Raw genomic sequence first — 142,621 nt, forward strand, 5'->3', positions numbered from 1 at the left:
CTGGGAGATTGTGGGTTTGAGTCCCCTCCTAAGCCAGAGATTGTGGGTTCAAGTCTCATATGAGGTGTGCAGTTTCACAATCACTTGCCCAAGAGAAGTTGGTGGTTCTGGGACTCTAACCAGGAACTGTTGGCTTCCAAAGCTGTTTCTGAAACCAAGCCGGACCACATGAGGTCCTCCTGGGCACAAAAGCCTTTCCGGGTCCACCTCCTAGACCTTCCCTGGGTTCCAAAGTGCAGATTCAAACAGCTACTAATCAGGGAAACAGGGAATGCAGAAACAAAGGAGGAACAATCAAGAAACTATAGCACAGGATCCTGGTTCCTCGTCAAGGGATGTACATAACAGTATCTTTTCCGGGAGCTAAGGCCCCCACCCAGGTGGAGGATGGCAACTTCAGGCTGAGCACAAGATTCCTGGAGCATCACCCTGTTACTCCACCAACAACCAATCAGAAGAAAGTCACACACCCTACAGCCCTCACTCTAAATTTTGCCTATAAAAACTTCTCCCTGAGGGACTTCCCTGGTGGCCCAGTGGTTGGGACTATGCGCTTCCAATGCAGCAGGCGCTGGTACGATCCCTGGTTGGGGAACTAAGATCCCACATGCCACGTGGCACAGACAAAAACAAAAAACAAACAAAAAGCTTCTGCCTTGAAACCACTGGAAAGTTCAGGGTTTTTGAGCACAAGTCACCCGTTCTCCTTGCTTGGTCCTGCAATAAACATTTCTCTGCTCCAAACTCCGATGTTTTGGTTTGCTTGGCCTCACTGTGTGTCAGGCACACAAACTTGTATTCAGTAACATTTACTTCACACAATAAAAAATAGGCAACTCGGGAGGGAGGGAGACGCAAGAGGGAAGAGATATGGGACATATGTATATGTATAACTGATTCACTTTGTTATAAAGCAGAAACTAACACACCATTGTAAAGCAATTATACTCCAGTGAAGATGTTAAAAAAAATAGGCAACTCTAGCTTGATGTCTAATATATATATATATATATATATATATATATATATATATATATACACACACATATACATATATATTTTAAGTAGACTAGTTCTGGAAATCCACAAATGTGGTTACTGCTGATTTAAATGCAATCCCCCTTCTATCTCCTGAGCCTGTTTCCTTGGCTCTCGCTGCAGCAAGTGAAGATGGCTTGTAACACTTCCCTGTACCACAGTGATTTAGGACACTTGTTGCAGAGCGGTGTGTGTGTGTGTGTGTGTAGGGATGGGGGAACTGCTCAGCATCTCCACTTGACTGCTGCCTTCCCCTCCTCTGACCCCCACCTCTGAGCCTGGCCAGGGCAGGAGCCAGGAGAGGAGTATGGTCACAATTCCAACTGTTTTAATTTGCAGCTTAAATCTCATTGTAATACAAAGGAGAAATAGAGACACAGACATGGGTACCAAGGGGGAAGTGGGGGTGGGATGAATTGGGAGATTGGGATTGACATATATACACAATTAATATATTATGTATAAAATAGATAACTAATGAGAATCTACTGTATAGCACAGGGAACCCTACTCAATGCTTTGTGGTGACCTAAACGGGAAGGAAATCCAAAAAAGAGGAGATATATATATACATATAGCTGATTCACCTTGCTGTACAGTAGGAACTAACACAACATTGTAAAGCAACTATACTCCAATAAAAATTTTTTTTTAAATCCTATTGTAATACATGTATATAACGTGTTTCCAAAGCCCACTCTTCTCTGGATGGGAGCCAGGAAGCGGTGCTGGAATAGGAAAGTGTTTGGAGAGGGCTGAGGTAACACAAATAACTCTCCCAACCCCTGCACAGGGTGCTGCAGCCTCACTGGCTTTGCTCCACTTCCCTTCCAGTTAAGAGGAAGCTTTTGGAAGGTCCAGCCAGGACCGGGCAGGCCCAGCCAGCCCTCGATGTCCCTGCCTAATTTTCTGGTCTTGGAGATCTGAGGACAGAGGGGTGGGGTGGAGGTGGGAAGCTGAGGCTGTGGTCATTGTATCAGCCTCTCCTGCTGGACCATGAGCTCCACAAGGACAGGGAAGGTCTGTTTTGTTCATGTCTGTGGTCCAGATCCAGCCTGGCCTACTGTAAGTGGTTAATAAATACCAGTTACATGAATGAATGCTTATATCTGAGTGAGGTAACTAGAGGAAGAATCTGGTCAGGGGAGTTCATCTGTCTGGGAAGATGGGGTCTTTGAGAGGAAGAAATAGGAGGATCTGCTCTGGCCTGTTATCCTAAGACTGGTCCTTAAGGAGCTGATATTGAGGAGAGAATTACTCATTCAGGGTCCTGGGGCTTGATGAGTGAGATCTTCTAGGTGTTTTTATATTTGTTTGTTTCTCAAAAACCATCCTCCTGCTCAACCCCCAGACTCTTCTCTTTTATTGTTTCTACTTCCTCATACTAACTTCCCAACACTGAGGAAGGAGCCACCCAAATGCACAACCCAGAGAGCTCAGGGTCTGGGGGGAGGTGGGGAGGGGGGAGACTGAGGTTGTTGGTGAGACAGCTGAACTTGGATGACCCCAATACAAGGACTAACTAAAACACCTGGACTTCACAGAGTTTGGAAGTCTAGAATCTTGGGTGTTGGAGGTCATCTAATCCCATACACCCCACCAAAATTATGAATCCCTCCTGAGGCATCCCTGTTATTGAACTCCATTAGGAGACCCTTGATTTGGCAGTATTACAGTTAGAGAAATCCACTTGTGTCTAAGGTCTAATGATGCCCCTGTCAGTAAACAAAGGAAAGGAAAGAGGAGTAAGAACCCATGTGTGTCGGCCCCAAGCCCAGAAGCCAAACAAAGAGCCCAGAATGTCCTTAGGGACACTGACCCACAAATTATCTCAAGACAGCATTAAAATTTAGCCCTTGGGGCTTGCCTGGTGGCGCAGTGGTTGAGAATCTGCCTGCCAATGCAGGGGACACGGGTTCGAGCCCTGGTCTGGGAAGATCCCACGTGCCATGGAGCAACTAGGCCTGTGCGCCACAACTCCTGAGCCTGCGCGTCTGGAGCCTGTGCTCCGCAACAAGAGAGGCCGTGACAGTGAGAGGCCCGCGCACCGCGATGAAGAGTGGCCCCCGCTCACCGCAACTAGAGAAAGCCCTCGCACAGAAACGAAGACCCAACACAGCCAAAAATAAATAAATTAATTTTAAAGAATTAGCCCTAATGGAGGGTCTGGAGAGTTTTGTTAAAATCTTTGTCCTTTTCCTAAAGGCTCCAGGAGCAGACCCTGCATCCCAGGCTACATCAGCTCCCCTAGGGCTCACCTGCCTGGCCCAGGAGGGGTCCAGCAGGACAGAGGCATTCTGGAACCAATGTCTTCAGAAGATGGATTACGCTGGGATTTGGTCCCCTAAGTGGACTACTGTAAGCAGAGAGAGCAGGAGAGACCTGCAGGAATGCCCTGGGCAGGGCTCGGGAGAACGGACCCTCAAAGCAGACCATAAGCTGTTGGAGCACACAGTCAGGAGTGCAGATGTGGCATTGTCCTGTGCCCTCAAAGCTTCTGACCTACTACAATAAGAAAGCAGAACCACCATCTGTCACCTGTTCTGGAAGGAGGCAAATACCATAGATCATTTGTGTAAGCATATGCTTCTCTGGGTGTGTCTGTCACTTCCTCTGTGAGTGGACGGGAGGTGTCAGAAATATCCTTGACATATCTGTTTACCTGTTTCCCAGTTCTCCTTCTTTACCCTTAAATGTCATGACCCCCAGGGCTTGGTCTGGTCCCTCTTCTCTACTCCCTCAAGACCTCCCTGGATAACTGCATCCATATAGCCTTCAGAATGGCTACGGCTTCCAAATCTATACCCTCTCTTCACCTTGGTCCTGAGCTCCAGATGTGTATCCAGCTCCTCCCAAACGCCTCCACTTGGCACACACATTCAGCTCACTTCTAATGACTCACCAACTCACTCCCCCTGCATTGCTATCAGAACATCTAAACTTGTCACACCCTCCTTAGTATTTATTCACCATTGTCTGATTTTCCTCCCCAGATCTCCAAGTGGGGCAGGGATGGGATGGGGTGGTGTGGCCCTGAGGGCTGGTTAGAAGTGTTCTGGGGATCTGGAACAGACATGTAGAAATTAGCTGAGATTCAGCAGCAGGTCAGGAATCAGGTAAACAACGGATTACGATGCCAAGTGGGGCAAACCAAGTGAGCAGAATATATCCCAGGGCAAAATCACAGCGGTCAGAGGAAGCAGGCTACTGGTGAGAAAAAGCCCCACAAGAGGAAGCAAGGCAAGCCCAGAATGATGGTTGGTCACCATTTCTGTGTATCCTCCATGTGTCTGGTGTGTAAGAACTGAAAACAATCAGAGAAACTGCTTTTTTTTTTTTTAAGGAACAGAAGGCAACTGGCTTCCAGTCATCTACTATGTTAAGTCCAAACTCCCTAGCAGAACATTCAGATCCTTTCTGACCTGGCACATTCTTACGTCTCCAGGTTCACCTTTTTCACCCCCCAGCTCACTCCAGTACTACAGGCATTTCCCTGTATTCAGTGTGTCTCTTGTGCTTCTATGTACATACGCAATTCCCTCCGGCCTATGCTGACTGAAAAAAAATGCACAATGTGAGAGTTGTGAGCTGAGTTATATGTGGGGAAAATGAGGAATATAGCCTGGGAGACAGCGTCTCAGATAGCTCTGAGGAACTGCTCCGAAGATATTGGGGGGGGTCAGTATTATATATGATTTTAGTGAAGGGACATACGTGGATTCAAGCACACGTTTGGGCAGAGGGTGTCTGCGAGTCACGAGAAAGTTGTTGCTAGTCACAAGGAGCAGATGTCTCTGTTAATGATTCTAGTGCTTTTCTAGATATGAGGGATGCAAGAAATTGGGCTCATAAAATCTTCTGAAAATATCTAACTATCTGAAGGCCTGTTCTGCCAGTTTTTCCCAGAGCACAGAGGGCCTCATTCCTGATCTCCACCCTGACCTCCTTTCACGGTGTGTTGAAGGTCAGTGACTGCAGTGGCTAGTGACTTTGTAGAGGCAGAAGGCAAGTGACAATTTTTAGTTGGCGCCTAGAACATCATTTTCATTAGTGTCTACTCAGTGAAGAGGAACTCATCTTTGTAGATTTAGCCCCAGCTTTCTCAGCTCCTCCAGGCATGCTGAATGATTCTGACATCTTTTTGATGTCACAGGAGACATATCTTCATGCCTCAATTATTTCAATTGCCACACTCCATAATTACTGTTTACTTGCCTGCCTGAACTGAACTCTGTGAGGACAGAACCTACGTATATTTTTTTCTTTTGGCTGTACCACGCGGCCTGTGGGATCTTAGTTCCCTGAGCTAAGCCTGAACTTGGCCACTGTCTGAGAAGTATCTCTTAGGTGACATTAAAGGGTTTGGCTAGAAAACGGACACATTTGCACATATCTTCTTGCCCAATTCCTCCATTTTACTGATGAAAAAACTGAGGCTCCGAAAATGGAGTGATGTGCGCAGTTATATATAGCTAGTAAGTCACAGAGGAGGAAGGACTAGTACTAGGTACAGTATTTTAACTTTTAATCCAGTGTTCTTTCCAGGCAGCACACTTTGTAGGAGTGTGTGTGTGTGTGTGTGTGTGTGTGTGTGTGACAAAGCACTTGGGGCAGCAATTCTAGTCTCCCATTCTGGTAAGGTGAATCTCCCCACAGTAGAACACGCATAGTTCAACCTTGGCCACTGGGACTCTGTGTAGGAAGAGCCTGGAGGGGATGAGGGAAGGCTGGGGGTGAGCCTCAGTCCCAAGCCTTGGCTCTCACCCTTATTGCTCCTGGCTCTGAATCTCTGTTTTTCAATTCTGTCACTAGAAGAGGGCTGCTCCCTCTTCTGAGAGGGTGTCAGGTGGACAACACAGGCTTTAGGGAAAGTAGGCAGGGTCCAAAAGAAAAAAGAAGAGGCCCATTGTGGGAGGGCCTCACAGGGGATCTCAGTCTGCGGGCTTCTCCCCAGCCAGCACAAGGAGGGGTCCAGCACTAGGGTCTCAGTGCCATCATGGTGCTAAAATTCCTTTATGGCTGCTGATTAGAACTAAGTAGGGCTGGTTACTCCACCCCAATTCCCAAAGCCTGACACACAGCTACTTCCCTCCTATGGCAGATCAAAGGCCACCGGGCCATCCTTTAAGATGTATCTGAAATCTCCATCTCCAGGAAGACCCCTCTAGACTTAAATTCCCTGAAAGCAGCAGCCCTTGCCCTTTCCAATCCTACACATGTTGGGCTTGGGAGGAACCTTGGAAAACATCCACTCATCTTATATATGAAGAAATCAAGGCCAGAGAGGGGAAGCATGGAAGTGGCAAACCTGGGACGAAGTCCCAGTCTATTGGACTGCCTACCATTTCTCTCATGTAATTCCCATGATTCTGAACATGCTTGGTTCCAAATGTGCCTGTGTACTCTTAGTCTGTGTGACATCAACATTAATCTGCTGAAGTTGCATTTTTGGTGGAGTTAGTTCACACTCCTTTGGGTCCTGGAGTATGCTCGGGTCTGCCTGTCTATCATTCCTGGTGTGTTCTTGTGTGTGTTACAGCTGTCTCTGAGTTGTGAGAAGTGTGTGCCTAAAGGCAATTGAGTGGGTTTATCGTGGGTCTATAGGATGCTGCATGCCTATATATGTGTCTCTTTTTCCCTTGAAGGATGTGTGTCCATCTGTGGTTGTTCGTTTTGTGTCCATGTGCTTGTTTGATGCCTAAGAGTAATTGTGATCCTGTGTGTGTTTGTGCATATGTATGGGTCTATGGGCTGCTACATGTCTCTTTTCATGTTGAAAGTTGTACGTCTGCTGACCATCGTGGGTCCATTTGAATGTGGGTTTGTACACAGTGAAGGCTGTGGGTCTAATTGTAACTGTCCGTGCGGAGTGCATGTTTAAAGGCTGAAGGGAACCTGTCTTTGCCTTTTATCCCCGGGTTATGAGAAAAATGTGTGTAGCCGTGTGACCAGAGCAAGAATGTGTTTGTCTCTCGGCCAATCTCCGTCGTCACCCAGGGCCTGCGGTCACGGTTACTTTCCAGGATGCCTTGGCACTGATTCCCAGACGGGCGGGACCTGCAGGGCCCCGCCTCCAGCCACCAGGGATAGGCAAGCCTCTCTACTCTGGGCAGTAGCGGCCGGGTGTGTGGCTGTGAGGGTGTGGGAGTGTGGGTGGGTGGTGGGCGGGGTCTAGCCCGCAGCACCAGCCACCCTCACTCCTCCCGCCCCCCACCCCCGCAGCCGACTCCAGCCTGCTCATTGGCCGTGTCTGCAGTGACGTCGTGGGGATCGCAGACAGAACCCTCAGCGCCCGGCGCGCGGGAGGTGTTGTCCATCACTGGGGCTTTGTTACGTCGTCGCCTCTTCACCTGGCTGCGGGCGCGTCCTGGCAGCTGCAGCCTGGAGCCGGGTGCCAGCTGCTGCGGCCGCCGCCTCCGCCATGGTGTCCCCGGTCACTGTGGTGAGTGTGTGAGCGAGCGAGCCAGTGTCCGGCGCGGCCACAGCCCACCGGCCTGGGGACTGGGCTGCGGGAGGCCAAGCAGCCGGGGGCTGAGGAAGGGCAGGGATCCCGCGGCGGCCCGCGTCCCCAGGCGGGAGTCGGCGCTGTCACGGTCCGCCGCATCCCAAACCTCTGCACCCTTCCTCCGCGCGCCCCCCGCCGGTCGGAGGGAGGGAGGAAAACAGTGGGCACGTGACTCGGAAGCGTGACTTTGTTGATCGCTGTGTGTCTGGCGCGGGTCGGCTGGGTCGCTGCCTGGGAGAGGAAGGGGACGGTAGCGGACCGCAGGCTTCTGCGTGGGCAGACCAGAGCGAGGCGTGGGAGAGGGCGGGGGAGAGCAGGAAGGTGACTGGGACCTCCTGGGAATCCTGTTCCAAATTTGTTTCCTCCCTTTCCTCATCTTATAGAGAAGTCTGGGGCGGTGCAGGGCACGCCTCTGAGTTTGATAACGCGCTGGAGGAAAAGAGGTCGTTCTCTATTGACACCCCTTGTTCAGACTTTCTCACCTGAACCTTTGTCTCTCCCCCGCCCCCCTCCTCCTTCTAGTGCTGGGTTCTCTGTGACTATCAACACCTCCCCAGCTGCTACTGCTGTTTCCTCCTTCTAGGAAACATGGGGCTGGGGGAGGGGTGTGGAGTAGATGCTTCCAAGGGCTGGCAGGTGGAGGCTGGGGAGATCTGGGGACTGTGAAGATAAGCCGTCCCCTCCTCTGCCCATGTCCCTGCCCTGACCAGCCTGCATGGGGGAATCTCCATAGGAAGGAACTTAGTCATCTCTTCTCACTGCTCTCACCCCTGGCAGAGCCAGGGCAGCCTTAGACCCTGGACCCACCATCTGCCTCTTCCCAACCTCCTTCATCACAGCCTGTTCAGTCCCAGGTAACCAGGGACTGAAGGTCTGAGAGTCTGAGTGTGTACCCAGAGCTCTGGGCTAGGCGGTTCACCCAGCCAGAGGCCTGTCACTTTGGGCAGAGCATGAGTATACCGGAAACCTCAGCTGCTCTGAATCACTCTCAGAGCCCCAGTACCAGAGGCCCAAGAAAAGGAGCTTCAGGGGATCACAGATTCAGAATATCTGCAGCAGCCCCCTGGTGCCTGCATGGCCTTGGACACAACCTTTCTTTAGCTGCCCTCCCCCCTAATCCGGCTGAGACCAAGTCAGCTGCTCTAACTTCCCCCTCTCAGTTCCTCATCTCCTCCCAGCCTGACTGCTGGCTTCTGATCAAAAGCTGGGAAGAGAACCTCTCCTTCCCCTTCCTAACCCTCTTTCTGATGGGCCTTGAGTTGCTGTTATTCTCTGGGAAATGAGGCTGACTGACACCCTCTCCAACCCCCCAATTCCTGAGATTGCTGGTATTTCAGGGACAGTTTTCTTGCTCCTAACTCATGGGTGCATTTATCTAGGCAGCATCCCTGTCTCCTCTCCTTGCCCTTGATGGTACCTTGAGGCTGGGGCAGCTGGAGTGGAGGCTGAGTTTGCAGACTGGCCAGGGAGAGAGCCTGTGGGGGCTGAGATGGTTGACGGTGCCCACCCTCACACATTCCTGGCACTCACCTGGTGTCGCTGGGCCTGTGTCCTGGCCCTACTGCTGAGGATCACGAGTTGGCCAGTTGTGGCGTCTCTGTGATTTCCTGCTGACTCCACTTTATTCCAGACAGCTGGGGGCTGATGCTGGCAGACAGAGGCCAAAGGGGCTTTGGGGAAGGAGAGGGAGGGGGCGGGAAGGGAGAAGCATTGGACTGCAGGACGGGACACTATTGCCAAGTCTGTTTTCTGCGCAGTGAGTGACTATTCTGGTCCTGCCCGGGGGGCCAAGAATGGATGCAACTAGCAGAGACAGGGGAGCCCTTTCTCTTCCTAATCAATTAAGCCTCAGGGTAATGATGGGCTTGTTCACATTCTGCTGGCTGCTTGGGGCAGAGGCCAAACTGGGATTCTGTGTGTCAATCCTCTCTGCTTGGGCTGTGGGCCTGTCTTTGGGGTGGATGCCTGGGCTGAGGGTGCTGGCTCTGAGCCCCGCTTTGGGCTTCTGAGCTCCCACGCTCTGAGTGCTGCCCTTGTCCTATGTCCTCCAGGTGAAGAGTGAGGGACCCAAGCTAGTGCCCTTCTTCAAAGCCACTTGTGTGTATTTTGTGCTCTGGCTGCCCTCGTCCAGCCCGTCGTGGGTCAGCGCCCTCGTCAAGTGCCTGCCCATCTTCTGCCTCTGGCTCTTCCTTCTGGCCCACGGCCTGGGATTCCTGCTGGCCCACCCCAGTGCCACCCGCATCTTTGTGGGGCTCATCTTCTCTGCTCTAGGTGATGCCTTCCTCATCTGGCAGGACCAGGGCTACTTTGTGCACGGTCAGTCATCACAGTAGCTACCTGGGTGGAATCCTGGGGTTGGGGGCTAGAGGACCCTGGGGGGCCAAGGATTTGGGAAAGGGAGGTTTTTTTTAAAACAAGAATATGGGGAATTTGAGGGGTTCTGTGGCCAAAGACTGTTGGGTTCCCTGTCGGAGGATGACCCTGCCGGTGATATGGTGATCGGTTCTGGAGTGCCACAGGAGAGTCGGGGAGGGTATCTTTGCCTTCATGGATTTCTTCCCACCCCTGTTACTCTCAGAAGAAAGCTCCTGGGTTATCCCAAGCACTCTACTCCTACCCCCGCCTCCCGTCACTCATTATTCACCTGAGCTTGCCTTCAACATCCCATCATCCCCTCTCACTTTTAGGTCTGCTGATGTTTGCTGTGACCCACATGTTCTATGCCTCGGCCTTTGGCATGCGGCCACTGGCTCTTCGGACAGGTCTGGTGATGGCAGTACTGTCGGGCCTGTGCTATGCCCTCCTCTACCCATGCCTCACAGGTGCCTTCACCTACCTGGTGGGGGTCTATATGGCCCTTATCAGCTTCATGGGCTGGCGAGCTGTGGCAGGGCTACAGCTGGTTGGGACTGCCTGGCGCTGGACTGAGCTGGCGGCGGGCAGCGGTGCACTGCTCTTTATCGTCTCAGACCTGACCATCGCCCTCAACAAGTTCTGCTTTCCTGTGCCCTACTCGCGGGCCCTCATCATGTCCACCTACTACGCCGCCCAGATGCTCATTGCCCTGTCAGCTGTCGAGAGCCGGGAGCCAGTGGAAGACTACAGACTGAGCAAGGCCAAATGAGGGGCCAGGTTCTCGTCACCCTTCCTCTCTTCTCCTGGCGCTGGGGTCCAGAACCTGGGAACCTGCAAGAGCTGGATCAGGATGGCTGAAGTACCAGCCTGGGGCAGCAGGTACCATCTGTGAAATGCACAAGTTTGAGGGGATAAGCAGCAAAAGGATCTTTCTAGCAAAGCTAGTGGTCCAGGACAATGCTGAGAACTAAAAAGAGCCAGCCTGATGCTCCTTGCTGGAGCCAGAAGAAGATATCTCCCCACCTGTACCCCATCCAGACTGTCAGAGCCCCTCTGGAGGGCCATGGTGCTCATCCTCTCAACCTCCCCTACTTCTACTAGGTGGAAGAGTCTAACTCACCCACTTCCAGTCTTTCTGATTTGCACAGAGTTGAGGGAGGAGGGGAGGAGTCTGTGCTGAGATGACCCACGTTCAGGGCTTGAAGCCCCTTTCACAGGCCGCTAGTTGGGAAGATGGGATGGGGTGGAGTCTCCCTTTCCCACATCTATCCTTGTTACTTGAACAATCTTAATCTCTAAGTGTTGGGTGGGAAGGTGAAGGGGTGTCTATCCAGGTAGGCAAGACTGGGGACTACTTTAGCCTGGGAGTTTGGGGTACCAAGGGTTCAAGTTGGTCCCATCTCTCAAAGGCCGTCCCAGAACTCAGGCCCCACACCACCACTCTCAGACCCTATCCCCAGGGCTAGGGTGAACCACGCCAAAGGAAGGGGCCAGCCTGTGTGTGCGTCTGTATGTGAGTGTTTTGTGTGTAGTCTGTCTCCCAGCCTATCTATATTTTACTCTGCCAGCTGTCTCTGACCTGCTGTGTGTCAAAGTCTTTTAGGGAGAGGGACTCAGGGAGCTGCTGAGGGGTTGCTGAGCCTGGCTCAGAGAGCTGGGACGCCCCCCACATACCCACTCTCAGGTCTTTCCTCCTTGCCCCTTCTGCACTGGGAGTGAGAGGAGGGGGCTCCAGTGACACTCTAGGGTCATAAGACCCGAGGCACATTCAATGCAAGGGGAACAAGGATGGGACAACTCCATCCTATTGCTTGTGTGAAAAAAAATAAAAAATACCCAAGGGCCATTGGCTGCTCTGCTTGTCTGCCTGTGTGGCACGTGCCTGTCTTGCAGAGGTGGGGGTGTGGGGCATGGCGCCAGGGGCCCTGGATGTCCTCACAGCCTGGGTCACAGTCCTGGCCGGTGCATCTTGGCGCCAGGCTGGCTCCCTGGCTCTGTTGACACTGCTGGTTGGAGCTTGTCTCACTTGCTGGTCACGTGTGTGGGTGAGGATGTAGATCAAGAGGATGGGGGTTGGGTAGTATTTGCCACTGTCCAAACTTGACCTTGATGCACTCCCCTGTGCACAGGTGCCCAGCACCTTTGGTGACTCCTAGTTACCCAGTGTCCTCTACTGCTACCCAACTCCTCCCCTCCCCACCCCAGACCTGCCAGCTGCTCCAAAATGATCCAGATTCCCTTCAAGCATCTCCTTTCTTCCTGGACTCTGGGCTCGGTTGAACAGCTGGGAGGAATGAGATTAGATCGTCTGGTTCATACTTTAGATGTGAAGCCCTGCCAGAATAATGTGTAACCCCACTCCAGGGGCATTTGCATCTTAATGGGCAGTGCCCTGACCCAGAAGTAAGAAGGGAAGCCTTGGGTGGTGGTGAATACGCCATCAGTAGAGGCGTTGTACAGTTGTGGGGACGTGATAAAGAGACTCAAGGCCCATATAGGTGTTGAATGAATCAGTGATTTTCAAACTAGGGTTTTTACAGAGATCCCTGCTAGTGGGAGCTAGCAAAAGAATAAAGTAGAGGAGGGAGGCTCAAAGACCCCCTATCCTTGTTTCAAGTCCAGTAGGTTCTTAAGAATTTTTTTTTTTAAAGGAAGGGTTTTCTGCTGCAAAACATAAGTTTGAAAGCCGGCAAGCAGGATGACCAATCCGTTCTAGCTTTCAGATGCTCTAATTCTCAAATAGTGGGAACCCCAGGCACTAAAGAGGCAAGGTCCTGATCCCTTCCAACCCCTAAACTCTGAAGACACACCTACCTGGAGTGGAGAAATGGGAAGGGCAGGATGGGGAGAAAGATGCAGACTTTGCCCTCTATGCCCGGAGGGAGGGCAGGGTGCAGTGTGGCTGTGGAGGAGGGGAAGGCAAGGCGAGGCCCAGTCAGAAGGGGGCTGGTCGTTCCCCATGTGGGTGGGTTTGGACCGAGCTCTCAGGGGTCGCGGTTCTATGTATCCCCATCCTACGCCCACGTCTATCTCCTTGGTCCCTGCTGCACACCATGGTTAGGAACAGGCACAGGCGCACTCACTCAGTTTATTGTCCCATGCCTTCACTGAATGTTTACATTGACAAGCACCACAGAGGGAACCAGGTCTCTCTCGCTGGGACCACACAGAGGATGGGCCAAGAAGCCCCACCCACATCACAGCATCCTCCTGATGCCTGGTCTGGGTTGGAGCTCACATAAGGTACTTTGATTTCTTCTGCAGACTCTCAGTGACGGAGGCTAGAATTGCCTTGTCATCTTTGTCTGAAAGAGCAAAGCAAGTATTTGTTAGTATGAATGATGCTGGGGTAAGGGAAACTCCAAATTGCCGGACTTGCAGTCGCTATGCAGGAACCAGGGGCTGGACCCTGCCCGGGATCCTCAGTCCTTGCCAGCTCCAGTCTCCCAAGGTCAGCTGGGTGTGTGGGGCCAAGAGCTGCCAGTTATTTGGCATTTCGTATTTGCCACGCATTGTGCCAGGCACTTCTGTGCACTATCTCATTTAATCCTCATGACAGCCCTAAGCAGTACATGGGGAAACAAGCTCAGAGTGGCTTGCCAAGGTCACATGGCTGGTGAGTGTTGGAGCCAGGGCCCTGTGCCCATGTGCTTACAACCAGAATTAAGTTGTCAGGGATCTCTCTAGCTGTGGAATGAGAGCTGGATGACTCCCACAGGGCCTTCCCTGGCCTAGTTCTGTTACACAGTTCAGCAGCCACTGTGGAGGCGTCATCTCAATGCCAGACACTTAGCTGAGTACTTGAGAGACAGAGCAACAGGACCAGGTCCTTTCCCCAGAGAAAGGCATCTATAACAGGATGGAAAAAAAGGCATCTGTAACCATGGAAACCATGGACACCAATAGTGTGCCATGGGGACTTCAGAGAGTGGCAGAGGATGAGGCTGGAGAGGTAGATGGTGGCGGGGGGGGGGGGGGGGGGGGGGGGGCTTGTTGATTGTGATTTTTATCTAAAGGATCATGGGAAAGCTAGGAGGGAGTTTAAACAAAGAGGAGCAAAACAGGTCATCTTTGCATTTAGACAGTTCATGCAACTGGCTGTTTAGCTGTGAAGACAGTAGAGTGTGTAGGAAGAAACAGAATATTTCCCCTATATGTGCACCCATGAGCAGAAACATAGCACACGTATGTGCAGAGGGAGGGCCTCCCTCCACTAGGTTCCCTTCAGTGCCTCCCATCTATCCTTATCTCAGACCAGTAGTCTTCAATTTTGGTTGCACATCAGAATGACTTGCAAAATTTGTAAACATAAAGATTCCTTCCAGAACCCTGCCAGGGAGATTGTGATTGGTAAGTCTGGTTTAGGCCTGATCACTGGCGTCTTTTTCAAATGCAAGTCTAGGCCCACCAAGGGTTGCAAACTACAGACTACTGAGGGATTGCAGACTCCCAAGTCTGCAGGGGCCAGGCACATAACATGACATCGAGAAGATGGGACAGTGGTACGAACTATGGCCAGTTGGAGAATGTTTACACCACCGCATGTCAGATTAAATAAAACCCTGCGCCAGCCATAGGAAAAGAGCTGATCAACGGCTCAGGAGGCCGCCATTTTGCGCCTCCGCCCCACGTGGGACACAGCCAGGCACCCTCACCGTCCCGGGCCGGCCGGCGCTGCACCCTCACCGTAGACGGCGAGCGTGCAGCTGCTGCGGTCCTTGCCCAGCTCGTTCTCCACCACTACGCTGTACTCTCCGCTGTCCTTGAGTGTGCAGGTGGGGATGACGATGGTGCACACGCCGCTGGTGGAGTTGTACCAGAACTTGGAGTTGGCCGTGATGTTGACGTCGCCCTTGTAGAGGGTCACGGTGGGCCGTGGGTTCCCAAGGAAGGCGCAGGTCATGGTGCAATCCTGGCCGCGCAGCACGGTGTGCGGCTTGAGCGGGGTCAGGAAGCGCGGCGCGTGGCGCCAGTCTTTCTGCTGGTACGGCTTCAGCTTGGCGCTCCGGTCCTCGACTGCGCGGATGGGACACGAAGGGCGGTGAGCGCACCCCAAGGCCCCCATCCATCGCGCGCCGGCTTAGTGCTCCTAAGACGCCCTGGAGACCCAGCTCACGGAACCCCGAAGACCTGGGTTAGATTCCCACGCGCTATCAACTCTGGGGCCCCGACTTTATACTGGTTCCTAAGGTTCCCCTTCCGCCACCCCCCCCACACCCCCATGGGTTCCAAGACCTAAACCAGGTCCGCGGGGTTTTACGCTTTTCCAGACCCGGGTGTCCTAGACTTCTTTCCAGCCGCCAGCCTGCGGACCCGAGCTGTTATCTGGCCTTAAACTCCCCATCCAAGCTTTCCCCAATGCCCACGCAGCCTCCACGGTCTCTGCTTTCTCCAATTTAGGCCCTCATTTCAAGATTCCCGCAGCTATCCTTACCCTTAATGCCCTCCCTCGAGGGTTTCTGGATGTCATCCCTGCTCCTTGGACTCTCCCTGAGTCCTCAGTCAGGACCTCAGTCAGCCTCTCAGCTCCACAAGCCCTCCTCACCCTCCGGCCCCCAACTGTCATCCCCGCCCCCAAGGTGACCTCCCCACCCCACCTCCGCGTTAGTCCCACCCCTCAGTGTACCCCGAAGGAATCTCCTCCCCTAGGCTTCCAGACCTCTGCTTTTCTCCCCAGGGTCCCTGATGTTAATTAACCCTTTCACCTCAGTGCTCCTCAGATTTTACCTCAAATCTTGGGTACCCCTTGCAACCCTTATTTCATCCCCACCATCAGGGATTCCAGACGTTACCTGAACCCCCAAGTCCCCAGACTCACTCTTGTCCTTGTTGACGAGCCAGGTATCCCTGGAGTCCAGCGGGTCGCTGTCACCGATTTCGTTCCGGGCCAGCACCCGGAAGTAGTACTTCCTGCCGGGGAGCAGCCCGGTCACCGTGTACTTGTTGCTGAAGACGTGCTCGGCCACAGTGAACCAGGTGGCGGTGCTGGCATCCCGCTTCATGATGACGTAGTGGGCCTCGCTGTCCTCCTGCACGTCGGGGCTGTGGTTCCAGGTCAGAGTCACCGTGTTGGGGACCTCCTCGAACAGCTGCAGGTTTGTGGGTGGCTGCGGAAAATCTGGAAGGGTCCGAAGGTCCATCAGCCACCCTGGGGGGCTGAAATATCGTGCCCCCACCCCTGATGCCTGCCAAGCCCTAAGGAGGATGGGATGGGGCACCTTACCTTCTTCTAACTCTCAGGCAGCTGGGGGTCTTGGAGTCAGAAAGAACTATTTATGAAGTGTAGCTCTGCCATTTATTAGCCCTGTGAACTTTGGCAAGTTACTTATCTTTTCTGAGACCCATTTCCTCATTTGCAAAATGAGGCTAACGATAACTATCATGGAAATGTTGTGTAAAGTGCCTGGCATGTAGGATCTGTTCAATAAAAGTTCACCCGTTCTTCTCTTGGGGGTTTAGGGCTTTATAATAAAGCTTCCAGCCGTCTCTAAGAGGCCACCCAATTTGGGGGGGCTGTTATGATTTTAATGGAGAGAGGTACAAAATGCATCAATGCAAAAGAATGTGTCACATACTCTTTGGCATGGTGATTGATGTAAATTTAATAATACACAATGTGTTAAACCTCAAAACCTACAAAGTTTCCTGCAACCTAAGATAATGAAAAGGCTCTTTCCAAAGTTTTTACTCACCACCTTTATTATTAAAGTTCTAAATATCTGGGGGGACTGAAAAATAATAGAAGGCTCATTTCAGCTGTGGTTCAAGAATTCTAATGAAGCCATATGGCAATGACGCTGTGGGACTGTGAAGCTTCCCCCAAAAGGCTTTCTCAGTGACCACATCACAAACTTTAAAAGTATTTCCAATAACATATAGGCAAATTACCCCAAGTTTTAATGGATTCCTCTCTATCTGTCCCTCCTGCCTCTTACCCATTCTCTGCTCTCTCTATGCTCACAGACCCTACTCTGCATACGCCCCGAAGCTCTCCACATATGACTGAGACTGAAACAAGGGCTGGGTCCTAGTTCAATGCCCCTGGGGCTTCAAGACACTGAGAAAAAGTGAAAACAACCCTCCGCATTAAGGCAAAGGCTGATAAAGTCTTGCTCTATGGTGCCAAAGAAGACTTGACTACCCTAAGGCGTGACTTTACAGTGGTAGGGACTCAAGCAGCACTAGGGAGTGTGTGCAGCGATGCCTCCCCAGGCCTCTACCTGTCGTCATACCTGCCACACGCACGTGGATGTCATGGTATGCCTCTCCAAACTCATTCTGGAGCAAGATACGGTACACCCCTGAGTCGGAGCGCTTGGTGCCGCTGATGAGGAACTGGGAGTGGTTTTTGCTCTTGGTGATGGCTTCCCTGCCCTTGGTGGGCACGCCATCCTTCAGCCAGATCACGTTGGGTGGTGGTGAGCCCTGGGTGGTGACAGGAGATGGCACCAGGGGTCACCTGGGTGGAATTTGGGGGCAGGCCCTATCCCACCGTCCAGGAGTCTCCTGCCAGGCTCTGAGGCCAGGGGTCTGGCGAGGGGCAGAGGCAGAGGCAGAGACTATGATAGCTGTAGCAGCCAACTTGGTTAAGTGGTGGGCGTCTGGGGGCCAGGGTAGGACTCACAGAGAAGGCGGCCTGGATGCAGAGGGCTGTCCCAGCGCGAACCACCATGCGACTTTTCAGCCGGGCACTGAGGTCAAAGTTGGGAGCAGCTGAGATGGAGGAGACAGAGATAGGAGCATGGAACACTCTTTCCAGAAGACTTAGCTTTAAGCCTCCCCTCCAAAGCTTTTCCCAACCTCTTCTCCTTCATGCTCTCACTACAGGCCATACAGACATCTAGCAACCCTGCAATGCTGTGAAACATTTATTTATTTTTTCCTCATCTGTCTCCCTCTATTATTATATAAGACTCTTTAGGGCAGGTCCTGTGTTTTATTTTTTTCTAAATCCCTAACACCTCCCTTGGCACACAGTAGATACTATTCGGCACACAATGAGTGGGGTTTTTGGTTTTTGTTATGTTTGTTTGTTTGTTTTTGGCAGGGAAGGCCCTGGGGTTATCCCTAGCTCTGTCCAGGCACAAGCCTGGACGACTCTTTCCTGATCACAGCATTGCCCAGTTTTCTCCTGTGGGATGAGGTCCCAGAGAGGAAGGTGTGGAGCTAGGATGTTGGGGCCTACACTCCAGCCCTGTCTGCATCCCTCACCTGGTGGTGGCATGGCACGGACCCCATCGTCCAGCTCCACAGGCTCCCCACACCCAGCCTCGTTCACAGCCCGAATTCGGAAGAAGTATTTCTGCCTCTCGGTGAGGCCTCCTACTGTGTAGCAGGTGCCCGAGATGGGGATCTTTGTGCACTTGGACCACTCCTTGGTGTCTTCAGCCCGCATCTCAAGGATGTAGCCAGAGGGTGGGTCTCCCTCGGCAGGCTCCAGCCAGGCCAGGGAGATGCTGGAGTTGGAGGAATCCGACACATGCAGGCCCTGCACCAGGCCCGGGGGTTCTGCGTGACACAGACAGCTAGTCAGCCCCCAGATTCTTCTCCACGCAACGCCATGCCCAATTCCTGCACTCAATACCCCTGAAATGTAACTTTCAACACCTCTACCTTCAACACTCACAGTTAAAACGCTCAATACCCAGGCTTTCACCTTCAACAACCTCTAAATCTAATTCTCTCAGTCTCAATACTTTCACCCTTGAAGTAAAAACCCTCCAAATTCAATACACACTATACACTCAACCCCTCTGTATTCAAAACTCCAGCCTTTAGCTCAGCCCTCTGCACCACACCCATTCATGCGTGATATCCCCATCTCACCCACCCAACCACTTCCCCAACACCCTTGCTCAATCCTCAGACATGCTTCTACTACCTCACCTAACCAGACATACTCAACATTTGATAAAAACTTTTTTCCACCCACCTCCTCGCTGTCCCTGACTCTCAATCTTTATTTGCTGGCTTTCTCTTGTGTGTGAATCTTGTCCCTCTATCAGGCTGGCAGCTCCCAGAGAGTGGAGACTGTGTGATCCCCTCCTGTTAGACTTTCCCGGGAAGAAATCCTCTTTCTACCTCCAGTGGCTAATTCCACTGTGTGTTGGGAACTGGCAGCACCATACTCACTGACAGGGTCCTTGGCTACCACTGAGCTGGATGGCATACTAGGCTGTCCGGGGCCTGCCTTATTCACAGCTACAACTCGGAATTCATATTCTGTGTCCTCCAGGAGACCATCCACAGTGTACTTGGTGCCTGAAATGGGAAGTTGAGGGGTAATGAGGCCAGGGGTGGTCCACGTGGTAGGAGACCATAGAGTGAGTAGATGTGGAAGAGGGGGTCATGAGATGCTATGAAAACCCACAAAGGAGTTGGAGGAGGGAGTATGTTCAGAGCAGCACGGGTACGTGGGTCCACCCAACAAAGTCTCCCTTGGTCCCTCCTGGGCCTTTGTCCCTCGACCTCACCCTGGATGGGGTCCTTGTTGACTGGCACCCACAGGTTACTGCCTTTCTTCCTCCGCTCCACAATGTAGCCGAGCACTGGGGCTCCCCCATCTTGGGCAGGGGCGTTCCATGTGACGGTCACAGCCTCTTTGGTCACGTCAGTCACTTGGGGCTGGGAGGTAAGACCAGGGGGCTCTGTGGGAGAGAGAGAGAGGGCAGAGATTAGGTGGGGGAGCATGTAGACAGTTGCCCACCCCATGCTGAGCTCTGGTTCCTTCCTTAAAAAAACTTAAGCCAATGATTAACTCTGGTTGCACATTAATGTCATGTGGGAAGTAAAAAAAAAACCCCAAAACACCACCAAAAACTAGTGTCTGGGTCCTGTGTCCTGATATTCTAATTCAGCTGGCCTAGGGTGGAGACCAGGAATCAGCATTTTTTAAGAGACCTCAAGTGATTCTAATGTGTAGCCAAGATAGAGAGCCGCCAACTTGAATTTTCCAACCTGTGGCATCCCCAGTGGCACAGTTTTTAATGTACTGTCTTGACACACAGAAACATGGAGATCAGTTGGGAGGAGTGTAGCAAGTAATTAACTAGTGATCATAATTAAAATGCCAATGTTGTCAAGGGTTTTCTTTGGAAAAAAAATTAGAGTGGCTTCAAGGCTATCCCTAAAGTAACATTACTCTCCCTTGGATATGGGATGATTTCTGGAATGGAGAAACAAGTGGAGTTATCTCCCTGGAATTGTGCACAGTTCTGGATGTACACATGCGAGCGTGCTGTGCATGTGATCTGACTGGAAAAAGTTGACAATTCCCGTCCAAAACGATCTTCTGCTCTTACTCTAGAAGCCATCTGTCTTGTGGGGCAGCTAGAGATGACCCTGCGGAATCTCCCACAAACCAGCACTCCTCACCGGCTGAAGGTCCCCACGGTGGCCCCTGAGGTCCCCACTGAGCACGGGGCTATCTCACTGACCAATAGGATTTCCTGCAAACACTTCCTCTGTCTCCAGCGGGTCGCTCACTCCTTCCGAATTGACGGCCAGGATACGAAACTGGTAGGCCTTCCCCTCTTCCACCTTGTTGGTGGAGAATTTGGTGACTTTGCTGTCCACCTCACCAATCTTAATCCAGGACTTCTTGCCGACTGCCTTCCGTTCCACTATGAACTGTGTTATAGGCCGCCCGCCGTTGTCCTTCGGGGCCTTCCACTTCATGTGCACACAATTACCCGAGAGTTCCAGGAACTCCACCCGGCCTTGGGGAGGCTTGGGACGGTCTAAGGACAGAAGAGAGAATCAGAATGTGTCTTTGGAGCAAAGGGCCAGAAGGGCTTCATCCCACTGGTTGGAGGTCCACCAGACTGAGACATAGCTAGATTCTGAGCTTTGTGGATCCCTTGTCCTTCCCTCTGTCACTGTTTTCCTAAGACTTGCCCAAATGTCTTGATCCCTGCCCCCCCCCCCCCGAGATTCCTGTCCGCCTAGGAATGAGTGAACCGGAGACCTGAGGGACCCCCGCCTCAGCTAATTCCCACTTACCTCTTCCAGACAAGGTCTCCCCTCCTCTCAGCTTCCAGAACTCCAGTACTTTCTTTTATTACAGTTTATTTTATAATTACATGTCTGCCGGTTTTTATCCCTTTTGGGTTGAGGGACTGCAGGGGATAACTCATCCCTGTGTCCTCAGTACTGAGAACACAGAGGAGGTGCTCAGTCATACTGCCGAACTGAATTGAAACCCAATCCATCCAAACCCACAGCTTGATGGAGATGGAGGTGGAGGAGGTGATGCTGGTGTGTGTGTGTGTGTGTGTTGCATGTTGAATATGAGTTCACTAAGGCCAGCTCCTCATGTCTTTCCTTAACTTTATGTTCAGACCCATCCCAAATACCATTTCCACCCCCATTCCATCTTTCTCTCCAATTTCATTCTATCCTCAACCCTATCTCACCTCCCCTCACTCCATTTCACTTCCAACTCCAATATTCTTCGCAATGAACCTCACTTTCATCCTAAATTCCACCTTACTTCCAACCACAGCCTCATCTCCAAGTCAGTTACAATACTTCAGCAACATCGGAAGGTCAAGTACGTGCTCTGCACTCTACTATAGTCTTATATTCACTTGAAATAGGCACTTTAAAAAACCACCCTGTCGCAGATGAGAAGCTGAGGCTCAGGAAAGTTAATGGACTTGCCCAAGGAAGGCCACCTAGTTAGGAAGTTAGGAAATGGGCTTCTTCTGGCTGCAAAGCCAGCACTTCATTCCCATTCTCAACCCGAACTCCAGCTCTCTCCTCAGCCTGCGTGGTGCCCCCAGCCCTGCCAAGCCAGGGTCTTGGCCTCACCCAGCACGCTGAGGTGCAGAGTGGCTGCGGCGGAGCCATGGTCATTCTTGAGCTTGAGCGTAATGATGCCACTGTCCTCCCGCGCGCAGTTTGAAATGGTGAGCAGCGCCTGGTCTTCGCCACGCTCCATCGACACGCGTTCCTCCTCCGTCACCTCCATGCCGTCCTTGTACCACATCACTTTGGGCAGCGGCTTTGCCCGGAAGGGCACCTTGATGTTCGCGGTGTGGCCCACCTTCACGGTCACCGGGTGTGCGGCCAGTGCCTCCAGTACCGATGGGTGGATGGTTGGAGGATCTGTAGGGAGGGGCGGCAGGGAAGGCTCGAAGAGCAGGGATGCGGGAGGAGCCGAGGGGTGGAGGAGGAGCCCATGGGGGATGGGGGAGGAGCTAGGAGTAGGTGGGCGGGCCAGGCGTGGTCTAGCTTTGTCCATAGTGGGCGGCGACCTTACCTGCAATAAATACCGAGGCTTCGCTCTCTGCACCCTTGGCCCTGAATGTGTACTTGCCCTCGTGCTCTGGCCCCATATTGGGGAAGATGAGCTTGTGTACCGCACCCTGTTTCACGATCTGCGCGCCGGTCAAGTCCGTGATCTGCGGGGCGAGGGGCGGTCATGAGTGCGAGTGTATGCCCGGTCGACCCCTTCGTCCTTCATTCCCTTCCCTGGCCCCTGCCTCGGACCTCCTCGGCATCCTTCAGCCACACGCCATCCACCTTTTCGTCGTTCAGCACTACGCACAGCTCAGCCGGGCTCCCGGTGGCCGCGTGCACGTCGGACATCCCGCTCTTCACGGTGGCCAGCCGCTCTCGAGAGAAAGGGGGCAGGGGTTGGGTTAGGGTATCGGGGTGGAAGGGACTTACGGGAAAAGGGCTGGTGGCGTCTATCAAAATCATTTATGATGAGCAAGGTGTTTGGAAATGGGCAAGTGGGTGATGGTCGGTGGGGGCATTAGAGCAGGTAGGTGGGGGGCAGTTGGGGAAAAGTCAGTGGCATTGGGAAATGGCAACTGGGAATTCTGGGAGATGGCTAATGGGGGGCTGATCATCGGAGGATGGTCAGTGGGGACTTAGGATGCTCAGGTTAAGAAGGGGACTAGATGGTGGGATGCAGGTGGTTAGTGGAGTTGGGATATTTAGCAGGTTATGCTGGTCTGTGGGATGCCCAGCGTTTATTGTGAGTTGAGAGTGGTCAATCAGTGGGGAGTGGTCAGCGATAGTGAGTAGGGGCTGGTCAGGGTCTAGGGGTGTGGGGTGACCAGGTTTGCTGGGGATGGTCAGAGTCTGCAAGTAAAGGATGGATGAAGTCAAGGGATTTGGGATAGAGTTCAAAAGATGAGGGATGGTCAGCATCTAGGAGGTAGAGATGGTCAGAATTTGGGAGATGGGGGTGGTCAGAGTGGGGAGGTAGAATTAGATCATGGTCTGGAGGAGGATTGAAGTCAGTCAGGGGACTGATGGGTGTCCACAGTAGGAAACTGTTAGGGCTGGGGGGTTGGTCAGTGGGGACTGACAGGGTGGGCGTATACCTTCCACAGTGACTACAGCAGTACTGCAGTATTCCGCGGGGTCCCCATCCTGCATGGCCACCACAGTGTACTCGCCACTGTCACTGAGCTGTGCATCCTCGATGACCAGCTCCGCTCGCTTGCCCTCATGGTTCATGCTGTATTTGGAGCTACGCGCCAGCAGCTGTCCATCCTTCTTCCAGCGCAGGGTCACGTTCTTGGATGTCAGCTCACACTCAAGGCATGCACAGCTCCTCTCTTTCACACGCACGTTCTTGAGGGTGCTCACAAACTTTATAGGGATGCCTATGGACAGACAAACAAACACTTGGTCCTGCTCCCAACCTCATTCTCTGCAGCTAGATGCTGCCCTGCTCCTCTTTTTGACCCTAGAAACCACAGGGCCTTGTGACATGAAGTGTGTACCCGACTCACAGAGGGACCCGGCAGGGAGGGTCCCAGCTCTGCCTCTTACTTGCCAGCTGACTGTATGCAGTGCATTCACTCCCTAAGTCTCATTTTCCTCATATGTAGAACGGGACAACAGCTTTTACCTCCTCACGGCACTGCAGGCAATATCTCTAATGTCCCCTTGGAGCTCCAGCCATAATTGCATTGTCTCTCTGGTGTCTGGGCCTTTACACATGCTATTCCCTCTCCTGAGAATGTCCTCTTCTCTTGCCCCTTTTCTGAAAACTGAATTCCTTTTTGTTTTACTTGGTAAAGCTTTGCCGTCATCTCATCATATCCTTTTTGACATTGCCAGGTGGTACCTCTTCTTTGGGTTCTCACAGCCTCCATGTCTCCCTCAATCACAGCAATGACTGTTCCATGTCACTTGTGTCAAGAGTGGTTCACATGTATGACCCACCATCATGTGCAACTCTCCAAACTAGGTATAAGAATGTAAGAAGTCAAGAGTGATATGCTGTAATATATGATATTAGAGCCATAAAGGCTAATAATTTCTTGGCCCATGATCTCCCAGCCGATAGTAAGATCCTAGAGTATCTTGACTCCTTGCTTAAGAACTTTTGTTATAATTCCATTTCCACACCTGCTTCTCCCACTAGACTAGGAATTAGCAGAGAGAACTCTCTATCTTTCTAGTAGCCATCAAAGGGCCTTGCAAGGAGGAGATGGACAGATACGTGGATGGATGGATGGATGGATGGATGGATGGATAGATGCTCACATGGAGGTTGCTGTGGCATGAAGCCCACCCCTCAAGCTCTGGCCCAAACACTCACGGTCAATAGTGAGCTGGGCCTTCTGAACCAGGTCCCCCACCTCGGCGGAGAACTCGCCACTGTCACTGAGTCTGGCATCCTTAATCTTAAGCGTGTGGGTCAAACGATCCTCAGACACAGTGATTTCATACTTTTCATCCCTCTTCAGCTCCTTTCCATTGAACTTCCACACAAAGTTGGGCACTTTCTTGGAGAGGTGGATCTCAAATACAGCTGTCTGGCGCTCCATCACCTTCACTGGCTTCATCTCTCCCAAGAACTTCAGAGGCTCATCTGCAGCGAAGAGCAGGAGGGGCATTCATTGGGCTGTATCCCTGGTCCCTCCTGAGGGGTAGGATGGTGAAGGGGGGGCATAAAGACTCAGGTGTCATTGGCGTCCTGTAGCCTACAGTTGGGGAAAGCATCCTTCTTTCCTTCTGCTTGTGAATCCTAGAGTCTCCTCCCATGATGTTCATATGGTCTCCTCCCCAGTAATGTTAACAGCAATTTTAGAAAGAATATTTCTCTCTGTGATTTTAGATATGCACCAGACACTATTCTAGCCATTTTGCACATATTAAAGCATTCAGGTAGACTCTACCATTATTTCCCATTTTACAGATGGGAAAACTGAGGCAAAGAGAAGTTAAATCACTCGCCCCAAATACACAGCTCATAAGTGACAGAAGCTGGGATTTGAACTCCAGTAGTTCAACTCCAGAAGCTGTACTCTTAACCACTATGCTACACTGCCCCACAGCACTTTATCTCATAGTCCTCTCCCTTATACCCCATGTCCCTCTCCGCCATTAACTCCCATTCCCGTGCAATCTGTGCACAGCCCCATGGTCCTTCCTCCCATGTCCCCATGGACCCCATCCTTGGATATTCCTCTGCCCTGACCCTGACTGTGTCCTCCTTGTGCTGCCTGGTGCCCACACTCTTACCCAGCACTGTAAGCTTTGCACTTATCCTCTTGTTGTCCACGGACAGGCTGTAGGTGCCTGCATCGTTCATGTTCACGTTGGTAATGACCAGCATGTACTTGGTGCCCACCTGCTTCACGTCATACTTGCCCAGGGAGTACTGGATCCTCAGTGGCTCATTATCCTGCCTCATGGAATAGGTAGAAAAGCTGATGAAGGGGTTTAGGAGGAGATTTCTGGAGGTCTCCATTCCCCAAAGCCAGCCTGAGCTGGAAGGTGCCATATCTACCTCTCTAAGATCCTCAAACACACTCAGAGGCCCCTAAGATCTCTCTAGCCTCATCATCTGGCTCGGTGGGATCCAGGGTCTCTGCCTCTCCCAAGGCCCGAACTCTTAATATGCATGAGTTCACTAGATACTTTCTCTTAGAGGCCCATCTTCAGTGACCTGCAGGACTATCTAATCCAGCCTTTTCAGATGGGTAGACTGAGGTATAGAGAAAGGGAAGTAACTGTCTCAAATCAAACTGGTGGAACATCTAAGAATAAAGCCCAGCTCTCATTCAGTTTCAACCATCCCGGATGGCATCCTTTTGATGGGATGGAGGAGAGGAAAGGGCTTATGGGTAATGAGAGGGTCTTGGAAGGAAAGGGGTGCAGAGAAAAAATGATATTCCAGGGTGGGCCCTTCCTAGGTGCTCTCCCCACCTTGATCCATGTCATTTTGACATTGGGGTCCTTCAGCTCCATTATGCAGTCAAAGACCACCGTGGTATCCACCTTGGTCTCTCTGTCTTCCAGGGGCTTCAGAATCTGGATGGTCTGAGAGATTGTGGTAACAAAAAGGCAGGTGTCAGAGGCATCTGGAATCTGGAATCTGCCCAGACTGTGTCTCCAGTGCTGGAGAAGCCCCCTGAAGGTCTGGGGAGAAATGACTAGACTGATTAGATAACTGTGCTCCCCGCCACCCCCCTCCCCCTACAACGAACAACTTGAAGATTTAGGGGGAAACGGGTACGATAAGGGAAGAGAAAGGAACCACCATTTGCGGAATAGTCACTATGTACCTGGGCCCATTACATAGGCCTTCTAATTCCAGTGTACATGCTTAACAGTTATGAGTTGTTGAGTGACTAAATGAGAACACCACCACAAAAACAAATGAAAAAGGAAAGTATAATTTTGATTTTGCAGATGAAGACCCCCAAGTTCACTCAGTTAATAAGGCAGTAGAACTGGACTTTGAACCCAGGTCTGTCTGACTCCAAAGTCCATGCAAATACATTAGGGAGCAGTGAAGAGAAAAGAGGTAGAAGGAGGGTGACCTGAGTTCCTTGCCTGTCCTTGCAGTAGAGAATGCCCTTGAGTACGCACGTGCATGGTGGGGAGAGGCCTGCAGCTCCCTGCTCCCTGATGGGCACTGACCTCTACCTCCACTTTCTTCATCCCTTTGAGCTTCTTGAGCAGCCCCCTGAAGTCTGTGAAACCATACTCCATGCAGGCCTTCTCAAAGTCCTTCTTGGGCACCTGGGACAAAATCTCCAGCATCTCTTTCTCATCCGTCACCTTCTTCTGCTGCTTCTTGGGAGGAGGGGGTCCCCTGGAAGGAAGTGCCAAGCTTGGACTTAGTGCCTTTCTCTGAAGACAGAGGGGGCCTCTCCCAACCATGAGATGCTCCTCCCTACTCCATGGATTCTTGGAGAGGGCTGTTGAAAGGCCTTCCAGAAGCTCTAGCCTGGAGGGTGGGGGGACCACACCCTAGGCAGAGGAGCCTCCCAGCCTCACCTCTTCCTCAACATCTTTTTGAAATCCAATTTTTCTTCACCTGAGGACAGAGAGAGGGACAGGGTCAGACAGAGGGAGTTTGGTCCCTAAGAGGAAAGGCCAGGAGAACGGGGCTGGCTCACCCTCGGTCACAAGCAAGGACACGGTGTAGATGGCGTCTGCATGGTCATTGCTTGCAATGCACTTGTAGTTGTCAGAGTCATCCGAGGTCAGTGGCTCCAGCTGGATCAGAGTCAGGCCATTAGCAGGGGAGGTGGGGAGGGAACCACAGGGGGACTCTCTGTGAGATGGGAAAGGAGGGTGTTTCTTTGGGGCTGGGGGAGGGGCTGAGTGCTGGATGTGTGTGTGGAGGACTGACCAGCCTCTGTGATTAGGAGGTGCCAGGTAGCGGTCAGCGTGCGTGCGTGTGTCTGTTTGGAGCCTGATTCGGCATTGGATTCTCCGCCTTGGCTCTGAGCTCCTGGATGACAGGGACTTCCTCTGATTTGCAGCTTTATCTGCAGTTTCTGACGCTGGGCTGAGTACGCCTTTATTTAACACGGATTTACTCCTCTGTACCAGGTATTGGCCTGAGCCCCTGAGGAAATGGGGGTGAACAAGGCTGCCCTGGCACCTGTAGAAAGACACTTAGGTACCAGTGGGTTCCTGGAAAGTGCTTGCCGAATGAATGACCTTGTGTAAGGAGTGGCCAGTTGGTGGGGGCGGGGGGGCTCTGGGGCAGCTTGTGTGTGCTGTAGGGGCTAAGGGTCCTAGAATGCGCCTTCGGGAGGAGAAGGAAGCAACCAGCGTCTGTGGGGAGAAGAGAGGCTCTTTGCCTTTCACAGTGGGAAATCTGGGCAGGATGAGGAACAGGAGTAATTATAGGTCTAGGTCTCCCAGGGACCCATCCCTCCCTCTCCTCAAAGGGTCTGGAGCCAGAGGCTGCATGCAGAAGACAGCTAGACCCTAGGATGATCGGCCCTTGGCATTGCTCTTCTGGAAGGTTCCCCTGAAGAGCCCAGGAACCCTCACCCTCACCTACACTCTAGGACCAGCCCCTCCCTCCGTGCCGGTCCCGCTCCAGCTCAGCCTGGCTCCGCCCACCGTGGTCTTAGCCCCTTCTAGCCACGCCCATAGCTTTGGTTTCACGTTCCTTCTGGGCTCACTCACCTTCTGGAACCTCTCTTTCTCTTGCATTTGGTCTTGCCCCCTCCTTGTTCTAGCATTGTCCTAGCTCTGCCTTACCCCGCCCCTAATTTTGGTCCCCTGCTCACTCTGGCAACCCCCCAGCTCCTGACACGGTTTCTCTTATCCTGCCCCTCCTCTAGGGCAATGACAGCCCCTTTTCCCATCTCCCAGTTCTTGGGTCTCCATTGTGGATCTCTTGTTTGCGACAGGACCTGCAGCCCATGCCAGGGGTCCCCGCCTCCGACCTTATGGGTAACTGGACCTCGCACCTTCAGCACGTGCTCCTTGTTAACGCTGTCGTAGAATATCTTGGCGGACTCCTTGATGGGGGTGCCGCTTTCTCTCTTCCAGGAGATGTTGGGTTTGGGGTTCCCCTGCACCCGGACTCGGAACATGGCTTTATCCCCTGCAGTGGGCACAGGACCTATTTTTTTCCTCTGAGCCTCCAAGCTGCACCTTCTACCTGCTCCCAGCCCTGGGCAGGGCAGGGACCCTCGGCCCGACCCAGCCAGTGATTGTGTATTGAGAGGACAATGGTGGTGGTGGTGGCGGCTGGGGCACTGGGGAGGAAAGGGAAGCACCCAGGGGCCTGGGGAGACGCGGGGAGGGACGCACCCTCGGGCGCGGTGACCGGCTGAGGCTTATCCACGAACTCCGGGATGCTCTCGCCAGCAGGGATGTTGGAACTCCGGGTCACCAAGCTGAAGAACTCTGTGGTGCTGGAGGACTTCCTCGTCACGATTTCCTCTGTGGCGGCGGGCGAGAGGTCAGAATGGGCCACAGGCGGAGCTTAGCCTGGGATTGGAGGGCTGACCTTTTCTTGAGGGGACGGTGGAGCATTTTAGGTTAGCGGGGGGGGGGCAGGACCAGCACTGGCCGAGAAACAAGGACCTTAAAGAGTCGGTGGGTCATTGTGTTATGGCAAATGTCAACCACTAGGGGAGCCAACGCCTCATCCATCCCCTGGTCAATCTTTATTGGGTCAAAGCCTTGAGTTCTACTTTTTTCTCTCTTAGACGGAAACTTGTCTTTGGGATTTTATGGGTCTCTTGGGCTTCTCTTCTGGAAGTTCTGGTCCCCCAGTAGCATTAAATAGTGACCAGAGTTCTAAAGGCTGCATCTGGTCTACACATGGTTTTTTATTTGACCTTTACAATGTTTAAACAAAAAATAGCCCTACATCTAAAAACTGAGAGATTTCACATAAAAATGCAGATTTCTGGATCCTCAGCACTGGACTCACATTCCCATATGGTAACAGAACAGTCAGTGGGAGGGAGGTGAAGAGTGACTGTCCCTTTAGATGGACTACATCCTGTCCAGTTCACCTCAGTCTTTTTTCTGCATTTATGTTCCCTGCCTGGACACTATGGGCCAGTGGTTTTCAACACTGGCTGCACGTCAGAATCCCCGGAGATCTTAAAAAAACAAAAAACAAAAACCCACCAGATTTAACCCTCTGACTCACATATCGCTGTTTTTTTTCACTCCCCTCTCCCCCCACTCCTACACTAAGGTGACCCTGGTGCGCAGTCAGGGCTGAGAATCGCTACTATAGTCAATTGAGTTTGCAACTTCTGGTCTTGAGTCCCGGCTGTTCCACTAGCTCTGCCTCACTGGCCAGGAGGAATTGGTGTAAAGTGTTTATCTGGTCTTCACCTCTGTGCACAGAGGACTCTGAAGGAGGGGGCAATGACTGGGAGGACAGGAATTCAATATCCTGGTCCCTGGCCATCTTTTAATCACTTTCCTCTAGAGACATGACTAAAACAGTCTGTTCTGCTCTGAGACTGTTTCTCAGCTTTCCCTTGGATCTGCCCTCCCCCAAGTCTGGTCCCCAAGGGCTGAGTGCCTGGAAGCTCAAGTCAGTTGTTTTTGTGTTCATCTTCTCTCCACTGGCAGCTCCAGGTCTTCTCGAGGCAGGGCCAGCATTATTATTCATAGGTAGATAAGGTTGCTACCTCCCTAACTTCCTCCATGCCTGGAATTCTACCATCAGAGATGGTATTTGCCTATGGCTCTGACCTTAAGCAACTGAGAGTTCATCAATCACTCACACACATCCATGTGACTTTTTTTCTGGAGGTTGGATCTGTGGGTGAGCAACTGGCTGGCTAAGCTTTATCAAAGCACAGATTAGAAACACAGGTTGGGAAGGGTTGCTGGTGGTATCTTGGGCTCTCGAGGGGCCCAGCAGTCGCAAATACTGGAGGAAGAAGAAAGGCTGCCCCTACCTGATTACTGACCCCCTCCTCCAGCCATCCCATTCTACTTGCCTCCCACGATCTTGGTTGTCTGGGAGAAGGTCTGCATGTGGGTGGTGGAACTGGAGAACTCCATGGACACGTGCTCCTGAAGCATCTCCTTGTGGTGAATGGTCGTCATGGTGACAGCAGGCGTGGACACTCACCTGGGAGGACCAGGGAGAGGATGAGGCCATGAAGGACAAGGAAGGGAGCAAGAGGGAGATTCAGAGATGTTCTTATGTGTGTGTGTATGGGGGGAAGGGATGGGACAGGTGGACACAGGGGGAAATGGCTGTGCACAGGAGAAGGTGAGGAGAGGTTGGGCAGCAAGGCTCTTCTCTCTGGCCTCTCTTCTCTTCCCTTAGTGTCTCCCTTTCCCTGGTTGGCTACAAGGACCAATGGGCCTGTCCCCCACTGACTAGTGCCAAACTATTCCAAGTACTTGGAGGGAGAGGAGGTAGGATTTAGACTTACCCAGCACACCCAGTAAGGCCCAGAGGGAGTTGAGGATAACTACTGATAGCTACATGGAACTAGGGGGGCACTGCTGGAGGTTTTATCAGGAGAGAATGAAGTCAGACCTGAGAAGGAACTTCCTGACTAAGCCACACTGGAGCAGGCCTTGAAAGGAAACTGCGGATCTTCTTGCTGGGCCCTGGGGAGCCCTGGCATTGGGGGAATGCTAAGACAGATGACAAAGCATTGCTACAGCTCTGCTTTCGTCTGCGACATGGTAAGGACAGAGATTGAGTTTTATTTCTTATACTTTTTTTTTTTGAATTGGTAATTCAATCATATAGTTAAAATTAAAACAATATAAACATCTATGTGAAGAGGCTCCCTCCGGCTCCCAAGCCCCTCCGTCTCCCAGCCCTCCCCAGCAGGTAACCACTTGTGGTCTCTGGGCTCCTTCTGGAGCTCCTTCATGCAAATATGCAAATATGAATATGTTTTTGTCTCTACCCTTTTTTAACACATAAGGTAGCCTATTCAGCCCTCTTTTCACTTTCTACATCTTTCAGATCTTTCCATCCCAGTTCGTAAAGTTTCCCCATCTTCGTTAACAGCTACACAGTATTCCAACGAATGGGTATACTTACCATCTTTTATTTAACCAGAGTGGTGGTTTTTAAACCTCTATTTTGTTTATGAGAAACTGATGTCAGAGAAATAACCTGTCCAAGGTCACCCGGACTAGAATCCTGGCCTCTTGACTCCCAGTCCAGTGTCCTTCCAGGGGACCCCAAAGCCTTCTTCCAAATTAGAAGGTTTGGGGCTAAAGTTAACCCCCTCATCCCATGATCTCTCTCTGCCTGGCCTGCTTCTCCCTCTGGGTTCTGAGACCACTCCCCTGTCCCAGCTCCTGCTGTCCCCCTCTGGGCTCAGAAGTTAGCAGATTCTGCCCCTTCCCTGAGGGAAGATGCAAGCCTTACCTTCGTGTCACCAATCCCTTGTAACCCTCGAATGCTGTGTCCACCCGCAGCTTTGGAGGTGCAGCTGGTGCCTGGGCTGTAGACTGACCAGTCTCCTTCTTCCTTTGCCGCAGCAATGGGGCCACCAGGAGTCACTGGTTCCTTAAGTATCTGGCCCCCTGGGGGCGATCCCTTACTCAGGCTCTGCAGCTGTCCCAGCGAGCTGGCACACTGCTTTGGGGGGTGGGGGGACTGAGGCCAGGGCTGGAGGAAATGTGGGGCATGGGGCAGGCAGGTGGCTGAGGGTGGTGGTCCCAGGGTACTTTTTCTGTTCCCTTGTGCAGAGCTTTTTGTTCTCACTGCTGCCGGGTGGGACCTTCTGAGCTGCATGGCAGTGTGTGTGTGTGTGTGTGTGTGTCTGTGTGTGTGTGTGGCCAACAGGGCTTGGGGAACAAAGCGACAGGTCTGTGTTTTCCAGGGACCAGGAGGGGGTGAGTTAGGGAGAGTCTGGCAGGTCTGTCATTTTGCACAAATCCAGGGGGCACCGTTCATGTTGTGCTCTACATGTGGTGCCTGCAGAGGCCGAGTGGCCTCACAGGGCCACCCCAGGAGAAGAGGGGGAATTGTTAGCTCTTTTCCCCGCTCCCGTTTCTACCGCCCAACCCCCCTATTCTGGGCAGAAGGGTAGGAGAGCCCACCCTCTTGTTGCAGGGTGGCTGGAGAGCAGGCCCCCCTACTCTGGGCCCTCCGTCCCAGCTGCCCAAGCACTCCCTGTTCTTTCCTCATTGTCTGTAGTATACCCTCAACCAGCCCACTCAAGGCTACCTTGTAAGGACCTGCTGGTTAGCAGCCCTGCCCTGGACTCCCTCCTGCCCTGGGTTGACCCACACCTGTCATCAAGGGCATGACAACTACTTTTGCTGCATCCCTGGGGGCTGGAATAAGAATAGAGCAGGAATGTCTAGGAGGCACAGCGTCTTTGCCTAGGGGCAGATTCCCCAGGCTCCTTGGGTGGGGCTTCCTCTCAGCCCAGGCCTTACAGGGGAAATTGCTGGCTTGCAGCTGCTCTTGGGACCTGCGGGGCTAACAAGGGATAAGTGGGCTGGCCAACAGGGAGGGGCCTGAGTGAGCTGAAGGTCTCCCTGCTCCAGCCTTGGCCCATCTGTCGAAGCTGGTGGCCTGCCAGACACTTTTCCTTCTCTGGAAACCTCCAACACCTGTCCCTGTGGCTCCCCATGGCCCCTGGCTCCTGGCTGGGTGAGACGGTGGGGGTATGTGAGGATCCTGCTCGATGGACTTTGGCTTTTCAAATCTGGATTCAAGCCACACTCCCAGCATCCACAAGGGGGTCCCATGGATCTTGAGGGCCAGGGTGTGTGTGTGTGTGTGTGTGTGTGTGTGTGTGTGTGTGTGTGTATACAAAGACGGAGATACAGGGAGTGGAGGGGAGAGGCAATCACACAGACCCAGTTTTGCTCAAAATGCTCCATTTATTGCTCTATTCAATGACCATGAGCAAATTATAAAAAGACACCAAATGTCTCTGTCTGCCGTGGAATAAGTACTTAAAGTCAGCAATAAAAACACGTGGCTCCAAGATAACACATGTTGCCAAAGAGTCATGCATGCCCTGCTGACGGGCTCTCAACACACGCATGGACATGGGACACACGCAGAGCTACATGCGGTGAGACTTCTGGGAGGGATTTCCCACAGTGACACCGAAAAATGTTTCACACATATCTGGGGCCGAGTCCCCACCCCACGCTCGGAGCTCCCCCTCTCCCATCGTGGCCCAGGTCCTCTAGGTTCACTGTCCCCATCTGTCCCCTTCCTCCCTGATGCCTTGCGGGTTGCTCACTGCCTCCTGCGGGCATCTGACACCCAGAGGCCACCCTGGCTGCGATACTCCTCCCACCACCACCACCCAGAGACCTCTCCCCCAGCTGAGATCTTTCTGCCACCCCCTCAGGAGCTCCCTGTGCCTGACCTCCAGGTCCTCAGGCCCCCCGTCCTTATCCTGGTCCCAGTAACTAGGGGCAAAGTGCAATCTGCCTGTTGGGAGAAGTGGGGCTGGGGGCCGGGGGCAGGCACCTCTGCCGGGGCCACTTGGGGGCTGGAGCTCATTACCCTTCTCCCGGGCTGAGGAGACACAGTGTCCGGTACAGACGGCAGAGATGGATGGACAGACAGAACACGCTGCAGCAGGACACATGGAGTGCGGCACGGAAATGTTTTGGATCAAGTAGCAATGGAACCATCATTAAAAACTGAGGCCCCAGGTCGCGCAGCGGGTCAGGCCCTGGGGCCCCGGGCCTGGCCTGGCACACCCCTCCCCCCCCCACTCCCCAATATGTACAGTAGGAAGAGCTACGTTGTGGGGGGAGGCAGGGGCCAGGCCCAGGCTGGGGAGCAGACTGAGGAGAAGGAAGCGGGAGGGACAGGGGGCAGGCTGGACCCGAGGCAGGGCTCTGGGTGTGGCCGGGATGAGGGCCCAGACTCAGGCTGGGTGGTACCCAGAGGACCTCGGGGAGGAGTGTGGTCACTCGGGGGACTGGCGGGACAGCTGCTTCTCGTAGAGGCTCATGACGTGGTGCACGAACTGGTACTGCTCACACGTCTGGATCATGCCGCCCCTGCCCGGCAGACGCACAGTGGGGACGGGGTCACGGAGGGACCTGCCCCCAGATCCACAGCGTGCCAGTCATCTGAGGCACATCGGGGACTCTTTGCAGCTTAGAGAAGCCAACCCTGGCCAGCCGCTCCCCCTGCCCTTTCCTGTCCCTCCCAGCTCTGGCACAGACAGCAGGGACACAGGTGACATGTCCCCCCCCACTCAGCCCCTGCCCCTCTGTCCACCAGCTCTGCTTCTCTCCCCTCTTCATCCAGCCACCAACTGCCTGGATCCGGTTCCTTCACCCATCTGTCCTCCCTACTTCCTGTCTGCTGGTCAGTCGCCACGGAGTGTGTCCCCCTAACCCTCACCCTATGCACACGTCAGCCTCTCTCTGCTGTCCCCAGGGCTCTAGCTCACCACGTGCTCAGACCCTGCCCACGGGCTGACCTGTCCTGACGGAGCTGGCACGTGGTCTTCAGGATGTCCACCACGCCCTGGTGCCGCAGCTGCCGACAGCAGATGCTAGTGGCGATGAAGCAGCCCGTCCTCCCAATCCCTGCACTGAGGGCCGAGGGCGTGGGTGGGTGAGGGGCAGGGCAGCCTAGGGCTGGGGGAAGCCGCCCTGCCCTCGTGGGTGTCTGGGAGGACCCACCTGCAGTGGACAACGATGGGGGCGCAGCGGGGCCCCTCCTGCTGGGCTGCCTCCTCCACCTCCTGCACCAGGTGCAGGAGTGGGGGGGCCCGGTCTGGGGTCTTCTGGTCAGGCCAGGATGTGAACCAGTAATGCTTCAGGCCTCGCTCTTCTGTGCCACTCTGTCCAGGACACAGAGGCCCACCCCAGATACACGTGAACTCTATGAGCCCACAGATCAGCCCAGAGATGGAGATGGAGGGAAGGAGGAAACACACAGGAGGGAGGCCACAGGGAGTGGGGCCTCGGGCCTCTGCCAGCTATACCACATCACCCAGCGGCACCAGACAGAGACCCGAAGCCAGGCGGGCAGCAGGGGCTGGTCAGCAGCGTCAGCACTGGTCTTCACGTGGGTTCTGCCCCAGCAACTCCAAGATCATCCAAGAGAGGCGAAAAGTCCCTTCTCCAATTCACTCCTGTCTCCTGGTCACCCCGTAACAGCCCAGTCACCCCGCAAGAGCCCTGGGACCCTTCCTCTTGCCTCAGTATACTTCCGTGCCCACCTCCAACCCCAGCAAGTGTTCCCCCCTCCGTGCTATCCTCTCCACCACCACCGCCTCCACTTCGGTCTTTATCATCTCTCGACTGTGTGAGACCCTCCCATCTCCTCCCTGACAGCCTCAGCTCCACCGTGGTCAAAACGGTCTGTCTACAGCACAGGCTGCTCTGCTGCTCAGAACTCTTTGATGGCTGTCATCGCTCTTAGAATCAAACCCACCGTCCCCAGTCTTCAGCCAGGCAGTTAAGACACATGGTTCAGTATCTACCCTCCAGGCCCAACTCCTGCTCCTGTGAGCCTGCGCTTGATTCTCTTGCACTCCAAATGGTTTGCAGATCAAACCTCTGCTTCCCCCACCTCCTCCACGTATACACACATAGAGCTCTTCTATCTTCCACGCCCTTACTTTTACTTTCTCTCTGCCTGGAATGCTCTCTCCACTTCTTTGCTCCCTAGCCAACTCTTACTCATCCTTCAGAACCCCATTCAGCACCACCATTTCCAGGAAGCCCTCCCTAAGCACCCTAGCTGACAAAGGGTCCTTCTTCTGTGCTCTTACCTATTTCTATGTCAGTACTTACCATTTTATAGGTGCTCCTTGAGGAGAGAGTCCAGGCTTTGGACAGCTCTGTGTTCCCAGTACCCAACCCAGAACCAGGCTCAGAGCAGGTGCTTGTAAAGGTTTATGGACAGAAGTAAATACCCCCAAGCCCCAAGTTGTCCCAATTCTTCCCTAACCAGTCCGGCAGCACTGAGAAGATGAGACAGCCCCAGCATATCTTTTGGGGGGAAAAAGGAAGCTGGTTCCTTGCACCCCTGTGTTATCAGGCTGTGGCAGCTACCATGGCCTCTGCCCTCTACCTCCTGGCCCTTTCCGCCCACAAGCAAGCCTGTACCTTGGAGATGCTTAATTGGCACCAGTCCTCCAGGGGCTGAGCTCTCCTTGACACCCCCTCTTTCACCTGCTCCAGTGGGAGGGGGCAGCTCAGAGGAACAAGTCTCAGGCCCTTGACATCCTATCCAGGCCCTGTGGCTGCCAGCATCAGTGGACCTCCTAGGCTGTTTCTGGATAGGATGTCAGCTTACCGGCATCCAGCTCACCTTCCAGACTTTGGGTTATTACAGGGGCACCACTTCCCCCAAACATGGGTCATAAGATTTCTCTAAAACAGAACGCACTGGTTCTCCTGACTCCAAAGGAACAATCTCCTCTTATGCTGAGCCTGGAAGAGGCACAACCTCAGGGCGGGAGGATGCCTCCCCCCACTCTTTTGGGCTGTTCTGTAATTGTTCATTTTTCGTATGTCTTCTTCTCTCTTTTTTTTTTTCTTCCTTTTTCTGTGCAACCACAACCTCCCTGTGCAGCCCAAATGCAGCAAGGAGTGCCTGCCCTCTGGTGGACGGTGTCATACTACAGGCTGGAAGCTCCGCTAAAGGGATGTTTCTAGGCAGGATCTCAAAGCTCAGTCACAAGGACAGTGCCGGAAGCTGCTGAAGCCCCCTTTTCCAGACAGTCCTGGCCTTGGGTACATTTCAAGCAGAGCTGGAAGACATTATGAATGACACTGTGGATGGAGAGAACCTAACGATATGAAATGCACTGAGGGTTTGGTCCTTCTTCTGGCCTCCAAGTCTATTCACCACACTCTCCCTCGTCCCTGCTTATCAGTAAATCCTGGGAGTGACACACGCCTTAATTTCAGCTATCATGGCCTCTGGGACCCTGTTGGCTGTGGAGTCCCCCATCTGCCCAGCCCAGTCCAACCCCAGGCCTCACCCTGAGAGCAATGAGTCGGAGCCGGTAATCCTCAGTGTGGATGACTTTCTGCACAGTGATCTCCACGCCGTCGTACACCACCTGCTCCTCCGGCCAATACTCGGTGCACTTCTGCAGGGGCCCAGATAAGGCTGTGATACTCCCAGCACCCCAGACATACTCTCCCCAATACCCCCCCCCGCCCCAGGCCAGCGGGAAGAGAGGTAACAGGGCAGTAGGTTTGCAGTTAGAGAGTTCAAATCTCAGCTTCATAACCTGTAAGTTACTTCCCTTTTCTGAGCCTGAGTTTCCTTATCTGGAACATGGACATAATACCCATTTTGAAGGACTTCTATGGGAGTTCAATTAAATGGGCCGTGACGAGTACAGAAGTAGCCAGCATCAGCCCTGGCAGGCTGAGCGGCAGCAGAGCATCGTGTTTAAGATCCTGAGCCCTGGAGGTGGAGAGGCCACAGCTCCAGGCTCTGCCTCTGACTCTGTGCGGCTCTGAGCAACTGACTTAACTTCGCTGAGCCTCACGTTTCCTCCCCTTGGCAGGCAGTGAGGTGAACATACCAACCTCACAAAACTGCTGTAAGGATTAATACAGAAGCAAGACGCTTAGCTCAGGGCACAAAGCAGCAGACACCTGGTAAGGTACAGGGGTGCCTACCTCGTTCATCTCCTCGATGTTGGTGATCATGACAATGATGGGCGTGTGCTCCTGCCACACCATGCGCCAGAAGTCGCCAACTGTGCTGACGATGGGTCCCTGAGTGGCGATATACACCTTCTCTTCCCCACCATAGCCCTGCGGCCAGCCAAGGCCAGGCCATCAGGGTCAGAGGCCGTGCTCCTGGGGCCCAGTCCCCACACTCAGGCTCTTCTGGGGGGCTGGCAGGAGCCACCTGGGCTTAGGGACGAGCCTAGAGGATGGATCCCATTGACTCGGGCCTCCCTTTCAGGGAGAGGCCATCGGGATGGGGCTACATACCCGGATGTAGTTGGCGTTGATGTAGGAACTCAGAGGGTCGTCAGGGTCTGGTGAGGTCAGACACACTCTGCTGTGAGGGTCTGGGGTGAGGGAGACAGGTGAGGTTGGGATTTAACATATGCAGTCCCCCTGGTGCAGAGCCCACTTTGCCCCATTTCAGGGCACCCACATTTCTTCTGGAACTTAAAGTTCCTTCTTCCCTTGCCCAGAAGCAAAACACTGACCCATCCCTGTGGCCCGCTCAGGCAGGTGAGGCCCAGGTCGAAGAGGACAGTACAGAGAGAGGCCTTAGGTCTCTCCCTCTGTAGGATCCATGCCGCCCCTTGCCATGTGTCCCTTAAGCTTCCCTGTCCTCACTGTGCCTCACGTTCTGGGGAGGAGAAAGCTAAATCAGTAAGGAATTCCCTAGAGGATGAATCCTGGACAGCAGGGCTGAGTTCGAGTATACACTGTCCCCAACGTGCCGTGTAAGCTTGTAAAGCACATGGCCTTTCTAAGCCTCAGTTTTCTGATCTGTAATATGGGGGTAAAGATGCCTACTTCCTAGGATTGTCGGGAAGATAAATAAGAAAACAGACGGGAAAGTGCAATGTTAAACTGTAAAGCACTTTATAGCTAAGATTTGGGTAGGACGCTGAGGGAGAATATTACTATGAAAGGAGTAAAGTCTTCCACGTCTGAGATGAGATGGCACAAGGGTTCCTCCCTACCCCCATCTATTCACACGTCAAATCCCACAGCAGCAGATTCTCACAACGTCCTGCTCTTCTTCCTGGGTTTGTTTTGTTCCAGCTACAGCCTCCCTGTATTGACTAGTCTGCCCTGTGAGCCTGCAGAAGCTGGGCTTGAGCTGGCAGATTGTGGGGTGGGCAGGAAGCTGGGGCCTGGGGCCCGGGGCTCTGGTCTGGCTTTGTCACCAATTGGCTGTCTTCTCCCTTCTCTGGCCCCAGGGTCTCTTCTGTGGAGGGAGGGCTGGACTAAAGGCCCTGCCAGTGTGCCCCATACGGGGCTCTCAAAGGCCGTGTGAGGAGCGGTCAGGAGCCTACACCACTGACCAGTAAGGCTGGTTCAAGTCCTGGCAGTGTCAGTGTAGGCCATTTACTTAGTCCCCCTGTGCCTTCTCTGTAAACTAGGGACATTCCTTCCATCACAACCTCACTCACCTTGTAAACGTTCAAGAGTAGATGTTAATGAGTCCTCAGACCCGTAACTTGGCCCAGCATATGGTGAACACTATAGGGCACGTATCTGCTGTTATTACTGCCATCATTACCAGTTCCACTATAAGCTAACAGGTTAAAAGAAGGATCCCACGAAGTGAGAGAGCGGCATGGACATATATACACTACCAAATGTAAAATAGCTAGCTAGTGGGAAGCAGCCGCATAGCACGGGGAGATCAGCTCAGTGCTCTGTGACCACCTAGAGGGGTGGGATAGGGAGGGTGCGAGGGAGACGCAAGAGGAAGGGGATATGGGGACATATGTATACGTATAGCTGATTCACTTTGTTATACAGCAGAAACTAACACACCATTGTAAAGCAATTATACTCCAATAAAGACATTAAAAAAAAAAAAAAGAAGGATCCCAAACCCAGTAGATGAAATGGGACATGACACCCACAAAGCCTCCCCTCTCTGGCCCTTTCATACCCTGGCCCCAGTGCTTGAGGTTTGGGCAGGTGATGGGGGCGGGGGGGAGGTGGGGACAGGGCAGCTCCTGTGGAGGGAGTGGAGGGGCGTCAGGTATGGGGAAGAGCGAGGGTAAATGGAAGGAGGCTTGGGGTGACCAGCGGGAGAGAGGAGAGGCAGCACTGTGTGGGCCACCTCCCTCCTCCTCGTGGTGCCTGCCCAGATTACGACTCAGAAGTGGGCACTAGACCCCCTGGCTAGACACCAGGGCCTTTGATATTAAAGAACCACCGTGAGAATGGTGATGGTTCTACTGACCCTACCGAGCGTGGACTCTGAGCCTGACACTGCCTGAGCACGGGGGCTCCTAGATCATCCAGGCCCGGTGTCTGTCCCCTACTGCTGGGCAGGTGGTCGAGCAGTGTATGGCCTGTGAGCACTGGGGACGAGGGAACAGTGGGGACTTGACTTGGCTCAGATGGAAGAGGGGGCACCTGGGTTGGGTTTGAAGGACCAGTAGAAAGCAGAGTAGGGAGCACTGCTCTGTCCAATTTAAGTGTACAGGGCCAGGTGGGAGTTGGGGAGAGATGAGGCTGGAGAGGAACCAGCTGACAAAGGGTCCAATAAACCATGCTCATAAGGCTGGACCTCAACCCAAGGATTACGGGGTAACAGTGACAGTGTTTAAAGAGGAGAATGACATGATTAGTTTTCTGTTTTGTGTCATTTTGGTGACAATGGTAGGAGATGGACAGAAGGAGAGAATGTGGGACTCAGGAGACTAGTTAGATTACTGTAATGATCCACATAAGAAGTGTCAGGGTCAGAGGGCTGCCCTGCCCTGCACAACTCCAGGGGGCACTATGTCAATGCAGTCCATGTAAATGGCACCCCTGGAATTGTGCAACATGCAAGTCCGACCCCCCAAAATCACTGGGCAACATGGAAGCCCTCACCCCAAAAAAAGTAATTTGGCAGTGAAGTTGGAGAGGGGGAGCTAGATTTGAGGGGTATTCATTCATTCATTCATATAGGTGCAGCTCCCCTGTATCTTGTCCTCAATGCTGCCTGCTGGGTCACTCTGTACTGGAACTGTCCATGGATCTCTCTCTCACTAGACTGCGAGCTCCCTGTGCACAGAGTCTGTGTCTCATTCATGTCTGAATTCTCAGGCCCTGGGCATGGTGTAGAATGAATGAGAAAGCAAACCTTTGGGTGTCCCGGATCTGAGAGGGGGCTTTGCCATACACCCTAGCCTGGTCTCTGAAGGCACAGGGTCAATTCTTGTTGGCCACAGAGAAGGTCTCTGTTGGGCTCGGGGACCTGGAGGCTCAGGGCATGGCTGGAGGCTGGAGTCTTCTCAGGAATCCAGTGGGGACCAAATGGAGTGATGGCCTGGCTCCCATATTCCCCCAGTGGCTATTCTGAGTGGCCAGCAAAGCCCTAGGTTGTGGGGTACCCGAACCCCTCCCTCCAGGTTGGGCTGGGTGGGTGGAGGGCGGCAAGAGGAGGGAAGAGGTGAGCAGCCCTGAATATTGCATCCTGGCCTTAAATGGTGCTTTGTTTAACCGGAACTACCTAGACACTGTGTAACCATAGCAACCACAAGTTGATATTTTAAAAGTTAAAAATAAGTCATGACATCTTACATGTTGTTGGAGTTGCTAATGGCAAAACTGCTTTTTTAAAGCCTCGTTACTCCATAAACTGAGTGGAGTAGGTTTGTGGATTTGCTTTCAATATATCACCCTCTAAGCTAGCCCTGGGGCCAGGGGCCAGAACTTGGCAGGGGTGACAGGCAGATAGGGACTTGATGAAAATTACCTGAAAATGACACTCCGGGGCTAAAGGAGGACTATCAGGTCGCCTGGTCTAACTGCCTCCAAAGGGGGAAAATCCCTATCAGACCTTCCAGGGGACTGCTCACGCAGTCTAGCTTGAATACCCTGACTGATGGGGAGCTTACTACTGGACAGGCAGCTCGTTCCCTTATGGGGTGGCTCTGCCTGTTAGAGGACTCACAATCTGGCCAAACTGAACTCAAGGTGGACAAAAGAGCCCAATTCTGGGGTCACAGGCCCGGTTTGAAACTCAGTTCTGTATGTCTTAGCTGTGTGACAGTCGATGAGCCACTTATCCTCTCTGAGCCTTAATGTCCTCTCTTTAAAATCTGCCCATTCTGAAGAGACCAAGGATGTGATAAGACTTTTCAGCCACCACGAACTGTCTAGGAGCTGCTGTTATTGTTCCTCTTTCTCTCTGGGCTTCCACAGGGCAAGGGTCTGGAAAGTGCTGTGTGAAGGAACAAGGAGCCCTCTACCCTCTAAAGGGGGTGTTTCCCTTCACTGGGTACCTGCACCCTCCGTCCCCTCTCCTCGTGACTGTGGAGGCCCACTCTGGGGTTAAGGCCTTCCTCAGGGTGAAGTGGCACCCAGGTGAGGGGGAGCCTGCCCCCACCCCCTGGGGCAGTGAGTACTCACTGGGAAGGATGGTTTTGTACCGGTTCTTCCGCACCAGCCCAGGGATGTTATACTCTTTCGGATCCACAAAGTTCATGGGAATTTCCTGCAGGAGGAGGATGTGGGGGTGTGAGGAGAGGTGGGTTGACTTAAGTGCATGCATTCATTCAACAAACACTGACTATTAAATGAGTTAGTGCACATAAAAAGTATCTAGAACAGACCTGGCACACGCTGAGTGCATAATAAATGTTATTATCACCATTGTTTATTGGGGGCCAGCCTGGCACATAGTAGACACTCAAAGAAGAACAGAAGAAAAAGTGACCTGGCAAATCACTGCCTTCTTCTGCACCCTGTCCTGCAGCCACACTGAGTGGTTTTACTGACCCGTGTTCCTACCCTGGGTGTCTCTACCTCAGGACCCTGGATAGTGCTGCTGACTCTGTAGTAACATCCACCCCATCCTCATCTTCTCATGTCCTCCTGTCCATCATAAAGCCACCTCCTCCAAGAAGCCTTCCCTGATTCTCCAGCAGGAAAGGAGCCTCCTTCTGGGCCTCCCAGAGTTGTGTTTGCACCTCCCAATCACTCTCTATGTCAAGAGTTCCAAGTTGGAACTTCTCTGCCTGGAATGTGAGGTCTTTTCCGATCTGGCCTTTCTTCACCACCAGCTGCTCTGAAGAGACCCACCCTCCAGTTGTGCCCATCTCTTCCTGTGGCTAATTTGTCAGTATCCAGCTAGCCTCCAGGTCTGAGCTCACGGCACCCAGCTTGTGGGGAGCACCGGTCCCACCCCTCTTCATCACCCCAAATCCTTCCCAGCCTTTAAGGTTCACCTCTTCCCCCCGACCTATGTTCTCTGGGATGACTCCTCAGTGTCTGTCTTCTCTTCACGCCCTTTCCCTCTGTCCACACGCTTTAGCACCTGACTTCACATGGTTTACAGTGTTCATTGTTTGTGGACACACTAAGTATGTGCTTTGTACGATGAGGATCATAATACTTACCTTCTAGGGTGGTTGTGAGACTCAAAATAAAAAGCATGTGCAGAAGCGCCCATGGAGTGGATGTGTGGGCACCCCCTCTTTCTTACTCTCTGAGCAAAACTGACAATGATCTACTGAACTGGAGATGACAAGGGGATGCAAGCCCTTTCCTCAAGGGGAGGTGTGGCTGTGGGAATGGCAGCTGAGGCTGAGTGGTCGAGGAAGGCTTCCTAGGGGACTCCAGGGTGGGGGATGATGACAGGGAAGGCACCGGGGTGGGGGCGTGGTGCGGGGCCCAGTTTGAAGTGGACAGTCCCTGCAGGGATGGGGATATAAGTCCGGAAAAGGAGTCTGGGGCTCGTTGAACTCAGGTAAGGCAGGCTGTGCCACATTCTAGAGAATCTGGAGCAACGGGTCAGAGGGTGATGAAGGGCTTCTCAGAGGGGAAAGCCATCGGGTCCAGGTAGGGAGCAGGGTGGCCTAGGGCGAGGGGAGCTGTGAGGGAGGCACACGGGTTCTCCATCCCTCTGGCTTCTCCCAAGAGGGACTCTCCCCAAATGCTCATGGCCTCTTGCCCGTTCCTACCCACAGAGGTGGGCAAGTTACCAAATGAGTGTGTTTGATTAAGGAACCGGGCTTTTGGGCCCCAGCCCCTTCCTTCCTCCTTCTTTCCCGGCCCTCCTGCCAAGAAAGAATTATAGGGCTCCCCTATGAGGTGCCAGCACCGCCCGGGGTGGGTGGAAAGTTTGTTCACTCTGGTGGTTGGTATTAGGAAGTTCCCTACTGCTACATACCTAATCCTCATGTTAAACCTAGCCTTTATCAGCAAAAATAAAGGTGGTTTTGTGATTTTCCATGTGTTGGCTCCTAACTGGTTGAGTGCTCAGGCAGGTAAAACAGGGGTGTCATTTATGGGCCCCTCAAAGTCCAACAGGAGGCAGCTGTTGGAGGACAAACAATGTTAGGTGATGTCGGGCAGGGGGAGGGTGGGAAAACGGGAGAGTCAGAAGAGAAGGCTTTCAGGAATTCCCTGGCAGTCCAGTGGTTAGGAGTCAGTGCTTTCACTGCTGGGGCCCAGGTTCAATACCTGGTGCCTCGCGGCGTGGCCAAAGAAGAAAAAAAGAAGAGAAAGCTTTCTAAGTCTTTCTCAGGCTTTCAGAGCACAGTCCTGGATGATAAAGACTTGGGAATGCCACAAACACCAATCACCCCATGGGTGCTTTGCACACGTTCTGCACCTCTTGAATCCTTGCAATACCCCTGTTATTTTTACTCCCATTTTCCGGATGAGAAACTGAGGCCCAGAGAGAAAACAAGACAGTAGGAGAGGTGAGAATGAAATGATGTTCATCTATCAGATGCTGAGTTTGGGGTACCCCGCTCCAAAGCCTTGCTGGGGGGATGAACATGTGCAGACCGGGCTGCCCCCTGCTGGGGAGCCGGCTCAAGGGGACTCACAAAGAATTCTGCCTGAAGCAGGAAGGGGTCCAGGGCCTTCTCGTGAAGCTCTTCGGCCTGGAGGACACGGGAGGCGCTGAGCAGGTACTCGCGGGCCGACTCCTCGCGTGGGGACATGAGATAGCCGAACCCCTCCTCATTGCAGCCCGGGGTGCACATGTCCAAGGTCAGGGAGACGTTGGAGCCCCTCCTGGAAGGACCGGGTAAGGAGGGGTGAGTATCAGGGTCAGGGACGGCCATCAGCTGGGGGCCTTGGAGCAGGACAATGAGGGAGGGAGAGATGGGGGTGGGAACCAGCTGGGCTCCAGAGAGAGGAGTGGGTGTGACATCACCCCTGACACAGGGAGCGTACGGCTCAGCCCCGAGGCTTAGGCTGTCTGTGGTGGAGTAGCTGAGTGTGGCCTCAGCCCGGTTCCCAAGGTTCAATGCAAGGGCCCTGAGCGCTCTCCTCTGCCAGTGCTGGAGGTAGTTCCCAGCCCTGTGGCCCCAGGAAGCTCACAGAGAGGGTGCCTGCCTGGAGCAGAGAAGCAGGGCTCGACCTTCTGTATACCAGCCCCGGACTGGCAGTCTGCAAGGACGCAGAATCCAGGAGAGGCCTGGGAAAGATGGGGTCCCAGGGGCAGCACAGCGGCAGCGAGGATGAGCAGATGCAACAACCCTACTGTGTTCAGGGCACAGAACGGGAAAGCCCTCGTTACACGGAAAGGGGATCTGAGTGCCACAGCGGGGACAAGAATGGCCCAAGCACACAGCGAGGGGGTGGCAGAGCTGAAACAAAAAGCTAGGCTTTCCGAGTCCTCGTCCAGTGCTCTTTCCATGACATCATGTGGGCAACTCAACCTTGGTGTGATCTGGCTTACCCAGCCAGGCCTCCAAAAGAGAGTGCTGACACCTCCCAACGTGTGCTCTGTGGAACACTATGAGACACTATAAGAGAGAGCTAGTGGGAACCTGTATAGCACAGGGAGCTCAGCTCAGTGCTCTGTGAGGACCAAGATGGGTGGGATGGGGGTGGGGGTGGGGGTGGGAGGGAGGTCCAAGAGGGAGGGGATAGATGTATACATATAGCTGATTCACTTCACTGTACAGCAGAAACTAACACAACATTGTAAAGCAACTATACTCCAATAAAAAATAAAAATAAAATTGAGTTCAAACCAAAAAAAAAAAGTAGGGTTCTGTGGTCAGATGGCTTTGAGGAATGCCACACACTCCCCTTAAATGACTACAAGCACGTTAAAGGTCCTGACAAGTCCTGCAGTAAAGAAACCTATCCAAACCACAAGTGTATGTGCGAGCGTGCACGTATGTACACTTGTGTATGCCCATGTGTTTGTGTGTAGTAACAGCATTTCTTAGCATTCACCTTGGGGCATCCTGATCTATGTGAATCAGACCTGAAGAGGATGTGTCTCCACTGGTGGGCTTACGAGCTCAGCTCTTCCCTGGGCACTGGGAGGCAGAGTCAGGCATCTGCCCTTCCGATCGGGAGCTGAGAGCTCCAGGGCCCACAGGGCCCACCTCTCCACTGAACCCACCTCTCCTGCAGACCCATGGCCTTGACAGTCAGTGAGGCAGGGTCGGCTTCAAGCTTGATGTCCATCACGCAGTCAAACACAGGTGTCTCAGGGACAGGGTCCAGGTCCAGGAAGTCGTCCTCGACCTTCTCCTCCATCCACTCAGAGTAGGTGAAAGAGGGCTGACGGCTCACCGACTGGCGCCTGTCCTCGGGGGGCAGCGGGCTGGGTGGCTCTGCGGGAGTTCTCAGGAGGTGCCACACCTAGTTCGGGGCATATGGCATCATGGACCGAGGGCCATTCTGGCAGCCCCCCTGGGTGAGGGGGTGCCCATGGAGCTGAGCCCCCTGCTCCTCCATGTGTCTGGAGCAGCCCTACTCTCCTGGGAGCTGTCTGCATTGCACCATCCCTCACCTAGATGGGAGGCTCCACCCCTGTCATGTCCTCCCAGCCCCCTCCATCTCCAACCCTCAGGTTCTTGTGGATTGAAGCCTTCTTCGTGGGGTGGGGGTAGGGTTCCTTCTCCAGTCTTCTCCCTGCCTCAGCCCCTTTCCCCAGCCAAGAACGCTGCAAACCAATTTTGAGAAAGACGGCACCTCTCCCCCCAGGCTGGGCGCATTGGTGGAAGGAGACGGGTACCCCATCCTCAGCCCTACCCAGAAGGTCTAGTCTGTAGGTCAAATGGGAGAAGGTGGGGATCGGGCCTCAGGGTCACGGAAGAGGAGCACGGAGGCTGGTTCAGGAGGAGTCTTACCAAGGTGGTGACGAGGACCACGGACAGAGAGACCAGCAGCAGATTAGGGACGTCCCAGGTCCCAACAGCCAGCCAGGCCTGGAGAACATCAGACAAACAGGTCAGGGTGATGGGGGGGCGGGGCAGAGTTCTCATGTTTCAACAGGGATAAAATCAAGGCTCTGAAAACTTTGGACCCGGTCCGGGTGGGGGACAGGGAGAAACACTTCAGGGGCCAGTAAATATCTCCTGAACTCAGAGAAGCCCTAGGCAGGGGTTGGTGGGACTGGAGGTCCCCGAGCATTCCCTCCTACCCTGGGGCTCCCTGGAGCGTACTCACCGAGGGTCCCAGCTGCTCCAGGAGCGTGAGCACGGAGGAAATGAGGTCTGTGGCATTTTGCGACCAGATGGGGCCGTAGCCGCTGAGCCAGAGCATCCCGCAGGCGAGCTGGGGCGGCCGGGGGCAGCACGCTGAGCCCGGAGCCTGGGCTCCTTGCTCCCATATACTCCCATCTCCCCACCCTCGAGAGCTCCCCTTCAGCCTCAACCTGGCCCCCCAAGGCCCAGACTGCGCAGCTGGGGCAAGGGCCTGGGACCTCTCCCTGGAGAAGAGCTGACTCAAGGGAGCAAGAGAAAGCCCTTCCCAGAGGGGACCCTCCCCCCCACACCAGGTACACAAAACAAGGAGAGTCTCCCAGAGATGCCTCCAGAGACAGGAAGTCCTCAGAAGAACCGCTGCGGGGCCAGGGGGTTGGGAGTGGGCCTGTGTTCCTACTTCTGAGGTCAGGGAGTGAGGGGTTTATCCATCAAGGCTGTGGCTCAGAACTCCAGCCTTCTCCTCACACCAGCCCGAGGGCTGGAGTCACGAGGGACGCCACGGAGGCCCCTCATCCTTCTGTGTCCCCAGGCGGCCATCTCGGGGAGGAAGTGGAGGCCGTCCCTCAACCCGCCCTCCCTCCAGGCCCCACAAGGCCTGTGATGTCCTTACCAGGAACTGGGAGGCAGCCAGCAGGCACAGGCTGCTCCTGACACCGAGGGAGGGGCTCCTGGCGTCTCGAGGTGGTGGCTTCTGAGCTGTCTCTGAAGGCGGTGAAGGAGGCGGGGGCAGTGGCATCTCTCTCTGCAAGGCCGTGGGCCCCTCGGCCTGGTCCAGCGCGTGCATCCCTACCGGCTGGGGGACACCTGCGGAAGGCAGACACACGGCCGGTGATCCGGGCCCTGCCGACCCCGGCGGACCGCTCCTTCTGGGACTGCCGTGGCTTCCTCTCAATCCGGGATCAGTCAGCCTGGCTCCGCTTCCAGCAGTCACCCTCGATTAGCAAAGCAATACTCACCTACCTTCGTCAGAAAGAGCTAAGTGTGGGTGGACAAATTATTTTTCTTTGATTTCTCCAGTAACAGAGTTAAAATGGCAGGAGGTTTTTCAGGGAGTTAACATCGTGGTGTTTACACAGCTTCATTCTTTTCCCATTCCTTAAGGAAACGAAAAACCACCACCTCAAACTCAACTAAAAGAGAGGGAAAAAAAGGTACGGCATGACCAGGCTGTGACCCTGAACAGCCCACCCATGCCTGCCCTCTGGGTTTTCGTCTCTCATGCTCTGCGCCCTGACTCAGTATGTGTGCCGGGGGGGAAGACGCTGGACACTTGACAAGGTCACAGCCCCGTGCCCCTTCCCCACCTCAAGACCCCACACTGAGGGGGATGGGGGTGGTCAGGATGGTGTGGAGGAAAATCTCAGTACAGCAGAATTGATGTCAAACTGCTAAGATCCAGTTCTGGGTCTATCCCTGGTTGTGTGACCTTGGGAAAGTCACCCCCTCCTTTCTGGACCTCAATTTCCACACCTCGAAAATGGGGGTTGGGGGTCCTCCCTTGGTTTTCTTTTTTAAAGTTGTTGTTTTTGATGTGGACCATTTTAAAAATCTTTATTGAATTTTTTTACAATATTGTTTCTGTTTTACGTTTTGGTTTTTTGGGCACAAGGCACGTGGGATCTTGCTTCCCGACTAGGGATCGAACCCACGGCCCCTGCATTGGAAGGCGAAGTCTTAACCACTGGACAGCCAGGGAAGTCCTCTGGTTTTCTAACTGTGCTTTAAGGAGCCCTGGTGTTTTCTCAGGTGCACCAGCTACGACCAAGTGTTCTGGGTCCCTGTGCCTGGGCCTCAGCCGTGGGAGCTGTTCCGTTCCATATACTGGGTTTCCTCTAAGATGATTTCAACACAAGGTTCCACTACTAAACAAGTCTGAACAGCACTGGCTTGGATCTGATGCCCTGGTGGAGTGTGGAGATTCCAGCAGCACCACCACAGTGAGCCCCAGAGGTTGGGGCTCCCCATTTAAACCCACACCATCCAATCTATTGCCAAGAAGAAAGGCACCAGCAAGACGGACGTGTACGGCTTGATGGTGGGGATGGGACGGTCCACATATCACTGTGTATATATATGGGACAATGGACTCCTTTTCTGGTTGGGAGACAACAGAACACCCACAGCCAAGACCACGTGAGGCCAACATAGTTGTCTGCATGCTCGCTTGGTTACGTGACAAGTATTTGCTGAGCATCTCGCATGGCCTGGATCAACAATGTGGTGATCCTGGGGATACCTGTATTTCTCTCCCAGGCTCCTCCTACCCAGACCTGACCCTGTATAGCTCCCTACCTGCTGTGGTCCAGCCACACTCTTTGGCAGTTCCTCGGGTGAGCCCACACCCCATGTTTTGCATATCCTGTCCCCTTTGCCAGGAACATTCCCCCAACATCCTGCTCCCCTCAACTGTCCCCAAAACACTTTGCCAAGTTGACTCCTAATCATCTTGTAGAACTCAATCAGCTGCCTCCTAAAGTAGGGGCTCCCCTACCACACACACCCAGCAACCCACACCTCTCCTTCATACGACCAGCAGCAACAATACACCTGGCGAGCACACAGCCCTGCTTTGAGTGCTCTGCACATGTTAATCTATTCACTCTTCATGGTACCCTATGAAGTTGGCACTACTATTATCCTCATTTTACAGAAGAGAAAGATGAGGTGCAGAGAGGCTAATAAGTGGTTGAGGTGGGTTTGAAGTGAGGCACTTGGACAGGCTCTGAGCTACAGTACACTCACTCCAGTCTGTCAAAATTATTTGTTGAATATAATCTCCCCCAGTCTCTGTAAGTTCCACGAGGGCAAGAGCAGTATTGGTTTTGCTCATCCTGACTGTCCACAACATGTAGCGCTAGTCCTGGCACGTAAGTCTACAATCAATATTTCCTAAATGAGTGAACGATGATGGGTAAGTGATAAACAAGGATGATAATACATTCTTTGAAAAGCTGCGATGAAGACGGTAGATCCTATAGATGAAACATCCAACTTGGCATCTGGCATCTAGTAGTTGCTCAAGAAACGTCAGATTATAATAATGACAACACGTAACTCCTGCCTTCAAAAGGCTCAAGTCAGCTGGGTAAAACAGACCCGCGGATGAGTGTTTACAATACAGTGCATTACGTGAAAAATCGAAGTGCTGGTAGAGCCTGAGGGCCTCTACCTTTGCCAGGGAGGCTACAGTTACTAACCACAGGAGCAGATATCTCAGATCCAGCCGCTGCTAAGAGATGGATCACGTGGGAAGCCAGGAGTTTCCACTATTGATAAGCAGAGGGTTGATTACCCGAGTGGCAAGTTCTCCACCCACACCTTCAGAAAAAGCAGTCGATGTGTGACGGCAAATACGGACAGGTAGGAGGGGTACAGCTCAGGGGCCACCTGGCTTGGCTCGTAACACACACTGTGGACTTTGGGCAACCCTTCCTCCCCCCTGGGTCTCAGTTTCCTTATCTGTAAGAAGAGGGAGAACACAGTGCTTCTTAGATGTTTCTCCCATCCTTAGAGCAGAGGGGACATGGGTCTTTGGGGAAAAACAGCAAGTCACATGATCCTGGATTTTGCTGCCTTGTTTGAAAATTCATGGGTGTTCTTTATTCTATTCTATGGCATATCTGTGCTTGTTTTGATCTTAAAATAATGTTTTCTTTTTTCCTCCCAAAGCTTGGAATCAAATTTGTGCTTCAGGAAAATGTTCTACATTTATCCTGTGGCTTTGCCCTCAGGGGTACATGCACCCCGGTCTGAGAAGCCTGGAACCCGCCTGCAATAAAGCGTCATCACGCTGCCGTTAGTAATGACTCTGTAGATAAATATTTAATAATGGGGAAAGAAATTTCGATGGTGTGGAGCGAGAAAGGCAAGGTTACAAAACAGTCTGCTCTCCTTGGCCTTAAAAATTAAGAAAGTATATAAAAAGGTGGAGAATCCCCGATGAAAGACGAGAGGCTAACTCAAGTGGTGCTTGGAAAGCGTGCGGCACACTGGACGCCGGGCACACAGGCAGTGTTTAATGAACATCATACACGGTAAATGGGAAGAACAGAAGACAGGTAGTAGTAACAATAGTTCTTTGGAGGAGGGTGAGAGTAGAGTGATTTTTTTCATTGTTTACATATTCTTTATTTTTATTTTTGGCTGTGTTAGGTCTTCATTGCTGTGCACAGGCTTTATCTAGTTGAGGCGAGCGGGGCTACTCTTTGTTGCCATGCACGGGCTTCTCATTGCAGTGGCTTCTCTTGTTGAGAAGCACGGGCTCTAGGCACGCGGGCTTCAGTAGTTGTGGTGCGCAGGCTCAGTAGTTGTGGCTCGCAGGCTCTAGAGCGCAGGTGCAGTAGTTGGGGCGCACGGGCTTAGCTGCTCCACGGCATGTGGGATCTTCCCGGACCAGGGATCGAACCTATGTCCCCTGCATTGGCAGGCGGATTCTTAACCACTGCACCACCAGAGAAGTCCCTGTTTATAGATTCTAAATTTCCTCCAATAAGTAAATAGGCACATACGTATAGAGATAAATATATATGTATATACATATATTTATTTGTAGTGAGGAAAAATATTTTTAAAAAGAGGGCACTGTTCTGAGTTCAGATATTACGAGGCCTGCTTAATATTCCCAGGTTCAGGACCCCGACTTTCACCTGTCCCACCTAAATGGCATGTGGGGGAACTGGGAGAGATTGAGAGTGAGTGCAAGTCTCTGTGAGACCCACCCAGCCAGAGAGCAGCCACTCAGAAGACAGGCCCCCGACATCACTTTTGCATACGAAAGATGGCAGGTTAACAGCCTGGCACCTTAAGGGGGCAGACGAAAAACTGCAGGCTGGCGGGGCCCTGTATGCACCTCTCAGAGACAAGGGTGGAAGCTGTTTTTTGTTTTTAAACCCACAGGGTGTCCGGCAGCCCTGGAGGCTGGATGAGTCCAACTGAGTGCCTGGTAGATGCCTACCTTTCAGAGCAGGGTTTATTTAAAAGCTTTTCTGGGCAGAAATCTAACATTTCTTTACTCAGGAAGATCCTTCTTCTCACACACACTATATTCTGCCTGTAATTCTGGAGGGGATCCACGGACCTCAGGTTAAGAACCCGTGATCTCAGGGGTGGGGAGCAGAGGTCTGTGATCAGGTGGTAGAAGTGGGGAGGTGGAGAACTGGGCTGATTTTAGTCTCTGCTCATTCATGTGTGAGCCTGACACATTTATTGAGCACCGATTATATATCAATACTTTGCCAAGCACCAGGCTAGGCTCTGTGGATACAGCAGTGAACAACACAGTGCCCGCCCTCACGGACCACAGAGGTCCTGGGCTCCTTTGTCCTTTGTCCTCTAGGTCCTGCTCCTAGAGATCACGCCAGCCCTTCTCCTCACCCTGCCCACCCTTCCACTCACTGTCTTGCTCCAGAATGAGAATGCCAGATCTCTTGGGTAGGCCCTGTGCAGCTCCCAAAGCGCTTGTGCGCACGCAGTTCCTTTTGCTTCTCTGTGAGGTAGACATTGGCATCATCAGCCCCGTTTTGCCGGTGAGAGGCGGCTGCTTGTGTCAAGGACTGGCTTTTCAATAGTTCACAGCAAGGTAGCTGCTTTGCCGTGCACGAAGCCCTGACTCAGAGGCAGCTTGCTGACAGTGACAGAACACTGGGCTCCTCTCGGGCCTGCTTCCTGCATGGGGTGAAAGGGATTTTCCAGGCATGGAAATCGGGCTGAGCGAGGTTCAGTGGCTTGCCCAAGTACGTGCAGACCCGAGGTGCAAACCCAGGCCTTCCTGACGCCAAGTGGTCTTTCCGCTTTGCCAAACTGCTTCTCAGGAGAGGTCACTGCAGCAAAGGCAGGGAGATGATGAGAATCTGGGAGGGAGGGAGTCCCTGTGTCTGGGGATCCTTGAACCCTAACCAGCTGCATGGGGGTGGCGGTGCAGCTTTTGTGCCAGATCCCGGCTCCTCAAAGGCCGTATCTTATGAAAGGAAGGAACACTGGAAGGCAGGAGCTCTGCATCCTGGGCCAGAGCTCTAGGGGCCCTGGGTAAGGCGCGCAGGCAAGTGGCCTTGAGGGTTTACCTTGGGCATGTGGAAACACCACGATCCCTCTCCCGTCACCTGGCACCCAAATCCCACCATTAAACTCTGCAGCCATGGTGTGCCCCGGGGCCGGCCCCGCCTGAGCCCGAGAACATGGCTGTTCCTGTTGGTGACTCATCCTTGGAGCTGCCAGCCGCGGAACTGGAACCGCAAGGCTGGCCCGCTTCTCTTTACATGAGGAGGGAGCTCTTGTCCCATTCAGCTTTTCCTCTCTTCCCAAACGTGGCCAGGAGGGACCTCCCCACCATGCCCACGTAGCCATGGGGGCGCTGACCAACAGAACATCACACTCAGCCCTGCCCGGGCTTCTAGAACCACTGATGGGCAGAGTCAGACCAGCCTTGAGGGGCATCTGGTCTAGTCTGCTGGTTTCTCAGATGGGGAAACTGAGGCCGAGAGGGAAAGTGGCTTGCTGTAGGTCAACAGTCAGCCAAACGTAGAGCCAGGACCACTGAGGGCTAACACGTACTGAGCGCTCACTAAGTGCGTCACGTATATTAACCCATTTAATCCTCACAACAATGCTAGACGGTACTGCTCTTACTCCCATTTTACAGATGAAGTAACTGAGGCACACGGGCGTTAAGTCGCTTGGCCAAGTCAGCTAACAATAGGTGGAAGCTAAGACTAGAACCCGGGAAGCCTGCGGCCAGAGCCCATACCATTAACCAACCCACCAGATGAGACTAGCTCAGGTGATCAGCTCTCCACACCACAGCATCTTGAAGAAATCTCCAACACTCCTGACCCTCCATGTGTTCACAAGTACAGCGTCATCTCTGTGGGAGATGGTGCTGGGCTCCACAGCCCATCACTGTGTCTGAAACCCCACCCTTAGACACGGACACTTGTTTATAGGATTACTGCTCTTACCTCACTGTGGGGATGGAGGGGAGTGGAGGCGGTGGGGGGCCTGTCTGCAGACACCTGAGGGGGCTGTGCTAGGGAAGGGGGCACGTCAAGAGCTGAGAATGGGACCAGTGTGTGGATGCTCGTGGGTGGCAGATTTCCAAGTACATCAGAGACACTACTGGTTTGGTTCCAGGCCGCTGCAATAAAGCAAATACCGCAATAAAGCAAGTCACACGAAATTTTCGGTTTCCCAGTCCATACAAAAGTTACGTCTGTACTCTACTGTAGTCTATTAAGTATGCAGTAGCATTATGTCTAAAAGAACAATGTACACACCTGCATTTAAAAAAAACACTATTGGGGCTTCCCTGGTGGCGCAGTGGTTGGGAATCTGCCTGCCAATGCAGGGGATGCGGGTTCGAGCCCTGGTCTGGGAAGATCCCCCATGCCGCGGAGCAACTGGGCCCGTGAGCCACAATTACTGAGCCTGCGCGTCTGGAGCCTGTGCTCCGCAACAAGAGAGGCTGCGATAGCGAGACGTTCGCGCACCGCGATGAAGAGTGGCCCCCACTTGCCACAACTAGAGAAAGCCCTCGCACAGAAACAAAGACCCAACACAGCCATAAATAAATAAATTAATTAATTAAAAAAAAAACACTATTGGAAAAATGGTGCCGACAGACTTGCTCAACGCAGGGTTGCCACAAACCTTCAGTTTATGAAAACCGCAGTACCTGTGAAGCGCAATCAAAGGAGGTACATCTGTGACAAGAACGATCTCCAGGACCTGGCCCTAGCCAGTCAGCACTGCAGCTCTTGCTGTCCCTACAAGTGCCTTGTTTCTGGGGAGGAAGCTCCGTGGGGGGGCTCCTAGCCAAAGCTCTGGAGTCACCCAGACTTAGCTTTGAAGCCCGACTGTGCCATTTACTACCTGTGTGACTCAATCTCTCCTCTGGACAACAGATCCACTAAGCCTCGCTGGCTGGGGTCTGAGGATGCCATAAGGTAAAAAATGCCCAGTGCTTAGCCTGGTGCCTGGCGCATGGTGAACGCTCAGTAAGCAGCAGCAGAATTGAGAGAGGAGGGGGAAGAGGGGAGGGGAGGGGAGCATGAGGGACAGGCAACGGGACCAGGTCCCTTTCATCTGCCAGGTGAGCCCCTCAGGAGGACAGTGGGTGCCCTGCCCCCACGTGGGCGAGGGCTTTGAGGCTGCCGACTGGCACCTGGGGTCAGTGGATGGAGTGGGCATGGGCCGGGGGTGGAGGAAGTGGGGCAGCTTTGCTCTCTCAGTTAATTAAATCTGAAATGCTAACAAGCTTTCAAAACAAAAGGCAACTCAAGTACTCTTTGGATGGGATATAATAAAATGGTTCTATCTGAAATTGCAAACAGCTTTGTTGCTGCAAACAAAGGCTCAGTTCTTTGTGCCTCTCTGGAGCGGAGGCCCAGAAGTACAAGGGTGAAAAGGGTCAATGAAACTCTGAGGGTGCAGCTACCCCCTCCCCCCAGCCCACGGTGAGAACTAAAATAACCAACGGAGAGGCCCTGGGCAGTGGGTACCAGAGGTCCCTAGTGCCTGAGACTTAAGCCCAAACATGTGGGGAGGGAGGGACAGAATTGGGAGAGCCGCTTGCTCCACCCTCCCATTTTACAGATGAGGAAACTGAGGTCCAGAGAGCAAGAGGCAGAATCAGGATTGGCACACATGTCTTTAACCCTCTGGTTCAGTTTTCACTCATTAAGCCAGCATGGGATGTTTCACAGGGGCTGCCTGTGGGTATCTGAATGTCTGAGGCCTCCCTCCCTGACAGCAGAAGGCTGGGTCCTGGTTTGGGGTTGCTTGGTGGGTCCTGGTAAATGCTCTCAGAGGTCTAGGAAAGTCCAGGGGATAGGAGGTGAGCAAGAGCCAACCAAGACCCCCCAGGACAGATGTGCTGACAAATTCCAACCCTGCAGGGGCTGTTGCCCTCAGTAACTGGGGAGGCTCACAACACTGGCAGCGTCAAGAGGCCTGGGTAGCAGTTCTAGCTCTGTGAGGAGTGGGCTGTGTGACCCTGGGCATCTCACTGCCTTTATGGGCCTCAGAGGCCTTCTGTAAATTCAGAGTGTGCCTAGGGGTCTTTAAGGGCCCTTCTAAGGCTAAAGATCCACAGTTGCCTTTTTTAAAAAAACAAATCTGAGCCCCTGCTTTAGTTTCGTTCAATGGCTTCCCCTTGTTCTGAGAATAAAGGCCAAAATCCCTGCCATGGCCATCAATAAAGGCCCAGCATGCTCTGTCCCCTGTGTATCTCCCTAGGTACCACCCACACCATTTCCTCCTGGTTCTCTGTGTTCCAGATCCTCTGTTGGAACCAATCTGGGAAGTAGAAAACTCTGGAAATGCGTGCTTCTGCTCCAAAACATTCTTACCTAGTCCTAGGAAACACATAAGCTGTAAGCCGAAGCTCCCTCCTGTGCTATCTGCGGTGGGGTGGGAGGAGTGGGGCACCTACATTCCCATCACTTGGGGAAGCTGGTAGGCCGTGTCCAGGGACACACTGGGGGATACTTTGCAGCCCTTAGAAGCAAAGGATCAGAGGACATATGGCACCATGGAAGGACCTCAGAAACACGGCTGAGCGAAAAGAATGAGACCGAACACAACACAATAGACACAAATTTTAAAAATATATACACACGACATATTGCCATTCATTCTGCAAGAGCACACAGAAACGCACAAAATACGCCTTAAACACGTTAGAACACACTAACTGTGGAGAGAAGGGACCTGGTGGTGGGAGACAAAAGAGAAAAAATCAGTGAATGAAACCAGAGAGGGGCACTGCGGGGACCCGTGAAGAAAGCAAGGCCACAGAGGAGTATGACTGACAGCTCTGAACCTACCACCAGTCACTACCTCCTCCTCCCCCAGGTAAAAACAAAACCAGTTGAGTTGGAGGGGGGGCCAAGGTCCAATGGGGAAAGAATGAACGAAAGCAGAGGGCCCTCCATCCCGTCTGTGTCCTGGAACTGGGAGAATTACAGAGCGAGAACTTGTTCCTCCTGCCCTGGGAACGGACACCCACTGAAGGACTCATGGACTTAGTGAAACAGAGCTGCCTGTCAAGGACCCCTGAGTCTCCCCTTCTCTGAACTGGTTCACCAACATGACATGACGTGAGTCATTTCGTTGGCTTTCTATGGGGTGGGGGGAGGGATTCTATGCCTTGGTGACTGTCTCCACCGATGCCCCCAAAGGATTAACCAGCCCCCATTAAGATCCCTGGGGTTGGGTCAGCCCCCGACTCTGTGCCTGCCCTGCTGAGCAACCCAATCTGGAGGGAGGTGACTCACCCCAGGGGGCCCCCATGATCCCCAGCTACCACTCTTGCCTGGCGAGGATTAATAAATATTGGCCATGCCGCGCAGCATGCAGGATCTTAGTTCCCCGACCAGGGATCGAACCCACACCCCTGCAGTGGAAGTGCGGGGTCTTAACCACCAGATCACCAGGGAAGTCCCAGATGGCCAATCTTTTAAAAATGATTTTGGAAAATATGAGGGAAAAAAACCCATAAAAGCATAAATGAACCCCAAGTCATCCATGATCCTACCACACTGAGAAAGGCACTGGTTTCCTTTAGGTATATTTTCTGGTGGTTTTTTCTCTCTCTGTGGGTGGATTTTTCCCCCCACCTTTCTGTATACAGTTGGCTCTCTGTATCTGCGGCTTCCACAGCTGTGGATATGGAGGGACAACTGTACAGGCATATCCTGAGAATATGCCTTTTCGAATTTCAAGGATGCAATTCTTAAGCAGTATGGTAGACAGCCTCCAGGGTGCCCTAGTGATCCCCCTTTCCTGGTATTCACACCAAGGTGCCAGACATGTAAGAAAAGCTTTCTTGGACCTTCTATTCCAGCCCAGCACCAGGTGAATACAGCTGAGTGAATGACCTCAGTTGAAGCCATAGGGAACAGAAGAACCCCCCAGCTGAGCCCCTCATGACCCTCTGAATCATAAACAAATAAAATGGTGGTTGTTTTAAGTCAGTAAGTTTTGAGACGGTTAGGCAGCAATAGATAAACAAAGCACATGCTGAGTCTTGAAAAGAAGAAATGAGCTTAAATGGAAGGAAAGAGGTTGTTGTTTTTGTTTGTTTGTTTTTAAGGTATAAAGAAGTTCCTGGGAGTTGGGGTATTTAGTCCCCGGGCCAGGTCAAGGAGAAAGGTGACAGCATCTGTCACTGCATATCTTATACATTGATGCCCATTTGTCTGAAAGGGCTTGGGCATCAACCTGGGTGGAGGCACGGGACTGAACCAGATGGCCTCTTTTTTCCAGTTGCACACTCTCTTTGTAGTTTCATCATACATCCAGGCAACTCCCAGGAATGTCAGAACTGTTTCTATACAGGAAAATGGATGATTGGCCTCTCCAGCAAGTCTGGCTCCTCTTCCCACCTGACTTTGCAAGTAAACAACACTCCTCTATGTGTCTGTGGTGGCATGTGGTGGGGAGTCATGGAAGATCCACAGACCCATATTATACACTCCACGTCTGAAGGTCTGGCCTGGGACTTGATGCCTGGGCCCTTGATGCCTGGGAACATGCACAGGTTTTTTTGGTTGTTGTTTATACTCCACATCCTGGCAAAATCATCACCATCATTATTAGCTACCATTTATGGAGCACTGTGTAGTAAGCATTTCACACACATCAGCTTATTTAAACCTCCCAAAATGTCTGTGAAGATCCTATTATCACCCTCATTTTGCAGTGAAGAATTTGGAGCTCAAAGTGATCAGACTATTTACCCGAGATCAAGCTGCTGGTCAGCAGCAGAGCTGAGATTGGAACCCAGGTCTGACTGCCCCTCCAGGACCCCAAGACCCAGCTAGATGGGCTCCTGCCTCCATATCTGTCCTGGTGTCTGAGGACAGTTAACCGCTACCATCGCTGATCAGTGAGTACCTGGGTTGGTACATTTCTTCTCAATACAGTGGTATCGTTACGAACTACTCTCTAAATTAGGGTTCTCAGCACATCTGGATGATGTTGTTTGCCTTTCTTTAATTTCTATCCGAAAGTCTCAAAGACAATTCATAGTACCATTGGCCACATAAACACCCCTCAATGCATTAAAAGTCCCGAATGAAAACAGAGCCATCAATTAAAGAACAAAAAGTCAACAGCACCTAAGCTGCTGAGTGTTGAGGGGCACAAGTGACATCTCAGTAATGATACTGTTTCCAAGTCTGTCTTCTCTACGTTTGTCCATCTGGGCTCCTGCACCTGGTCCCAGACCATCTGAACCTGTACCAGGCGCCAGATCAGGGGGCTCTGTGAGAACAAGCATTAGCAGGTGGGGGATAAGGCCCATTCTGAGGTTAACCTGTTCCTTAAGATGCTTTGATAGCTGGTTCCTCAAGACATGAGCCAGGACCCTACTCATCCTTCACAGTTTAAAGGCCACTTCTTCCAGGAAGCCTTCCCTGACTGCCCCCCCCAGCCGAACCCGCCCAAGATAACGTAATGTTATTGTTGCACACTTCCATGGTACCCTGTCCTCCTGAGAGCAGGGACCAGGTCTCTCCTGCTATTTGCTGTATCATCAGTACCTGGTACAGTACTGGGCACAAAGTGGATGTTCAATAAACGCCTGCTGAATCAATAACAGTGTCAGGCTGCCTTTTCAATCAGCCCTCGTTGGCTTCTGGCGAAGACCTCATCCATGTCATGGTGGGATGGCTGTGAAAGCTATGGCCTGACTATCCCTGATGACCAGGGGTAGTCACTGCATGATTAAGATAACAAAGATTTCCTCAATACAGGCCTTCCCTTTACTTTATAAAAGACCACCCCGGATGGACAGTGGTCTCTTGCTGAGACCTAGACTTTGACCTCCTCAGAGGAGGGTCCATCTGATATCCATGATGGTACAGAGCCTAGGGCCGGGCTGGGGGTAGCCTTCAAAGCACCAGGACTTAAGGTGTGGAGAAGTCAGCTGTTCCTACCAAAGGGGCAATGACCTACTCAGGCCTTCAGTGGCTACTCACAGCCTTGCATAGACCCAGCTGATCGTAACACACTTAAATCTCAGGGTGGCGGGGACTGCCATGGCTCCAACCAGCTGCCGGCTGTAGGAGGCCTTTGGGAGCACCTTATTCCCCAAAGCAGTGTGGTCCTTAGATCTGGCCCCTGGGCTCCCTCTCCTCTGGCCATGCCACTCCCCATGGAGCAAGAGGCCCCCAGGGCCCAGGAGGTGTGCCCACGCCCCGCTTTCCAGGCCATGCTCTGGTTAGGAGGACTCCAGAACTCTCTGCCCGAATGGCCTGAAGCCTTCATGAATGCACGTACACGCTTCTGAGCAGGGACGTGGTCTTCCCCGGGGGTATATTTAGGTCTGAGGGGTGGCCAAGTGTCAGCTAGCAGGGTGGAGTGTGAACCATACTTGCACGCACAGACTGACGTGCCCCCATGCATTCAGACGAGGGCCCTCCCAGTGCAGGACTGAGCAGGGGGTGGTGCCCCACGAGGGGCCCCAACGGCAGTCTGACCTTGGTCCCTGCAAACATTAGGAGCAGGCCTGCTCATGAACCTGCCCGCTGGAGACGCTGTGAGCAACGTGGTGACGTCATGCCATCACCAGCACCTACTGCTGCCTTATTCACCTCCTTCCCCTGCCCTGTATCCCTGAGGAAGCTGCTGGTCCCAGGCTAGGCCTGCACTGGTGCTATTCGGGCAGGAGCAGAGGTCCCAGCATCAGCAGGGTTGCCTGCTTTCTCGCAAATGTGAACACCAACACACAGAAGGGGAGAGAGTGTGAGTTTGAATGTTTAAATGTGTTTGGGTGACTGTGAGCAAGAAAATGAGGGAGGAAGCGAGCAAGTGAGGGGGAGTGCAAGAGCAAAGGAGGGTGAGCACGTGAAAAAGCGCGTGCGCACGCGAGAGGAGAAACCTGTGTATGCCCGTGCACGGACCTGGAGATACACCGTGCCCACCACAGTACCTAGGAACTGCGTGCAGTGAGGGAGGGCAGGAATGTGCCTGCTTATCTGCATGTGCAGGAGAAGGGGGCGTCGTTGCAGGAAAGAATGAGACCTAAAGAGGAAACAGAGAACAAGCGTGTCCATCTCTAAGAAGCATCTCTAGCGGAAAGGGGTGGATGACAGGGTGATGGAGTTAAGAGGTCCTGGGTGTGCAAGAGGAAGAAGACTCATAGGTGCGGGAGCTGCACGTGCCCAGTGGACTGCGTGTGGGTGTGTGCACATGCATACGTGAGCACGAGGCCGTGACAAGTGACAGCAGACATGAGTGTGTGTACGCCTGTGTGGAACGCCTCCGGGCGTGCGAGTGAGCATGCCTGCCCCGGGGGCAGCTGTGGGCTGCCTGATGCCTGAGGATGTTTTCACCCAGAAATCTCAGTCTGGGAGGACTGGATGACGCTGGCTAGGGTCTGGGTGACCGCGGCCCCGGGAGTGTTGGCCATGTCGCCCCCCGCCTGGCAGCTCCTGTGGGAATGAGTGAGTCACCCAGGCATGGCTGGTCCTCACTCTGCCTTGCCTCTTAGTCTCGCCCAGTGGGGAAGACGGCTGGGAGGGGGAGAGATTACTCGAGGGCTGTATTTTTACATCATCATTATGCAACTGCTTGCAGTGTCCACGGGCTCATTCTAAAGGCCCAACGCCCCAGGTCTCTGGGCCTGTATGCCTCCATCTCCGTTTATGCCCAAGGCGCAGCTTAGGTTGGTGGTTTTGGCTGATGAGCACCGTGGAAGTCTACTCTTACCAGGTTCCAGGACCACCCTATTTACAATGCCAACCATCCCCCTGCCCCCCGCCCCCGGCCACCCAGTCCCGGTCCTTTCCCACCTCCCCCTCTTTGGCTTTAATTTTCTCCACAGCACTTATCACCATCTGCTATACTATATATTTTCCTTATTTATTGCCTATCTTTCCCTTAATAGCAAATGCCTATGTCACTTGCCACATTCCAGGCATTGTTCTGAGCTCCATTTAATCCTCCAACAACCGTACATGGTAGTGAATGTTATTCTTGCCATTTTGTAAATGGAAGGCAGAGAGGTTAATTAAGTAGCTTGCCCAGGATCACCCCAACGGTAAATGGTAGAGCTACGCCTGGGTCCAGGATGCCTGCTCTTAACTAGGGCACAATACTGTCCTGTAAGGGTGGGAAATTTTCTCAGGTTGCTTCATTGTTGAAACTCCAGTGCTTACAGAGTGCCCAACACATGGAAGTGGTCAGTGAATACTGAGTAAATGGATGAAGAAATGAGTGAATGAATGTTGCCATGGAGGATGGAATAGAGAGGTAGTTGCCTTCAAAGAGCTCACGGTCCCATGGAGGAAACAGACAAAGAGTTATTTCAGTATCATATGAAGACAGCGTCATGGGTGCCTAGAAGGGCATATAACTTGCCTGGTCCCTGGCAGGCGGGCTTTCCAGAGGAAGGACACAGATAGGGACAGGCACAGTGACATCGGCCAGCTCCTCCAAACTCCTCCCTGGGGACAGACATACCTTAGTTCTTCCTGCCTCAGTCCACAGGGTGCCAGAAGATCATAATGGCTCAATGGCGACAAGGAAGGCAGAATGGGGTAGCGGCCAGGAGCCTGGGCTCTGGAAGGAAACTGCCTGGAGGGACTCCTCACTCTGATGAACACTGGATGAACCCGGACAGACCCTCCAACCTCCCTGGACCTTGGTCCTTTCTTCTATGAGATGGTGATAGCAAATAATACCGACTTCCTAGGGTAGCAGAGAGGACTGCATGAGATATAGGTTGTGATATTATGATTTATCAGAAATATATAATTCGTCATTCAGATGACCAAAATATATATCTCTCATATATATTTGGTCTTCAGCCACAGTTCCTAACTCACAGCTCCCAAAGTCTTTGGAATTTCCTGAGCTACTAGAGCAGTGGGATCATATTTGGTCTCTTGTCCTTAGTTCCTGAAAATGTTTCAGGGAAGGTGACTTTTGGATCCCACCCAAGGGTGGGGGCTGGTTGCCAGGAGAACCAACCATGTGATTAGAGCACTGGAACTCTCCAGTCCCAGATCCGACCTCCAGGGAGAGGGGCTGGGGGTTGAATCATTCGCCAATGGCCAATGATTTAATCCACGATGTTTATGTAATAAAGCCTCCAGAAACATCCCAAAGGACGGGACCTGGAGAGCTTCTGGGTGAGCGCATGGAGAGGTGGGGAGAGTGGTGCTGGGAGAGGGTATGGGGGCTCTGCGCCCCTTGCCTTGCCTTATGCATCTCTTCCAACTGGATGGTCATCTATATCCTTTAATAGCCTTTTAAAATAAACCAGTAATCTAGTAACTAAAATGTTTCTCTGAGTTTTGTGAGCCTTTCTAGCACATTAATTGAACCTGAGGAGAGGGTTGTGGGAACCTCTGATATATAGCCAGTCGGTCAGAACTGCAGGTAACAACCTGGGCTTGCAACTGGCGTCTGAAGTAGAGGGCAGACTTGTGGGATTGAGCCCTTTACCTGTGGAATCTGATGCTATCTCCTGGGAGACAGTATCAGAAATGAGCTGAATTCTCAGATAACCTGCTGGTGCTACTGCACCTTTGCATACATGTGAAAGCATTTAGCACAGTGCCTGGCACAAGGTAGGCAATGTGCCAGGTCCAGCAGAGATGACCAATGCTCCTCTTTGATTCTATTCTGGTTGTTGGCTTTTGGGGAGGAATGGGAGAGAAGGTTGGAATTAAACAAATCACGCTTATTACTGTAGCCTCTCTGCGGTGGCTTCATCCCATTTTCCAGAAGCAGCTCAAAGCAGGGCAGGGACCTTGTCTGTCATACTCACCACTATATCCCTAGCACCTAGTACAGCACCTGACACATAGTACATGCTCAATAAGCATTTGTTGAATGAATGCTTGTGTGATTACATTTATTTTCCTTGTGAGGATAAATGTTCATACTGTTGCTCTTTCCATTTGCAAATAAAGGACTGCAGGACCAGCGGGTTACATGACTTGTCCATAAACACACAGCCTGTGTGCAGAACAGCCAGACTCCAAGACCAGACCCCATGCTCTTTCCTCCACACCATGCTACTCTCTGGACTCCTATACACGGTGTCCTATTTTCTGTGGATTTTTTTCTAGCCACTGGGGCCATCCCTGGTTGTAGAATCATCTCTGAATTCTATGACTCATATCTGAATCACAGAACTGTTTAATAGCTGAAAGGGACTTGCGCTGTCACCTCGACCTCCCACCCACTGTGGAAATTTCCTCTCCAGTGTCTATCCAGACAATACTTGAATACCTCCAGTGATGGAACACTCATTTTCTCCTGCATTATCAAGTTCAATGACTGGACTATTTTTAGAGTCAAAAAGAAAGTTCTGCATCCCGTGGGCCAACAGGCCTCTTTTAAATTTCTATGTATTGGATTTATGCCCTCTTCATAAGACACACACAGAATGAATATGCCGTCCCCTTCACAAGACAGCCTTTCAGATGTTTGCAGACAGCTCTTACATCCCTTTGGAGAAGCCTAGTCCTCAAGCTAGCTGTTTTGGGTCCCACAACGACACTGGTGCAGTGGCATCCATCCTAGCCCATCTCAACAGGCCGTCCTAAGTGTTTTGAGCAATGGCACCCCCTACTGGATAAGGTGAGAATTATACTGAAGGGCTCAAGGCTCAGTGGGAGACTGGAGGAACTTCATCCGTAGCTGGGGCAACTGCTCATGGGGTGAAAATACAACCACTTATTAAAGAGTCATGGCTTTAGAGTCACACCGAGTTGTTTTCCATGTCTGTCTTAAAGAGGGTCACTGAAGACTCGACACTCTAAGGTTCCTTGCCAATCATGAGGTTTCTGACAAGCTACAGGTTTGAGAGTTCAAAATTAGAATTCAGAATTGGTTATTTCTTAACAAAAAGGTTTGGAAAGGGAGATGTGAAAATGTGTGTAGTGTTACAGGATTATGGTGATTTTTCTTTTTCTCTTGTCTTTATTTTCTAATATTTCTACAATGGGTATTTGTTATAAGGAGGAAAAAAAAAACAATAAAAACTTTTATAAAAGGAAAAAACACAAAAAAGTTTCCCGCACCTTCCTTCCTTCATTCCTTCCAAGGCTGTTAATCATGACTTGGGTATTTGGTCTACAACTGGACACGCTGCTTCTCCATGGGCAGGAGTGCCTTGGTAATGTTTCTGTGGCGAGAGCAATGGCCCGTGGTTCAAGTGTGGTCAACCAGACTCAAGCAGCACAATCTGACATTCACAGCCAGGCTTCTCCTCAGGGTTGTCAGGGATTTTCTCCACTTTGTCCACCCCACCCTTGGCTCATGCCACGGTCAGGCTGTGTTTCCTAATCTTACCTTTCGAAATCTGCCCAGCACACCACCGGCCAGTGGTCATGTCCTGATCAAGCCTGGACTCCCCAGCTCTTCACCCTTCTCTCCACCCTCCCCGCACACCCTCAGCTGCCTCTTCTTCCCTCCAGATGAGTCTACAGCAGCTCCAAATGATAACAGGTCAGAAAGACATCAGGGATTAGAAAAACAAATCCTCACTGAAACGAAGACCTACAGACCAGCTGAGTCACTCCTCTAAAGCAAATTCACAGCCACCCAGGCTTTCCTTCAGCCCCAGTGCCATCCGGAGCTCTCCTCCTCCATTTGCTGCTCTGGGGGACCTGGTGCTGGGAAGACTCACCCGGCAGCCTCTCCCTGCAGCACATGTCCAGGGCCCCTCCCTTGGAGTCATCAGCAGTGTGGTTCTCTCTCTCTCTCACTCCTGCAGCAGAATGAAAAATGTGAGATGAGGCTGTTGAGCTGGGATCAAGACAAAACCCTGAGCAAAGGGAAAAAGCCTTTCTTTCTTGCACTGTGTCCCTTGGAATAACCCTGCCCCATTAGGGGGACCGGAGGAAAAGACCAACCTACAGAGGGGTCAAGCTGCAGAGGCAGAAGCAGAATTTTACAGGTGTCTTCCAGGTGGAATAACCACCAGCAACATCTCTAAAACCACCATCAGCACCATCATCTCTGCCACAGAAGGAGGGCTTACTACGTTCAAAGCACTTTACAAACTTTATCACACTGAATCTTCATCAGGGCCCCATGAATTAGGGATCATTCCACTGGCTCAGAGAAGTCAAGTAACCTGCCTCAGGTCACACAGCTCATTAAGGTAGAGCTGGGTACGAAATTACGTCTAGGACTCCAGGCTCACACTTTCACTGCTGTGCCATTCTGCCTCCTAGTTCCTGTGGGTTTGAACCATGGGTGAGCAAGAGGGATCTGGGTAACATACAGTGTGTCCAGCTCCCCACATCTGCACATTCCCTGTGCCTCAGGCAGTAAAAAGTGGTATGCAAAACTCTTCTCTGGAAATAGCTAGAAAAAGTAGCTGTATATGTATATGCATTTTCTAAATGTTCTATTTCTTTTTGAACTCAGAAAACCCTCTTTCTAGCTCATCAGGACACCTTCCAGGACTATGCTGGGGACTAGTTTTTCTCCTTTACCCAGTAAGCTGGGAAAAAGGTTGCTGGAGATTAGTCAGATCCCAGACAGTGTCTGCACTTTGACATATCCTGAGGGTAATTGCGTTGCTCTCAGGGCTTCCCTGCTTTGGGAATAGCCTGCCGTGCAGGTGTGGGCTCCAGTGGCTCTGCCTGCCCTTCGTGTCTGACCCCTGGCAGTAGCTGACTGATCCAGGGCTGGACAAACCAACTAGGCTGGGCCAATCAGATCCTCTCCTCTGCACTTTTAAAATGCATTCTGGGGGCTGAATCACGGTAGCCACATTGTCATGGAGAGAAGGTCCCAAAAACATCTGCTGCCAAGGGTCTTGGAGCTACTTCATTCCGGCCCATCTTGAGTCTTGATTGGGCAAAATTTCTGTTAAGGCCATAAGATGCCCCAGTATCCTTCCAATAAATTCCAACATTTTAGCTCAAACCAACAGCATCTGATTTCTGAAATTGGCAACCAGAAGAAACTTTAACACAGCCTTGCTAGCATAATACTTCCAAGAAGTTCAAGAGGTCAGCTGCCTCTCCACCCACTAGTCCTGCAATCCTGCCTCTCGGACTGGTCCTGAGGCTGATTTCAGGCCCAGCTGCAGATTGGAATCAATGAAGGGCAGACAGGCCGGGTTAAGGATGGTGACCATTTTCATTCTGACATCTTCTGCTCTCAACTGGCAATTGTTTTATTTCTTTCCTCACTCCAATTGGCAGGGTCTCTGAGAATCCCAAATCCCAGGGCCCAGCTCTCCTATGGAGAGAGGGCTGCTATATTCAAGGTCCTTTAAATGTCTCCTGAGTCTCTCCACTTTTCTCCCTCTTCACTACCTACATCTTGACCCAGGGCAGCATCTCTTGCCTAGATTACTGTGGCAGTCTTTTAACTGGTCTCTGGCATCCACTCAGCCTGGTCTCCAAAACATTCTCCATATGGCTCCAATACATACGGCTTCATAGGTTGGGCACTTTACAACCTGTACACCTGGATGGGGCAGGCCTGAGCTAGAACTTTTTCACAACTCGTTTATCATATAACTTTCCTTAAAAAAATACTTGAATGGCATCCTATTACACTTGGAACAAAGGCAATGGCAACCTTTGACATGGTTTATCAGATCTTGAATGGTCTAACCCTTGTTCATCCCTCCAACTTTATTTCATGCCCCTTTCCCCTTTAACCTCTGCACTCTAGCTACACTGGGACAGGCTCCTTCCTGTTTTTCTCCCTGCCTGGAGAGCCCCCCACCGCTCCAGGAGCTCTACTTCCCAGTACTTTTGTTTTTTTTAAACATCTTTATTGAAGTATAATTGCTTTACAATGGTGTGTTAGTTTCTGCTTTATAACAAAGTGAGTCAGCTATACATATACATCTACCCCCATATCTCCTCCCTCTTGCGTCTCCCTCCCACCCTCCCTATCCCACCCCTCTAGGTGGTCACAAAACACCCAGCTGATCTCCCTGTGCTATGCAGCTGCTTCCCACTAGCTATTTTCTTCCCAGTACTTTTTACTCACAGCACTTGACAGAGTTTGAAATTTCATTTTAACTCAGGCCATTATCTGACTAACATTAGATTATAAGCGACACGAGGGCAGGGACCACCATTTGTTTCATTTACCATTGTATCTTGAAAGCCTCGAGTAGTGCCTGGTTCACAGCAGGTGTTCAATAGATAAACAAACACTTGTTGAATAACTGAATGTTGCCCTGACCTTCTCGGAAAAACATCAGGAACCTCAAACATGGCCATCATCTGAGCTGCCCTTGTGAAGGCAGTTTTTTTTGTTTTTTTGGGTTTTTTTGCGGTACGCAGGCCTCTCACTGCTGTGGCCTCTCCCGTTGCGGAGCACAGGCTCCGGACGCACAGGCTAAGCGGCCATGGCTCACGGGCCCAGCCGCTTCACGGCATGTGGGATCTTTCCGGACCGGGGCACGAACCCGTGTCCCCTGCATCGGCAGGCGGACTCTCGACCACTGCGCCACCAGGGAAGCCCTGAAGGCAGTCTGTGTGAAGTCACCTGGAACCTTCCTCCACAGCTACTGTCCACAGCAGGCCCAGAATCACACATCGGGAAGGCCTCTCATTTAGCAGAGGAGGAAACGGAGGCACAGAACAGAGGTCTGACTTGCCCCAGGTGATATATCGCGTGGGTGGCCAAGTGGATTGGGATGGAGAACACCTACCCCCTTACCTCCCGATCTGAAGCTTTTTCTTTATTTATCTTGAAGAGCGCCCCAGCTGGAGGGCAGCCCCAAAGGCCTGGCCCCTAGCTCAGTGCAAAAAGGTAACTGAGGTATCCAGATACCTCTGGAGGGGGACCCACGTGTGACTCACAGCTGCTTTCACACCTTAAGCCTCCCAGGCCCCAAGCCGTGTTCAGAATAGCTCAGCGCTGCATGTGTGCAGTGGACTCTATAAATAAGCTTCCTAGAAAATGACTGATTTCATGATCAGGAAAGCAGAAAGAGTAGCACCTCTCGTCTGTAGAGGAAAATGGAGCTAGAGCCTGCTCTCGGCCCTGCAGTTGAAGGACTCCAGGCAACCTCGCCAAAACCTGCATGTCTAGGCTGTTCAGGGGAGGGTTTTAATTAGATTTCCAAAGAGAAGAGCTCGTCCATTCAGGCTGAATGGAGAAAGAAGCCCAGTCTCTGGGAACTGCCCTCCTTCCTCCCTGCCAAGAGCAGAAATAGCTGCTTGCAGTGGATTACTGCAGGCTCCTTCTCTCCTCTTCTCCACTTCTACCAGCCGGGCAACAGGAGCAGAAAACTGGCCTGTGACAACAGGCAGCAACTTGCTGCGCTGGCCCCTCACTGCTGCTCTTAGAACCAGAGAACCCCAGACATAAAGGGACTTGGAGATCACCCTGCCTGTCCCTCCCTCACCGATGGAGAATATCTGGGAGGGAGGAGAACTTTTCCAAAGCCATTGCCCCATTCAACAAGCGTTTACTGAGCACCTCCTGTGAGTAAGGCACCAGGGCTATCCTAGGAACACAGTGGTGAACAAGCCAGGCCCTTCCCCCCCGCGAAGCTCCCAGTCTTCCAAGGGAGACACACAGGCACACATGATCATTCCCACACCTGCTTTAATAGGCTGCATGCACGTGATACCTTGGGGAGCTCAGCTTGGCTCGTGGTGAGGGGGCGGAGGGTGGATGTCTTCTGCAAGGGAAGATAGGACCTGGTTCTTAAAGGATGTTTCTAGGTGGATGAGAGGGTCACAAAGGAAAGAACTTCCTTCATAGTGCAAACAGCAAGAGCAAGAGCTGAGCATCTCGGAGGCCTGAGATGTACGGAATATTTGGCATTAACTGGAAGCAGGTTGGTCAGTGGGATGGGGAAGTGATGGAGGCCGGGCACCAGCAGAGGCACCTGGGCAGGAATCCTGTCCTCTTCCAGTTGACCATGGGGCCTTCCTCTGAACCAAGATGTGCCACAGGCTCCCCCATCCCTGGGCTGAGGCGGTCTGTCATAGGAAGGGCGATCAGTGGCATGTGTTTGAGGAATAAACATTAGGCCCAGCTGGTGGCATCTGATCTGGTCCCAATCTACTCCTTTTTTGAAACTGGGGTGAAATTCACATAACCTAAAATTCACCATTTTAACCATTTTAAAACATATAATACATTCACAACGCCGTGTAACCACCACCATTATTACCTGGTTCCAGAAGAGTTTCATCACCCCGAAAGGAAACCCTGTACCCATTAAGAAGTCACTCCCATTCTCCCCTCCCTCAGCCTCTGGCAACCACTAATCTGCTTCCTGTCTCTCATAGATTTGCCTATTCTGCATATTTCATATAAATGGAATCATGCAAAAGGAGCCTTTTGGGTCTGGCTCCGTTCACTTAGCATAACATTTTCTAGGTTCATCCCGGTTGTAGCACGTATCAGTACTTAATTCTTTTTAATGGCTGGAAAATATTCTACTCCATGGATGAACTATATTTCACCTATTCACCAGCTGATGGACACCTGGGTTGTTCCCACCTTTTGGCTACTGTGAGTAGTACTGCTATGAACCAAACTTCTCTTTGGTTCTCTTTTGGTTCTCAGTCCTCTCTCACCCTGGGCCCCTGAGGCCTCATCTATAAAGTCAGGTGGTAAGATCCTCCTTGAAGCTTGAACGTCGTCACCATCATTTGTCCATTCGTGTGCGAAGGGAATGTGTACCTGGCTGGGTACTGGAGACCTGGCCTGGACCAGCCCACCTACCTTCCTGGAGCTCATGGCTGCTGGGGGAGACAGGACAGCTAACGCTGTGGCCTGGGAGAAGCGTGCTAACAGAGGCCTGTCGGGGATGGGCTGGGAGCCCCTCACCTCTGCCTGGGTGGTGGAATGGTGGATGGGTGGGTGCTGTCAGGAGGCATCCCGGAGTGGATGCCAGCTTTGCCCAGGTCGTATGCAGAGAAATAGCTGACAGGTTTGGGGAGGGGGGCAGAGGAGCTTGCACCCTCTTCCCAGGTGGGTGAGGGGTGAGGAGGAACTGGGATGCTGAAGCCAGATTCCTGGGTGGGAGGCTGAGCCCCCAGGAACCTCCTGACCCAACCCCAGGCAGACATGCCCTCTACCTTGGGCTTCATGCTCCTGGGGCTCCCGGGGCCCTCTAGACACCCCGAACTGTCAACTCAGAGCCTCTGCCACCCTCCTGAAGCTCCGATCCCACCAGACATCCCTATTCTCTGAATTCAAACCTGTACACTCCCGCTTCTAGGCCTTTGTTTGTGCTGTTACCTCAGCCTGATGTTTCCTTTCCTCCTCCTGCCAAATCTTACTCATTTGCAGCGTTACCTCTTCCGTGAAGCACCCCCTGATCGCTCTCCCATCCCTGGGCCACGCCCCCGCACCCCTGGCTCACACTCCTCTCTGCCTCTGACTTTGTTCTGCTGCTTAGTTAGCTGTCTGTGCACCTGTCTCCCCCACCAGGCAGCCAGTGACTTAGGAGCACTCCCACCCCCTCAGCCACCCCCTGCATCCCAGGTGTTCAGGGCCCGAGCCTGTTGATGTACACGTTAAAGGTCAAATGGAGGGCAGTGGCAGGGTCTCAGGGTTAATGGTTTTGGGGTTCTGGGAGGGCAGAATCTAGCCAGGAGCTTCCCAACCTCGAGAAGATGGCCAGACCATGGCCGGAAAGAGACCCATAATGCCATCCAGATTTTCATCAGCACGTTCAGCGTAGAGGGGCAGAGGACATTCTGGCTTCACGGAAAACCAGCTGACCACCTCATGCAAATGAGTCACGTGTCCCAAAGCAGGCAGGTGGAGAGGCCTCGCCCCTCCTCCCTGGGGCTGCGGCAGGGAAGCACACACACGCTTGCTCACCGCGCTCACTCATCATCATCCCTACGGTGTCTGGATGGGGAAAGGCACCATCTGGGGCCAGGGCAGGAAGCCTTCTCAGCACAAAGCACATGGGAGATGCGAATGGAGGAGAGAGGCTGGCTTTAGAACATCCAAATAGGGAAACTGAGGCAAGAGAGGTTAAGTGACTTGCCTCAGGTCACACAAGGTGTGAACAATTGTTTTCAGGTAGTTAAAAATCCAGATTCCCTTTTGGGAGTTACCTCTCTCTTCCCCAGGTGCTCTGCTTGTCCCTTGCTACAGGGAGGGTCCAAGACCAGAGGTCATTCTGTGTCACACCCCAAAGCCTCTAACACGCAGCCTTCCTAAGTTACTCAGTCAGTTTCTGTTGCTGGCAACCACAGAGCTCAGACTGATGCATGCCGCAAACTAGTGGAACAAACAGGCTCCGAGCCCAGGACTCCCAATGCTTAGTTCACTGCTATTTCCATCCTGCCAAGCTGCCTACCCTCCCTGCCCAGCTGTCCACTGTCCAGCCATCTGTCCCCACGTCTGAGCAGACTGCAAACTCAGAGTGTTCTGGATCCCAAACACAGGGTCTGAGTGTTCTCCGCTTGGGATGTGCCCAGATGAATGATGACTTCTCCAACTTGCTCTGTTGGTGGGAGACTGGGGCGTGGGCCTGGCAGGCACCCCAGGGAAGGGAAGACGGACGGGTGCTGGAGAGGCCCAGCTTGCAAAGGGGTGGGGGTGGTTCGGCAACAGAGTTTTCCATCTTTCTTGTGAGTCCGATTCAGGGACTGGAACATTCATGTGTTCAGCTAGTGTTTACCAAACACCTACTATGTGCAGGCCACGGGGTGAGGCCCTGGGGATACAATGAAGTACACGCTCTCACGGCACAGTGGGGCAGTGCAGGTAAGCAAAAGGCAATGGAACACAGGTGGCCCATTTGATGGGAGAAATGCAGGGTGCTGTGGGGATGCTGGTGAGGCCCCCAGTGAGGCAGAGGAGTCAGGGAAGATTCCCAGGAAGGGATCTCTGATGAGACATGAAGGAGGAGTGGCGGTCAGAAGCTGTGGAGTGAGAGAGGAGCAGCTGGGGTGCGCCAGGCAGAAGGAGGGCCCATGAATGGGCCTGGAGTTGAGAGGAAGCAGGGCACACTCAAGGAATGGAAAGAAATTCAGTCTGACAAGGGCATGTGGGAAGGGAGTACGGACAGGGAGATTTACCGAGGTGCTCACTTGTGATGTTATTTCTTCGTGTTTCCTCCTCCCTCCCCTTTTCCCCAGAGACATAAGGCAGACCTTAATTCTCACAACAGCCCTAGAAGGAACATACTATCATTACCTGTAGTTTCTAGATGAGAAAATAGAGATCCAGAGAAGTGCAGTGACCTGCCCAAGGCCACAACGTTAGTAATGACAGATCTGCTTCTCGCCACCCATATTCCTCAGCTCTTCTCTTCTGGCTTTCAGCCTTCGTTGTTAACAACACTCTGAAAATAGGAAGAGTGAACACGAACGTAACAGCAGACTACAGCAGGTGCGTTATAGATGTTCTTTGAAAAATCCTCACCATAGGTCTTTGGGGCATCATCCCATTTTACAGATGAAGAAACTGAGGCTCAGGGGGTGAAGTGACTGTGCTAGACTCTCACAGTGGGTGAGTCAGTGAAGGAGCCTGAAGGAGACTCCAGTCCCCAGGGCTCTGAAGGAGCTCACTGCTGCAGGGCCATTACCTTGTGTGTCCTCCCCAGGAACAGAACGACAGGAAGTGCTGCCCTGGACCCCGACCTCAGGTTTCTCCACCTGAAGCAGCGGCCCCGGAAGCCCTCCTTGGGAGACTGGCTGGAGTGGAGAGTGTGCATGATGGTGGCAGCTGTGCTCCATTACTGGAGGAACAAATGTCCTCCATGGCCAAGGACCCAGTAGCCCTAGGCTCTCTAGTCCTAGGCCACTGTAGGACCTTGATCCAGTCATTTCCTCTAATCTGAGTGTCAGTAGCCACAAATGAAAATCAAAGGAATTGAATTTAATGACTTTTAAGGGCCTTTCCTTAAGGTCAAGTTTCAATTCTTGGGCTATCAAGGTTTGATGAGGCGGAGGTGGTGGAGTCGCAGCGAAGCAGCAGAGGGCGCTCCCAGCACCAGGGAAACAAGCCCTTGGTCCATGCAGCCTGGGGCAGAGGCTGCCCAACCCTCAAGTGGGGAAGGTGTTCCCACCCCAGCCAGTTACTCATGGAGGCCCAGCTCAGCTGTGTGGATCAGTATGTACTGAGGACAGTCCTACCCGTGTGGTGGACAGGAGCCCAGAGATGATCAATCAAACAGCGGGATTTCAGAGTTCAGAGGTCATCTGGTTTAAGCATCTGCTCTGCAAGATTCTGAAAACATTCCCCTTCTGCTCCCTCTTTCTACACTCCCCATACTCCAGGTATACAGTTTAATTTACAAGGAGGAAACAATTACAAATGTGAAGGCGTGATCACACCTCTCAGGAGGGGGCGGTTCTGGTATTTCCATTCTGTTAGATGCTTGCTCCTACTTGATACCTTGGAAAGCACTTTTCCCTTCAGGGAAAAGCCCCCTTTTCCCTTCTCTGCTTGGAAAACTCTTTAAGACCCTTTCAAGACCCTGTTCAAACGTGACCCCTTCAGCAGAACCCTCCCTTAGGAAGAACTGGGTACCTGCCTTCTGTTCTCACACTCTATTCGGTGATCATCTATTGTTTTAAAAACTTATTTTATTTTTTCATTTTATTTTTGGCCATGCCACGTGGCATGCGGGATCTTAGTTCCCCGACCCGGGATCGAACCCGTGTCCCCTGCCATGGAAGTGCAGAGTCTTAACCACTGGACTGCCAGGGAAGTCCCTCAGTGATTATCTTTGATGCCTGTATCACCACCTCACATGGAGCTACCGGAACACAAACCTGTGGATTATAATCACGGCAGCCTCCTTTTACTGAGTGCTGGATACCTTGCCAAGTGCTGTACATGTATTACATCACTCATCCTTCACCAAAACCCTATGAACTAAAACACCGTTAGCGCCCTCCTACACACGTGGAGATAAGGACTTGGAGAGACTGAGTCACTGGCTCAAGGTCACCCAGTTGGTAGGCTGGAGAAGCAGGCTTCAAACTCCATTTGCCTCAACCCCAGGCCCAGGCTTTACTGAAACCACTAGGTGTGTGGCCTCTGATGTGGACGTTCCTGTTTCCTGTATTTAATACCCTATCTGGCAGCAGACAGATATTCAAGACCTATTCTTGAAAAAATAAATGAAAAGTAAGCTAGGGTTTGAGCATTTATAAATGGCTCATTAAAAACGCCACAAAGCGCAGGCTTTGGGATTGGGCTGCCCGAGTCTGAATCAAGGCTCCCTCACTGGTTGCCTGATCCTGGACAAGATACTTGACTTCTTCGTGCCTCAGCTTCCTCATCTGTGAAATGAGGAAAGCAGTGTCTATACTTCAGAGGGTTCTTATGGAGATTAAATGAATTTTGATCCTCACATGAAGTTTTTACATAAGATGCATGCAAAATGCTTAGACAGGGCCCAGTAAGCTCCTAAAAATGCTGTCGTCTAGTGTGTCAGGCGTTGCCTGCTTCTCAGTTAATACAGGACTTCTCTCCCATAGGTGAGGTCCACGGAGGCTCTGGGATGAGTCTGGTGGTGTGCTAGTAAACTGGTTCTCAGACAAAAGAATCTTTTAAAATAAATAAAAAATCAAAAAGCCATGATTTGTGGCATTTGCTGATTTCCCGGGTGTAAATGCTCCCACCATGGCTGATTTCAAGCTATGAACGTGAAGGGTCATGCTGCCAGTCTTGGAGGAGATGAGGAGTTTTGCTCAAACTCTCTGTGCCTCAGTTTTCTCATCTGTAAAATGGACCTAACTCAAAATATTATAGGTACACAGTAGTAGTACCTAACTCAAAATATTATTGCGATGAGAAAACATAAAACTCTTATAATAAGAGCTCCTAGCACAGAGCGTACCATGTAAGTGGTAACTAATATTACTGTTAAGAGTTTTCACAACACTCAGTCTCACTGCTGCTTGTCTGGCTCAGACACTGGCCCCATCCCAGCCCCTGGCTTTCTGCCTGATGCTCTGGCAGGCAGAGTCTCTGTCTTGGTCATCTGCCTTCTAGGACTGAGGCCTTGTCCACTCTTACAGCTCTGCCCCCTCCACTTGGGAGGGGGCACTGCTGGTTATACACCCACCCTGATCACAAATGATCTTGTGCTTCTGGTCTCTACCTGTCTCTGGTTTTAGCCCTAGACGTCCCTGATGCCAACCCTGGGCCTCGATGCCAGGGCTGCCTGTGCCTTGGTCTGGATCATCCATGAAGATCCTGTCTGGCATCTGCTCTGCTCTTCGTCGCTTACAAAACCACTTCTCATAGGGCTTGTATGCACTTACAGAGGGGAGAGCTGGGGTACAGAGCTAGGTCTGCTCCCACCTGCAGCTAGGGAAACCTCTAGCTCCTGCCATACCTCCCTGGGGGGTCTAGTCCTCTATCAGGGCCCTCACACTCAGCCTCTGATTTAACCCTTCTGTGCCCTGGGGGGTCTAGTCCTCTATCAGGGCCTCACACTCAGCCTCTGATTTAACCCTTCTGTGCTCAGGTTGGGAAGATCCTGGCACTTCAGGGTTTGGTAAAAGAATCAGGCAAACAGAGGCAGGGCCTGGGAGGCAGAGGCTGTTTGGAAACTTTAGCTAGGTCTGAGGCACCTTTGCCAGGAGACAGAACAGAGTGTGAGCCAGGAAGCTGAATGGAATGGGAAAGAGGAAAAAAAAAAAAAGCAGGGGGACCAGGAATCAAGGTTGAAAAGGGTCTGGAAACCTGGGGCCTGGGGTGGGCTGTCAACAGACTCTTCCGTCATTGGAGGAATGCCTCGAAACACAACAGACTGGCCATTCTGAGGCTGCATACCTTAAGGCAGCCACGGTCCTCTGCAAAAAAGCATGGATTTGGAGGCCAAGAGACACGGCTGAAACGCTGTGCTCTGCCACCCTCTCCCCACGGGGCCCTGGACCAGTGTCCTAACTTCTCTGAGCCTCGGTTTCTTCCTCTGGGCCATGGAAGCAATAGGAGCTGCTGGCCGCAGGGTTGTGGTAATGACCGAGGAAGTGACTGAAGCGCACAAAGTATGAGGCGACCCAGGGCTGACATCCTCCTCGTCACCACAGCTGACCTGGCTTAAAGCTGCATCTCCTGGTGCCCTCTAAGTCAACCCGGCACGGGAGCCAGGCAGTGTGCCATCAGCTCCAAAGCTCTGTCTTCTTTTTCCTCAGGCTCTGCCAGGTGTTCCGGAGCTAATGAGAACGACGCAGGAGAGACTAGCTTGAGGATGAGCAGGGACTCTCCGGGAGAACCATCCCCTCCCCTCTGGAGAGCCCCAGGCTGTTTCCAGGTCCCCAGGGTCAGACCCAGAGCCCTCAGGAAGGTGGGGCGCCAAGAACTGAAACCTGATGGTAGGATTCCCCAAATCCTCCTCCGCCATGTGTATTGCCCAGCCTCCCAGCCACGCCCACTCTTGCTTCTCAGCTCTTGTTTCCCCCATTCCTCCTTCCTGGACAGGGCTCCCTGCTCTTCTCCTCCAAGATGTGGCCCCTGCTCCTCCAGGGCCTGCCTCAGCTCATGCCGCCTCCAGGAAGCCTCCCCGGGGAGTCTAGTGCACGTTGACCTCTCTTCTGGCTGAATTCTTCCCCCACCGTTTTGATTTGTAACTCGGCACCTCAAAATGGACCACACTCCACCCTGGGCTTCACCCTCCCTCTCCTGTCCATAAACGTGGCTTCTGTGAGCTGCCCAGGCTGGGAGGGGGCAAGGGATGAGCCTCCTTCTATAACCCCCAAGACAGGGAGTCCAGTGCAGAGAAGGAGGGATGGAAGGCCAGGCAATGTACATCCAGCTCTTTCTGCACATTCAAGTTTGGAAGGAAGATGGGAAGGAGCGACTAAACAGAAGAAAAGAAGGTAGGAAGAAGTGAGTTAAAAGGAGTGAAAGGGGAGGGAAGGGCAGCTACGTGAGACTCAGGACCACAGTCACAAGAGGACAGATCAGGCCATGATCCAGGCTGCCTTGGATCATGCTTTAAGGCTCTCTATATATTTCCCGATTATGTAACTCTCTGGCTCAACAGACTCCTCTTTGAAAAACCCTTGGAACTCACCTCCTCCAGGCGGCCTCCCATGACTAACTCTACTCTTTTGCCCATCCCCTTGGCTCCCTGAGCTGTACTGCTTTGCACTCATCAATGCCCATCCATTTCCCATGATGCCAGGTCCTCTGGGGGAAGGGCTGGAGGTCTCTGCCTCACTGGCAGTGAGTTTAACGCTACATTTATCATCTGTAGTCAAAGATTACACTGTCTTTTCTCATCACCTTTCTTTGAACAATTTCAGACAGTATTTTGGGGATATATTTTGCACAGTTATTTTAGACCCAATCTGCCTCTAAGTAACCTTGAGACAAGACCTGCTGTAATCTTAGATCCATGTCTTTACTATCAGGCTCGGTGTGTTGGGCCTGCGAGGATCCCCAGATGACTAAGTCGTAGTCCCTGCCCTCAACCAGCTTGCCGTCTTGTGAGCAGAGTCAAATTTGTGCTAACTGTCAACAGAGGCTGTGTAACGCGAGCGCCTGGGAGGGTAAAAGGGAGAGTCTGGGAAGCTGGACAGGGAGGTGATGTTTGAGCATCTCAAGGACAAGCAGAGCTCACCAGACAGTGGGGAGGATGTTCCAGGCAGAGAACACTGCAGGGGCAAAGGCCAGGAGAAGTGAGAGGGCAAGGCGAGCTGGGAGAAGGCGGGTACCTCAGTGTGACTGGACAGCGGGCAGGTGAGGGGCCTCACATCACACGGCAGAGGGCTTCGCGCATCTGGCGAACACACACTGACTTTAACTCACAGCCCGCTTTTCCTTAGTTAGATTAAGGCAGGGACCGTCCTTCTAGTTGGCGTCTAGAGATCTGTGTGTGTGTCAGGGAGGGTGAGGTTGCAACAACACAGATGAATCTCAAAAACGACTTTATGACACAAAAGACCGCATGCCATGAGTCAGACAGAAACAGCGACAACGGTTACCTCTGAGGGCAGGTACTGACTGGGAAGGAGAAAGAAGGAACTTTGCGGGATGATGGAAGTGTTCCACATCTCAAGCCCGGTGATGGTTATTCAACTTCATACAATCGTTGAAACTCACTGAATGGAACGCTGAAGGTCTGTACGTCTTCTCATTCGTAAAACAGACCTTAAAAATGCGTGTGAGCGTTCTTGCTTGTCACAATGACCGAAGGGTCCTCCTGGGAAATATTCAGGGGAGTGGCCAGGGATGCTGTCATAACAAAGAACTCCCCCACCCAAAGGCCAGCAGGGTCCCTGTTGAGAAACATTGCTGTAGGCCACGGGGAGCTACAAGGGGTTCAAAGAGCAGAAAGAACTGGCTATATCTGGGTTCTGGGAAGACGGGGCTTTTGAGGCGGTGGGAGCCCACAAGGTCCAGGTATCTTGGGTGTGAAGTGACACAGAGGTGGACATATGATCTCCACTGCCACTCCTGGGCCTTATATTTGGCCAACTCCAGCCCACTGGCCCAAAGCTGCCCAGGCCCAGGAGGTGCCCTGGGATGTCCCTCTAAGGCATCCCAGAAGGAGGCCAGCTAAGGAAGTCAGAGGCGGCAAATGTAAGAGGGAAAAGGACACATCCTACCTCTGGCCTCCCTGCCTCACGATAAGCACCAGGGATGCTGACTGTGATCGCCTTCCTCTGAAATGCAGCCTCAAGGAGGCGGGGCGCCCTGGGAGACCGGAGTCACGGGAAGCAGGGCTGGATATTGCTGCTGCTGCTGCTGCTACCAAAAGCCATGCTCTGAAATCATGGGCAAAAGAAGAACACAGCCAACTTACACTAAAACGCTTGCCTGACCCCTTCCTTCAGGAAGACTTCCCTGACCACCACGCTGGGCAGGTGCCTCTGCTGTGTCCCCACAGCCCTCAGCTCATCACCAAAGCACAATTACTACCTAGGTGTGAATTCTGGCTCTGCCACTTACTTGCTGTGTGCTCCTGGCAAGTTAGTTAAGCTCTCTGAGTCTATTTCCTTATTGATAAGCTGAGGATGATAAAAACCTTGTGCAATGAACTGTGATAAAGATTAGGTGAGATAACGTAGTAAGCACTCAGAAAAGTTAGTATTTCAGATTACTGTAGCGAGCATCAGTACAGACCACTGTTGCCTGGTTACTCTCTGGTGCCCCCAACGGACACACACAAGCTGCTTGTGGGCAAGGTCCTCATGGCGTGTGGATTTCCTGGAACAGTGAATACCTGCATGCATGAATGAATTCCATCCCTAAGATCTCTCCTGAGAGCTTTCTTTTCCCAGTCACGATGCCTCTAAATCACAATAATTCTTCAGAAATGGAGGGTGGATTCATTTGTATTCTGTTCCCTTGTCTGTCTTCTCCCTCATGCCATGCAGAAACCTACACAAAATTTACTTAAAAAAATGAATGGGTTCTTCCTGGACCCTCCAGTCCTAAGACTTCACTTAGTGGTCTTTTTTGATGAGTACACAAAAATCCTTAATAAAAAGCACCCCGTGGTTCCTCACAAAATTAAATACACATTTATCATTTGATCCAGCAATTCCACTTCTAGGTATATACCCCAAATAACTGGAAGCAGGGGCTCAAGCAGATACCTGTGTATCAACGTTCATAACAACATTATTCCATCATTCACAATAGTCAAAAGGTGGAAGCAACCCAAGTGTCCATCAACAGATGAACGGATAAGCAAATGTGTTATATACGTACAAAGGACGTATACAACAGCCTTAAAAAGGAAGGAAATTCTGACACACACTACAACACAGATGAAGCTTGAAAACACTATGCTAAGTGAAATAAGCTAGACACAAAAGGACAAATGGTATATGATTCCACTTACATGAGGTACCTAGAACATGTGAATTCATAGACAGAAAGTAGAAGAGAGGTTACAATTGGCTGGGGGGAGGGGAGAATGAAGGAGTTATTGTTTAATGGGTACAGAGTTTCAGTTCTGCAAGATGAGAAGAGCTCTGTGGGTAGATGCTGATGACGGTCACACAACAATGTGAATGTATTTAGTGCTACAGAACTATATACTTAAAACGGTTAAAATAGTAAATTTTATGTATTGCACCATAATTTTTAAAAGGCACACCAAAACAAATCAATAAAATGTTGGAGGGACTCCATCTGAAATCTGACACCCCTCCATCACACCCTCAGCGCTCTGTGACTTTGGCCTCCTGGCCCATAATGTCCCTCTCCATCCTCTCCATGGCTCCAGCTCTGGTGTCCGTTGTTTTCTTTCTACCCCAGGACCCAGGATCACGTCATTTGTACCCATGAAATCAACCTGCATCTGTCCACAGACGACATGTACTTTAACCTTGTGCTCTTTTTTTCCCCCTCCCCCGGGTCCTGTCATACCCTATTGGGGATGCTTAAATCAGATGCCTTGAGAATCTGAGATGGAAAAGCTGTGTGCTTGAAGATGTTCACTGCTATGTCCACCAATTAAGAAATGATTAAGTAAAGTATGGAAGCCATTGAGGATAGAAGAAGGTCATGTATGAGTACAGAAGTTACAGGGAAAATGTGAAGTGAAAAATGTTGGGTACAAAACTAGATGTGGACTCATTTCAACTATAAAAGATACAGATCTATAGAAGAAACAGAATAGGACATATAAAATCATGGTTCACCTTACAGTTGTTCTATAGTAGGTTGTGTTATTTTTACAGTGTAATTTATTTTTCAAAGGCTGGGTCACACGCTTAGGCAGATAATGAAATATACACTCTTTGGAGTCCACTTCAGACGGCCACATGCCACCCACCATTGAAGTCCACTGAATCGCTCCTGAGTGGCTTCCAGAGAGTTGGGGGAGAAAGGGAACATTTCCACTCTTAAGAAAGACATATCAAAGCTTGGTATGTCTCTCTAATGACATCAACCAACCACCTCACCATGCAAAGGAAGGGCAATTTAGGGTCTGTGTTCTGCTATCACAGTAACAGTAACCAGACTTGGCCAAGAACAGCTTATCCCCTACATTAGCTCAAAGTTAGGAATTCTCACCAAGATGCTTGCTCGCTTACAAATTGTTGATCCCCTGCATCTAGCTCGAGGAGATCCCTTCCCAACTCAGCACGCCGCACCCCAGGTATGGAAACTTGCGTCAAGGCTGCTTCAAGGGGGACACAGGAAGGAGGGTGGCTTTTATTCTATGTGCTGCAGCTGAGTGGGAAAAGCTTTCTTCTGTCTAAGAGTCTGGGGAATTCTGGAGCTTTGCCAGATATTGGTGGCCAAGGTGCTTGTCTCACGTCTCACCAGATGCAAAAAAGATGGGGATGATATTGAAGAATGGGGGAAGACCTTATTGTCCGTAATGCCATGGTTTAAGGTAAGGAAGAGCTTTTTGGTGATGGTACTGTTCAAAAACTAAAAGGGTTTTTAGTTTTTTTCTTCAGCTGACCTGAGTTTCCAGTTCCTAGAGGTGAAAAAACATGCAGAATCAGATGGAATTTGGACCAGGGCACCTAAAGAGACAATGATTCTAAGAAGACTTAGACTACCTGTGAACTTGCCCTCTCAGAAGGTCCAGCCTAGTATCTGGCTCTGTCTGCTTGATGGAAGCATCCCATCTCCTCTGTGACAGGACCGCCTGTCTACCTCCCATCCACCAAATCGTCTGAGTGCCACAGGGAGCCACAGGCCCACACTGTGACAGTGGTCACTGTCCTCCAGGAAGACAACAGTGTGGGCCTACAGATATCACAGACCATAGTGCTTAGTGCCATAGGGGCCCTAGAAGCCCAAGCCCTACCTCCTAGACATGGGGAAACAGTTTGGGAGAGGGGAAGGACCTTGCCTCAGGTCACTTAATCATGAGTAAACTTCGGATTGAACACAGGTACTTACACACAGATAGCTGCGCTGACCCACACCGGTAAGAACATATTTCCTGGTGTGTGAGTTAAAATTTTTGGTAACGGGTGCCGTACATTTTGAAATGTTTACACATACCCTGTGTTCAACTGAATGCAGAGAAAAAGCTTTAAACGATTAACCATCTTCTGGAGTTTTTCCATTCGCATTTATAGATCCATTTAAACAATTAATTGGGTGCTTAAAGAATTTATACTTCTATAAATAGTCTCTTTTTCCCCACTGCCCTCTCTGCCATTTTTGGGAATCTGTCAAGTTACTGAAGATGATAATTCCCTGTCCTGCAAATATGGGCCTTTGTGCTAGAGATGAGTTTCTTTAAAATCTCTACAAGGGAAATGGCTGAGGGCATAAGAGTTGCACAAGGGAAAATTTGAAATGAAGCCAGAAGGTTGTATATTTGCACTGGAAAGGGGATGAGGGAAGACCAAAAAATGTTACCATTTTAATTGTTTTACAGTCATTTCGGGTATGTTTTACTATTTCGCCTTATCAACAGCCATACTGAACATACAGACGTGACTCAAATTTTCATCCTTGATGACATCACAGATATTCAAATCATCTGAGCTTTATCATTTTGATCATACACAGCTTACTTATGCCCTTACTATGCTACATCTTTATTTAGTCCAAGATAGGAGGCTTCGTACATAAATGGTGGTTTCCAACATTCATTCATTAGACAACGATTTAGTGAGCCACTGCTGAGTGTCGGGCTTGGTTTTCTAGGCGTGACGAACACAAGGAGAACAGGACTCCAGTTCTCTTGTACTCATTAACATCATACGATCTCTTATTCTTCAGGCCTGTAAGCACCTATGTGATCTGGGCCTGCCCCTCTCTCCTACCGTTTTCCTTTCCACCCTCCCTCTTGACCTATGTTTTACAGCCACACTTGCTGTTCCCTGAAAACACCAAGCTATTCTTACCCCCAGGGCCTTCGCACTTGCGGTCTCCTTTTCCCAGAATGCTCTTCCCCAAGGTCACTTCCTCACATCATTCAGGTCTTTGTTCAAATACCGCTTCCTTGAAGACAATTCTTTTTAAAGGTAAATCTCTTCCCCCACAGTCAACACTCATCCTGCTTTATTTGTCTCCAGAGCATTGCTCACCTCTTGAAATGTTACAGTTTGCTTACGTTTTCTTTTCTGTCTCCCTTGGTAGAGCTCGGACAGGAAGTTCATCTTTTTCAGCAATGTATCCCTAGAGCCTAGAACAACCTCACATGTAACAGATGTTTCTATGTATTTGGATAATAAGTGAATGAATGAAGGAGGAAGGAAGCAACTGGCTCTGGACACTTTGGGGTGCTCGGTGAGCCAGCTTTGCAGGAGTCATTCTGGTACCCTGTCAGATCATGGCCCTCACTCCTGAGCCTCCCTTTCCCCCTCCTGCTGGGCTCTGTCTGAGAATGGATGCCCAGCCACTCAGGCTCCAAACCTTGCCGTCACTTCTCATTCCTCCCTCCCTCCACTCCCACATCCAATCCGCTGCCAGTTCTGGTGACACTGTGGCCTCCTGCTTCAACTCCTCTTTCTCTTCATTCTTACAACCCCTCGCCCCCCATCTCCCCTATCCAAACCCTCCTTAACTCTTACCTATACCGCTGTCATTGTTTCCTACCTGGGCTCCCTGCCAGCAGGCTCTCCCCCTCCAATCTGTTCTCCATGGGGCAGCCAGAGTGAGTTTCCTAATGGCCATGTTTGATCATGTCTCTCCCCCACTCAAAAACTAAAGGCCGATGATCACGTGGCTTGGCACTCAAGGCTCCCAGCAACTGCCTCCACCTTCCTACCCAGGCTTCCTTCTCATGGCTCCTCTTTTATCCTTTTTGCCCAGTTGGAATGAATTGCTTTCCAGTTTCTACACACGTCCTAGAAGCCCCCACCGCCGGCTCTCTGCTCATGCTGTTTCCACTACTTATAATATTTTCCTCCTTCCTTCCGTTGTACAAATCGTTTAGACCCAGCTCAAATGCTACCTCGCTTCTCCAAAAAGCCATTCCTCGCCTTCCAGAAGAATAAACCCCTCCTTCTCGCTTCTATCCAAGGGGTCATCTGTCTCTCTTTTCGGACAGGTTTCAGGAAAGGACAGGCAACGTGACATAGAAGAAAGAGTTCAGAATCTGGGGTCAAAAGCTCTGAGCTGGAGACACAGCTCTCTGGCTCTGAGACTTTTACAGTACAAATCCTTAGATAAGTTAAACTCTGAGTCTTAACTTCCGCATCTATAAAATGGGAATAATAATGCTATTGATATCATGGGTGTGTTATGAGGATTAAATATAAGTGACAGTGTGTAAGAAAAGCTTTGACTGTATATAAACTATCAAATTCAATCATCCTTAGGTGAGAAATAACTGATAAACAAAAGTGACTTCTCCCAGGGAACTTCATGGATGTCCTATGCTGGTTGAGCCCTAAGTCCAGGAATAGATCAGTGGAGGAGAGATTTTTTGAGGGAGAGGGACTTTCAGGATTCAAAATCTCATGTCCTTTGGCAATCTGAAGAAGGGAAGAAGTGGAGGGTGGACTTCCCTGGTGGTACAGTGGTTAAGAACCTGCCTGCCAATGCAGGGAACACGGGTTCCAGCCCTGGTCCGGGAAGATCCCACATGCCACGGAGCAACTAAGCCCGTGCGCCACAACTACTGGGCCTGCGCTCTAGAGCCTGCAAGCCACAACTATTGAGCCCATGTGCCACAACTACTGAGCCCGCGTGCCACAACTACTGAGCCCGCGTGCCACAACTACTGAGCCTGTGCTCTGCAACAAGAGAAGCCACCGCAATGAGAAGCCCATGCACCATAACGAAGAGTTGCCCCCGCTTGCCATGACTAGAGAAAGCCCGCGCAGCAACGGAGACCCAACACAGCCAAAATAATACGTAAATAAATAAATATAAATTAAAAAAAAAAGAAGTGGAAGGTATATTCATAAGGCTGGGGCCTTAATGATATTAACAGCTACCTATTCGGAGCTTTTTCTATGCCCCAGGCCCTGTGCTAAGTACCCTACATAAATGATTTCATCACAGAGTAATAGAAGAGGAAAACTATAAGTGCTCCCCCCCTTCCCCAGCCCCCCCCACAACAGTTCAGACCTGAAAGATATCCTGACACCAATCCAATGATCTTATTTTTTGGAGAGATTGAGACCCAGAAAGATTATAAGCATTCACTGCAACTGTCCAGCCAGATCTCTTCACTCTGAGGGTGAGACCCATGGCACTGCAATAACCCACGGGCCACTGCTCATTATGAAGTCTATGTAAATGGTGCTTCTGGAGCACAACGCCATTTACAGGCACAAAAATGTGAGTGGTGGCCCCTGGAGTTATGCCAGCTGGTCACCCTGTCTCTGCTCCATGCCAGGTTGCTCACCCAAGAAGGAAGCTCTTGAGACAAGAGCCTCAGGCCCCTAGAGACTGAACACTGTCCTCCTTGCCAACTCCCCCATCCAACAGAGTCTTCTCAAAGATGACTGACTTTATCCATTCACCATCCAGCTTGCACTCCATCAACATACCTCTCGGGGCACCCTCTCTGCACCAGGCATCGGGTTCAGCTCTGGGGATACCCAGCTGCCTTTGAGGGAGCCTTGCCTGAGCCATCACCCGAGCCTGGTGAGGCTGTAACTCAAGCTTCCCCTGCAGCTCTGTCAGCAACACCAAGAGGCCGCACTCAACAAACATCAAGGAGGGAGAGGTGGCCGGACAGGAAAGACTCAGAGACCTCTACAAAGGGATGATGAAGGGAGCCTGGTTGGATTAGAAGACCTAGGCCCTTAAGGAGGGGGGTAGAGTGAGGGGGAAGGCACACAGTCAGGTCAAGGTGGGGGGAAAGGGGGATGACTCCTTGACCATGACATTACCTGGTCCAACTAAGGACACTGGTTCAGTGACTCCTGGGAGAACCAGGACTAACACCCTGGAATCTGATCTCCTGTCCAGGACTGCTTCATTCTCCCAAACTAAATCTCAAGATCTCCTTTGAGGCTGAAAGAGGCAAATTAAAGGCCTTTTTTTTTTTTTTTTAAACAGTAAGTATGGTAGGAAATGAATGGCACCTGATGCTCCAAAAGGGGGCAGGGCTGGAATTACAAAGACTTTCCTGACACACTCCGGTAAATTTTTGGGATCTGGGGTTTCAACAAGGATAAGGATGGAATTGTATAGGAGAGGACATGAGTATGAAAGCCAGGGATGCTAGATTCTAATGCAGGTTTTGCCAGTAACTCTCCCGTGACCTTGGTCAAGCCACCTCACTGGGTCTCAGTTTCTCCGTCTGTAGAATGAGGGCGTTGAATGAGTTCCCAAGATTCACCTGGTCTTGACCCTCTAAGGTACATGATCCTTGGTAAGGTAAACCCCTCAGAAGTCTGACCCGAGCAATCTCCACGTTTTGCAGGAGCCTGGGCCTCATCCAGGAAAAAGGGGCATCTGGGGGAGGGGAACACGCTGGGCTTTTATTTTGGGGGCGGGTGAGGAACTGGTGGTTTAAGCTACACGGTCCGGGGGAGGAGAAGCGAAGCGAAGGCTGGGAGCCCCGGTTTACAGGCCAGCAGGCTAGCGGCGATCTCCAACCTTCCTCCGGAGCCTCAGACCATGGAGAGGTAGGTAATGCAGCCAAGAGCCGCGCACCAGCCACGGCAGCAGAGAGGCTCGCACCCCGGACCACCATCCCGATCCCTCCCCTCCCGCTCCGGAACCGCGCACGAGCTTCGTGGGGAGTGGCCGCTGCTCTCTCCCCTCTACCCAGCGCCGGGTCCCCTCCCAGGCGTGGGGGACCCCTCCCCCAGTCCCGGGGCGTCGGGAGCCCCATGGGGGCGTGGCGGGGGCGGGCGCTGGCTTCTGCGCCTGAGGGTCTGGAGGAGGTCTCAGTTGCCGGGGCTCCCTGGGAGGGACCCCGCGCCCTCCACCTTCCAGCTCCCCACACAAAGGCGCCGACGGAGGCGCCGCACTTACCGGCCAGAGCGGACTCCGGGCGCCGACGAGCGGGCGGGTTGGCTGGCGGGAGGATGTGCGCGCGCGAGTGTGTGTGTGTCCCTGTGTGTGTCTGCGCGAGTGTGTGTGTGTGTGTGTGACGGGGACCTCGCCGAGCTCCGTGCGTCTGCGTGTGCGGGGGCGTCCGTCCGTCGGTCCGTCTGCCCGGCGCTCAGTCCCGCGCTCCGTGCGCGCTCCCTCTTCAGATCACCTCACCAAATGCGCTTCGGCTGCGGAGTCTCGGGCGCAGCCGCCAGGTCGGCTCCTCGCCCTTAGTCCCGGCTCCGCCCCGCCCCCGGGCGGGCTTGCGCCGCTTCTGGGGAATTGCGCAGGGCCTGAGGGGCTGGCTAGCGCGGGGGCGGGGAGCTCCTGCGGCGCCCAGGGCCCAGGTGGGGCCGGGTCGCGGACCCTTATTCCCCGACCCGGATCTCGGGCGCCCCCACCCCGCAGCTCCGCTCGGAGTCCCCTCAGGCGCCGCCCCCACGCCGAGGTTGCCTGGACCAGGAGGGCGGGGGAGCGGGAGCACCGCATCTATTTCATTCATGATTTTCTCCTCTCGGGAGCCCCAGGCCCAGGTTGCGCTGCTACGGCGGCCGCCAGAGGGACACCGGCGGGGCCGTGCGCGCCGAACCCGGTGCAGGACCGCCAGGCAGACAGCTGGGGGTAGGGAAAAGTGAGACAAAGGGGTCATAGCCTGGGGGTGGGGGGGAATTGCATGGAGGGGGTGCTGTGGCGCTCCCCGCGTGATGTCCGCACGACGCCGTTGCCGCACCTGCACAAACAGTAGTTGCATACAGCGGCGCGCACAGTGCCGGATACCCAGGACCCGCTCCAGGACTCGGGAGAGGCACTCGCCTTCCCACCCTTCCCTGTTCAGTCTCTGAGGAGCAAGACCTTCCTCCGCCAGGTCTCACCCTCCTGACGCGCATCACGGGGCGTGTACCTGTCTAGGCTTTCTCGTGGGCACCGGCGGCCTGGACGCGCAAGGAGCTGCCCACGCGCCCCAGAGTCCCACTTTTCCCAGGCTGGCACCCCGCTGGCCGGAGGTTCCTGGCATTCCATCCCGATGGGGGCTTTTTGAGACGTTGGGAGGCATACAGGGCCGGCATCCTAAGCTTCGTTTTCACATGGGGAAACCGAGGCGCACCATCACAGGGCTACCACCCTGGTTCCAGCCGCCGTCCTCTTTCGCCTGGATCTCTGCAATAGCCTCCTTACTGGTCTCCCCGTTGCCACCCTTGGCCCCCTGCAGTTGATTCTCTACGAAGCAGTCAAAGCTATCCTTTTAAAACGTAAGTCAGATCGCGTTGCTCCTTTACGGGAAATCCTACAATGGCTCTCCATTCGTTCAAGTGAAAGCTAAAGCCCCTGTAATGGCTTGCAAGGCCTCTCATGAGCTGGCTCCCTTTTATTTAACTCTGTAACCTCACTTCCTACCACTCCAGTCACACGGGCCTTTTTCAATGCGTCACCAACATGGCAGCCACCCTGTGGCCTCAGGACCTTTGCACTGCTATTTTCTCTGCCTGGAAACTTCCCCCAGATAGTCAAATGGCTTGCTCCTTTACTTCTTAAGTGTGTCACTTCAAAGAGACCTTCTGTGACCACCCTATTTTAAATGCAGACCCACTTCCCCCATTTTCTCCATGGTAGTCATGACCTTTATTTTGTGTTCCTTGCCTGTAGGGTTCACTGGCCCTTCACTTCCAGCTCTCACCTTAGTCCTTTGGCATCCTAGTTCTCCAGCCTTACCACACTACTCTGTTCTCTAAACAAACTGCATTTTCCCATTTCTAGCCTTTGTTCATGCTGTGCTTTCAGCCTGGGATACCATCCCCTGCCATGTCTTACCTAATTTTTAAGTTCCAGTTCAAATACCTCTTTCTCCATGGAGGCTTCTCTCATATTCCCAAAGACACTCAGCCCTTATTCCTTTCTGTTTGCTATAGTAACGGTTCCTTGTCTTTTACCCCAAGTGCCCTATGAAGTCCTGAGTCTCCTCTCTCTCCAGTTCCCAGCACAGAAGGGACCATCAGTCCATGTTGGTGGATCAAGGGCAGTGAATGAGAGGCCCTGGGCTAGGCCTTGATTCATCTTTTTTTTTTTTTTCTAGGAGGTGCACAGAGCCCAGCTGGGTCTTGTTATCCTCAAGTTGTTTCTTGTGGAACAAGGGGAAGGGTCAAATGTCAGATAATGGGGAAAGTGTGGGTAGATGTGTCAGCCAGTGCTCAAGGGCCCACTCTCCCTCCCTGAAAGTATCATCTCCGTCATTCAGCACAAGGCTGATTTTCCCCAGACAGTGTCAGTGTAACAATAGCAGCTACCATAAATGAGCGTTTGGTATGTGCCAGGCCCTGTTTTGTGTGTTTTCAATGCTCTATTTAATCTTCATGGCAATTTTGCGAGGCAGGCATTTTGATGTCACCATTTTCAGAAGAGGAACCAGAAAGAAGTGACTTATTTACGGCCCTACAGTTGATATGCGAGGGGTATGTGTTTCAAATTAAGATCTAGCTAATTCCAAAGCCCAAGCTCATAGGGCAGAGACCCTGGTGACTGATGAAGTGAGGGAGCCTAAGCAAGGTCACCCTGGCCCAGATTTTTTTTTAAAATTTATTTATTTTTGGCCGTGTTCGGTCCTCGTTGTTGCATGTGGGCTCTTCCTAGTTGTGGCGAGCGGGGGCTACTCTTCGTTGTGGTATGCAGGCTTCTCATTGCGGTGGCTTCTCTTGTTGCGGAGCACGGCTAGGCGCACGGGCTTCAGTAGTTGTGGCTCGCGGGCTCTAGAGCGCAGGCTCAGTAGTTGTGGCGCACGGGCTTAGTTGCTCCGCGGCACGTGACGTCTTTCCAGCCCAGGGCTCAAACCTGTGTCGCCTGCGTTGGCAGTCGGATTCTTAACCACTGCGCCACCAGGGAAGCCCTGGCCCAGATTTTTGCTGAAGCCAGCTTGGGAGTCACAAGGGCGTGGCTCTCCAAGGAGGGTGGGAGTTGGCAGATTTCTGTCAGTGGTGCCTGTGATATCCTATGGTGGAGGCTAGTTGCTGTCCTTCGTAAAGTCAACTTTGGAAGGCCAGCACTGCCTCCTAAGCATTCCTACCTGTGTGCTCTGGGTTCAAAGCCCAGCCCCAGCTGTCAGGTGTGGATACCAATGCCCATCTCAAAGGGTTATGGTGAGGAAGGAGAATGATAATATACCTAGAAAATAGTAGGGGATCAAAAATGATCTTTCTCCTTTGCTTCTTGTAGGGAGTTTCTATCACATAGAGATATACCCAAACTTGTCTTCTCATCCCGTGTCTGCCCTGTACACCCTCTTATTTAAATGTTCCAGATTCCTATAGTCCATTGAGTGTTGCCCTCGGGTACAGATAAGGAAAGAAAGTCTGACATTTATTGAGGGCTTTACAAATAAGCTATTCACGTTGCTTCCATGGACTCTCTTCTTTCTTCTTCACAAGCCCCTTAAAAGGGAGGTTCTGTTATTACTGATGAGAAAAACTGAGGCACAGAGAGGGCAAGGGACTTCCCTACGGCCACAGCGCTCACTAATTAATAGCAGTAATGAGATTCTAACATACGTCTGACTCTGCACTCAGCAAGCACCCCTCTTCCTTAACCCCATCACCATGGAAAGTAGCCCCATCGATTTCCTTTCTCTTCTCTGATGGAGAAGAAGGAGTGTTCTGTGAGGTCCACGGCAGTGAAGTAATTGTGAGGTTGGGAGGATTTAGACTTCTTGAGTCATTTTGTGTGACTCATTTACCCGCTCTTGATGAGGGGAGGAAGAGGGCTTTGGGAGAGAGAAAGATGGTCTGAGTAACCAGAGAGTGGCTTGCTGGTGGTTTCTGATGCACTGTTGGAGTCAATATTTCTAGCTTATGACCTCACTTGCAATTCACTCTGTCAGTAATGAAATGTTTTGCTTCAGTGAAAATGTCCCCCATCCAGATTTTTATTTATTTACTTACTTATTTATAACCCACCCCAATCAACAAAGGATTTGAGGTTGCTTACCACAGGAGTAGAAACCATAAAACAATGTTAAAATATCAATAAAGGTAGAGAATCAGGACCAAGGAAAATGTAAATAAACTTTGAGAGACAAGGCTTAATCATTACAGCCGGTGTTTATTGAGTTCTTCCGGCATGCAAAGGAATTTGTGTATATTATTTCATTTAATCCTTAAAAGAGTCCTACGAGGTGAGTGCTATTATTATCTTTATTTCGGCATATAGGGAACCAAGGCTCAGAGAGATTAAATACGATGCCCAAAGTCATGTAACTAGTCAGTGGTAGAGCCAGTATTTAAATCTAGTTTGATTTTGGAACTCATGCCCTTAACCACTGTCCCGTCCTACCTCTCCAGGGGACAAAAGACCACACATTTGCAGACCACAGGGGCCTCTAGAGTACTGGGTTTGAGTCTCAAATTCGGTTCTAATTTTCTTGGATATCAAAAAGGAAGGCCACAGCAAGTTACATAGAACTAATGCCCTCACATCCTTCAGGTCTTTGCTCCATGTCACTTTCTCAATGAGACCTACCCTGACCACTTTTCTTAACTGATACTGGAGCCTGCCTGCCTCTTCAGCAGTTCCAATCTCCCTTTGTCTTTGCTTTTAGGATGGCACATTTTACCTTCCGAAGTACTGGACGATTTATAAGCTATGTTATATATTTCAAATATGTTATATGCTTTATATAGCACATAAGAGGTTCTATTATATATTTTATAGTAATAAATATACTTACGCATTACAAATTAGATTACTTTATCTGTTTAGTATGTTCACTATTTTGTTGTCTGTCTTCTTCCACTAGAATGCCAGGCTGCTTGGGGGAGCATCACTGTCTCTTTGGATTGCTGTTGGATCCCAGATGTCACGGACAATGCCTGATATATAGCAGGTATTCAGTACCTTTTTGCTGAATAGTTGAATTATAATTTCAGAGAGGAAGGACAGAACAATATACCTAAAGTGGCAAAGTAGGTCATGTTGCTTTGCTAGCTCATGTTTTCCTTTCCTTCCCACTTTCTCTTCTCCTTTTCTTTTTCTCATTTCCTTGATGAATTTAGGCAGCTCTAGCACTTACCTCTCAGAGCAAGTCTTCTGAGGCTTTTCTGATTGTAGACCCTGAGGGTCCCTGTGGCCAGTGACCTTTGTGTCATTGTTACAGCAAATGCATAAATGGGATTCATGGTGCTGATTTTGGTGGAGTCTCTCAGTGAAAGCCCGACATTATCCCCACACTTAAATTGGCAAAGGTAATCCTTTTAGTGGTCTAAGAATAGTGTCCAAGTACCATTCCCAACGATTTGAGTTTTATGGCAGATGCTATGGGGAGGGAGACGGGAAAACAAAAAAGCAGAGCTTTTGTGTGAAACAATTGATTTAAAGGGAGGACATCCTTGTGTTCCGAAGAGCTCACCTCCCCAGTTGTGTTTCCTGGCAAAAGCCAAGGTCGTTAGCGAGGTTTATCAGAGGAGAACCTGAGCTGAGACCAATTGCTGGGGTGGGTGTGGGTGTGGGTGTGATGTAAGCTTGCTTGGGAGCTGCCCACAGATCCTGGCTGAGCCTCCGGGAACCGCAGACACCAGCCTGTCAGCTCAAGGTGAAGGCCAAGGGCACAAGGCTGCCAATCCCAGGAAGAAACATCAGAAACACTTGTGTCAGGAGGAGTGGGAGTCAGAACTTTGTCTCTCCCGTGGTCACTGCTCTGGGCTCCTGCAAAGCAGATTTATTCAACGAATATTTTATGGAGCACCTACTCTGTGTTAGCCATTGTTCCAGAGGCTGAGTACATGTTAGAGAATAGGATAGTCAGCTTCTCTGCTCTCACGGAACTTACAGTCTAGTGGGAACACACTGCCAATGAACTGGGTGAAAACAATGAATAAAAGGATCATTTCAGACAGTGGTAAGTGCAATGAAGAAAAAGAAAAGAGAGTGTGGGTGATGGGGAGTGTAGGTGGAGAGGAGACACTTTGGATTGAGGGTTCAGGGAAGGCCTCTCAGAGGAGATAACATTTGAACAGGACTTGAGTTACAAGAAGGAGCTGATCTCAGGCGGCCTCAGCCTGCAGTGGCTTGAAGCAGGATTTTGGTTCCCGTGGCCAGAGATTGAAGTCAGGCTGCGGCAGTGAGTGTGCTGAATCCTAGCCACTAGACCATCAGGGCCAGTGGCCAGTGACAAGGCGCTGGCCCATCAACTTTGTAGAAGTGAATTTCCACAAAGAGACAGAAAGTAGTGAAACAAGCAAAGTGTTTATTAGGAGGAAAAAGGGTACATGTGGCTAGACACACGGGCGGACTCCGAGAGAGAGTTGTGCCCTCGTGGTAGTTTGAATCACTTATATGGGGCATTTCTTCCAGGTTTCTCTTGGCCAATCATCTTGCTTTGCCTGGTTCTGAGTCCAGATTTGGTTTATCTCAGGGTCCTTCCCTGTGTGCACGTGCATCTCTTAGCAAGATGGATTCTGGCGAAGAGGCCTATGGGTAGGTTGACATCACTTACTATGGAGTGACGCCCCCTCCCTTTTGACCTCCAAGGAGCCTTTCTGCACATGTGTAGTCGGGAAGGTCTCCTTGACCTTGAGAATGAGAAATATGTGGTCTCTTATCTGGGCGGGGCTCAGCGCCTCTCTCGCTCCTGCTATTTTGGAGTTTCTGTCCACAGGGGACAAACTCCAGCTGCTCAGCCTGGGGCCCATCTATCTTCTGCCTCAGAGCCAGCTGAGCAGAGTAGGGGAAGAGCTTCCCGAGCAGAACTTTCTCTTCTGGGCACAGCAGGAAGGCCAGAGAGAGAGATGAGGTGGGAGAGGAGGGCAGGAGCCAGGCTGCAGGGGGTCTTGAAGGCTGTGGGAGGAGTTTGGGTTTTATTCTGATGTGCCAGGAAGCTACGGGAGGTTTCTAAGTGGGGAGATTGATGAGACCTGGATCTGAACTGTGAGTGTCTGAGACATCACAGAAGCATCAAGAATCGCAGCCCTTCTGCTCTCAGAGGGCTCTCAGAGGCTGTGTGGCCCCGTGCTTCCCAAGCTGGCTGTGTCTCAGAATCATTTGGGGGAACTGCTTAAAAAATATGGATTCTCAGGCCTCCCCCTGGAAAATCTGGTTCAGTAGGATGGAGGTGAGGCTCAGTCTTAAGGAAGTTCCCCCAAATGATTCTGCTAATTGGCCAGGGTTAGGAGCAACCAGCCTGGTCAAGGCCCCCATGTTAGGAGGGGGGTACTGAGGTCCAGAGAGGAGAAATGCCTTGCCTGAGGGAACATAGTGAGTTAATGGCCAACTAGTGTCCTGACCCCAGAGCAGTGCGTAGCCAGGGGTCTCTGGAAACAAGTCACAGAAGTGACCGTTGGCTAACCAAACAAAGAGGAATTGATTGGAAGGCCATGGGGAAGCTCATTGGTGGAAGGGAAGACTGAAGGACCATGCTTAGAAAGGTGGGGTTCAGGAAGCTCCAGAAGTTTTCAGGGTTGGGAACATCTCCACAGTCACACCTAGGTGTCACCACAAGGATACATGAGCACCTTTCCTGCCACTCGAAGTCCTGGGAGAGTGAGAGTCCGATTGGCTGAGTTCTGGTTGTGGGCTCACCCCACTGGCTAGGGGAGGGCACACCTTGATTGACAGTCCCATCATACCTCGCCCAAGATTTCATCCAAAAGGAAATCAGAAGGCTGTTACCACAAGAGCAGCCCAAAATGTCCTCTACATCTGGCACCTCAGAGGGCTGTAAAGATCTGTCGTCATTGTCATCATTGCCATGATCATAGTAATACTTATTTGTCTACTACTTACAATGTGCCAGGTACTATTCAAAGCATGCTACATCTATTAACTCATTTAACTCATACTTTAAGGCTATGGGGAGGATACTGAGATAGATACTGAGCAAGGAAACTGGAGCAGAGCAGGTATGTAGCAACTAACACCTAGATCCTGCTTTTATAGGTTCCAAAGCCCATTTATACCTGTTGTCTAATTTCCTCTCATGACAACCTATAAGGACAGGCACTTTTACAGATGGAGAAAGTGTGTGCACATGTTCTAGAGTCACACAGCTACTAAGTGGTGGAGTCTTTGGGTTCATATATTCACTCATTCATTCATTCCCACACTCATTCGTCCAATAGCAAGTGGCTGTCAGGCGTCAGGACTGTGCTGGGTTCTGGGAGCTCACTAGTTAGCAGCTGTAGTTTCTTCTCTGCAGAAGTTCGCCAACTCCAGGGGCAGGGGCAAGAGAAAAGGTTTCAGCGTGTGTGTGGGTCAGGAACCAAACCAAACCCAACCAAAGCAGGGGCCTCATGTTAAAGAGTTTGGACTTCATCTTGAGGGCAACCGCGGAAGGATTTTAAACCGGGAGTTTGTGTTTTATGAAGACAACTCTGACTGCAGTATGAAGAATGGACTGGAGGGGGGTAAGAATAAAGGTAGGGAGATAGTTAGGGGGCTGATGCAGTGATTCAGGTGAAAAAATCATGGTTGCCTGGATTAGCATGGTGGCCCTTGAGGTGGAAGGAAGTGAACAGAGTCGAGAGAGAAGTGGAATTGACAGGACTTGCTGATTGGATGAGGGTGGAGGGGGAGGGAGGGGCTTAAGATGAAGGCAAGGTTTTTGACCTGGGCAACTAGGTGAGGAGTGGTGCCATATACTGTGGGTAAAGGCTAGCTGAGGGGCCATTTGGGTAGGGAGATGATACGCTCAGTTTTGGACAAGTGGTGTTGGAAGTTCCAGGGGACAAGGACATGGAGAGACAGGAGTTTGTGGGCCTTTGGCCTCTAGTTCCTATGCTCTACCCACAGTGCCTTGCTAATTTAGAATCTCGATCTGTCAAGAACACTCAGAGACCACAGACTGTCAGATCTAACTTGAGAGATCCCCTCACATTTCAGATGAGAAAAGAGACGCTAGAGAAAAGTGGTTTCTGGAAGGTCACAAAGTGAGTAGATGTCTGAGCTGAAGGCCCTCTCCCTACCACCCCCAGTACCCTGGTCCCGAGGGTGCACACAGGAAACTTGCAGCTCAGTCTAGACTCCAGAAGGGCTCTGTTTGGTCTACAACTAATTCAAATTAGTTGCCATCGTTAAAAAAAATCAGGACATTGCAAGTACAAATCCATATAAAAATAACAGAAGATCTGGTAAGTTCAGGCTCACATGCCTACGTGACAGCGACCAATGAATCTGGGTAGCAGTTGCTTCCTTGAGGCAGACTGTGTCCAGTTTGCCATGGTCTCCACTCTTACCGTCTTTACTGAGGGCCTGTGTTATTTGCCATTTGTCAGGATGCTTGCTCTGTTGTTTTTCTTAAAGGGGAAAGTCATATATTTCCTGGAACCCATCTAAGAGACCTCTTATCTGACCCCAGCTTGCTTTCCCTGGTCTCTGTAAGCATTTGAATTATGACCCTATCGCTTCCCCTCTGTGAACCACACATTCCTCATTTGTAAAGTGAGGTATTTGAATATGATGATTCCAAGATCCTTTCTAGTTCTGGCTTGCAAAGGCTCTCCAAGTCTGCACTTCAGAAATGAGTTGTGCTATTGGCAATGCTTAATTGTTCTGCAGATGGTTTTTGAGGGATTGCTCACCCTTGACTCTTTTGTCCTTGAATTATGGTTTATCTAAGCCCTTGGAAGAAAAATGCCTTTTGTTTTGGGAGTTTATCCTTCATCTTTTGATTTTGGAAAAAAAAAAAAAAAGAGTGCTTCAAACAATGCAGCATAGCTGCAGTTGCTAGGAAGGGCAAGCAGCCACAGAGGCTGCCTGGAGACAAGGCCATCAGAAAACTCTTGTCTCCCTTCCCTCTTTCCCTTCTCTTCCTTCCCTCCCTCCCTCCTTCATTTTCTCTCTCTCTCTCTTTCTCTTTTGAGCAAAGATATCATAATCAATAACCTCTTCTAAAAAGACCAATCTTAATCACCAATAGAGTTTAGGTTGTCCTGAATCCAAAGGGTAATTCCTAAAGACCGCCCCCCCAACAGCCAAACTATTAAGTACTCAGTGAAATGACCTCCGGGGTTTTAATTCTGGTTCCACCACTCGATTGTCATTTGACCTTGGACAAATAATTTTTTTCTCGGGGCCCCAGTTCCTCCTCTGTAAAACAGGTTGGAGGAAATGCTTGGATGCTCTTGTAGTTCCTTCTAGCCCTAATATTTTAGAAGGAGACTGCCAGGGATTTAGAGAACAAGGTAGCACCAGCAGGTAATGTCTCTACGACTCTCCTTCCAGGTCAGCAAGGCTCTGGGACCCCTTCACCTTGAAGCCATAATATTCAGCTGTAGGTCTTTGGCTTTCTCTCCTCTGGCTATTTAATCAATGGTAAAGGGAGGATTTCTATCCACCCTTCTCAGTAGATGTGACGTGCCCCGGCTATCAGCATTTTAGCATCGTTCCTTTATTATAGGAAGGGCCAGTGACAGGATCTAAATGTCTCTGGTTAATTATTTTTCAAGTCCAGGGTCGCCCTTCAGACTCTGCCGGTCTCCAGCTGCAGGGATGATTAAGTGACGATTTAAGCAACAGGTGCGCCCCCTGGTGACCTATGTAAAAATTGCAGAAAGCCTCAGCCATTCAACAAATACTGAACTTAAATCCTGCCTCTGCCTAACCTTCAAGGCAGGATTAAAAAAATGGACACATATGTCCTGTAAAGTAATATATAGTTTACAGATGGGAAGGTTATATATGTGAAGCTTGTATTTACACTCGCAGAACCAACTCTTGCCCATTTGGCGTGTCCACCCTTCTGTAATTGGGGTAGAGGATATGTTGAGTTTGACACGGCCATCCTTTAGTTACACCTGTCTCTCGGTGAAACAATGGAATCAATTATTCCAGAAGATAATGAGCTTTCTGATGTTGGAGATGTAGAAGCAGATGTTGCAGGCATCCTTCTTGGGAATGTTAGAAAAGGTTAGGTATAAGTTTAGATTCACTGATTCAAATGAGCGAATATTTATTGAGTACCTACTATATCTCAGAAACTTCCTAAAAGACAGGATGTACAAGTTGTGAACAAAACAAAGTCCTTGTTTTATGAGCTTACATATTATTGGGGGAAATAACCTCCAATGTTATTTTCTAATCAGAGATTCTCAGATCCAGCAGTTCCAAGTAATGGTAGTCTTGCTTGGCAAACATTGGTAACAGATTTTGGCCAGGGGCTCAGGGCCCTAAGGAGATTTTGTATATCAGAGTGAGAGCAGGTGAGACCTCTGGACATCACCCTGACAGACAGGAGCCCAACCACTAGGTGCTGTTTTGAGTTCTGAAAGTGGAGAGGCTGGTTCAAGGCTTTTGTTCTCCAAGGTACAATTAGTCCTAGCTGTAGCCTGTGGATGGGAGGAGAGGAGAAAGAGGAACATGTATAGGCATCAGGAGTTGCATATATTCTCAAGTCACCAGAGCTGGAAGACATCTTCGAGATGATCTCTTCAAACATCCTCATTTTATTTATTTTATTTTATTTTTTTATTTTTAAAATTGACGTATAGTTGATTTACAGTGTTGTGTTAATTTATGTTTTTAAAATATTCCTTTCCATTATGGTTTACCATAGGATATTGAATATAGTTCTCTGTGCTATATAGTAAGACCTTGTTGTTTATCCATTCTATATATAAAGGCTTACATCTGCTAACCCCAACCTCCCACTCCATCCCTCCCCCAGCCCCCTCCCCCTTGGCAACCACCAGTCTGTTCTCTATGTCCGTGATTCTGTTTCTGTTTCGTAGATAGGTTCATTTGTGTCATATTTTTGATTCCACATACAAGTGATATCATATGGTATTTGTCTTTCTCTTCCTGACTTACTTCACTTAATATGATAATCTCTAGTTGCATCCATGTCACTGCAAATGGCATTATTTCATTCTTTTTAATGGCTGAGTAGTATTCCATCATATATATATATATATATATATATATATATATATATGTATATATATATATGTATATATATACCACACCTTTTTATCCATTCATCTGTTGATGGGCATTTAGGTTATTTCCATATCTTGGATATTGTGAATAGTGCTGCTATGAACATAAGGGTGCATGTACCTTTTTGAATTATAGTTTTGTCTGGATATATGCCCAGGAGTGGGACTGCTGGATTTTATGGTAATTCTATTCTTAGTTTTCCGAGGAACCTCCGTATTGTTTTCCACAGTGGCTGCACCAACTTACATTCCTACCAACAGTGTAGGAGGGATCCCTTTTCTCCACACCCTCTCCAGCATTTGTTATTTGTAGACTTTTTAATGATGGCAATTCTGACCAGTGTGAGTGCTACCTCATTGTAGTTTTGATTTGCATTTCTCAAAACTCTGAGGTCCCTCTCAATACCACATGTCTGTGATTCAGCTAACCATTCATTACAAACCAGTATCCTTTAACTGACAAAAAAAAAAGTGATCTTGATTTTAAATCAATCTTAGTATGAATTAGCAATAGGTGAATTAGCGATAACACCCTCATTTTAGAGGCAGAGTAACTGAGACCCAGAGAGAAATGCCTTTCCTGAAATCACAATCAATGATCATTAGCAAATGGGAATTAAAAATTGAATTTGTATGTATTGATAGGAGAAAAAACATATTATAAATTAGTGTGAATGATGTGATTCTAATTTTGATTAGAAGTCATATGTGACTATCTTTTGGAGATGAGATTGCAAGGGTTTTAACTTTTCTTTGGTACGCATTGATGTATTTAAAAATATTCTACAGTGAGGATGCATAATTGTAAAAAGAAACCCCATTATTCAAAAGAACTTGTGTTTTCAGTGACTCAAAGGAGATAAACCAAAACCCAATAGCAGTGATAGAACACACACACACACACACACACACACACACACACACACACACATTTTTTTTCCCCACTTTTGTGAATCTTCCACATTTAAAAAATAACTGTTGTAGGGATTGCTAGTCTTCCCTGTATGCAGTTCTATCCTTTGGGCATGCAACAAGCAGGATTACCCTTCCTTTGCTCTTGCACTTATTGTAGGATCATATGACTAATTCTGGCCAATAAGTGGTGGCCCATGTGATCAGAGGAAATGGCCAGGATTGCCTCAGGGCCACCGCATTTAATTTCCAGTGCGAGTCTTTCTAGCACCAGAGAATTCCAAGTCATGTACTGAGATTGAGGCGTCTTAAGATGGAAGCTTCCTGCACCACTGAGCGGTGGACCAGGAGGACAGCTGCCCTGAAGAGGCGCTCAGACATGCTGTGGACTTTGTATTAAAAGGAAATAAACATTTCTGGGTTATGCCACTGAGATTTTGGTGGTGTTTGTTGCCCCAGCATTACCTAGTCTATTCCGACTAATACAATAACATGTATAACTTATATACTATATATAATTTATATTAAAAAGAAGTATTACCATTTCATGAAATATAATCAAACCTGTACCATAATCAGAAATGTTTATGTTCAGTTTTATATTAAATTATATTTTAAAGACTAATCAACTAAGATTGATTTAAAACCAAGATCACTTTTTTTTTTTCAGTTAAGGGGTATTGGTTTGTAATGCATGGTTAGCTGAATCACAGACATGTGGTGTTGGGAGGGACCTCAAAGTTTTATCTTGCACATTTCACAAGTTCATATATAGAGAGGTATATAGCAACAACCCAATACAAGTTAAGTTGTCTAAACCAGGGGTCCCCAACCCCCGGGCCTCGGATGGGTAGTGGTCTGCGGCCTGTTAGGAACCAGGCCGCACAGCAGGAGGTGAGAGACCAGTGAGTGAGCGAAGCTTCATCTGCCACTTTGCATCCCCCCCCATCGGTCGTATTACCGCCTGAACCACTGGTCGCATTACTGCCTGAACTAACCCTCCATCCCACCCCCCGTGGAAAAATTGTCTTCCACAAAACTGGTCCCTGGTACCAAAAAGGTGGGGGACCGCTGGTCTAAACCAATGGGTTCCAAAACTTCGATGAGCTGAAATACCAGGAGAACTTTAAAAAAAATTGAGACTCCTAAGTCACACTTCTGGAGTTTTGGTTAAGGAGGTCCAGGATAGGACCTAGAAATGGCATTTTAAGAAATCTGCCATGTGATTTCAGTCACAGGTCTGGGAATAGCTGGTCTAGAGGATGACTTTCAAATTGAATTTGTCATTACTTAAAATTAAGCTTCATTTAAATTTTATATTCACATGAAAACTGAAACCACTTTTGTAAATTCAGGTCAGGTTCTTTAAAAGCAGAATCCAAGATGGGGATTCATGTGCCTGTGATTTATTAAGGTGTGCTCTCAGGAGATGCCTGTAAGGGAACGGGGAAAGCCAGGAAGGGGCGGGGAAGAAGCTGCGCAAGAACATGATTTTGGCCAAGTCTAGCCTCGGCATGATTTTGCAGATTGCTTGGAAGTGCAGGTTGTATCACAGAGCTTGCCCCACTTGGGGTCAAGGAAGCTGGGCTTCTGCATAGCCCCCGCACTGGGCAGTCATTGGCTAGGGGCAGCCTGGGTTGGGGGAAATGTAAACTGTGAGGTGCCTGCAATCACCCAAAGACAATTTTTGGGCGGAGGTTGGTAAGCTCTTAGTAGGAATTCAGTTGGTAGCTGGGGCATAAGGGTACCGAACTGGAAAAGAAGATCTTAGGGATACCAAGAACATCTGCTATAGTCTACTGAAGAGACATCCAGTGGCAAACATGTTCCTCCCTGCCCCCACTCTTGTGGCAGCATCCCTACCTTCTTATGGTGGCAAGGGTCAATCACTGCTGGAAGTAAGGTGAGGCCTTGCTTGGTCTGGTGGTATACTGGCACAAGGAACACAAAGTGTCCAGGAGGCAGCCATACTTTTAAGTTCAATGAGACTCTTATTTTGTTCCCTGGTGTAAGCGAGCTCCCTCTGGGGACCAGGACCTCTAGACGCCCAGAGTCCAGAGTTGCAGGCATGGGAAGCACAAATTCCCTAAGGGGGTCACAGGGAATAAAGATGAGCGGGGGCCTCTCCTATTTCCATCTCTTGGTTCCTAGATGGAAAATTCTACCCCTGGAGGACATTCCACTTATACTGGCCATTGGTTTAAGGATACCTGGCACCTTGCATGCATCTTGAAGAGGTCATTTAACCAGTATCAGATTAGCCTCTTTTGGACGATGTGGTATGTGATAAGACCACTGGATTCCATGTGCCCACTGCTTTCTTCTTTGGCCATTGATAGGGTCCCTTGGTCCAAGGCAAAATTGTCTATGGCTTCATGACGGTAAATCAGATACTCCGCAGGAATGGGACTAGAGTGAGGAAAGTGAGGTGCCTAGGGTGCAGACCTTAAGGTGAGTACCTTAAGTGTACAAAACTCACTCTTTTGTACTCTTTTGTACTGCTTCACCTTGGCGCAGGCCCTGACTCTGTGAGCCTTCAAGTGATGGTGTTAGTGGAGACACTCCAGGCAGGAAGGGCAAATGATATGCCCAGAATATGTGCCAATCCAATCAAGATGAATTGCTACCATTTCCAGGATGGATGCTTCCAGCTATGGCCCACATGGCCGTAGGTGGCTGGTTGGCCTCCTTGAAGGATGATACCATACTGGGGGCCTGAGTGTTGGTCTCTGTTGCTGACAGGTTGGGTAGCAGCAGCAGCAGTAGCCAGATCAACCTTGGGGAGAGAGAGATGGTGCTGTAGGGCCTGTGCATAACCTCCATCTCTGTCACCATGGCTGTTCCACTCATGATCCCATTTCACCAACGCTAGGGTGGCCAAGGACAGAGGCTGGCTAACATCTACTGGATCCTGTCCACTTGGTTTTTGCATGCCTTTCCTGCAGTAGAAGCCCTCTGGTGGGCATTAATATGTGATACAAAGTGTACAATTCATCAGAAAGACGCATGCACCCCAATGTTCATTGCAGCACTATTTACGATAGCCAGGACATGGAAAAAACCTAAATGTCCATCGACAGAGGAATGGATAAAGAAGATGTGGTACATATATACAGTGGAATAATACTCATCCATAAAAGGAACGAAATTGGGTCATTTGTAGAGACGTGGATGGACCTAGAGACTGTCACACAGAGTGAAGTAAGTCAGAAAGAGAAAGACAAATATTGTACATTAATGCATATATGTGGAATCTGAAAAAATTGGTATAGATGATCTTATTTACAAAGCAGAAATAGAGACACAGACATAGAGAACAAATGTATGGATACCAAGGGGAAAGGGGTGGGTGGGATGAATTGGAAGACTGGGATTGACATATATATACTATTGATACTATGTCTAAAATAGATAACTAATGAGAACCTACTGTATAGCACAGGGAACTCTACTCAATGCTCTGTGGTGACCTAAATGGGAAGGAAATCTGAAAAAGAGGGGATATATGTATACATATAGCTGATTCACCTTGCTGTACAGTAGAAACTAAAACAACATTGTAAAGAAACTCTACTCCTATAAAAATTTAAAAAAATAAAGTAAAAACAAAACACCAAAGTGTACAATTCATCAGTTTTTAGTATATTCACAGAGTTGTACAAATCTTAGTACATTTAATTACCCCAAAAAGAAACCCTGTACCCTGTAGCAGTTATCCCCCATTCTTGCTTCTCTCCCCTTCTCCCTGCCCCAGCCCCAAGCAACCACTAATCTACTTTCTTTCTCTATGGATTTGTCTCTTCTGGGCATTTCACATAAATGGAATCATATATAATATGTTGTCTTTTGTGTCTGGCTTCTTTCACTGAACATGTTTTCGAGGTTCATCTATGTTATAGCATGTATCAGTACTTCCTAATGTTTTATTGCCAAACATTGGCCATTGTATGAATATACATTTTGTTTATCCATTCATCGATTGATGTACATTTAGGTTGTTTCCACTTTTTGGATATTATGAATAATGCTGCTATGAACATTGGTGCACAAGTTTTTGAGTGGACATATTTTTTCATTTCTCTTGGGTTGCTGGGTCAGATGGTAGCTCTATGTTTAGCATTTTGAGGAAATGCCAAACTTTTCCACAGGGACTGCACCATTTACATTCCTGCCAGCAATGTATGAGGGCTCCTCTTTTCCTACCACAGATACCTCCAGTACCATGGGATCTGTGGGTCATATGGCCTGTGTGACAGGGTTGCTTGTGATGCAGGCTGAACTTGCTGCAGAATCCTTTTTTGCTTCGAGTTCCTCTCAAAACTGACATCCTTCCACGTCCTCAATAAATAGGTCAGAGCAGTATCCCCCAGTGTGGTATATGCTGCTTCCAACCCCCAAAAGGCTTACCAAGGCTCTTTCTTGGTAGCAGTAGGCATAAGGTACAATACCATGTATTTTACTTTGAAGGGGATGTCCTGGCAAACCACTGAACCCCTGAAAACTTCACTGATGGGGCAAGCAGGCCCCTGAATTTCTGTAATATTTATCTCCTGGATATCCAGAGTAGTTGCCACTTCATGGTTACCAGGTCAAATTAATATGCTGTCATCAATATAGTGGACCAGTACAGTATTTTCTGGAATGTCCACATGGCCCCCAAGTCTCTTCAGGATATTTTGCGACAGAGGGTGTAATTGTTGTATACGCTTGTCCATCCCACCTGAAGCAAACTCCTTCCAATCCTCCTTCCTGATAGGTATTAAAAATAATGCCAGGGCTTCCCTGGTGGCGCAGTGGCTGAGAGTCCGCCTGCTGATGCAGGGGATGCGGGTTCGTGCCCCAGTCTGGGAGGATCCCACATGCCGCGGAGTGGCTGGGCCCGTGAGCCATGGCCACTGAGCCTGCGCGTCTGGAGCCTGGGCTCCGCAACGGGAGAGGCCACAACAGTGAGAGGCCCACATACCGCAAAAAAAAAAATAATAATAATGCCAGATCAAAAGCAACACTGTGTACCAGAGGCCATGTTACTGTGTTCTAGTAAAGATGCTAAATGTAGCAAAGCAACTATACTTGGTCCTAATTCTTGGTAGACGTGAGTAGTCCACTGTCATCTGACATATTCATTTGCTTCTTAGAAGGGCCAGACTAGAGAATCAAATGGACATATGGTGGAGACAGTGACCTCTGCATCATTTACATCTTTGAGGGTAGTACCAATCTCTGCTGTTCCCCCAGGAATGCAATGTTGTTTTTTATTTATTATTTTATCTAGAGGAGGGTATAGTTTCAGGGACTTCCATTTGATCTTTCATACTACAGTAGCTTTTACTCCATAGGTCAAAGATGAATATGGGCTTTCGCTAACTGCTAGGTAAGACCATTTCAAATATATATTTAAGAGCTGGGGAGATGGCTACCAGTTGGTCTGTGGACTCAGTGGATTCACTGTGAGATGGACTTGGTCCAGGACTCTGTTTATTACTTGACCTTAATCTGCCACTTCTCTAAAAGGAGACAATGATGGCCCTTTGGGTCCCTGGGTTTCTGTGTCAGCTCAGACTCTGTAAATTACAGCCATCAAAAGATCTAGGTATTTCTTTTTACCCCACCATTGGCACTACAGTTATCCAAATACTTTGAGGAAGGACTGGAGGTATCACTACTATACACACTTATTGCGGTGTTTCAGGGCACTTCCCCCAAGGGGACTCAGCCTTCCTTTCTTTAAAAAAAAAATAAAGTATAGGGTTTTTTTTTAAAGGTTTTATTTTGAAACAATTTCAAACTTACAGAAAAGTTGGAAGACTAGTACAAAGAAATTTTGCATGCTTTCTCACAAAAGCCCTATTCAGGTTTCATCAAGAATGTCCTGGGTCTTCCCTGGTGGTGCAGTGGTTAAGAATCCGCCTGCCAATGCAGGGGACACTGGTTCAATCCCTGGTCCGGGAAGATCCCACATGCCGCGGAGCAACTAAGCCCGTGTGCCACAACTACTGAGCCTGCGCTCTAGAGTCTGAGAGCCACAACTACTGAAGCCCGCGTGCCTATAGCCCATACTCTGCAACAAGAGAAGCCACTGCAATGAGAAACCCGTGCACCTCAACAAAGAGTAGACCCCGCTCGCCGCAACTAGAGAAAGCCCGTGTGCAGCAACGAAGACCCAACGCAGCCAAAGAAAAATAGTAAATAAATAAACATCCACCTGTAGCTACTAACTCCCCCAAAACAAAACAGAACAAACAAACAAAAAAAGAATTGTCCTTTATAGCGACTTGTCCAGGATCATGTGTTGCATTCACATATCAGGTCTCTGTGGTCTCCTCCAATCTGCAACAGCTCCCCTGTCTTCCCTTAACTTTCATGACTTACATGTTTGAAGGCCAGTCATTTTGTAAAAGGTCCCTCAAAATGGTTTTGTTTAATATTCATATATGATTAGACCTAGGCTATACATTTTGGCCAGAACATTGCAGAAGTGATGCTGTATTTTTCTGATTGCAACCCTACATGATGTGGATTTGTCCCATTACTGGTGGTATTAATTTGATCACTTGATCAAGATGATATCTACCATATTTCTCCACTATAGTTACTTTTCTCCCTTTTGTAAATAGTAAGAATTTTGCTGGGAAATACTTTGAAGCTGTAGTAAATCTCATTCCTCATCCCATTTTAGCACACTAATTTTAGCATCCAATGCTATTTCTTGCCTTAATTATTCCTTCAGTGGTTGCCAATGTTGATTTTCTGATTCCATCAATTTTCAGTTGGCATTCGACTATAAGGAAACACTTTTTCTTCTCCCCATTTATTTCACTCATATATCTGTGTCATTGTGGACTCATTGATTTCTATTATTCAACAAGTTATAATCTGGTACTATCAATTATTTATTTTGATCGAATTGTACCGGGTATTTCCAGTGAGAGTTCCTTTGCACTAGTCTCTCTGTTCGTTTTACATATCTCCATCATTCTTTGAACATTTCTTTACTTTCTAGAATAATAAGACTTTTCCCAGGTCACTTTGTTCTTTTCCTGCTCTAGTCCTGGAATCAGCCACTTTTTTTCCCCAAGCAGTCTTACTTTCTTTAAATGGACAATGGTATTTGGAAATGAATATCTATTGGAGTATTGCTGCTTTCAGGCCCCCTCAACTGTCAGAATTAGAATATATACATACATACATACATATATGTGTGTGTGTATATATGTACATATATGTGTGTTTGCGAGCGTGGATGTGTGTGGACTTGTGTGTGGGTGTGTTATGCATATACACACATATAAATATGGATATCTCTATTGGTATATGTTGAAAATCATTAGTTTATACCTATACCTTCAATTCCCATCCAACACCAATCCAACGGGGTTCGTAGCTGTCCCTGTAATTGTTTGTATTTGCTTTTCCCAACCTAGAGAAATATGGCTCCCATTATGCTTAATATATTTACTTATTGCTAAACCTCCTGAATACAACCAATAACCTGACCCCTCTGGGCCAGCACTCTGCTTGGACACCCTCCTCATGGAGGCCTTGATCGCACTGCTCTGCCTCCCCCCCTGCTCTGACGTCCTCCTTGCATGGGCTCATCAGCCTCCCTTTCAGTTGATGGGTTCTGGGGCTGAGGCCTGGCTCAGGTCTGACATTCTATTGAGGTGGCTGACCTCAGCCTTCTGTTCATTCATTCTTGATTTCTTTTGGCTATGTATATTAAGTGATATCTTTTTTTTTTTTTGCGGTACGCGGGCCTCTCACTGTTATGGCCTCTCCCGTTGCGGAGCACAGGCTCCAGACGCGCAGGTTCAGCGGCCATGGCTCACGGGCCCAGCCGCTCCGCGGCATGTGGGATCTTCCTGGACCGGGGCACGAACCCATGTCCCCTGCATCGGCAGGCGGACTCTCAACCACTGCACCACCAGGGAAGCCCTAAGTGATATCTTTGATGTCTGAAAATCTTTACTGCCCCAAGGAACACTGCGCTCCATTTTCCATCTCCATAGAGTCCTCCAAGTTCTGACATTGCTGCTCATTGTGGGTAATTAAGGCTATCTTGCCTCTAATGATTAGTGCTGCTCTTTGGTCTCTACTACTCTGGGATCCTACCATCCCTATTGAAAACAGGGAGCCCAGCTCTGTAACGGTATCTCCCACTGCCACCTCTGGCTTCCAGAGGACAGCCACCAAGGAGCTTCTCAGCTGACACCCTCCTCCTCATTCACTCCTTTTCACCTTGGTAGAGGTAGCATCTTCTGGGCTGTTCTGAGGAGCAGAGCCTGAAATGGGGATTCCTGGGATTAGTTAGTGGAGTGTTCTCAGGAGAGACCTGTAAGGGAGTGCGGGAAGCAGAAGAGGGAAGGGGCAGAGCTAAGCATGGAAATGGTTTCAGGTAAAGTCAGGTCTCATCTTGACCTTGAATATAAACTGTAATGTGGAGTGAGTCCCATCTTGAGGCAAGAAAGAAGGGTTTTTGTACTTCCTCCTCAGCCAAGCATCTCAGGGTGAGCTGGCTCCAGCCACCCAAGGACAAGCCTTTGGAGAAGGTTGCAGGTGTGAGCTACTAGCAGTGGCACCTGCACCAGCTGGTGGATGGACAAATGGAACCAAAACCACAAAAGAAGTCTCAGGGATCTGGACAGGTCACCACCAGTGTCTGTTCTCCCTGGACAGATCTCAACCCTAGTTAGCTCTGAATCTGCTCAGTTTGTGTCTGCACCCTCTCAGCTAAACATGTCTGGAGAAGGAATCTTACTGAATGGTATCACTTTAAAAATGACCAATGACTTCAACTGAATATTCAGTGCTGCCAGGTAACCATGGTATATTTCTCTAGTCCATTCATCTCTTGTTCTCCTTGAGGACTATTCCATGACTTCCTCTTTCCTTAAGCCTCTGATACCTTCTCCGTCATCCTCACTGTCAGCCAATGACCTTAACTGGGATAACAGAAACAATCAGAAGAGAAATTCCTCAAAGCTCCACCTCTATATCTGTCACCTACCAGTATCTTTAACCATGTGCCTCTCTTCCCTTCTGTTACTACAGGTGAACCTTCTCTTTACTTCCCTTCTTTACTGTAGATGAACTATTACTATCCCTACTAAGGCCAACCCCATGCAGTAGGAGTCGGGGTTGTAGGGTGAAGCCCCACCCAGATGGCACTGCTGGCCCAGCAGGGGCCACTCTTATCCAAGTCTAAGGGCTGTACTACCCAGAGCTGGGAGGGAGCAGGGGAAGACATATTTCAACCTCTCTCTTCTGCTTCCTGATCTCCTCCTGGTGCCTTCCATTGGCTGAACCAAAGAAGCCCATATGTTGTGGTCAATAGAAGGTAGCCTCCTGGGGCACAGAGAAAGGAAGAGAGGGTGGAGAATTGGTTGAGGTGGGAACAAATGGATAATAACCAGCACATATATGACCTGTATACTAATGATTTCCAAATATATATCTTCCACTGGAACCTCTTAATTCCAGATTTGTATATCTCGTTGCCTGTTGAATTAGTTTACCCATTGCTCCATAAAAAGTTACCATGAACTTAGAGGCTTAAAGCAGCACATATTTATTGTCTCACAGTTTCCACAGGTCAGGAGTCAGGGCATGGCTTAGCTGGGTCCTCTGCTCAGGGTCTCACAAAGCTGCCATCAAGGTACAAGTGATCTTTTGTATGTGATCCTACAAAGCCTCAAGGGTTTCAACTCTGGACCTGTGTTTTTAAAATGGTGGGAGTTTGCCCAGCCAGTGATCGAGGGACTGTGTTGTTCCCTGGGTGATGGAACAGAGACCATAAAGGGGAAGGGTCTTGGGTTCCAGTTGCTGCTCATTGACAGATACTCTTCAGTCTGGGTTGAATCTGCACACATCAGTCCTGTTATCAGGACTTTTGTGTCCATGACTTTTGGGTAGTTTCAAGTTGTCTTTCCAGGGGAGCACGATTGAAACAAATGACTATATCTCTCTCAAGGCAGGTGTATTGGTGAAAGTTTATAGTGAGGACAGGATTCTGGGCTGTTTTGCCCTGTGCTTATGGAGGCCCCCAGAGAGCTGCAGGGGAGAAGAAGACACCTTCCCATGGTGTGACTGCAGCTGTCATACAATTGTGGGACAAGTACAGTAATTCCTCCCATACACTTGCCGTAATGCTGAACCTCAGACTTTTCCAGAAGGGAGAGCTGAGGGAATAAATCTATGGTGAACAAGAGGAGTACAGTGTTTATGAAAACGGTCCTGATTTTTCACTTTATTTGTTAGAGATGCAGGAATCTCACACAACTGAGTGGACAAGTCCCACAGTTTGGTGTAACCTAAATTAATAGGAAAACATTTTTTTCACCTCTGGCAACTGTAGAAAACAATGACGAATCAACTTTCCATACCCTCTGACATTTAACACTCTGGCATCTACTTACCTTTCCATCTTCGTTTATAACTACTCCTCTCCTGTTTTTCGACATAATCTTCCAAAACCCCACCCATGGAATATATAGTTAATGGATCCCAGAACTTTGTCACACTGAGTCTGGCTGGAGATGGAGAATTCTTCTGCAGACGGTACCCCACAGACTCTACCAGTCAACTGGTGTTAACCTGAGAGGGAGGAAACCTCCCTGTTGTTCAGTGCTCCCTAAGTAGTTTTGGTGCCTTTTTTGAAATTATCTTATGTCTGCTTGCTTTCCCTGTCACAATCTCTTCCTGTCAAAAATTTACTTGTCTTAAATTGAGGCACCTCCTAGGATTGTCATGAGTATCAAAAGACCAGAAAAGATAGCTGTTAGGAACTTGCTTTGTAAATGAAGGGCTGCATAAAGGTAAGAGCTCCTGCCCTGAACTTCCTACCCTTCCCTGAAGATGCCGCTTGTTTGTGGTCCCACCCCACAGAGTCCTAAACAACCTCACCCTCTGTGCTCAGCGAGCTCTGAGATGGTAGTTATTGGTAGCCAACATCCCCTGCCCTCATGAGAACACTCTGTAGTTCTATATCTTGTCCATTTCTACATCTTGGACTTCCAACTTCCAGAAACGTGAGAAAATAAATTTGTGTTATTTAAGCCACCCAGATTATGGTATTTTCTTAAGGCAGTCCACACTGACTGAAACAGGCAAAGATTTCTTACATATGCTACAGAAAAGCATTAATCATAAAAGAAGAATATTGCTAAATTAAAGTTCATCAAAATCTAAGACTTTTGCTCTCTGAAAATCTCCTGTAAGAAAATGAAAATATTTATAATGCATAAAACTGACAAAAGATATGTATTCAGAATATATAGAAAATACAACTCAATAATGAAAAGACAAATTACAAAAATGGTCAAAATATTTGAACAGACCATTAAATGAAGAAGATATGCAAATGAAAAATATGCACATAAAAATGTTGCACATTCGTATCAGAGATGCAAATGCAAATTAAAATCACCATGTGATACTATTAAAATGGCTAGAATTTAAAAGAAAACACCAGGTGTCAGTGAGAATTCGGAGGAGTTGGAACTCTCACTCGTTGGTGGGGATGTAAAAGGGTACCACTTTGGAAAAATAGGTTGGCACATTTTTATAAAGGTAAACATGTACTTTCCATTTGGCCCTACAATCCTAGGTATTTACCCAACAGAAGTGTATGTGTGTATATATATATATATATATATATATATATGTCATACACGTGTCATATATATGTCATATATATACACAGATATATATCTTATTCGTGAATGTTCAAAGCAGCTTTATTCACAATTTCCAAAGATTTGAAACAATCCAAATATTCAACAGCAGGTGGCTGGATACACAAATTTTGGTATGTTCGCACAATGGAGTACAACTCAGGAATAAAAAGAATGAAGTACAGATGCATGCCACAAAGAAACAAGACACAAAAGATTACACGATGTAATAGTTCATTCTAAATGGGGAAAAATTATTCTTTAGTAACAGAATACAGATCAGTGGTTGTCTGGGGTAGTGGGTAGGGTTGGGAGATTGATTGTAACAAAGCATAAGGGAACTTTTTGGGGTAATAGAAAAGTTCTGTATCTTGACTGGTGTGGGTGATTACATAGGTATATATATTTGCCAAAATCCATTGTGACCATACCATTGTATACATAAAATGGGTGCATTTTTAATATGTAAATTTTAGTTCACTGAAGTTGATTACAAAAATATAGACAGGATAAACTCTAAGGATAAAAATTGTCCTTTAAATTGACTAAATACAGTTTTATTGAATAACAAAAGATAATATTAGCACAGGTATATAACTCATACATTTACATTAGCTCAGAAAGTTGTTAGGGAATTAAATGTGTTCATATATAAGGTGATTAGAACACTGATAGTGATACATAGGTGTTAGCTACTACTACTACTACTATCATCGTCATCATCAAATTACATCTTAGCTTTTTTCTATCTGATGAACAATGGGACAAATCACCATGGACACCAAAACTTAATTAAGGTTTATTACACTAATGAATATTCTGTATGAGCTTACTGCACATGTGAATTGATGTGTGAAAACTAGAGGAAAAAAATTGAAAGGAGGGGCTCAGGGGACAGAAGTGACCATGAAAACAAAACCCCAGCATGACTCAGAAATTAAAAGTACAACAAAAGAGTCAAAACACCCCTTAATCAAGATACAGATCTATTCCATCATCACAAAGATCCCTTGTGCTATCCTTATAGTCACAATTCTCCCCTTCTCTTCCCTCTGCCTTATTCTTGGTAACCACAAATCTCTCCTCCACCTATATAATTTTGTCATTTCAAGAACATTATATAGATGGTATCATAAATAGCCATCTGAGATTGGCTTTAAATTTTTTTTAAATTGAAGTATAGTTGATGTACAATATTATATAAGTTACAGGTATAAAATATAGTGATTTCCAATTTTTAAAGTTTATACTCCTTTTATAGTTATTATAGAATATTGACTATATTCCCTGTGTTGTACAATATATCCTTGTAGCTTATTTTATACATAATAGTTTGTACCTCTTACTCCCCTACTCCTACATTGCCCTTCCCCCTTCCCTCTCATCACTGGTAACCATAGTTTGTTCTCTATATCTGTGAGTCTGCTTCTTTTTTTCTATATTCATCAGTTTGTTGTATTTCTTAGATTCCACATATAAGTGTTATTGTACAGTATTTGTCTTTCTCTGTCCGACTTGTTTCACTTACCATAATACCCTCCAAGTCCATCCGTGTTACTGCAAATGGCAAAATTTCATTCTTTTATATGGCTGAGTAGTATTCCATTGCATATATATACCACATCATCTTTATCCATTCTTCTGTTGATGGACACTTAGGTTGCTTCCATATCTTGGCAGTTGTAAATAATGCTGCTATGAACATTGAGGTGCACGTATCTTTTTGAATGAGCGTTTTTGGTTTTTCAGATACATACACAGGAGTGGAATTGCTGGGTCATACGGTAGTTCTATTTTTAGTTTTTTGAGAAACCTCCATACTGTTTTCCACATTGGCTGCACCAATTTACCTCCCCACCCTCAATGTATGAGGGTTCCCTTTCCTCCACATCCTTGCCAACATTTGTTTTTTGTGTTCTTTTTGAGGATAGCCATTCTGACAGGTGTAAGGTGATATCTCATTGTGGCTTTGATTTGCGTTGCCCTGATGATTGGTGATGTTGAGCATCTTTTCATGTGCCTGTTGGCTGTCTGCATTTCCTCTTTGGAAAAATGTCTATTCAGTTCTCCTGCCCAGTATTAATCAGGTTGTTTGTTTGTTTTTCATGCTGAGTTGTATGAGCTGTTTATATATGTTGGATATTAACCCCTTATTGGTCATATCATTTGAAATATTTTCTCCCATTCTGTGGGTTGTCTCTTTGTTTTGTTTTTGGTTTCCTTTGCTGTGCAAAACCTCATAAGTTTGATTAGGTCCCGTTTGTTTATTTTTGCTTTTATTTCCTTTGCTTTAGGAGACAGAGCCAAAAAAATATTGCTGTGATTTATGTCAAAGAGTGTTCTGCCTATGTTTTCCTCTAGGAGTTTTATGCAATCCCTATCAAAATACCAATGGCATTTTTCACTGAACTAGAACAAATAATTATAAAATTTGTATGGAAACACAAAATACCCTGAATAGCCAAAACAATCTTGAGAAAGAAGAATAGCGCTGGAGGAGTCACACTCCCTGACTTCGGACTATACTACAAAGCTACAGTAATCAAAACAATATGGTACAGGCACAAAAACAAACACATAGATCAGTGTAACAGAATAGAGAGCCCAGAAATAAACCCAGGCACTGTAGTCAGTTAATCTATGACAAAGGAGGCAAGAATATACAATGAAAAAAAGACAGTCTCTTCAGTAAGTGGTGCTGGGAAAACTGGACAGCTACATGTAAAAGAATGAAATTAGAACATTCCCTAACACCATATACAAAAATAAACTAAAAATGGGTTAAAATCTAAATATAAGACTGGAAACCATAAAACTCCTTGAGATTGCCTTTTTTTACTCAGTATAATCACATTGAGATTCATGCAAATTATTGTGTATATCAGTAGTTCATTCTCTTTATTTTTGAGTATGGATGTACTATAGTTTGTAACTATTCACCCACTGAAGGACATTTGGGTTGTTTCCAGTTTTGGGCAATTATAAATATGTTGTGTACATGTTTTTGTATGGTCATAGCTTTAATTTTTGTAGGATAAGTCCCCAAGAGTGAAATTGCTGGGTTATGTGAAAAAGGTATGCTTCGTTTATTAAGAAACTGCCACACATTTTTCCTGAGTGTCAATGGGTGAGAGAATGGCATTGTATTTTAATTTTATTTTCCAGTTGTTTGTTGCTAGAATATAGAAATACAATTGATTTTTTTCCTCTTTGGCCATATAGCATGTTATCTTACTAAATTCAATTATTAATTCTTGTGGCCTGTTGGAGTTTTCTTAGGACTTTCTACCTCAATAGCACATTGTCTGTAATAAAGAGAACTTTACTTTTTCCTTTCCATTTGTATACTATTCATTTATTTTTTCCCCTTATTTCACTGGCTAGCATCTCTAGAACATTGTTAATAAAAGTCATGAGAGTGGATATTCTTGTCTTATCTCTGAAATTAGAAGTGAATATTCATTGAGTATATCACCACAAAGTATAATGTTAGCTGTAGATTTTACATAAATGTCCTTTGTCAGATTTAGATGTTATATTCCATTACTGTTTTTATGTTAAAAAATATATAATTATTATTATTATGAATGGGCATTGAATTTTGCCAAATGCTCTTTCTGCATTAAGATGATTATATGATTTTCTCCTCTAATCTGTTAATGTGATAATTATATTGATTAATTTAAAGAGTGATTAAAAATTATAAAAACATGTATTTTACATTTACTTTCATTTTTACCATTTCTAGATCTCTTTAGATCAAAATTTCCATTTAGGGTCATAGAACTGTTATATGAACTCTGGCTAATATGTCTTGTAGTGCAAATCTGCTGGCAATGAATTATTTCGGCTTTCAATTGTTTGAAAAAGTCTTTTATTTTCACTTTCTTCCTTGAAAGATATTTTTATAGGGTGCAGAATTCAGTCCTTTAGAGTGTCACTCCATTGTCTGCTGGTCCTCATAGTTTCTGAGGAGAAGACTTGTAAACTTTACCTTTGGCTTTGTTTCTCTATATATAATCTTTCTGTATTCCGTGGCTGCCTTCAAGATTTTCTCTTTATCTTTGATTTTCAGGATAGTAGGTGTTAAGGTCTGAATTGTGTCCCCCAAATTTATAAGTTGAAGTTCTAACCTCCAAGGGGATTGTATTTGGAGACAGGGCTTTTAGGAGGTAATTCAAGTTCAGTGAGGTCATAAGGGTTGGTGGGGGGGGGTCTTAATCTGATAGTATTGTTGGCCTTATAAGAAGAAGAGAGAGATCTCTGTCTCCATGTGCATGCACCAAGGAAAGGTCATGTGAGGACACAGTGAGAAGGCAGCTATCTGTGAGCCAGGAAGAGAGTTCTCACCAAGAACCAAATCAGGTGGCACCTTGATCTTGGACTTCCCAGCCTCCAGAACTGTGAGAAATAAAGTTCTGTGGTTTGTCACCCAGTTTATGGTATTATGTTATGGTAGCCCACGCTGACTAAGACAGTGTGGTATCTCTAGGTATTTTAAATTTTATTTATCCTCATTGGGGTTCTATGAGCTTCTTGGATCTTAGCTTTGACAACTTTAATCATTTTTGGAAAATTCTCAACCACCATCTCTTCAAATATTTCTTTTGGTTGTTGTCCCTCTCCTTCTAATGAGACTGCAGGTGCATGTATTTAGACTATTTGATATTATCCTCCAGTTCATAGATGTTCTGTTTTAATTTTCACTCTTATCTCTTGGTGTTTCAGTTTGGATAATTTCTATTGACCCATCTTCAAATTCACGGATTCTTTGCTCTGATGTGTCAAGTCTATTGATGAGCCTGTCAAAGGAATTCTTTACCTCTGACATTTATGTTCTATTTCTAGCATTTCCATTTGATCCTTTCATATGATAGTTTCCATCTCCTTGCTGAAATTCTCCATGTGTCCATGCAGGATGTCTTTCTGTCTATATCATTTAATATATTTAAAGTTACTGTCTGTTAGTTCCAACATGTGGGTCCTGTTTGAGTCTGCCTGTATAGATATTGGAGTATTTTTATTTGCTTCATTATGCCTTTTATAATTTTTGATTCAATGCTGGACTTCTAGTATAGAACAGTAGAGACCAAGGTAATAGTATTAAGTGTTCTCTTCTTCTGTCTTGTCATTAGCATCTGGGGGTTGAGTCAACGCGGACAGTAGTTAAGTTTCAGTGGTGATGTTTGTAATTGTTACCTTCACTGCATGGTAGGCTTCAAATTTCTGTAATGATGGGCTGCTGTTGCTTTGTGCTTGTATTTAAGGATAGGATCTGGGGGTGCCAGTGGATTTTTTCTCAATGTTCCTGCTACTCCTTTAGCTTTCATATATATATATATATATATATATATAAACTATATGTATATCCATGTTTGTGCTACAGGGAGTGTCACTATGCATGGCCTTGTTCAACCCCTTACTGTTGTTTGCTACTGAGCTCAAGGCTAGTAGTGAAGGCTGGGGTGGTTCTGGGTTGACCTTCTTAAGCTCCGGTCTTAGGCCAACCCTGTATATTGATTGTTTTCTGAATGACGAAACAACCTTGTATCCTTTAAATAAATCACACTCACTGTGATATATCATCCCTTTTATATATAGCTGGATTCTATTTGCTAATATTTTTATTAGGATTTTTTTTTTTTTTTTTTTTTTTTTTTTGCAGTACACGGGCCTCTCACTGTTGTGGCCTCTCCCGTTGCGGAGCACAGGCTCCGGACATGCAGGCTCAGCGGCCATGGCTCACAGGCCTAGCCGCTCCGCGGCATGTGGGATCTTCCCGGACTGGGGCACGAACCCGTGTCCCCTGCATCGGCAGGCAGACTCCCAACCACTGCGCCACCAGGGAAGCCCTTTATTAGGATTTTTGCATCACTTTTCACGAGGGACGTTGGACTGATATTTCATTCCTGATATTGGTTATTTGTACCTTTATTTTTTTCCGTGATCAGTCATACATTTATCAGTTTTATTGATTTTTTTTAAAAAGAAACAGTTTTTGGTTTAATCAATTATCTCTATTGCTTATCCGTTTTCAACTTCACTGATTTAAATTTCCCTCTGAGCTCTGCTTTTGCTGCAAACTGCAATTTTGATATGTGGTTTTCATTTTCATTTAGTTCAGAATATCTTCTACTTCCTTACTTTTTCTTCTTTGACCATAGGTTTTTTAGAACCATGTTAACTTCCAAATATTGGGTATTTCCACATATCTTTTTGTTACTGATTTTTAATTTCATTCTTTTTTGTTCAGAGAAAATACACTGTAAGCTTTCAGTCCTTTTAAACCGATTGGGACTTTTAGTATCGTGAGCCTGGATATGGTCTATTGCAGCGGTCCACAACCTTTTTGGCACCAGGGACTGGTTTCGTGGAAGACAATTTTTCTACAGACCTGGGGTGGGGGGACGGTTTCGGGATGATTCAAGCGCATCACATTTATTGTGCACTTTATTTCTATTATTATTACATTGTAATATATAATGAGATAATTCTACAACTCACCATAATGCAGAATCAATGGGAGCCCTGAGCTTGTTTTCCTGCAACTAGCTGGTCCCATCTGGGGGTGATGGGAGACAGTGACGCCGAAGTGTGTTGGTTTTGTCCAGTCTACTCCGTAATCTCGTTTTGGTTGCTCTCACTGCAGAATACCCTGCTTCACAAAGATAGGATGTTGGAAATGGAAGCAGGCTTTTCCGTGCTTCTGTGGCAATCTCAGGATATTCCATCCTGACTTTAATCCAGAACGTATGGAGATTTGAAGTTGTCTCAAACAGACTTTTAAGGCCACCATCACTTGCGATCTCAAGCAGTTGATCCTCTTCTAGCATGGACAAAGTCAATTCACCTGGCTTATTCACAAATGGGTTGTGGATCCATTCCTTCTCAGTTTGGGGGTCTTTTGTGGTTGGGAAGTAATGCTCAAACTCTTTTGAAATCTGAGATAGGTGATCGTGCACCAGTTGGGAGAAAGAAGGCCCTGGCTCAGTCCCTTTCAAAATCTCTGCTAATGTTTGAAACATGTCAAAAATCCCAATGTTCACTCGTCGCCCCCATAATTCCAGCTTGGCTTTGAATGCAGCCAACTTATCTGCCGACTTGAACACAGTTGGCATTCTCCCCTGAAGTGACAGATTGAGTTCGTTGAGCAGGTTGAATATGTCGCACAAGTAAGCAAGTTTTGTGACCCATTCTGTGTCACTGAAATGTGCTGCCAGTGGTGACTGTTTTTCTAAAAGAAATTTCTGGAGCGGCTCTAGTAACTCAGAAACTCTGGCCAGTGATCTACCTCTAGAAGCCATCTCATTTCTGTGTATAAGAGAAGACGTGTGTGCTCTGCGTCCATCTCCTCACAGAGCTGCGTGAACAGACGTGAGTTAAGGGCATGTACTTTAATGTGGTTGATAATTTTAACCACATCCTGCAAAAGGTTGTTAAGTTCAGGTGACATTTTTCGGCTAGCCAGCATTTCTCTGTGGATGACTCAGTGCATACACTCACCATTCAGAAGCAACCTCTTTGACCAGAGTAGTGAAACCAGAAAGCTGTCCAGTCATGGCAGCCGCTCCATCCATGCGTATACCCACACAAAATGACCAATTCAGTTTTCCTGATATGTAATCATTCAAAGACTTGAATAGTTCTGCAGCTGTGGTATTGGTTGGCAACAAAAGTGCACACAACATATCCTCATGCACATCCTCCTGAAAAATATATCGCACAAAAACAAGCATTGTTGCCTTGCTGTCAACATCGGTAGATTTGTCAACCTGGATTACGTACATGGTGACTCATTAATCCTCTCTAACAATCGTGCCTCAATATCCTCTGCTATTTCATCAATTCATCTAGTTATGGTGCTAGCGAAAGAGGAACACGTGCCACCATTTGAACTGCAGCCTCTCCTAAAAGTTCACGACAAATGTCCTTAGAAGCAGGCAGGATCAACTCTTCACTAATAATAAAGGGCTTCTTAGCTTTAGCAATGCGGTTAGCCACTAAGAACGATGCTGTCATTGCAGACACATTTGATGAAGTGGTGGCCTTCAGTAGTTGCTTCTGTTCTTCGTGTTCACATTTTTTTTCTTTTGAAAAACTCCAAAGGCTTGTCTTTTAATGCAAGGTGCTTGGCAAATCAGTTTTGAAGATTTCATGGCTTCATTGGATAGCCGGTCGCCACATATTATACAAAGCAGGCTTGGAGAATGTGAATCACCTGTTGCAAGGAACCTGTAATTTAAGTAGGACTCTTGGTATTTTCTTTTAAATGCAGCTTTCTTTTTGTTGGCAGTCTTAGAGTCTCCTGCTGTCTTATCATTGGGTCTTTCCCTCTTTTCAAAGAAGCTCTCATTTGCTTCTTTGCTTTTTACTCACTTTGGCTAGGGTTAGCTTGTGAGCTTACCAAAACTGTGACTGAGACAAATGTGCAGTGCAGGAAAGAGGCGCGGACAGAAGTGGTAAATAAAATAATGGGTGGGCCATGCATAGACTGAAATAAGTGTTGGATTCTGACTTAAAGCCTGCCACCAGATGCAGCTTAATTGTCACCTGCCACTCACTGATAGGGCTTTTTTTGGGGGTGGGGGCTGTGCTGCATTGGTTCTTCGTTACTGTGCACAGGCTTTCTCTAGTTGCAGCGAGCGGGGGCTACTCTTCATTGTGGTGCGTGGGCTTCCCATTGCGGTGGCTTCTCTTGTTGCGGAGCACAGGCTCTAGGCGCTCAGGCTTCAGTAGTTGTGGCATGTGGGTTCCAGAACGCAGGCTCAGTAGTTGTGGCGCACGGGCTTAGTTGCTCTGCAGCATGTGGGATCTTCCCGGACTAGGGATCGAACCCGTGTCCCCTGCATTGGCAGGTGGATTCTTAACCACTCTGCCACCAGGGAAGTCACACTGATAGGGTTTTGATATGAGTCTGCAAGCAACTGATTTGCTATGGTCTCCGTGCAATCAAACCTTTCCGCTAATGATAATCTGTATTTGCAGCCGCTCCCCAGCGCTAGCATCACTGCCTCAGCTCCACCTCACGTCATCAGGCATTAGATTCTCATAAGGAGCGCGCAACCTAGATCCCTCGCATGTGCACTTCACAGTAGGGTTCGCGCTCCTGTGAGAATCTAATGCCGCTGCTGATCTGACAGGAGGTGGAGCTCAGGCGGTAATGCGAGCGATGGGGAGCGCCTGTAAATACAGATGAAGCTTTGCTTGCTCGCCTGCCACTCACCTCCTGCTGCGAGGCCCAGTTCCCGGGGGTTGGGGACCCCTGGTCTATTGTGTCAAACTTGACTAAAGTTCTCAAAGTTTGATATATTTAATTATTAAATAAATTTCTAAAAATGACAAGTAGCTTAATTAGGGTGCAACTTGAAGTCCTTAAAGGGAAGACCTAGGACATAAGACTGAAAACGTTTCCTGGCCCTTGACAGACTGAAAATGTAGTGCTGATAAGGATCCTGAGTTGAAAGATGTATGTGCTGCATCCTTTATCTTTTGTAAGAAGAGTCAGTGGATTGCGCTTGATATTGAGAACTGGGAACTTAACTTGTATTATCATCTAAAGTTAGAAAGATAACTACTAAAAATTAAGAATGGAAACTATAAGCAGTGATTCCCCCTGGGGGTTGGAATGGGAGGGCTTTTATCTCTGATTATATGCAATTCTGTGTCATTTTAAGAAAATATTTCAAATCTGTGTGTATGTTACTTCTATGATAAAAAGAAAACAGTCCAAACAAAACAAAGCAAAAGACAGTGTGGGCCAGGCCATGGAGGGCCTTGAATGCCAAGCAAAGGTGACTGCACTTATCCTTTAGTTATAGAACCTCCTGCTACGGGCTCATATCCCTTGGCAGGGCCGCCTAGACTCACTGTTTACTGAAGATTCTAGAACAGTGATTCTCTACAAGAAGGGTACTGGGTGGGCGGGGATGGGCAGAGGTAGAAGTTGACTAACATCTTGTGAGGTTTTGTGTGTCCAGCAAATCTGGGCCTCTAGTGACTGGTGGGGCCCTAGGAAGGAAGTTACAGGGGCTACCCTGCATCTTGATAAGCCTTCCTCAGGCACCAGATTCCACTGCAGCTCCTGCATTTGAGACAGGCTAGGACCTGGGACCCTTTTCTGCAGTGCTCACACCTGGACAAATGCCTCCTTGAGCAACGGAATACAAAGAAACTACAAGGGACTGAAAATAACTGCATGCATGTGCAGCTGGGGCAACTTATGAACAACAATATACAAAAAGACCAAAAACCCAACTGCCACTTCTAAGGTGTTGGGATCAAAGGCAGGGTACTGCCCATGATCCCTGCACATAGCACCACCAGGGGGGTGGGCAGACCACCTAAGCCATCCCTCTAGCCTGATTCATGGGTCCACCCCTACCCTCACCCCATTTAAGGGACCAGCTCGCCCCCTTTCAGTGAGTGAGCAAGGGAACCTGTTACTTGTTTTCGATCCCTTGTGCCGTAGCATGAGTCCCAGGACAGCCTTGCCTGAATCTCTTGTCTGGCCTCTTATCAGTTTCTATTGATTAAGGAGTCCAAGAACCCTGGTTGGTAACACAGTTACCCTTTGAGAAGGCAAAGAGCTAACCTCTGAGATTAGCTCTGCCTATCTCAGAAAAGTTCTTCCCTTTCAGCAGGGTCTGCACACCGTCTCTGGTGAAAAGAATAGAGGAAAGGTAAGAATTTGCTTAAGAATGATCTTGCTTTCAAAGCCAGTGGTAGTTTTTGCAATTAGTCCACATCCTTATGGCTCCACCTGGGGGTGGGGTATGTGGGGGTCATGGCACACCCTCAGGAAGAGACAGGAGATAGGAAGCTTCCCCCTGACAGCTTTGGGTGCTGGCAACCTTGACTGTGCCAGATCTGATTAGGGTAACCAGAACATTTCTCTCTTCTGGTCCACCTTTCTATATGGCTTCGTTCCCTCCAAGCATTCAAATCTGTGAAATGGGGACAATAATGGACATTTCATACAGCAGATGACCAACAATTATTTGTGCTCACAGGGACATCAGAATGGTTCTAAGCATATGTACAACACTCTCAGACTGGCTGACCAAATTCACACCATGGACTGTAAGTGAGCAGGCCAGTCCTCTAAGGAATGACCTTGTCTCACCGAAAGGTCTCATTAAGTGCCCTTCATTGTTTCTGCCAACTGTTGGTCCTCAGACTCTGTGATGTTCTTTCCACCCAAGGCCTCCTTCCTGTGACAGTCCTTTGCTGATTGCCTCCATGGCTGCATTTCTAGGGATAAAAGAGTCCTGGACACTGTTTCCTTTTCCCAATGACTTGCATCCACCTATTTCTAGTTCAAGGCTATTGACCATTCTTCCATGGTGTGTCTGAAATTGACCTTTTGGTCAATTCAACATCCTCCCCCCCACCCCCACGTGCTCACGTACACTCACACACAGACACTCACATAAACACTCAAATACATACACACCACATAATTTTGGTTGTCTATTTTGTTTTATTGTGGACTAGAAATTATAACGTTTTTCCTTTTTGTGTAGCCCAGCTGAAGGACAGTTACGGAAGCAGGAGAGCGTAGTGCTGACTGTTGGGGATTCTGCACATAGGCTGTCTGGGAATAAATCTGGGCTCTAAACTTAAAGCTGTATGATCTCAGGTAATGCTTTGTGCCTAGTTCTTTGTCTAAAAAGAGAGGATGATATTAGCATCCACCTCTTCGGGTAATTGTGGACATGAAATGAGAACAATGTACCTAGTGCCTGGCACATATTGGCTGCACAATCACTGTTATCTATTATCAGCCCAAATGCCAGCTGTGCCCTTGCCCTCTGGCTCCTGGATCTCCCTGTATTCACGATTTTCACTCATACCAACCTGGCAATAGAGCTCAAGGCCTTTTCTAGTTCCCACCACTCATTTCTCAGTGTGATTATGAGGATGAAATGAGATGACACATACGATTCAACTAAATGGTAACTGTTATCATTATTTCCCCCCCAAACAAATGTGTGTTCCATGATCCCCAGAGAACCTGCTTCATTAAAGCAGGGGTTGGCAAATGACAGCCTGGGTGCCAGATCCAGCCCACAAACTGTATTTGTAAATAAAGTTTTATTGGAACACAGCCACACCCCTTTTCTTAGTTATTGTCTAGGGCTGCTTTCATGCTGTAGTGGCAGAGTTGAGTAATTTCAGCAGAGACCCTATGACCCACAAAGCCTAAGGTATTTTCTATCTGACCATTTACAGAAAATGTTTGTTGATGCCTGCACTAGAATAAAGGATGAAGACACATTAAATTTAGTTTGACACAGAGGCGAGAGAGGAAGATGAACTATTACAGGTCACAGCTGGCTGAGCTGAGGTACAGATAAAGTGACTGGAGGCTGTGATCACCTGGGAAATTAAGGTCAGGGAAGCTGGGGAAACCAGATGAACGAGGCTTTTATTAAAAAAATGTAATTAATTTATTTTTGGATGTGTTGGGTCTCCGTTGCTGTTCACGGGCTTTCTCTAGTTGTGGCGAGCGGGGGCTCCTCTTCGTTGTGGTGCGCGGGCTTCTCGTTGCAGTGGCTTCTCTTGTTGCGGAACACAGGCTCTAGGCGTGCTGGCTTCAGTAATTGTGGTGCACGGGCTCTAGGCGTGCGGGCTTCAATAGTTGTGGCATGCGGGTTCAGTAATTGTAGCTCTCGGGCTCCAGAGGGCAGGCTCAGTAGTTGTGGTGCACGGGCTTAGTTGCTCTGCGGCATGTGGGATCTTCCCAGACCAGGGCTTGAACCCGTGTCCCCTGCATTGGCAGGTGGATTCTTAACCACTGAGCTAGCAGGGAAGCCCCGAAGGAGGCTTTCAATGGCGTTCTGAGTGTGCTCCATTTACAATCCAGCTTGAACTCGCAGATAAAACCTAGAACCAGGAGTAGTCACTCAGAAAGATACTCTCAACAACTGGAGAAGTGAGTATATGTGTAAGGAGGGGGCTGCCTTGAAAGGGTGGAGAACAAGTAAGAGGAAATCTGACTCCTTGGATGTCAGGCAAAGGGACAGAAGGTCTAAGCTGCCAACATATTCTAAGATCTGGCTCTCTGCCAGCACTGAAAGTGTAGAACCATCTAATCCCTGAGTGGAAGGTATGTGGAGGCTCTGTCATCTGAGCTGTTTCTTTTATGGAAGGGGATGCTGAAGCCAGAGAGGGGAGGGGTGAACCCAAGTTTACACAAAGGGTTGTTGCATGAGGGGCCAATATTTGATCTTTTTTCCTTTAATTGAAGTATAGTTGATGTACACTATAGCAATTTAATTTGTAAAGGTTTGCTCCATTTATAGTTATTATAAAATATTGGCTATATTCTTTATGTTGTACAATATATCCTTGTAGCTTATTTTATACCTATTAGTTTGTACCTCTTAATCCCCTACCTTTATAGCCAATATTTGATCTTAGCACACTCTCCTCTGAGCTAACCTTGAATCCTGTTCCTACTTCACTTTCCAGATGCTGTCCTGGGGCTGGGCTGAGGCCCTGTCCCCATAATTTAGAGAGAGGGATTCAGTTGTTCCAGCATAAACAGCCAGCTATAGTTCTCCATTGAGAGTGATTTTTTTTTTCTGATTTGTGCTTTTAGTCTGGTGCCAACATTCTAGATTGAGAGCTGTTGTTAGAAGTAACCAATGAGAGACTGTGTAATAAAAATTTGGCTGGCCTTTGTCCCTGGCTCCTGGGAGGTAGCATCTAAATGCTTGGAATTTTCAGAGTGATAGCAGTGTATTTATTCATGGTGGGTCTTTTAGACCATACTTGATAGTTTATGGTAATGAGGTGACTCAGGATGGGGGCTGGCCAAGCCAGAAAGACCAGCCATGTGATTACAGGGTTGGGGCTTTGAGTCCTGGGATGGGGGAGTAGCCTGGGATTGAGTTCAACCACATGACCAATGAGTCAGTTAATCCTGCCTATATAATGTAGCTCCAATGACAACTCTGGATTCTGAAGCTCATGTGAGCGTCCCTAGTTGGCAATACTCTGCATGTTACCACCCATTGGTGTGCCAGGATGGTGACGCATTCTCGAGGGGGATGGAAGCTTCATGTATGGGACTGTCCCAGACCTCCCGTTACATGCTTCTCCTTTTGGCCGATTCTGATTTGTATCCTTTTGCTGTAAAAAAAAATGTAATCATAAGCATAGAACTTTCCTGAGTTTTCTGAGTTATTCTAGAGAATTATTGAAGCTGAGGGGATAGTACAAACCACTGAATTTCTAGCCAGCTGCCCCAAGAGTGATGTTGGCCAGGGGTCCTCTGAACTTGTGGCTGGTGTCCAAAATGAGAGCAGTCTTGTGAGGACGGTGCCCTTCACCTGTGAAGTCTGGCCTAACTCCGGATAGTTGGTGTCAGAAGTCATTGCAGAAGCTCATGCTTGTGTCTTTTCTTAGGATGTGGTTGAGAATGTTGAGTTAGGAGAGTGTCCTGAGGGCAAAGTACATCTGATCTTGGTGCAAAGTACAATTGCAGTTCCCCTGGGAAATGGCCTATTTATGTATCATGAATGTGTGACTGACAAGACTTTGGTCCTCATGTTGGACGGATGGTCCTAAGGGATTTGAATGATCAGCACTTCAGCTTCATTTCTGGTATCACTTTGTCCCCAACTCTGTGTGTCTTTTTTTTTTTTCCCCCATGTTTAATTTATACTGCCATGGATGACCCAGGCGTCATCTGGGGTCTTGCATTCTTACATTACCTCTGTCTCCAGGATCTAGTTTATAGTTGGTCTCTTTTTTCTCATAGAAAAGATACAGTTGGTCTCTGTATCTTCTACCAAGATACAGTTGGTCTCTGTATCTTCTCATAGGGAGGTTCATCTAACTGGATTTACACACACCCACACACACGTGCGCACACACAGCTCCCCTCTCTACTCACAACCGTACCCACATTTATATTTGTAAGTGTGGTGTAGATGTTATTGAAGATTTGAGGTCATGGAAAGAGGCCATATGTTATATCATATAAACAAATCATCTATATGTAAATATTATACATTTTTGTTCTAAAGTATCCTTTCAGCCCTCCCTCACTAGAGGTTTCTCACTGGTCCTTTATGCTTCCTGGTACCCAGCTAGCCATCTGCCATCTTTCTAGCTCTCCTCATCTTTTTTCTCTTTTTCTTTCCTTCTTTTTCATGAGCAAAAATAAATTCTTCACATTTTCTCAGTTGCCTGATGTGTAGGAGTCACTCAACTCACTTCTGGATTTCTCTCAGAGGGAATTGATCCTCTTTGGGAGGAGCCAAAGTCAGGAGCCTCCTATCCAGTCAGTTTGCTCTCAGTTGTATTCCTATATTCTAGCAATGAACAATCAGAAAAATGAAGTAAAAAATAATGTATATAATAGCATCAGAAAACATAAAATACTAATTTGATAAAAGCTATGCAAGACTTGTATGGTAGAAACTACAAAACGTTGCTGAGAAAAATTAAGGAAGATCTGAATAAATAGCAAGATATACCATTTTTATGAATTCAAAGACTTTTAAAAGAAATTTTATTTATTTTTGGCTGCATTGGGTCTTCCTTGCTGTGTGCAGGCTTTCTCTAGTTGCGGTGAACGGGGGCTACTCTTCGTTGCGGTGCGCGGGCTTCTCATTGCAGTGGCTTCTCTTGTTGCAGAGCACAGGCTCTAGGTGCATGGGCTTCAGTAGTTGCAGCACGCAGGCTCAGTAGTTGTGGCTCATGGGCTCTAGAGCACAAGCTCAGTAGTTGCGGCGTACAGGCTTAGTTACTCTGCGGCATGTGGGATCTTCCCAGACCAGGGATCGAACTCATGTCCCCTGCATTGGCAGGTGGATTCTTAACCAGTGCACCACCAGGGAAGTCCCCAAAGACTCTTCATTCTAAGATGTCAATTATACCCAAATTAATTGATTCAGCACAATGAAAATCCCATCAGGACTTTTATAGCAATCGAGAAGTTTCTCTAAAATTTATATGCAAGTGCAAAAGCTAAAATAACCCCCTCCCCCAAGTTAGAGGACATGCACTACCTGATATTAAGTCTTATTACAGGGCTTCCCTGGGACACGGGTTCGAGCCCTGGTCTGGGAAGATCCCACATGCCACAGAGCAACTAAGCCCATGCACCACAACTACTGAGCCTGAGTTCTACAGCCCGTGAGCCACAACTACTGAGCCTGTGTGCCAAAACTACTGAAGCCTGCATGCCTAGAGCCCGTGCTCCACAACAAGAGAAGCCACCGCGAAAAGAAGCCCGCACACTGCAACGAAGTGTAGCCCCTGCTTGCCACAAATAGAGAAAGCCTGCACACAGCAACAAAGACCCAATGCAGACAAAAAAATAAAAAAGACTTACTACAAAGCTACAGTCATCAGAACAGTGGGTGTTGGTTTAAAAATAGACCAGAGAAAAGCTATATGTAAATGAATGAAATTAGAACACTCCCTAACACCATACACAAAAATAAACTCAAAATGGATTAAAGACATAAATGTAAGACCAGACACTATAAAACTCTTAGAGGAAAACATAGGCAGAACACTCCATGACATAAATCACAGCAAGATCCTTTTTGACCCACCTCCTAGAGAAATGGAAGTAGAAACAAAAATAAACAAATGGGACCTAAGGAAACAAAAGCTTTTGCATAGCAAAGGAAACCATAAACAAGATGAAATAAACAAGATGAAAAAACAACCCTCAGAGTGGGAGAAAATATTTGCAAATGAAGCAACTGACAAAGGATTAATCTCCAAAATATATAAGCAGCTCATGCAGCTCAATATCAAAAAAACAAACAACCCCAATCCAAAAATAGGCAGAAGACCTAAACAGACATTTCTCCAAAGAAGATACACAGATTGCCAACAAACATGTGAAAGGATGCTCAACATCGCTAATCATTAGAGAAATGCAAATCAAAACTACAGTGAGGTATCACCTCACGCCAGTCAGAATGGCCATCATCAAAAAATCTACAAAGAATAAATGCCGGAGAGGGTGTGGAGAAAAGGGAACCCTCTTGCACTGTTGGTGGGAATGTAAATTGATAGAGCCACTGTGGAGAACAGTATAGAGGTTCCCTAAAAAACTAAAAATAGAACTACCCTATGACCCAGCAATCCCACTACTGGGCATATACCCTGAGAAAACCATAATTCAAAGAGTCAGGTACCATAATGTTCACTGAAGAGCTATTTACAATAGCCAGGACATGGAAGCAACCTAAGTGTCCATCGACAGATGAATGGATAAAGAAGATGTGGCACATATATACAATGGAATATTACTCAGCCATAAAAAGAAATGAAATTGAGTTATTTGTAGTGAGGTGGATGGACCTAGAGTCTGTCATACAGAGTGAAGTAGGTCAGAAAGAGAAAAACAAATACCGTATGCTAACATATATATATGGAATCTAAAAAAAAAAAAAAGTTTCTGAAGAACCTAGGGGCAGGACAGGAATAAAAATGCAGTCATAGCGAATGGACTTGAGGACATGGGGAGGGGGAAGGGTAAGCTGGGAGGAAGTGAGAGAGTGGCATGGACGTATATACACTACCAAATATAAGATAGATAGCTAGTGGGAAGCAGCCACATAGCACAGGGAGGTCAGCTCGGTGCTTTGTGACCACCTAGAAGGGTGGGATAGGGAGGGTGGGAGGGAGACGCAAGAGGGAGGGGATATGGGGGTATATGTATACATATAGCTGATTCACTTTGTTATACAGCAGAAACTAACACAACAATGTAAAGCAATTATACTCCAATAAAGATATTAAAAAAGAACCTGCTGTATAAAAAATTATAATAAAATAAAATAAAAATAGACCAGAGATCAGCAAACTTATTTTGGAAAGGGCTAGATAGTGAATACTTTAGTCTTTGAGGCCATATAGTCTCTGTCACAAGTACTCAGCGCTGCTGTTTTAGCACAAAAGCAGCCACAGGAAATATGTAAATGAATAGGCATAGTTATGTTCCAATGAAACTTTATTTACAAAACAAAAGGAACTGTCTATTTGGCATATAGACTGTAGTTTGCTGACTCGTGGAGTAGACTAATAGATCAGAACATCCAGAAATAGTCCCATACTTACAAGTATAGTTTTTGACAGAGGGGCTAAATAATTAAATGGGGGGGATGTATTTTCAACAAGTAGTATTGGAACAACTGGTTAACTGATGGGAGAAAATGAACCTTGACCCCTGCCTCAAACTCTGCACAGAAGTTAATAAATATAAGAGCAAACATTATAATGCTGTCAGAAGAAACGTATTGAAGAATACCTTTGTTTCCTTGGGAGTAGGCAAAGATTTCTTAGAAAGCATAAAGCACTAAACATAAAACGTGAAAACTGATAACTTAGATTTCATGAAAAACAAAATCCACTGCCCAAAAAAAGATATTTTAAAAATAAATAAGCAAATCCCAGACTGAGGAAAAATATTTCCAATACATAAATTTGACAAAAGATTTTATTTAGAATATATGAAGAACTTGAGCAAATCAATATAAAGAGATAAACAACCCAAAAAAAATAGATAGAAAATATACTTCAAAGAAAAAAGAGAAATAAATGGTCAGTAATCCACAAAAAGTTGTATCCTCTTTTGGGGAAAAGGTTAGTATGTTTCAGGTGTTGTGGGACAGGTATGTCATGTTAGGGAGAAGCTTCACTTTGCTTTATTATCTTCATTTAAAATTAACTATGGTTTAGGGAGGTGGTTATGGGTGCCAAGTTGACAGGGATGTACTGTGATGGGTTTGAAAGTGTCAACTTGTCTAGGCTGAACTACATTTGCCAGAACTTCCTTCCATGTATGTTTCCTCTTAGGGTGGGCGTCAAGAGACAGTTTGCATAAGATGTGGTGGCTGGAAAGGAGGCAGCAGCCCTATTGTTTTTATGTGTGGAAGGTCGGTGCTGGGACTCCAGGAAGTTCATGTGCATTGTTGCTTCTCTGTTGGCTCATCTCATTGGCCTAAGGCAGCAGCTGGCCTTGCAGCTGCTCTACCTTCCCCTGGATACTCCTGCAGGTTCTCTGACTCCTGGACCAGGTGTGTGTTTAGCTCCATGATGAAGGGAGCCAACTTCTGCAGACTTCAGTAAAATTGCCGGTGCTGAGAGAGGCTGACACAAGTTCCAGGTGGTTCTCATGGGTTTTAGCTCACGCTACTGGGTTCTAACTTGTCCTGCAGGCTTCAAGCTCTAGCATCAAACAGACAACAGCCTTACAGAGACGGTTTAACCAGAACCTACAACTGCGTAGGGTCAAATATATGTATATTTACACAATTATATAGAGAATCTTCTATAAGTACTACTTCTCTGACTGAACCCTGGTTGATACAGCATCACTACATGAAACCACTTCTGACATCTCCCCGATTTCCTGAGGAAGGCTTTCTCCCCTTTGCTTCACCTCAGTTGTGTCCTCCAGAGCCCTCTGGAGAACCAACTTGAGGGGCAGCCGCCACTGCCTCTGATATCTGAAGGAGCCAACGAAAAAGCCAATGGTGGGGTTGGCACTGCTAGGCAGGATCATCCCTATATTAAAATAATATAAGGACACATTGAAATCCTTCTGAAGCCAGTCTAGCAGAAACTTCTGGGTGCCTGAGAGGAGGCTGCAGAGGAGGAAGACCAGCGCTGTTAGCAGGATGACCACGTAGAGCCTGGTCAGCTGCATCCGCTGGGACTCACAGAGGATCCTGATCCACAGGGCTAGGCTGGAGCTAGCAAGAACCACCAATAAGAAAATCAGCCACCGAGCAATGATGAAATCAAATAGTGGATACCAGTCATCGTCAAAATCCCTAAACAGGTCACAGTAATTCCCTTCTAGGTTGCTCAGCAGGAGGGACACACACGACAGCTGATGTGTTTGGGGCGGCGGCAGCGGCACCAGTTGGGGTGCAGGGTAGCCAAGTGGCGCTTGGTGCTAATGACACTGAGAAAGCTCCAGCCTGAGAGGTAGGCAAAGATAGGCACAAGGTTGAGAACGATGGGGTAGGGTTGTGGCAGGAAGTGATGCGTGTCTCCGGGGAACCTGTAATCTGGCCGCTGAGGAAGAGGAAGTTGGCTTTCGCCAGGTTGAAGATCTAGATGGTGAAGATCTTGCACAGGCGGAAGCCCAGGAGCCACAGCACAACTGAGTTTCTTGCCAGTCCTCCCAGGGCAGAGATGATATTCAGCAAGAGCAGGGTCAGGGTCAGTACGTCACATTTAGAAAGGGCCTGGTCACTGTGATTCATTAGTATGAGTTCGGTCTCCCAGGCTGGGGTGGTTGGATCCAAACTCAGAAACCCTCTGCTGGGGGTTTCTGACACAAAATATCAGCGCCTGCTGTGCGATCACCGATTCTCACGGCCACCCTGCTAGGTGGGAATTACTGTCCCTGTGTTACAGAGGAGGGAACTGGAGCATTGCAGAGATTAAGATACTTACTGACGTCCACACAGCTCTAGAGACCTGGAACCTGGATTCAAACCCAGTTCTCTGTGACTCAAATGCCTGGGCTCTCTCTACTGCAACACGGACCCTCTACTGACATAGGAACGTGCTGTAGTCCCCCCACCAGAATGCATTGTCCAGAGGTTATGTCATGTCCCCAGAATTTCCTGAAGAATGAAGGTAAATGGGATAGAATCTGAGAGTCCAGGAGAGGGTGATGGGCCAGAACATTACTTCTGTCCTGGGCCAGAAATTTCCTCTCAGGTGCATGAAATCAGGAAGACACAGAGATGATAGGGGGCCACCCTCATGACTAAGAGTGACCCATTCACTAAGGAGAAAGAAGACCCAGCTTTAGGGACGTGAGAAGAATGTGATCTCTTGCTAGGACAGGTGTGAGGATGGCCAGGTCAGGTGGGTTAGAAACGGCTCAGTGTGTCAGCTCTGTGAAGACAGGAGCACTTTTTATATCCCCAGTGCCTAGCTCTGTGTGTGGCAGCGTGTTCTCAATAAATATTCATTCAGTGTATGAATGAGTAGATGAGGAGTCTAATGAAGTGGAAGGTTTGGAATAAAAGTTATATATATATATATATATATATATATATATATATATATATAATTAAGGGCATTAGGACACACATGTAACAAGATGAAGAAAATCTCATTCTTTTTGTGGAGAGCTGCGCTTGCATTTGGAAGAATGACGTATTTGTGCCCAAATAACTTACATTGGCCACTGAAGTGCCTTTGAAGTGAGGACTCCACATGGCTTTGGTGAGCACCTAGAATCATTTTGGTGCACAATTTGGGCGTAGGATTTGGGGCGGGGATGCCTACCGGGGAGGAAGAGTAAGTGAGGAGGAGGTCTGAGTGCCAGTGAAAAGAGGAATTTGAAGTTTGGGGATGCCTGTGGGGGACTGTGAAGTGGGGTGCTGGGTGTATGCAATGTACACCTACTCCATTCTCTCTCCTGGAGGATCGTTCGGAGAGTCTGCTTTGCTGAGTGAGTTTCTGTGTGGGACGAGCCTGTGAGTCTATGAGGGGAAACGGAAAAAGCACAGGGCTTGGAATGCAGAGACGCTCCTGCAGAATTCACCTGGGGATGGAGCACTAGCTCACCTCTGGGGTAGTGAGAGCCGATTGAGAGTTTATCAGTATCCAGTATCGTCTTCTTTAATCCTCTCAAGAGCCCTATGAGGTTAGTACTGTTCTCATTCTACAGAGGATGGAATTGGAGCACAAAAAAGATGAGTGTTTTGCTCCTGGTCTCACACAGTGTTTTGCCTGGTCTCTGAACCTGGCAGGGTCCACGCTTCTGACCAGCCCTCCAAACCCACCACCACTGTGGTGTTGATTACATGTGGATGCAGGGAAAGCAGAGAAGTGATTTGCAAGTTAAATCCAAGATGGCAGTCAGTATTGTGGCTAAAAAACCAAAAACAAAACTAAAAAAAACGAACATAAGCAAACTCCAGAAACACAGAGAGGTAGAGCAGCCAATCATATAAGGAACAAAGAAGGAGGGTAGAAGCCAACTAAAAGCACATAGCAGAATCCAGGAGTCCTTCCCTGGTTCACAAAGGCAGCCATTGCTCTGGAATCCAGAGGCAGGAGGCCTCCAATTGGAAAGAGGGTACGTCCTCTGCTGTGGCCCAGGGAGGAATCAAGGGCAGAATCATCCATCTTTTGCTCTCTCAGAGGAACAAGATCCCACAGCCCTGACTGACCATGAAGTGATATGGGAGGAAAACCAGGACCTCTGCTATCCCCACTGAAAGCACTTAAAAGTTTGTAAATCTGTTTTCTTTGGTGTGACATATATTTTTTCCTCATCAAACTGCAAGCTCCATAAGGACTAAGTCTTGCCTGTTGTTTTTAACTGTTGTATCCCCAGCATCTAGCATGTTCCCTAAAGACCATCTATGGTCATATCGTCATTTAATAGAGGAAGAAAGTGAGACCTAAGGAGTCAAAGGATTTTCGAGATGTCACTGTGAAGAGCAGGCCCAACACCCTGGTCTCCTGCAGTCCTGTCCCAGCCTTTCCTACTATTCTCTGCTCCATCGTTCATTATTTGTGAGGAGCTCCTGGGAAAAAAATCTTCATGTGAGCATAGAATGTGAGAGACAATCAGGGGGTGCACAGGCCGCCCCCAACATCTGTTCTCCTCTTCTGTCACACACTATCTGGGTAACTGCTCCTTCCCTGGTCCTTTTAAGCCTCGGGGTGGAAACAGTGTTTCACTACTGCTTGCCTTAGGGTGCTTCTCCATGCATTGTCACTTTCCCTTACCCCTGCCTGTCTTTGCCATTAGCCCCCCTTCATGAAACACTCCTCACTTATACCAGTTTGGGCTGTTTCCTCCTGGGACTCTGCCAGATCCACAAGAGAAGAGAACTTTGAAAAGCCAGTAAACAATGGAACCTGGGTTACCAGCAGCCCAGCTCTGGGAAGCAATGTCTGCATGCTCCCTTGCTCCCTAAATTAATGTAAGAGGCAACATTCTCTCCAAGACAGCAGATTTGAATGGTTGGAGAAGGGGAGAATGTGGAGAGATGGATCAGAAGGGAGGGAAGTTCTGGTTGACCCCATTTGTATCTCCCACCGTTGGAGCTACCAGCACCCAGAGATGCTAGTAGAGAGCTCCATGTCTCCTGCCTTTTCCTGAAGGAAGCACCATGAACCCCTGCATGTAGCATCCCAAACTGGAAACAGGACGTGGAAACTTAGAGCAAAACCCATAACTGGCTTTGGAAATAAGGTAGTTCTTAGTATATATCCTTACCTTTCTTCCATTCTTCTGGCCAGAGGTGGAGAACTTACCTGTGCTGGACAAGAAGAGCCTTTCAGAGATAGAGCGAGGCCAGAGGACACTTCTCTGTCCTCTAAACTGGGAGATGCCCACAGGAGTGGGAATGAAGTCTGGTGACCAAGCAAGGCTTATCGAGATGCTGGACAGACCCTATAATTTCCTGTGCAGGGCCTGTGGGAACTTCAGAGACCAGGGCTGTTTGAGACATGATCCCTCATCGAGGTGTTTCTCAGCATTTGCCCCACTTCCACTCACCTATCAGCCTCTCCCATCCTACCCAGTCTGGTCTACCTCCCAGTGAGCCACTGCAGTTCTGGAGCCTGTAATTGATAGCTGTGAGCCTGGGTAACAATGTCAAGCAACATGAACTTGCATGGTGAGGCTTTATAACTAAAGAATAAAGTCTATCTTAGGGTGGTTGAAAGTTCACCATGGCCTGACCCCACTTTTTTGTTTGTTTTCTTTATCACAGCAGTAATGCATTCATATGTGTAATTTCTTAACAAAAGGTAGAGAAATATATACAAAGTGGCAGTTTCCCTGAGTCCCATTCTCCAGAGGCTACCATGTATTCCACTTTCCATTCTTATTTCTTTTATTATTATTGGCCCAGAATAGTAAACTTGTATATCTGTTTTTAATCTATTAGCATTAACAAGTGGATCATTTGACAGGCCTTATAAAATGGAAGGAGTTCAGCACACATAGCATTCTTTATCTTCCTCTCTCCAGTTCATGAAATTCTTATTTATTTATTTTCATTTGGTGTAGATATTAAAAATTTAAGTCTTTATCTTTATGACTTCCTTTCATACTCCAAGTTAAGCTGCTTGTAATTTTTTTAAATGTTTGAATTAGGAACTGTTCCCAATACTCAGAAAAGTTCTTCAGTGGATTCATTTAGCAAATATTTAATAAGGATATTGTTATGGGCTGAATTGTGTCCTTCCAAATTCATATGCTGAAGTCCTAACTCCTAGTATCTCCCAGGATATAACTGCATTTGGAGATAGGGTTTATAAAGAAGTAGTTTAGTTAACATGAAGTCATTAAGGTGAGCAATCCAATATGACTGGCATCCTTATAAGAAGAGGAGATTAGGACACAGACATACAGGGGGAAGACCATGTGAAGATGCAAGGAGAAGATACCATCTACAAGCCAAGAAGAGAGGCCTCAGAAGATACCAACCCTCCCAACACCTTGATCTCAGACTTCTAGTCTCTAGAATTGTGAGAAAATATGTTTTGGTTGTTTAAACCACCCAGTCAGTGGTACTGTGTTACGGCAGCCCTAGCAGACTAATATAGACCTACTGTGTCCCAGGCATGATTTCAGGCAATGGAGTTTCAGTGTGAACAACAACTATAAACTAGATCATGGGGCTTCCCTGGTGGCACAGTGGTTAAGAATCCGCCTGCCAACACGGGGGACATGGGTTCGAGCCCTGGTCCGGGAAGATCCCACATGCTGCGGAGCAACTAAGCCCGTGCGCCACAACTACTGAGCCTGTGCTCTAGAGCCCACAAGCCACAACTACTGAGCTCTCGTGCCACAACTACTGAAGCCTGCTCAACTAGAGCCTGTGCTCTGCAACAAGAGAAGCCACCTCAATGAGAAGCCCGCGCAATGCAATGAAGAGTAGACCCCTCTCTCGCTGCAACTAGAGAAAGCCCACGTGCAGCAACGAAGACCCAACACAGCCAAAAATAAATAAATAAAATAAATAAAATAAAAAAATAAACAAAACTAGATCGTGACCTTTTGGAGCTTATCCTCAAAAGGGCAGATGAGCTTCTTCAGAAAGTAAATACAGATTGAAAAGAGAAGAGGTCTGAAGGGTCTCCATCCATTAGACATCTGGAAGAGGCGTTGGATGCAGCAAAGCATGTGTAGGGAGGCTGATCAATGGAACAAAAGTCTCAGAATTAGACACAAATGCATATGGGAACTTAGTGTGTGACAAAAGTTGCTTTCAAAGTAAAACGTGAGAAGGAGCAGGTGTTGGGGAAGGAGGAAAACTAGGAAAGTGTAGTGTTCCAGAATGCCAAGTGATGGAGTTATTGGTCAGTAAGTAGTGTCAGCAGCAGCTAGGTAGTAAGAAACTGACCTTGGATTAACAGATTGGAGTTCTTGCCAGTCTCACCAAGGTGGTTGTAGTGGAAGAGTGGCCTGAAGGACTAAGTGGAGGGAGTGTAAGAGAGAAGAGCAGGTGTGGGATGGGACTCCTGGACCCCCCAGACACCAATTGAAATACCACCACAGACAAGGGGAGTGTTGGGACAGGTGGACGAGCCACATATTGTTGTTTAAACAATCAGCTGTGTTTCTCTGTGCAAAAATAAGCAGTTAGAAGAAATAACAGAATGTAAACCCCATTTACATCTTCTGAAAGAGAAGAGTACTGAGGATGATTGAAACATAGCATAAAGCCTGAATGAGTACAATATTGCAGTACTGATCCATACATAGAACAACTTATAAGTGGAGAAGTCTCAGAATTAGACGCAAATGCATATGGAAATTTATGACAAATGGTGTATGTTAAAGTAGTGGGTAAAACATGAACTATTCAATGAATGGGATTGAGGCAACTGATGGTCACGTAAAATAAAATAAAGTTGAAACATATATGATTTTTGGTTAAGTCCAAATATACTAAATACTTAAAAATAAATAATGAAAATATGATAGTACTTGGATAAACCTTAGGAAAATTCTTTTTAAATCCAAGCGGGGAAGACTTTCAAAGTATGGCACAAAGTTCAGAAGACATTAAGGAAAGGATTAATAAAGACAAGAACATAATAAAAATTTTTGCCGTGACATGAACCATCATAATTAAAAGATACGTAACAAGTTGGGAAAATATTGGTAACTCATATCAAAAATGAGTTCCTCGGGGGGCTTCCCTGGTGGCGCAGTGGTTGAGAGTCCGCCTGCCGATGCAGGGGACAGGGGTTCGTGCCCCGGTCCGGGAAGATCCCACATGCCGCGGAGTGGCTGGGCCCGTGAGCCATGGCTGCTGAGCCTGCGCGTCTGGAGCCTGTGCTCCGCAACGGGAGAGGCCACAACAGTGAGAGGCCCGCGTACCGCAAAAAAAAAAAAAAAAGTTCCTCGGGACTTCCCTGGTGGTGCAGTGGTTAAGAATCCGCCTGCCAATGCAGGGGACATGGGTTCAGGCCCTGGTCCGGGAAGATCCCATATGCCGCAGAGCAACTAAGCCCGTGTGCCACAACTACTGAGCCCACGTGCCACAATTACTGAAGCCCGCATGCCTAGAGCCCCGTGCTCTACAACAAGAGAAGCTACTGCAATGAGAAGCCCGTGCCAACGAAGAGTAGCCGCTGCTCGCTGCAACTAGAGAAAGCCCAGGTGCAACAACGAAGACCCCACGCAGTCAATAAATAAATAAATAAATAAATAAAAATTATAAAAAAAAGAGTTCCTCCTATTTGTAAAAGTTCCTGTAAAATGATAATTCTGAATCCAGTGAACCAATAAGAAAATGACTATAGGTTACAAATTCACAGTTTCTAGAAAATAAAAATGGCTCAAACCTACAGAAAAATGAGAAACCACACATATAATAAGAGAGATGCAAATTAAAATTACACAGGGTTATCTTTTACTCATTGAAATATGAAAGACCCAGTAGTTTGGTAGTGTACTGTGTGTATAGTCTGGGGACAAGGCACTCTCACATTTCTGGTGGGAGTGAAGATTGATATAGCTTCCAGGAGGGCAACTTGCAACATATATAAACATATATAAAGTGTCATAATTTTTCTACCTGTAGTTCCTCATCAAGGAATTTAATTTTAGGATTATAGTTGTACATATGCAAGATACATATGTACAAAGTTCATAAATGCAGAATTATTTGCAATAAAAAGGATTAGTAACAGCCAAAATGGCTATCAATACTGTGTAAATTATGGTCAATCCATACAATGGAATACTGTATAGCTGTATAAAAGAGCAACAAACCTGATATGGAAGGACCTCCAAGATATAGCAAGTTAAAAAAAGAACATAGAACAATAAGTATATGTATGAATATATACATATATTCATATGTATGAATAATTCTAAATATTACACATACATATATGTATAATATATAATATAAGTGTTACATATACTATTCCTTCTCATACAAATATATTGATACACACTTGTTTTAGATTAAACATCTCTGGAAAGGTTTAAAAAAACGAATAACCATAATAACTATATTTGTCTTTGTGGGGAAGGCATAGATGCCTGAAGGCCTGGAATGGAATGACCATTTTCAATGTATGCATTAAACAATTTTTTTAAAACTATGAATGTATTGCTATTTCAAAAATAAAATTTTGCAACAAGGAAAATAAATTTAATGATATAACCAAGAGGAGACAGATATAAAAAGACGAGAGAGAGAAAGAGGGAGTTGAGGGAAGAGGAGAAGGAGGAGGAGAGAGATGTAGAAATAGATTGAGAGAGAAAAGAGATTTGCTATAAAGGCAAGCAGAGGAATCAGGCTGTGGATGGAAGAGAATGGAGACCTGGGTGGTCTTTAAGCCAGGAGATAGAATACCATGTTTGTATGTTGCAGGGATGATCCAATAGAGAAGGATCACTGAAGATGCAGGTGGGAGAGAGAATCATTGTCTAAGGTGTTTCTGTGTAGGAGCAGGGTGGGAACCGGCACACAGGTAGAAAGGATGGCTTAGGATAGGAGTGTGCAGAACTGTTCCCTGGCATGACAGGAAAGGCAGAGAAATGAGCTCAGAGGCAGATTGGCTGATAGATTTGGTGTCAGGAGATGGAGAAATTTTCAGCAGAGCATCGTCTGAGAGTGATAAAAGAGTGAAGAGGAGATTTCAGGGGAGAGATGGTGAGAAACATTTCCCTTGGACCGAGGGTAATTATAGAAACATTACATAATCACTCAGCAGAGCCAAGTGGATACCTGAGGTGTGTGGACATACATTGAAATTGAAACCGCTGGGCATAGTTGGATGTTGTTTTTCACCCATTCTCAGCTCCCTGGCAACAGGCATGGAGTTAGTGGGAGTCCGATTCAACCAGGGTAAAAGACTTGATGGGTACATCAAGTGAAGATGCTTACATGGGTGGCAAATAAACACGTGGAAAGATGTTCGGCATTCCTCACCATTAGGGAAGTACAAATTTAAACCACAATGACACTACACACTTCCTAGAATGGCTAAAATAAAAAATACTGATAGTTTCAAATATTGATAAGGATTTGAGAAACTGGATCTTTCATATCATATGTTGCTGGTGGGAATGTAAGGTAGTACAGCCACACTGGAAAACCCTTTTGCATTTTCTTAAAAAATTGTACATACACTTACCATACAACCCCGCAATCTATTCCTGGCATTTATCCTAGAGAATGGAAAATTTTTGTTCACATAAAAACCTATGTACAAATGTTCATGACAGGTTTATTTATAATAGCCAAACTGAAAACAAACTAGATATCCTTCCACTGGTGAATATTGAAACCAAATGTAGTATATCTATACCATGGAATACTACTCAACAATTTAAAAAAATCAGCAACAAACTGTTGAAACATACAATCACTTGAGTGTCTCCTGAGGATATTATGCTCAATGAAAAAATCCAAAATCAAAAGGTTTGATAGTGTATTATTCCATTTATATAACATTTCTGAAATGGCAAAATTATCGAGATGGGGAACATATCAGTGGTTGCTAGGGGTTTGGGAAGGGGAATGGGGTCGGTGTGACTATAAATACATAGCTGAAGGGAGTTTTTTTGTGGTGAAGAAACAGTCTCATATCTTGAAAGTGGTGGTGGTTATACAATATAATGCATGTGATAAAATGCTCTAGAATTAAACATAGTGGCATAAAAAATGAGTCATGCAAAAATGGGTGAAATCTAAGATCTGTAGTGTAGATAATTTTATTGTACCAAGGGAAGTTTTGATAATGTACGTTATTTATGAGGATTTCACCATTGGTAGAGGCTTGGTTATTGGTACACAGGACTCTACTATTTTTGCAACGCATTCATCTATAATTAATTCAGAATGAAAAGTTAAAAAAAACTGAAAGGTTAGTTTGTTGGATTGACTACCTACATGGATACTGAAGACACAGAATGAGGACAGGGTTATGCTGGAGAGAAATCTATAAACCGAGTGCACTGCCAGAATATAATGTAATAAGCATTCACATACTCACCATTAAAATTAAGCATATACAAAAATTTTGTCATATTTGTTTCCAATTTCTCCTTAAAAGTGAATAACTAAAATGTTACAGATTCATCTGGAGGCCCAAACCTGCATCTCTTCTGTCATTGGTCTCTTC

The 142,621-nt window shown here is 48.7% G+C and overlaps 4 protein-coding genes across 4 annotated transcripts; 1 reads left to right on the top strand and 3 right to left on the bottom strand.

The window, feature by feature from the left end:
- The first annotated feature begins 7,322 nt into the window (after nt 1-7,322).
- Nucleotides 7,323-11,762, top strand: TMEM86A (transmembrane protein 86A). Its single transcript, XM_065882700.1, has 3 exons — nt 7,323-7,480; nt 9,595-9,859; nt 10,231-11,762. Exons 1-3 carry the CDS (start codon nt 7,460-7,462, stop codon nt 10,665-10,667), a joined length of 723 nt encoding a protein of 240 aa, XP_065738772.1. The 5' UTR covers nt 7,323-7,459; the 3' UTR covers nt 10,668-11,762.
- A 1,370-nt stretch (nt 11,763-13,132) lies between these two features.
- IGSF22 (immunoglobulin superfamily member 22) lies at nt 13,133-30,706 on the bottom strand. The gene is made up of 22 exons (XM_065883010.1): nt 30,598-30,706; nt 28,937-29,068; nt 28,591-28,727; nt 27,277-27,376; nt 27,155-27,194; nt 26,795-26,969; nt 26,078-26,191; nt 25,391-25,553; nt 24,465-24,737; nt 23,236-23,520; nt 22,391-22,515; nt 22,161-22,302; nt 21,710-22,006; nt 20,335-20,637; nt 19,372-19,545; nt 19,031-19,159; nt 18,110-18,406; nt 17,523-17,611; nt 17,131-17,323; nt 15,717-16,016; nt 14,585-14,914; nt 13,133-13,203 (listed from the first exon to the last, which is right to left on the bottom strand). The coding sequence occupies exons 1-22, from the start codon at nt 30,704-30,706 to the stop codon at nt 13,133-13,135; spliced, it is 3,978 nt and encodes a 1,325-aa protein (XP_065739082.1).
- Nucleotides 30,707-34,521: 3,815 nt separating this feature from the next.
- Nucleotides 34,522-78,676, bottom strand: PTPN5 (protein tyrosine phosphatase non-receptor type 5). The gene is made up of 17 exons (XM_065882414.1): nt 78,656-78,676; nt 77,413-77,432; nt 71,485-71,580; nt 71,380-71,399; nt 66,344-66,424; nt 48,314-48,507; nt 47,666-47,773; nt 47,347-47,424; nt 46,614-46,855; nt 45,076-45,265; nt 42,650-42,734; nt 38,537-38,616; nt 38,216-38,353; nt 37,564-37,674; nt 35,249-35,409; nt 35,044-35,157; nt 34,522-34,615 (listed from the first exon to the last, which is right to left on the bottom strand). Exons 1-17 carry the CDS (start codon nt 78,674-78,676, stop codon nt 34,522-34,524), a joined length of 1,833 nt encoding a protein of 610 aa, XP_065738486.1.
- Nucleotides 78,677-89,417: 10,741 nt separating this feature from the next.
- LOC136126973 (mas-related G-protein coupled receptor member X2-like) lies at nt 89,418-133,251 on the bottom strand. The gene is given in 5 exon segments (XM_065882415.1): nt 89,418-89,543; nt 89,618-89,752; nt 132,420-132,813; nt 132,903-132,963; nt 133,047-133,251. Coding segments are annotated over 5 exon segments (921 nt in total).
- Nucleotides 133,252-142,621: the final 9,370 nt, after the last annotated feature.

The sequence above is a fragment of the Phocoena phocoena genome, chromosome 8 (genome assembly GCF_963924675.1).
Source record: "Phocoena phocoena chromosome 8, mPhoPho1.1, whole genome shotgun sequence".
NCBI lineage: Eukaryota > Metazoa > Chordata > Mammalia > Artiodactyla > Phocoenidae > Phocoena > Phocoena phocoena.

What these genes read in the sequence shown, in the direction of transcription:
- IGSF22 (XM_065883010.1), bottom strand. Translation starts at nt 30,706, where the DNA reads ATGACGACCATTCACCACAAGGAGATGCTTCAGGAGCACGTGTCCATG. An exon ending in GGCCCAGCTCACTATTGACC is followed by an intron (nt 23,521 to 24,464) that starts GTGAGTGTTTGG and finishes GTCTGTCCATAG; the next exon opens with GCATCCCTATAAAGTTTGTG. An exon ending in TCTGCACCTCAGCGTGCTGG is followed by an intron (nt 20,638 to 21,709) that starts GTGAGGCCAAGA and finishes TTCTGTCCTTAG; the next exon opens with ACCGTCCCAAGCCTCCCCAA.
- PTPN5 (XM_065882414.1), bottom strand. Translation starts at nt 78,676, where the DNA reads ATGGGAGGCCGCCTGGAGGAG. An exon ending in TGGGAGGCCGCCTGGAGGAG is followed by an intron (nt 77,433 to 78,655) that starts GTGAGTTCCAAG and finishes GCTTTTTTGCAG; the next exon opens with AGGACCGTGGCTGCCTTAAG. An exon ending in GTACAAAACCATCCTTCCCA is followed by an intron (nt 38,617 to 42,649) that starts GTGAGTACTCAC and finishes CCCTCACCCCAG; the next exon opens with ACCCTCACAGCAGAGTGTGT.
- TMEM86A (XM_065882700.1), top strand. Translation starts at nt 7,460, where the DNA reads ATGGTGTCCCCGGTCACTGTG. An exon ending in TGGTGTCCCCGGTCACTGTG is followed by an intron (nt 7,481 to 9,594) that starts GTGAGTGTGTGA and finishes TATGTCCTCCAG; the next exon opens with GTGAAGAGTGAGGGACCCAA. An exon ending in CCAGGGCTACTTTGTGCACG is followed by an intron (nt 9,860 to 10,230) that starts GTCAGTCATCAC and finishes TCTCACTTTTAG; the next exon opens with GTCTGCTGATGTTTGCTGTG.